This window comes from Aythya marila, assembly GCF_965140915.1.
Source record: "Aythya marila genome assembly, chromosome: Z".
Lineage (NCBI taxonomy): Eukaryota > Metazoa > Chordata > Aves > Anseriformes > Anatidae > Aythya > Aythya marila.
In genome coordinates, this window is record NC_139080.1 from 22695105 (window position 1) to 22803839 (window position 108735).

The 108735-nt window shown below is 36.8% G+C and overlaps 4 protein-coding genes across 8 annotated transcripts; 2 read left to right on the forward strand and 2 right to left on the reverse strand.

Annotated features, from left to right (window-relative positions):
* Positions 1–1821: 1821 nt before the first annotated feature.
* Positions 1822–21395, reverse strand: TRIM23 (tripartite motif containing 23). Its single transcript, XM_082782872.1, has 11 exons — positions 21224–21395; positions 20320–20482; positions 12289–12410; positions 11204–11482; positions 10399–10581; positions 9500–9715; positions 8306–8440; positions 7080–7209; positions 6857–6967; positions 5260–5384; positions 1822–4924 (listed from the first exon to the last, which is right to left on the reverse strand). The coding sequence occupies exons 1-11, from the start codon at positions 21326–21328 to the stop codon at positions 4745–4747; spliced, it is 1749 nt and encodes a 582-aa protein (XP_082638998.1). The 5' UTR covers positions 21329–21395; the 3' UTR covers positions 1822–4744.
* Positions 21396–21531: 136 nt separating this feature from the next.
* On the forward strand, positions 21532–46204 carry TRAPPC13 (trafficking protein particle complex subunit 13). 5 transcript variants are annotated; one of them, XM_082783751.1, is made up of 13 exons: positions 21532–21643; positions 28466–28534; positions 29461–29560; positions 30368–30452; positions 31399–31526; positions 31695–31767; positions 34381–34425; positions 37514–37531; positions 39723–39856; positions 42283–42481; positions 44386–44486; positions 45657–45807; positions 45898–46203. In XM_082783751.1, the coding sequence occupies exons 1-13, from the start codon at positions 21598–21600 to the stop codon at positions 46003–46005; spliced, it is 1257 nt and encodes a 418-aa protein (XP_082639877.1). In that variant the 5' UTR covers positions 21532–21597; the 3' UTR covers positions 46006–46203. The 5 variants fall into 5 exon arrangements, with proteins under 5 accessions (XP_082639877.1, XP_082639878.1, XP_082639879.1 ...); XM_082783752.1 differs by having other exon boundaries at positions 45660–45807; positions 45898–46202; XM_082783755.1 differs by lacking the exon at positions 21532–21643 and adding an exon at positions 24492–24622.
* A 471-nt stretch (positions 46205–46675) lies between these two features.
* SGTB (small glutamine rich tetratricopeptide repeat co-chaperone beta) lies at positions 46676–70212 on the reverse strand. The gene is made up of 11 exons (XM_082784318.1): positions 70025–70212; positions 68855–69007; positions 63243–63346; positions 62485–62554; positions 59152–59251; positions 56653–56757; positions 53653–53791; positions 53503–53565; positions 51473–51510; positions 51154–51237; positions 46676–50185 (listed from the first exon to the last, which is right to left on the reverse strand). The coding sequence occupies exons 2-11, from the start codon at positions 68952–68954 to the stop codon at positions 50074–50076; spliced, it is 915 nt and encodes a 304-aa protein (XP_082640444.1). The 5' UTR covers positions 68955–69007; positions 70025–70212; the 3' UTR covers positions 46676–50073.
* Positions 70213–70269: 57 nt separating this feature from the next.
* NLN (neurolysin) lies at positions 70270–108411 on the forward strand. Its single transcript, XM_082782486.1, has 13 exons — positions 70270–70385; positions 81687–81943; positions 84161–84309; positions 88842–88949; positions 90390–90492; positions 91419–91579; positions 93074–93209; positions 95493–95859; positions 97189–97390; positions 100385–100571; positions 101913–102041; positions 102570–102706; positions 105557–108411. The coding sequence occupies exons 1-13, from the start codon at positions 70360–70362 to the stop codon at positions 105689–105691; spliced, it is 2097 nt and encodes a 698-aa protein (XP_082638612.1). The 5' UTR covers positions 70270–70359; the 3' UTR covers positions 105692–108411.
* The last annotated feature ends 324 nt before the right edge of the window (positions 108412–108735 follow it).

Sequence of the window (108735 nt, forward strand, 5' to 3'; positions counted from 1 at the left end):
GGTGACCTGACTGGTGGATGAGGGAAAGGCTGTTATGGAGTCTGCCTAGACTTCAGCAAGGCCTTCGACACGTCTCCCACAGTCTTCTCCTGGAAAAGCTGGCAGCCCATGGCTTGGACAGGTACACTCTGCTGGGTTAAAAGCTGGCTGGATGGCCCAGAGAGTGGTGGTGAATAGCGTTAAATCCCACTGGTGACCAGTCACCAGTGGCGTTCCCCAGCGGTTGGTGTTGCAGCCCATCCTCTTTAATAACTTTACTGATTATTTGGATGAGGGAATTGAGTGCACACTCACTAAGTCTGCAGACAACACCAAGCTGGGGGGAAGTGTCAATCTGTAGGAGAGTAGGAAGGCCCTGCAGAAGCACCTGAACAGGATGGGTCAATGGGCAGAGGCTGTGGGATGAGGTTCAACATGGCTCAGGGCCGGGTCCTGCCCTTTGGCCACAACAACCTCATGCAGCGCTACCGGGCTGGGGGCAGAGTGACTGGAAAGCTGTGCAGAGGAAAAGGACCTGGGGGTGCTGGTCGATGCTCACCTGAACACAAGCCAGCAGTGTGCTCAGGTGCCCAAGAAGGCCAGCGGCATCCTGGCTTGTGTCAGGAATAGTGCAGCCAGCAGGAGCAGGGAGGTGATCGTCCCCCTGTACTCTGCTCTGGTGAGGCCGCACCTCCAGTGCTGTGTTCAGCTTTGGGCCCCTCACTACAAGAAGGACATCGAGGCCCTGGAGTGTGTCCAGAGCAGGGCTATGAAGCTGGTGAAGGGCCTGGAACACAAGTCCTAGGGCACTGGGGGTGTTCAGCCTGGAGAAGAGGCAGCTCAGGGGGGACCTTATTGCTCTCTGCAGCTCCCTGAGAGGAAGGTGTGGGGAGCTGGGGGTGGTCTCTTCTCACAGATAACTAGTGATAGGAGCAGAGGGAATGGCCTCAATGGTGCCAGGGGAGGTTCAGGTTGGAAATTTGGAGACATTTCTGCTCAGAAAGAGCAGTCAGGCACTGGGACGGGTTGCCCAGGGAGGTGGTGGAGTCACCGTCCCTTGGGGTGCTCAAGGAGAGGTTGGATGTGGTGCTTGGGCACACGGTTTAGTGGGTGACATTGGTGGTAGGGGGCTGGTTGGACCAGATGATCCTGGAGGGTTTTTCCAACCTTAACAATTCTATTATCAACAATTAGATTGTTGTGTATGTTTTATTATGACAATATATAATCTTCAGAGATGGTCCACATTTATTTGGACTGAATGAGCAAGTAATCAATTTATGCAACGGCAGCTTATAAAGTGCTGTGCAAAATGTGCCTTTTTTTTTTCTTTGAATGCTTCCTTTCTCATTGTTTTAGCCTTGTGAATCTCTTTTTGGCCTGATTTTTACTTAAAAGCCTACAACCACCACCAGTTCTGCTGAAAAGCTCATTTGAGATAATTGCTATGATTTTTTTCAAACTAAGCTCATGTCCAGTGTTTTGATGTAGTCCTTAGATACCTTTTAAAACTGTTGTGAACCTGTGGCTAAATAGGACCCTATATTATAGTGGATAGTTAAGTCTACTGTAAATACTGTAGTGTTAACTTTGAGTGTTTATGTTCACTTAACACCATAGCACCCCGGAGTTTCGAACTGTGGTAAGTTCATGAAAACAGATAAGTGATAAGCAAATTCAGTCCCTTGAAAGCTGTTACCCCGAGGAGGCTTACTTTATTGAGATAAAAGGCTATCTTCAGGCATCAAACAAGAACATTATAGTACGTTAGATGTAGCACACCTCTGGTCTTAGATAACTATCAAAAAGGGGCAAGTTTATTAAAAGAAAGCTAGATCTCCAAAAGTTTTAGATAATTTTATTGAAAAAAAACAAACTCATTTTTCTGGACAACTCTACAGCTCATGAATTGTTTCCATTAAAAGAGCCCTTTCTTTCCAAAAATCATTAGGTAACATCCATCAGTTCAGAAATTGGAACCATCTCAGAAGAAAGCCCTCAAGTACCACCCCTTCCACAATGAATTTGAAGGTAACATACAGAAAGACCACATCGTGTGATAAAACATGATTTTTGCAGTTAGCCTAGACACACTATTTTTGAGCCAAGATTGTTTAAAGAATGCCACAACACTGTCACTAGATGTTGCATTTACTCAATTTCACAATTAAGTCAAAATCTCATGAAAAGTTAATCAGCCTTTTCAAATAATCCTCATAGTTAGTAACACTTGAATAAGTTCTAGTTGAGGAACTACTTCTTTGCATAAATCAGTACACTAAAACTGAAGTTCAACAGAACTGGTGAAACAAGCTTAAATTTATAACTGAAGCAGTTTATATATAGTATTAACTTATAATACAAATAAACCTCTCGGTGTACCTGTTTACACTGAAGAGTTCACAGACAAACGCAATACCTTCACAGTTACTTTAAGTCATCTTAAATAAATTCCACTAAAAACACTGTATGGTAGTATTCCACATATGTCACAAGCAAGCAATCCTTTGTACTCAGAAATATGCACGAGTATTTTTCCTCTGCCCTCAAATACTGCCACAAAAAAAAAAAAAAAATCCAACAACTCACAAACTGGTCACCTCGAACATTTTTTAGTAGTAATTAGAAATGTAATCACAGAGTATGAGGGCACTGTATAACTGACACAGAAACCAGCTATAATAAAGTTACAGGTTCAGGTTTTTCTTGAGAACAGATGTCTTCCTGGAAAAAGTATCTACCACACCAGCAGACCTTATTAATGTTTTAAAAAGAACGCTATGAACAGACAGTCAGCACTAACTATATCTGGAACTGCTCTGCAGTACAGGCTGAGCAGATGCTCAAGTCAAGAGCAGCCAACTGTGTATTGTGCAAGAAGTTGCAGGCTGGGGAGGATGATTTTTTTTTGTTAGTTCGGTGGTGCAGAAAAAATGCCCTTCAGCCCAATGTAAACTATTTCTAGATTAATCAGGTAATCTGCAGAAAGAGTAACTACCCCTTCTCAGTACCTATGTAGGCACTGAAGCCTGTTTCACAAACATTACTATTTTAAAGCTTAGTGTTCTTTCAGCTACTATTCAAGTAATGAGACCTGCTTAATCTGAAGCTGCATTTAACATCATTTACATGAAACACAAGTAACAAGAGAAAACTATGAACAAGTGTCATTATGAGGAAGTAGTTCTTTAACTGCTTCCTCTTGAAGAAAAGTGCAAATGTACTAAATTACTGGTTTATACATTCTTGGCCTTACCTAAAGTATGTAGTGGGAAAGCATCATAAAGCTGACAATACAAAAAAGCCACAGCCACAGACCATGAGACAAATTTCCCTCACTGGGTGAGATTCACAGCCTTCACTGGTTAATATGTTTTTCAGTGTGTCAAAAAGATCTACCTACTTATCTGTGCAACAATGCTGCTTGGTTCCACTGCGTGGTTCTTCCTGTTTACCTCTACTGCAGTAAGACAAGATGGTCTGCATTGGCTATGCTCTTCCTTGCTCTTTTACTGATGTGAAGAGGGTCATGGCATGGCTTCTTCAATTGGCAGTGGCTGTGCACTTAGGAGAAGACCAGAAGTTTCTTGTATGCATACCAGTCAGATAAAACTTAACAAAACTGCGTGTGCAGCAGAAAAGGAGATATCAGTAAGTGACCACAACCTTTTCTAAATTTAGACACTGCTACACACATATTACATGGGTTTGTGAATGAGTGACCTTTGAAAACAGAGGCACCGGTGACAGTTGCATGTAGAAGATGCAGTAAGAATTAAGAATCTTAATACAGAAGGTTTACATCACATTTTGCCATCAGCTTTTGTAAGTAAGAGTTATAATTAGTGAACACTGTTTTTACATCATTTTATTTTAAGGCCACTACCTTAATCTGAAAGCTTGATTTCTACATACAAGTACATAGGTGGATTGATATTACACCACACTGCTTCTTTAAGGTGGTCTTTTTTTTTTTTTTAAGCTTCATTTGACTTCTTGAGGAGCAAACTTAATCTGCCTTTAGAGATTATGTCCTCAAGAATTCACAAAACATTTTCACCTTAATGTCACTATAGTCTGTCCATAAATAATTTAGCATATGTAGACTTAGAAAAAAAATAAAAAATAGAAAACACCCAGCTAAACAATGCCACAGCCAGTTAGCACTACATTGTTCCCCATTCTCAGTTTTCTTTGCTATTATGCTCCCATCCAGTAACAGAGAAGTTAATAAATAACAGGGGAAGCATTTTCCTTTTGCAGTGTATTTGCATGTAATTTCCAATGCCAGCTTTAGCTGAATGCATTTAAGATATTAAAAAGTAGCATAATTTATTTCTGACTAATGACCAGAGCTGGCTATTCTAACAACATAGGATGGATTTTGGAATAATTTCTTGGGAAAGCATTTCTAAACCACTCAAAGTTTTCCTGACATTAACTTCTGCAACCTTATTAGGATTATTAGATGAACTCTCATGCGTATTTTATCAGAAAAGAACTTTAAGCATTAACAACTTTATTTCAACAAAAAGAATTTTCAAGGCCCCTTTGTAACTAGCCCATTTCATCACTTGTACATGTATCAGATGTCAAAAACATTAACTGCACGAGTTTACTGAACCAATTATCCAATCTTGAATAAAGGCTTGTACTTTTCTGTAACCATCAACTTTAAATAAATTCCCCTCTTCAGAGGGCAGAACTGGTTACAACATCCTAAGTCATGCAAACACAACAGTGAACAAACATGACTCTTCTGAAATTAAGCCACATCCAGGACACCAGCAGCCACTAACTGCCTTGAAAGCCAGTCTAATCCTTCAAAAAGTCCTGTACCACTTCGGGCATCACACCCCTGGATATACCAGCTACGGCCACAGCAGAGCTTATGGAGACTCAGCAGTTCTGTAATTTCTTCTACTGAAAGGGCGCCTGCTACATCCTGCAACAGAATCAGATACACAGACTCAGTTATTCTGTACTCAAACATTTTTAACTGACAGCTTAGATTAAGGCTATGGATTACATAAAAGCTTTCCAAACCTCAAAATCAAATAAAACAGTGACAAGTTCACTACTTGCTATCACAAAAATAAAAACAGACTGCTAAATGTACTAGGCACTTTAGGAATATAAGGAAATACACGGAAAACATCTACATTTTATCCTTTCCGTATTACCATTCCCATTCCTGTAAGGGAGGATTGAGGAAGTTTGAATTTGATACACAAACTGAGGTAAAGGGTAGTAGAAAGAAAAAAAAAAAATCACAAGTACCTGTTTATTAGCAAAGATCAAGAGCAAGGCATCCCGCAACTCCTTTTCTGTTAATAATTTTGCAAGTTCACTGTGTGCTTCACTGACTCTGTCTCTGTGACTGCTATCAATAACAAACACAACCGCTATGAAAGAAAAAAAGAAACATTTTACACACATTCAAATACAAACTGTCAAGTTAGCTTTCAGCTAACATTTTTTTTTCCTAGCAGTCTTTTACATAAAGTTTCTCAGCAGCACGTAACTCCAGTTTCAGGAAGACTTTGAAATGCTTTACATACCTCTATACTTTTGACAAAAATCTAGAATTCACCTTGAAACAAGGAAGAAGTCTGCAGTTTTAGGCCTAGTTTTTCTTTTCTTTTTTTTTTTTTTTTTTAAAAAAAAAAAAAAAAAAAAAAGAGGCTGTGCAAGTTTTAACTGCTTTGGTCTAAAACCAGATTTACCTTGTGTGGACTGAGTATCCTCGTTCAAATCATTTTTGATCCATTTATGTTCAACAGACTCACACACAATGGTTTCAATTTCCTTTAGCTGGCTGCAAAATGTACAGTTACACCAAATCAGCACAGCTGTCCTGAGCTATGGACTAGATATTGCAAAGACTATGATGGACTCGACACAGAGACAGTAAGTTTTACTATGCACCACAGAAAGTAACCAAGGTGTCAGAAAGACCAGAGAGTTAGGTGGACAGAATTCAAACTCACTGTGTTTTAAATACACAGAGATAAATAAATAATACTACCAAAACCAAACAAAACTTACTGCAAGGATGCACCAGGTTAAATGATTAGATTTTGGTCTCCAGCTTACAATTCTTAAAGGCTGACATAACTCTATGCTACTGGTATTTATTGTGTAAGATTTAATACATCAACAAAAACCCAAGACCAAATTTTAAAAGTTTGTGAAGATGAGGGTGATTGAAAATGTTAGTTTGCAATGAAGGCTAAACAATGCACAAAACAGAGGATGTAAAACTAGTGTTTTCTCATTCCTAAGTATTTCAGGCAATTCGCAGTGAATTCATGAAGAGAAGCCCCTTTATAAGTTGGAAAACACTACAAAGCACTTATAGAAGGACAGCGTTAATTTGAAATCAGCATCATTTATAACAAATTTTTTTTTTTTTTTTTTTAGTAAAGTGCTTGATTCTGAAATCTAGTCCACACGTAGGATCTCAGACTGCAATGCAAAGAAGTTGCAGAACTTTGTAGAATTTAGAGGCTCCTAAGACTGAGTATTTTAATTTCAAGTGCTGTTTAAACTTTGTACCTGACAAGTACTACTTTTCACTACACAAACTTTGGAACCCTGCACCTTGACTGTTGTCAGAGAAAACCAGATTAACAGAAACTCTAATTTTGTTTGGCTTCATGAATTGTCTGATGGATTTGTGGAGAAGACACCCTTATCATACAGCAGACACAATGAACAACTAGATTAAAATATTATAACTCATGAATCTAGCAGCTGAAATTTGTATTAGATGAAAAATATTCTACGATTATAAATGATTTCTATTAATTGCTTTTTTGGCTCTGAAATACAAGTCAGAAGACAAAATATGGTTTAAAAGTTGCATTAGTCTCACCTTGTGTATTGAGATAATAATGCTTCCACAAGGGCCTCAACTTGTGCTTCCCTCCTACATCCCAAATAGTAAACTTCAGATTCTTGTATTCTACTGTTTCAACATTAAAACCTAAATAAAAACATTTGAATTTTATAATCTTGTCTATGAACATAGGCTAGTCAAATTCTACAGGTAAGTCAAACATTCAGAAAATCCTTACATTTAAGTTGTTGCGACTAACCTATTGTTGGAATTGGCTGCATGAATTCATCTTGCTTTAACTTAAACAAAATAGTTGTTTTGCCAGCTCCATCTAATCCTAGAGTAACAACCCGAATTTCCATTTTTGGTCCAATATGTACCCTGTTGTCCTGGAAGAAACAGCATACACAAACAAGTTTTGGAGATTAATGTTATAAGACCTGTATTTGTAAGATACTTATGTTCTCACTATTTGTGAAGCCATTAAATGGATGGACCGTAAAAGTGCAAGGCACTTCTGTCAATAATATGGATCACCACTACAGAAGTTACTGGATGTTAACTTGTAACTTCTACCTGTGTTATCATATCTCCTAAAAAGCCATCCACAGACATCTTACGCTTGTGTATCTGTACTTAACATTTCAGATTCTTTTATCATTTGTGGCTCAAACACCACAACAAGTTGCTTATAGCAATTAAAATTATCTGACCAGCAAACTGTTGGTTTTGTAGCTTTTCCACTATGTTTTGTCACATTATCAATGCTCCCAGCTACAGTCATTTCATTTGCTGAAGGCTCCACTGCTATACTTCTTCACCTCAATCCATTCCCAGACCTTTGCAACTTGAAAACAGCAACATTAATTGCTTTAAGCAGTAATCCGAAATGGCGATTTTAAAAACCAGACATATCACAAAATAAGTCTTGGTTGCAGGCAAGGAAAAGAATCCCTATTTGTAGTTCAGACAAAGCTACCATAAAAACTGAATGAACTGAAGCTTGTGTTATGAACTGAAATATATAGTAGATTTTTTTGGTTTTTAAATAAAGGTTTGCAATATTCAGGAAGCATAAGCATTGTGCAGGAGTTATGCTGCTGTTGTGAAAAAGCCAAAAGACATAAGGTGTAATTTCATAGTCTGAACTAAATATACAGCAAATCAGGGACATTTCCAAAGAAAGGTGCTTCTAGAATTCACAAATACTAACTGAATATTTAAAGGAAAGCAGCTGATGTTCAAAGAAAGCTACTGATGTAGCCAGTCATTAAACGTTAAATTATTATTTCTCACACTAATTATAGCACAGTGGTTTTGTTGCTCAAATACCAGACAGTACTCATCATCTGAAAAGATACTATGGCTTGATGCTGAACTGCCTGAATTTGCTGCAACAAATGCAGTATCATAGTGAAGATATGTTATTCCTGATTTCTTTAAAATACAATTTGGCCTTCATAAAGTGAATGGGATTAAATATACCTTTGTAAAAGTGACAGGAATGCTAGCATCCAGCTGTACATGATCTGCAAGTTCTGTAAATTGCTGCTGCTGTTTCTGTAATGTCTCGAGCAATCTTGTAATTTCCTGTTTAGCCAATACTACTCTACAGTCATCCTAAACAGAAAAAGAAAAAAACACAGAAAATGTATTTCTTTCAGTAACATGCTTAGTACAAACAAATCAAGACATAAGTAAATATGACAGTTGGAGATGAAGTATTTTAAATAGAAATACTCCAGTTAAAGAAATACCTACAAAAAACATTTAAAATTATGATACAAATATGTAGGCCGTGCCATTCTTGCTTAATACTAGGAGACACTAAATGGTTCTGTGGCTGTAAAAAAAAATAAAGTCTTTAAGCCCTCTTAGTCCTCTTAAGAATAAAGATTAGAAAAAAGAATATAATACATAAAAAATATTTATATCATTCCAGCAGCTGTAATACAGCTGCTGCTTTGCAGCCAACGTACTTAACAAGATCAAAATCCACAGTTAATAAGAAAATTTGCATAGTTAGAACATACATTTCACTAAACAACCAGACACTAGTTCTAAACAAATTTTAAGTCTGCATAAATATCACATTAATGAAGTTACTTCTCACACTCAGTTTACTATTCACTACATATGCAATTTATTTTGTTATCATTAAATAAAGAGAATAAAACACCAACCAGATATCCGTATGTTGCCACTTTCTTCACACATTAGTGTGATATTGAATTGCCCACACTGCAAATGCTAGAGAAAGTTATTTAGTCCAAACACAGTTTTTCCTACCAGCCTTGCATGACAACTATCTTCAAACACTCATATTAGTAATTACAACTGTAAAATCCTTCCCATATATATTTTTTTTTTTTACGTTTTCTTATTTCACTTTTCTCTCACCTCCTTCCCACAAACCTCAAAAACATATTACTCTAGACTAAAGAGTCATGTTACAAAATTTATAGCAACTGGACAATTTGATGCTGTTGTACTGACTATCCTTGTTTAACACCCCCTTATAAAGAACATTGGCAATCTCTTGTTATATAATTATTGTCTTAAGACAAACATTCTAAAGGAAAATAAACGCAGAGTACCACACAAACTTTGTTTGTAGCCTAAACTTAAACCATGGTGCTAGTTCTGTTACAGGATGTTACGGCTCACTTGCCAACTCACCTGTTGTAAAGTCTTTTCACAATGAAGGCAAGCTGTTGAAACCTGTGACAATAGGATGGTCATGTCTTCTTGCTGTTGCCTAAGCCAAATCAACTTCTCTCTTACATGAGCATCAACAACACTAAGAGCCATTTCCTCCTGACGACAAAGGGTTTCATGAAGATCAGAAAAATAGGCTCGGACACATGAGCGAGCGTTCTCTGCAGTCCCTGGCACCTACAGTGTTACAAAAGAACAAGACCAATAAAGACACCAGTTGATTGCAGAAGCATATTTTTTTTGTTTCATTCTGATTTCTAAATTATTTTCAGATCTGGTGAGCTACATCAAAGTTCAATACGCAGTTATACAGTCTGATCAGCAGTAAGACCAAGATCCTTCAAGAACTCACTCCTATAATTGAGCAGCTTATTATATATATATATATGTATATATATAAACATATATATACACACACACCCTACCAGAAAGTTCCTACTGACCAACCAGGTCTAAAAACCCCAGTAATATTGTAACACCTGAGGACAGACATGCAATCTGTCACTATACTTCAATACTATACTTGCAATTATACAGCTTTTCCTGCTGCTTCTCTATTTTCGTGCAAATTAAAAGCTACTGTGATGGACTACAACTTCCCTGCTGTCTCAATAGTGACAGAGAACTTGGTAGAGACAGTAGTCTCATCTCTTGGTAGAGAGAACTTAAGGTCTTGTCTTACTAAGCCTATGTATAATTTTCAGAGCAATTCCTTGAAACGAAAGCATTGTAATAAGTTATAATTCACTGCTCTGAAAAAAAAAAATTCTTCATTTGTTAGAAGCTTAAGAACAACCTTATAACCAATATCTGAGTTATTATAAACAGTAAAAATGAAAAAAACAAACAACATAGCATACATGTTCTGTATGGGCCATTCCAACTCCATCTTCAACTATTTGTTCTCCTCCTTCTATATGCTGAACTATTCCAACTAATTTTCTTGAATAATCTGAGATTTCTTCTGTGAAAGTTCGTATGCAGTGGGCCATGTCTAAAATGGATGCACGAATCTGGTTTGCTTCTGGTTCCAAGACAGAATGCTATTAATTAAAAAGCAATGTATCAAAGATCAAGCATAAATATCTTTCTTATTCATCTTCTATATCTTGCTAAATATTAAAATCTACATGTATTATATGAATTCAATAAATTAGATAAACGCATTCATCAGGAGTTACAGATCATGCTGACACTAAGATACATATCTAGCAATTACACATGTACACATATAAATTTGCCTGTTTACAGTAACTACTTCAAAAAAACAAACAAAAAAAACACACACACAAAAAAAAACCAACAAAAACCAAAAAACTGTGCTTGGACCACACCAGGTTGGGTGAACCTAGTTTTTACACGAGGAATAACAACTTTTGGGACAGCTGATTCAATACCATAACAAGCTCAGAAAAGCATCAAATAAAGGGACAGTCAACCGTAACATTTAAATAACTTAAAGTCATAAAAATGTTTTTTTCCTTGTCATTTTTACTATGGAAGTTATCTGAAATGAAGGAAAAGGGAAAGAACAGTATGGTGTTATTTCTATAAAGACATATCAAGAATCTATCCTTCTCTACTGATGATCTTGCATACTGTAATTGGATAAAAAATTATGCAAGCCATCCCATGGCATGACTTGAAACAAATTCTTAGTAGTACCTTATGACCTTGATGTTTCCCGTATTCTTTGCAGACACAACACATAAGAGGACTGGCCTGACAGCCCTCTTCCAAACAGACAAACTCAATAGCGTGCACTTGGTGTTGGGAGCACATGGTCTTCTCATGAGGCTTATCAGCAAGAGGTACACGCTTGTGTTTCGCTAGTGTCTTTGTAGAATGAGTAAGCTGGGAACAGTCTGCACACAGGTGAGTGGCACAAACAGTGCAATAAACAGATGCAACATGGGCTTCATCTTCATCACAACGAATGATACTCTTAAAAAAAGAAAAGAAAAGTTGTTAATATTTCATGCCAATTACTGGGAAAAAAAAAACAACAAACAACCGAATGGAAGACGTGTTATCAATATGCACTGCTTTGAAAACTTGATTTTAAGTTCCTAATAGATCTTTACAAAATAAAAATAGTTTTCTTTCCCATAAACTCCAATATACTATTCTAGGAGTGTTCAGTGATTCTATAATCCAAGCTTCAGTAGAAGTTATAAAAATTTGTAGGCTAAAATAAATCAGGCTCCAGACATTTCCTTCAACAGAGAGAAATTTACAGAGACAAAACACCAACAGAAAATTATGTACTTAGAACAATCACCTACTCCTAGAACACTAGCTGCATACCAGTTGTTAATAAGATGCTAAATCAGTCAATTTTGAAAATGAAATGCTATCACATGATGTAGTCACATCAAATGACTGTAGAAGGCAACTATTTGGAACAAGGAGTTGCTGTGAAGTCCTTAGGAAGAGTTTCTAGTAAGTTCTAGAAAACTCTTCTAAAATTATTGTTAATAAAATATCTGAGTAACCTTTTTAAAAAAGGATAGAAGTCTAAAAAAGGGAGAAATACACATGCTTCATGTAACTACTACTTCTTTGATTTAGTCAGTGCATATTAGAATTTAATTTTGAAGCAATTACTTAAAACCTCAATACTAGATACTAAAAGAAAACAACTTTAATAGTGAAATTACATTTGCCAATGAAGTTACTTATTTTTTTCCCCATCTAAAGACTATTTTAAGCAAACGTAACAGTTTTTTGCTTTTTTTCAAACTCAGTACCTCTCCAGAGAGACCAATAGCTTCTTCTGCTGTCCCACACTGCCCAGCAGATCCATTCTGCAAACGTTCCAAGAGTTCCAACAGAGCAAAATTCTTTTTCAAGCCCCAGACACCAGAATCTCCTATTTTTGAGGAAGACGGAGGCAGAATAGAAGCATTAGAATCTCCACAAACCACAGGCAAGATTCTGACAAATACTAGGACATATAATTATGGTGAGATACCACTATCACACTTCCTATCTAAGCTCACACTACCTTTCTATCCTTTTCTTTCCTTCCATCATTGAACTATTTATTGTTTATGCAGATTTTCCCAACTTAAGAAATGCCAAGATTATTAAATGCTTATAAAAACTCAGTAAGAACACTTGTAAAATAATCTGTGAAAGCTAACAACTAAGGACTATAAGGAACACAAACTATAATGCATATTAAAAAATTTAATACATTTTGCATAATTGTGTACCATTAACATTTCTGCTGTACTAACAGAAGCTATGAAGAACTCACACCGACCGACCTCATATTCCCTGAATCACAAGATGCAACACCTACTGCAGATATCATCCCAGTAAAAAGAAAAAAAAAAAAAGTAAGAATTAAAACAATGTTCAGAACTATTTGATAGAGAAAAAGATCTACTTTCCTGCAGGGAGTATGAGAGAAAGAAGTCTATGTCTACTGCTGCATCACTCTTATTTTGTAGAGGTTAATAGGAAGCAACACAAAGAACATCAAAAACATAATAGCATCCTGGAGACTGCTGCTAAATGCTACCTCAGTAGGCTACGTAGCATATGAACACCTTAGTGACTACTTCTCCAAGAAAGTATAACCCACTGACTTTTTTCAGCAACAGCATCATAAAGGTATTTTCTCTGTTGAAGCATCACCTGCGAGCACTACTAGATGTTTACTTTTTAGTCCTTACAAAATCACTGAATGGTTAAGGTTAGAAGGGTCCTCTGGAAGTTACCAAGCAAGGCTACCTACAGCAGGTTGCCCAGGACCACGTCTTTTGAGGATCTCAGAGGAAGGAGACTCCACAACCACTCTGGGTAGTCTGTTCCCTTGTTCCATCACCTGCACCATTACAAAACACTTCCTGACGTTCAGTGGGAACCTCCTGTGTTCCATTTTGAGCCCACTGCCTCTTGTCTTGATGTTGGGCACCACTGGTTGGTCCATTCTCTTCTGTCATTCTCGAACTGAGAGAGACAGAATTACCTTCTTAGGTGGAAAGCCTTCAGCACCTTCCCCAGAGCAGAGAGGTTATATATAATGGACACGTAATAGCACACATTCTAGTAGGATGCTATCAGGTATTCCTCAAACAGGATACATGCTATTTTCAAGGACTGAGTTGTCATTGATTAAGCTGCGATAGAGTTAATTTTCTTCCTAGTGCTGTGTTTTGGATTTAGGATGAGAATCATATTGGTAACACACCGACACTTCAATACAAGCACTGCTCAGTCATGACTAAGTCGAGGACTTTTCAGCTTCTCACACAGCGCTGCCAATGAGGAGCCTGGGGGTGCAAGAGCTGCAAGGGGACAGAACCGGGACAGCTGGGCCAGACACAGCACCGCTTGGGCATCAGTCAGCAACCAAGTGCATCATGTATCACCTATTTTGTATATTCCTTTACCATTAGTATTCCTCCACCTTTCTTTTCTGTTCTATTAAACTGTCTTTATTTCAATCCACATGTTTTTGCCCCCTTTACCCCTCTGTTTCTCCCCCCCAACACAGTGGGGAGGTGGAGTGAACAGATGGCTGCATGGTACATAGGTGCCTGCTGGGTCAAACCACAGCACAAGTATACAGAACCCCACGTTTTTGTGGTTACACAACATCTAGAGAGTTATATTTGATTAGCTGCAGTAGGCTGACTACCACAGCTGAATCACAACTATGTACTTCCACAAACCTGGATAATGTGAGAAGAGTTATTTTTAAAGAAGCTGTGTTGAACTCACTCAGGCTCTCCTCACAGAAGAGATAGTGTACCATTCCTGTATTCCCCTGTTTCTGGAGTACCAGAATTGGAGAACCATTTCTGTATTGGTTGTTTTTACTTTCAGGGGCAGATCAGTTTCTGAGGATATCTACAGCCTGAACTGTGCATTATTACTGCGGAGTTTGGGATCAGTTTAAGTCCTAATTAACACTAACAAGGCTGTTCATATATAGCCACTTATAGTCAATCCAGGTACAGGTTGTAATTATTTGTTAATGGTTCCTAATTTGGAAGGGACAAATCAAGAAGCCTGTGTTCTTCCCCCAGCCTCAACACTATAGTAATACTCAAAGAAGATGTCGCTTGCTGTTGGTATATGGACTTTATTATGATCTGTTCATAATAAAATTGGTAGAACATACATAAATATTGGCCTACAATTACCTTAAAGGAGGGTATAGTGAGGTGGGGATCAGTCTCCTCCCCCAAGCACCAACTGATATGACGAGAGGAAAAGACCTCAAGTTGTGCCAAGGGAGGTTTAGGTTGGATATTGAGAAAAATTACTTCACTGAAAGGGTTGGGCAGCATTGGAACAGGCTGCCCAGGGAAGTGGTTGAGTCACCATCCCTGGAGGTCTTTGACAAATGTGTAGGTCGAGAGCTCAGGGACATGGTTTAATGGTGGACTTGGCAGTGCTAGGTTAAAGGCTGGATTAGATGATCCCAGAGGTCTTTTCCAGATGAAATGATTCTGTGATTCTCAAGCTAATAAGGGAAAACAAATCCCCATTAAGCCTCCAAACATCCTGTTTTCCTAACAGGAATCACAGAATCCATGAATGCTTATGATTTCATAATAAGTTATTTTACTCAGCACTTGAAACCACCTATTTATGATTAAAGACAAGCTTAAAAAGTTACTGAATTATATCCAACATGACTGCTGAATACAAAGAGCACTTCTTTGGGCACTGAAAGAAAGGCAGTTTTCTCACATAACACTGATGTTATTCAGATGTTTACTGAAGAACACACAGACTGTTTACTGTAGGAAAAGAAATATGGGGATTTTGCTACCTTGGAGTACAATGATACAAAGTACAACACTTGCAATGTTACAGGCAGAGCATGGGTACTGATATGCATCCTTTTATATAACTAAGGAAACATCCAGAAGTGCCTTGTTGTATTTGCAAATAACCTGTACTAGCTTGATATTGACTTATCTATTTTATTATCTTTTGAACTGTGTTCAAAAGAAAAGATAGAAATACTTGTGACTGCTTTATTTAACTTAAATTTTGCTTCAAGTGTGATCTGGAAAATACAATTTTAGAAAGCAATGCCAAATCAAGGAAGCTGGGCTGCCTCTCATAATTCAGATGCAAAGATTAGCAGAATAGCAACTGTAACCAGGGGTTGGTTCAGAGATCAGATGATCTCTAAAAGCTCTTGACATTTTCAGTCCACATATTTGGTGTCTGACAGGAGTCTGCCTCTGACACGAACTCACAGAAATTATATCCCAAGTGTCTACTCAAAGAGAAAGTCCAGGCCAGTTGAACTGTCTGGTTCTCCTGAGTCTTTCATCTCTTCCGAATTATGCTGCCCTGTGGTGGCCTGGTAGCTGTACACCCTCTGCATCCTTCAGGAATTCAGATGTTGTCTCAGCAATCCTATACAGGCATTCAGCCTTTCTTGCTCAGCACTGAGATCTGGCAAACACTCCATAAATTCTGGTGTATAGTACTAGTGAGAGTTCTGTTCCAAACAGACATGGATTACCATGAGCTGCATGCAGTTATAGTAACCAGAAGAACAGCCTACCCATCCCAAACACTCCTGTTTCACTGCTCCTCAGCTTGGTACCCACAGATGGACAGTAACCAGTATTTTCATCATTGGGATCTCCAGCTCCCAAGCAGTTTGGATTTGCAGCACACAGAAATACAAGCCAAAAAGGACCTTCGTAGCATTACACACACACTTCAAATATATTCATTACATAAAGGGCAATGCTTTTAAGGGTCAGATGTGTCACAATATTGCTTGCAAGAAAGGGTTTCGCAAAGGCAACAACAGATCTGCAAGTTCTGTTCAAACCCAAACAGCTACATGATTCTGCGATCAGCAAAAGGACATACATTTTAGCAAATATTCTTTTTCTGGAAAAGGGACTATAAAAATCCTGCATATTCAGCTTACATTTTCAACACAGTTGATCAATATTTATTTTATATTAAAAAACAATGCTAAAACATGAGTTGTGTAAATACATCTGCTTAGTCTCTTAGACTTTAGCTCAAATTCTGCTTTGGTAGCAAGTGTAAAAGAGTCTAGTGATCTCATCCTCATGCCTACAAGGGATGTTTGTGCCCATTACAAAGCCATCTCACAATCTGACTGTCTCTTTTCTAAGGAAGAAGAAGACATGAATAGCAGGAAGTTTGTCAGCCTGGAACGAGATAGTGACAGAGCGGCATGGAGACACTACGATGGAGTCCAGCCAACAACACAAATGCCATTTTCAAATGCATGAAGCTTGTCTGGGGAAGGATTATAAATAATCCTAGTAATAAGAGAGTGACTTATGTCTAAATACCTGAACAAAGAAGAGAGAATGTTATATTATAGCCACAGTTTCTTGCACAATGTTTTGAAATTTTATCCTAGCACTCGAACACTAGCGAAAGAATATATAAACGTAAACAACACCAGTGGGCATTCCCTGGAGTATGCCAAAGTCTGCACACATCAGCTGAACAATTTTTAATGAGAGAAAGTAGTTCAGGTTCTGTAGCATGATGATCACAAGAGTTCACCTGAGCCACACTACTAAAGGTCTCCTCAGCAGAGCTGCTTGGCTATAATGAAAAGCCAGTCTCTGACATAAGCACACCCTTCCCAATAGTTCCCTGGTCTACATACTTTGCAAAACAAACAAACTGAAGAACCTCCCCCCCGCACCCCAAAAAAAAAAAAAAAAGCACAAAATCCCTCCAATCCCACATAGGATAGGGAAGAGAAAAAGCAGGTTGCTAGAAATGAATCACCTCTTCTCCTACATAAGAATATTTTGAGGGAAAGAAACTTTCTAAGAGGAGTCTTCTTCTAAAGAGACTGTTACATAGATTATACTGTGTAAATAAAGAATCTCCAGGATATATGGCTTCAGAAGTCTGAAAATTGAAAAATATTTCCTATTATATCTTTTTTCTGTTAAAGAATGTTAATTCAGCTGGCAGCTTGCACACCTTCAACAAGTATACGCTCATTTAACATTGTCCATTGGAAGATCGGTCACATTAAAAAAGTCTCAAGCAACAAATAAATCTATTTAGACTACTCTGCAAGTAACATGGTTTAGACAGGCTTCAGAATTACCAGTTCTTTACTAGGCATTTACCAGGCATTTTCTGTGATGGCAAGATTTTTTAAGAATTATCAGAATATTTTGCTAAACAAGTAAGCACATTGACAGTTCTTACTTGTGGACTATCTATCCTGACAAAATACTTCTCATCCTGCCTTCTCAAATGGTAACGTACTCATAGAAGAAAGAGGCCAGCAAATTTAAACCAAGCAACCACTTCAGAAGGAAGGAAAAACAAACACGAAAAGACAGCCGTCATATAGCTCCCTGCGTACTTCTTAAAGAGATCTTAAGAATCCTTCTGAAAAGCTAGACAAATGTAGAATTAAATGATTTAGTAATAAAATTTAATACTAGTAAGAGCAAGGGAAAACAAGCAATTCTATCTGCTTAATTATAGGTTAATTATAGCACAGGTTAAATGACTATAGGTTAAAAGCATCCATAAAATCCATAGCTACTAAGGACTTTTGTTCAATGCACGTAGCCTTATGCCTCGATTACAAGCTTTTCTTTTGACAGAACTTCTTCTTGACAGCAGTACTATAAAGTAGGTTTAGATACTACATGCCTGCCTGAGGCTAATTCACTAAAGGGTAGAACATTTAATTGCAGAAATGTGCGAAAACAGAGCTTGTTCTCTCACCAGCCATCATATGGACAGGAAGAAAGAACGAGAAGTTGCTTTTATCATGTACAGGTTTGACGTACCTCCCTCCGACCTCCACTCCTGAGCTCTCTATTGGAAAAAGAACCACTACCTCTGCAGGTGTAAGTAACAGCAGCAACTATGAGGTGATTAGGACAAGATAAAGGCACAGACTCCTCAAGAAGGGATCACAACAAGATGCCCTCTGGAAAGCACACTTTTACATGCTGTAAACAATATTTCTTGAGACAATTCTCACAGACCTGGTGAGCTGCAATGTGGATAACCCAGTTCTGCCCCAGATCATCAAGCAGAACATGTTTATTCACAGAAGTATTTTTACTCTCAAGCTGTTTTGCTAAAGTTTTTCTGAGCAACTGCTGGTCACAGCATGTCATTTGTCTTTTCAGAACTAGCCATTTCTTCCCTCTTCCTCTGTACAGAAAGATTACTAAACTTCTAAGGTTTCCATTTCATCAGAAGCCTCTAATTATTATATAAGACAAAGTTTTTATAAAAAAACAGTTGATGTTTTTTTCCAACTGTGTTAAACCTAAAACTCAAAAAAAATACTACAGGATGCTTTCAGTTGTCTGATAAAAATCAGAGTAAAAATTACTCAGTGACAAGTTCCCTATTACAGTAAAAAAAGTGTCTGCTTTTAGTTTACAAGATACAAGTAGAGGTCCTAAACAGAAGTTTCACAAAAGCAAGTTTGATTCCTGTGCACTAATTTATTCCTCATAAAAGCACACTTTCAGCTGTACAGTCATAGATAAGATATAAAGTAAGTTTAACTCTTTTAACCACATACCTTCCAGCTGTCTTCCCTCACAGTCCAAACTCCCCTTTCATATGATATATGACCCTGATAATTCTTTTCCTGACTTCTGTTTCCATGAAAGTATCCCAGAATGTGCCTTAATATTTTGTCTCACTCTAGCAAGTTCTCTCACTTCCAAGTAAATTCTTATTCAAGCTAATTTGATAATTATACATTCCTTTCATGGACTACTGTTCTAGAGATCCCCCACTCTGAGGATTCTCCTCCATCCAACACTTCTTTTCCACTGTGGTATTCAGAGCTACTGTAGCCAGTTCTATTAACATGTTCATCTTGGTACAAATTCTTATGATAACTTGTTTTCTTTGTAACCCTATGCTCACTAAGCAATTCCTATTCTAAAGGAATTACAAACATGTGTCATTGCCTAAAATAAACTCCCACTGTGGGATAAAAGCTGTTTCTTATGCTTTCAAATACTCTCTGCATACGCTTCTGCAATAATGAAATTCCTGTTTAAACTATGAGTTACTTCGAACTTGACAACTCCAGTATGAGTTACTTCACATTTAGAACTACTCTATATTTTAAGAAGAGGTTTGTTATTGCTGGTACTTTCCCGTATATCACTTCATCATGAATCTAGACAAAACTGCTTGTCAGAGAAAAATCTATTTAATTGCATAGCTTATTTAGTATTTATGATAATGGGAAACTAACGCCCACACAGGAACCTGAAAACGCTAGCTTAAAATAGACTGGCCACTTTGTAAATAGAAGTTCACAAAAATGCTTTAAGGTATGAAGCTTGCAAGCCCAAGTTCAAGAAGAAGATAATGTTAAAAGCTTAGGACTTCATTTTTCTGAGATACCTATCTAATCTAATGCTTAACAGTGCTACAAGCTTCTCTGAAGCAAAAAGAACATACCACGTTTATTAATTGGAAATATTAAAGTACATTAAAGGTCCTCCACTGAAAAAAAAAAAAAAAAAAAAAAAAAAGAAGTCAACACATTTAGCTCACCCATATTATTGGGTCCTACATACTATCTACATATGTCATCCAGCTATTCACGTACATCATCAATTTTCAGCAGAATCAAAGCAAGAGATTGTAGATTTTGACCAAGTATACTACTGTCTGCAGGCAGGCCTGTAACAGAAATTATTTTTTGTTCCGCTTTTGGTAGAACCTCACAGCACTCTAAATATCCTGGTCTGAATATTTTTAAGAACTTTAGACTTAGATTTCCTTACCCAATTCAGTAACTTGTCGATCAAAAGGACAACGAACCGCTCTGCCGTGAAGGGGAAGCCGGGTGAGGCAGTCATGGCAGACGGTATGGCCACACAGAAGCAGCCGGGGGACCTTGTCACCTTGCAGAGAAAACACATCTTCGCAGACTCCACACTCCAGAACCTACAATTTAAGAAGAGGCCACATTTGTTTGCGAGCTTGTAAGGAGGGGAAGACTCCACGTGATAAACCATTTGACATGTTTTGTAACAGTTTCTGCAATCGCAGCAGAAAGGTTGATTCATCAATTTTGACACAGAAAGGATGATTATATGAGTAACAAAAGAAGAAAAGAGACCAAACAGGATATTTTAATTCTCCAGCATCCTTCCAGAGCACCCCTAGTTCACTTCATTTAATGCACCGCCACAAGAAAAGCCCACTTGTCAATCAGCACACCTAAGAAAGTGGATGCTTCCTTGCAGAGAAAATAAATAAATAAGTAAAAGGACACGAGGGGCAAGACCCTGCCAAAGCAGATGAAGTTTGTGTTGAGAGCCGATCCGTGTGAGGAGGTCTCAGTCATACCAAACCAGCCGCTTATGAAGCTACAAACGCAGCATTGAGGGAGCAGGAACAAGCAGCAGGGAGGGGGGGGCAGAACACCTCAAACGGCTAACAAAAAGAGCAAAATCGATCACAGTGTGGAAAAAAAAATAAAAATAAAATAAATAAAAGACACCTCGTGAGAGAGCAGCGCCAGCTAACCCCCCCCCCCCCGCCGGGCTGCCCTCCCCAGGGATGCCAGACGCGACGCCCGCTCGCTCCGGGACAGCTCCCCGCTTATGGGGCCGCCTCCCCCGGCCTCGCAGCCCCCCTCACGGCGCCCCCCGGCCGGCCGCAGGAGGGCACAGCCCGCCTCACCTTCACGGCGGCGCCCGCCGAGCCCCGGCTGCCGCTGCCGGCGGTGCTGGAGGCGCGGCCGCCATCCTGCGCGGCCCCGGCCCTGTTTACAGCCAGCGCCGCCATCTTGTGGGGGCGGGCAGCGCGAAGGGGCCGGCCACCGCCCTCAGGGCACGGCCCCGCTGTGCGCACGCGCATCTCCCCCCACTGACTCTCACCAGACAACTACACCTCCCGTCATGCCCCGCGGGGCGAGACCCCTCCCCAGCCCCCTCCGTGAGCGGCAATGCCTTCTGGGAGTTGTAGTCCCTCCCCTCCCCTGCCGTGCCGGTGACGGGCGTTTCCGGTTGGAGCGGCGGAGGAGCAGGCGCTGCCCGCGGGGGGACGGCGGCGCCATGGACGTGGCGCAGCCCAAGCAGGAGCACCTGCTGGCCCTGAAAGGTACCGGGGAGCGGGCACCGACACGGGCCCTCGGGGGCCGCCCTCCGCCGCAGGGCCTGGCTCCGAGGGGCGGGAGGGAGGGTTTCAGACGGTGTTTTTCTTTCTTTGTGTGCTTTAAATGTCTCCTTTCCCTGGGTTAGTTATATATATATATATATATATATATATAACTTATATATATATATATTTATATATATATATATAAATATTTTTTTTTCCTTAAAATTTGAGGAGTTTGGCCTCGACGAGGGGATGCGGGGTTTGTGTCCTTGGTTCCAGACTCGTTAGGAAGGGAAATGGAGAAGTGGGTGGGCCCCCTTGTGCCTGGCAGAGTTATTAGCGATAAAAATGTCAAAATAACGCTGTAAAAAGGATCAGCAGGGAACCTGGGCATGCCAGCTGGCAGGAGGGTGCAGTACGTTACTAACTCAGATGCCAAAAAGCCTGAGTCTCATTGCCCCTTCTTTCAGTAAAACCTGCCGCCTATCTCTTGGACAATGCTTGGCTTGGAAATAAATGTTCCTCGTTGGGTAGTAGCAATCAATAGCCTAAATCTCCATTCCGTGCGTGTCCTACACGAGTGGGGCTGCATAACGCAGCGCTGGTGCAAAGCGCCTGTCAGCGTCCATTTTCTGCCCCAGCACCAGCTTCCAGCACTCCTGGGGACAGATCTTACAGTGTCGGCGTCTCACGGTGACATCTGTGAACTAACCATCATCTGGCGATCAACAGCCGCTTTCGCACGTGTACGTGCACGCAAAAAAATCAACAGCAAACCCCCTAGAACGTGAGACAATGTCAGGTGCCACTGCAAGTGCGTTTCGGTAGTGACTAATCCAAAGGAACATGTTCTGTGGTGTCTTCGTGAGGTGTCAGTTCAATACTTGGCTTTGTATTGAATGTGGTACAGTGCCCAGGACGTAGGTTTTGCAAATAGAAGGGAGAAAGGTATCTGAATTTCTTTGCATTTTGCCTATTTATATATAGAGACAGTGCAATGACTAAGCAATCCTAGATTTTATTGATTTGATGTTAGTGTGTGTTGCTGATGTTTGGTAGGGAACCTTAAATGATTGCAAAATCATTTTGCAATGGGGGAGAGGGAGAAGCTGGAGAGAAAGAGAAGGCATGTTTTAGTGCATACTATATCATGTTTCATAGTAGTGTGTGTGTTTTTTTTTTTTCTTTTTTTTTTTTTTTTCCTGTTTTTAATATAGTCATTGTATGAAAGAAAGAAATTACAGACACTTTCAGAGTATAAAGTCTTCAGGAACTTACTGTATCTGTAAGTTATTCCAGAAGACTAGCTGAATGTATCGCTTGGAAGCTTTGAGATCAGAATCGAACGTGCAGTTTTGATATGAGCTGGAAGAAGAGCAGACCACTTTAGCGTGTCCACAACACTTTCCTGTTAGTCTGAGACTTCAAAAACTGTTGCATCTGTCTGTGCTGTTTGAAGAAGGGTTTTTGTAATGCATAGTAAATTTGCTAGTTCATCTATATGCCCTGATTTAGCATGTTGAAATTATTGAAGGAAAATACTTGATTAAATAAATAATAGTTTTGATTGGTGAGTTTGGTAAAATAGGTAGTGGTGTATCTTGTTAAAGATGACAAGCTTTTAAATACGTTTTTGGTTATTTTTTTTTGGTTATTTTACTTCATACCTTGATATATGCTTGTTAGTATGTGGTATGCTTGTTAGTAAGTGGTAGTAACTGGTTAGTAGTGGTGGTTAGTATCAGAGAATAGAATCTCTGGGACAAGAGAATTATTGCTTTAATATGTAAAAGTGAACATCTGAGAGAACTTCTGAGGTATCCTCAACAAGGGAGAGCCTCTTTTTGATGAATATTAAAAGATGTAGCAAGAATAGTTACATGTGGATGACAAGTATGAGAAGGTAACAGTAAAAGGATTTCTCTTGTGAGGGATGCTGTTGAGTAAGCTGTGCTCATACGGGTAATTTTCAGTGTAATGAAGTTATGCTGGCAGTAATGAAATACAGTTGCTGTGAAATACAGTTGCTATAGACAGCCTGGGTAAAGTAGAAACATTCTGATATATATGTCTGTATCTGGATATCTAGATCTATCTTTTTTTTTTTTTTTTTTTAACAAAATATCCTAGCACTGTTGTTTGTCATATGGTAGTATCTTATTTTTTTTTTTTTATAATACTTCTGCTTTAGGTCCTGTTTTCCACTGATCTTTGCAGCACGGGGGAAGGAAATTCTTATAAATAAGATGTTTCAGTCTAGATTTATGAATCCTAATCAAGAGACTTTTCCTTTTATTAAGAGTAAGTGGTACAAGCATGGAAGTGGTCTTGCATTATCGACCACATCAGAAAGATCTAATAGAACTGCAGAAAATTGCACAAGCGGCAGTGAAGGACTTTCCTATTCGTCAGTTACCAAGATTTACACCCTGGTTTCCAAGTGATTTGTGCAGACTTCCCCTCAAACCAAAAAAGCAACCACCTGTTATTTCTTCTGAGGAAGCAGAAGAATTAAAACAACTTTCTTCACCTTCAGAATACATTGTAGGATCTCCTAGTTATGACTGCACAAAAAATCTTCCTGAGTTTCAGTCTAACACGAATCATGGGCAGACTTTAGTCCAAACACAAAATGTTCACAGACCAGTTAACTTGGAAAATCAAGGAGAACCACCATCTAACGGAGAACAAAAATTGAAAAGGTCTTGGAGTGTCTCTGTCCATAGCCCTAAGCTTAAAGAAAAGATTCTTCCTTTATCTCAAGAACTGCAGAACAGTTTGGAAAGACTAAAACTGCATGCATTCTATAGAGCAAAGTGGACAATCGGACAGTCTACTTGTAGTAATCAGAACTTGGAGGACGTCTGGATAAAATTGAACAGACTCATCAAACATAATGAATTGCCGTCTTGCAATGCTACTATCCAAAGATCTGTGGGAGAGATATGGATTTTCTGTGATATATTATACTGTGAATATGTAAGAAATATTCTTAGGGAGAAGCTGAGTCTTACTAATAAAATGAATTTATTTGTACATAAATTTGGAATTATATTTAGTTTATAAATGTACAATAGTTTCATAATAATATTGCTGTGTGAAGCACTAGAGTTTTTAAGCTTATAATATATAAACTTTAAAACAACTGATGAATTAACAAGCTATTATTAACTATTAAATATTTAATATTAATTTGCTACAATTTTTAAGCTGTAATAATATATTTGTTTTGCCAGGAAACTTATGAAAGGTTCTAATAAGATTAGTACATTTATTTGGTTTAGTACTCTGTTTTGTAGCTTTTGTCTACTTCAGTTGTCTAAAGGAAAAAATTAAGTTTCCACACTTAATTTTTCCAGAAAAGTAAATAATTCCCTTGGAATGTTACTTGTGCTTTTCTTGGCATGACAATCATATGTTAGAATAATAATTTATTGTAGGCATTTTTGTATTTTAAATCTAAGGATATCTCTCAGTTTGGGTCATTGACGTGTATTATTAAACTTTGACTGAATGCTAAACATCCTGTATTGACATTTGGTGTGTTTGTGTGAGATTTAATGTTATTGCTTAGCAAAACTGATACAAAGTTATGGCTGGAGTAACTAATGGTCATTATTAGATTTAAAGTTTATATAGCCAAGTTATTTCACTGAAATTATTTTTCTGATCTTAAAGACAGTACTGATGAAGTTACTTTGTGCTGTCAGAATTTTAAAAAATATAGTGGAGTAGAATGCGGAGTAATTAGGAATTTATTTCATGTTATATTTGTATCTAGGATGTGAGAAGAAAAGCAAGAGATGATAGGTAGTCCTCCAAGGGTAAAATACTTTTTAATAGTTTCCAGTATTGTTTTAGTAGTGCCATTAAATACAAGAATGTACATATCCTCATTTATGTGTTTTGACTTCATTCGTTGCTGATCTGTTTTTCCCTGCTGGCCAAGTACAGGACCCGAGGGAACGGCATGGAGCTGGGACAGGGGAGGGTCAGGCTGGGGTTTAGGGAAAGGGTCTGCACCCAGAGGTGGTTGGGCGCTGGGACAGGCTGCCCCTGGCAGTGGGCATGTCTTGTGGTTTAACCTGGCTGGCAGCTAAACACCACACAGCCATTTGCTCACCTTCCCCCTCCCTCTCTGGGATGGGGGAGAGAAATGGGAAAGTGAAGCCTGTGAGTTGAGATAAAGACAGTTTAAGACAGAAAAGTAATAATAACAATGGTAATAATAACAATAATGATGATAATAGTACTACTACTAATAATGTGTACAAAGCAAGTGATGCACAATGCAATTGCTCACCACCCACTGACCGATGCCCAGCCTAACCCCGAGCAGCTGGCCTTCCCACCCCTATCTATTGCTCAGCATGACCCCATACAGTACGGAATACCCCTTTGGGCAGTTGGGGTCAGCTGTCCTGGGTCTGTCCCCTCCTACCTCCTGCTGCACCCCCAGCCTGCCCGCTGGCAGGACAGAGTGAGAAGCTTGGTGTAAACAGCGCTCTGCAACAATTAAAACATCAGCATGTTATCAGCACTCTTCTCATCCTAAGCCAAGACGTAGCACCCTACCAGCTACTAGGAAGAAAATGAACGCTGCCCTAACTGAAACCAGGACATCGTGGCACCAAGCCTGACAGAGTTCAAGGAGTGTTTGGACAATGCTCTCAGACATCTGGTCTGGTTTTTGGGTGGTCCTGTGTGGAGCCAGGAGTTGGACTCCATGATTCTTGTGGGTCCCTTCCAACTCAGGATATTCTGTAATTCTGTGATCTTTCTAAACTGGAGCAGAGATCAGTGTCACTGTTCAGTAGTAGCTGTCAGCTTTCTGCTGCTTTGGCTTGGCTGGTGTAAACTAATGATAATGCTAATGATACGCACAGTGCTTGCTGGGCACACCTCAGCTGGAAACTGGTGTACTAAGAGTTGAGTGCCACATTTAGTTTCTCTATAGAATTACTGGTTTTGGGGTAGCGCCAATGTACAAGCAGTTGTACAATATAAAACTTTTTTTTTTTTTAACTACTCTAGAAATGCTTAGTTAATATGCACATATAATTCAGTATCTCCGTCATTGTCACTGTTGACAGAGGTTCTCCATTTGCTTGTTTTGTGGGTTTTTATTTACTTCATGGCCTTCAGACTTCACACTTTTCAACTTTTCACCATATCAATGAGAATGTATTATCGTTATTATTGTTATTTTTTATGTGAAAACTGAGATTTCTTCACGTCAATACTAACTTGCGTGGGTTTGCTGGGTGATAGTATAGTTACTGTGAGCCGATACAACCCACTACACCCTAATGTATATCAGAACAATAGAGTATTTCACACAGTTGCAAGTAACAAAAGCTGACTGGACATATAAGACCCATTTAAGGTGTATGATAAAGGTAAAAGCACAGTCCATATTTTGGTGCAAGGTTGTTGATTAACTTTTTGCATTCATGAGAAATCCCTTTTTTTTTTGTTTTACTTTACAGAAAATAATGTGGTTTTATGTTTCAGTAGCTTAGAAGAAAAATGAATTAGTGCTTTTTTCATATTCATATCACATGCAACATCTCAGGTTGCAAATGCAAATAAGTTTCATATGAATGCTTTCATGTGAAGCAATATGCAAGTTTGGGAGCATTGATTTATATGAATAGGGAGGAATTATTTTAAGAATTCTTTAAGAATACGTAATGGAATGTAAATCATGCAACTTTAAGTGTTATGAGTTAAAATAGAACCACAGAATGGTTTGTGTTGGAAGGAACCCTAAAGCCCACTAATTCCATGGACAGGGACACCTCCCACCAGACCAGGCTGCCCAAAGCCCCATCCAGCCTGGCCTTGAGCACCTCCAGGGATGGGGGACCCACAGCTTCTCTGGGCAGCCTGTGCCAGGGCCTCACCAACCTCACAGTAAAGAATTTCTTCCTTATATTCAATCTAAATCTCCCCTGTTTTAGTTTAAAGTTTTTTGCCCTTGCCCTATCACTCCACTCCCTGACAAAGAGTCCCTACCCAGCTTTCCTGTAGGCCACCTTTAGGAACTGGAAGGCTGCTCTAAGGTCTGCCCAGAGCCTTCTCTTCTCCAGGCTGAACAGCCCCAGCTCCCTTAGCCCATCTTCATAGGAGAAATAGCCTTTGAAAATACCACTTTCTGGAAGTAGAGGGTTGTTTTTTGTTGTTGTTGTTGTTGTTTGTTTGTTTTGTTTTTTGTTTTTTTTAATAGCAGGGAGTTAGAGACTTTTTAATAGCAAGATCTCAGTGATTTGATTTTGTCAGTATTGATAAAAAGTGTTTTGTAAGCAGGTTCCTCTTAAAGTTTGTCACCACAAGAAAAAAAAAAAAAACAGTTGTGTAAATAATTGTGGGTCTTGGACTTGTGTATCTTGTGGAGATTAGTATGTAAATGCTATTCTTTATGTCCTGGAGCATATGGCTGAAAGGGTCCAGATCAGTCATTTTGTGCAGTTATATAGCAACCAGGATAATAGGACAGACTTTTAGCCTACATAGTTCTGTAAACTTATGGACTGCTTCTGAAGTCCACAAAGCACTTTAACAGATAAGACCTTAAGCACATCAGATTGCCAAGGGAATAAGGCAGGCAGGTGTAATATCGCCAATGCTCTTGGATCTCAGGGTACAAGGGAATTTGTTGTATTAAAAATAACCAGATGATCTTAAAAGGTCTTACCATCATTTAAGCTGAGGCTTTTTTTGTTTTGTTTTGTTTATGTGGGAGGAAAGCAAGACAAAATTATACTTCAAACAAACAGACAAACGTTTTATTGACCTATGGTTTATTTTCTGATTTTGCAGTGATGAGGCTAACCAAACCTACCTTATTCACTAATATTCCGGTGACCTGTGAAGAGAGAGATTTGCCAGGTATGTCTTCTGTATTGACATAGTATTGTGTACACATTGCCAGGTTTAACCCCTGTAAGTGTCTGAGACTTAGATATCAAAGGAGTCTTATGATATCCCGGAGAAAGTAGCCTGAAACAGCAATATATTTTGTTTGGCGTTAGCTACAGGAAAATGCCCAGGTGCACTGTACAACACTTGACCTAGAGCTTTGGAAATTTGGTAATTTCATTGCACGTGTGAACTCAAAGTCTGAGATATTAAGATTCCCCTATAGATGCTATTGTGACTTAGGGAGCATGCTGTTATTTTAAAATGGAAAACAGCTATAACAGAAAAGTGTAATTGTAGAAAACATAAGTTTGGTGTTAGTATCTGCTTCATCTGGAGAAAGAAAATGCCCTGCTAATTGTAACCAGTGCATTAACGTTTTATGGCAAATGATTTTGCAAGAATCACAGCTTTCGAATGGCAAAATGCTTGGGGTATAGTCATGAATTAGAAGTTCCTGGGTTGTTCCTCAGCAGTAGTTGCAAGAAGTAGCTGGAAGCCACGTGTAAGAAAGAAGAAAAAGAAAGATCCAGGAAGAGAGGGCTGTGTGGAAATGCAAAGCAAACGGGAAAAAAAGTAAGCGGGACTGATTATTTCTGTCTTGTAATGTGCTCTGTTCAGGCAGAATTTCCCTTAAAGTTTAATTGTAACTTGAGAATGCCTTTGGGATTAGACCTTTCTGCATATGTACAGAATGATTTATTGGACACAAATGCCAGGAAGTAGGTTATAATTTATAAGCAGGTCATGCAGATTTTACCCCTAAATAAGTTGCTTGTAGAGTAAGTATGCCAAATACAAGGTACATCTAAATAAGTGTTTGTGTCATATCTTAAATGTAAGCAAAGCTTTAGACTTGGCAGATATTTGATACTAGTAACTTGATATTTCTACAGGTAATCTATTTAACCAGCTCATGAAAGATGATCCTTCTACTGTAAAAGGAGCAGAAGCTTTGATGCTAGGAGAAATGCTGACTTTGCCTCAAAATTTTGGGTAAGAATGAATGTGTTGTACTATTTAACACGCAAGTTGTAGCAATGTAATTATTAATTGTCTTTCTTTTTTTGAATATCATTGTTATGCAATAAAATGTTCAGTCATTTTAAAAATAGAAACTTGATTTATAACAGGACATAACATATAAATGTATATTGCCTAATGTTTGTTATCTGTAGCCTGACTGAATATAACAAGTATGTAAATTTGAAAGAAATTTACAGCTCTGGATGAATTTCTGACATAAAACACTACTATAAACAACAGCTTATACTGACGGATATTTGGGTGTGCTGATATGTTTGTTTTCTTTTGAAATTTTCTCTCAGAAGGTTGACATTTCAAAGAATGGGAGTGAAATTGCCAACATACTTAAAGGATTTGATCTGACAGCCTCCTAAGTTCTTATGTTTGAATTTTAGAAAGAGTTCTCTTGCCTGCTGGATACTGGAAATATATAAAAGAAAATAGAATGTTTTTAATTACTATGTCTGATGCAGCTTTGTAACTACAGGAAATAGGATTCCCATAATAGAGCTTGTTGCAATATAGTTTAAGCACAGCATTTGACTAGGAGTTCTCTAAGCAGGATTTACTGCAACTTCTATGTAAGTCTCTTCTAGGACTTTCACAGACTACCTCTTTGTAGCATTTTAAGAATCGGGTCTAGTAATTGGCATTGGCAAGGTTACTGAACAGCTTAGAATAGACAAATAAAAAAGAATTTAAAGGGGCTTTAGTGAAATATTATTTTGCTGTTGTTGTTGTTGCTAAACATATTCTTTTTTTTTTTTTTTATCACAGAAATATATTTCTGGGAGAAACATTTTCCAGTTACATTAGTGTACATAATGACAGTAACCAAGTTGTCAAGGACATACTGGTGAAGGTATGTAAAGATAAATCTATATACTAGGTTTATTGAAAAAAATACACAAAAGTTAAACAAATTTCCTGATGATACCTGATGCATTTAACATGTTTTATATACAGACTTTAAGAAATATCTGTCCATTTTTTTCTGACCCAGAAAATATCCCTGGAAACAAAAATTCATAAAAATAGAAGTGATGTAGAAATCTCTAAAGATTAAAATAAAAAGATAGGATTGTTTCAAAAAATGGAGAAGTTGTAAAGCTTCTCTGGAGAATTAGTGTAGCAAAACTTCTGCAGCCAAAACAAACTGAATTTGTATTTTTACTTGCACTTTCAATAAGGTCATCCAATCCTTGTCATAAAGTCTCTTTAAGGCATGTATTGACTTGAATTTTGTTTATATTTCAAATGATTTCTTTCCTACTGCATCATTTTTTTGCATTTGCTGCTGAACGAATAATCTGTTGAGAGCAGAAATTCTAGAATTTGTGGAACTCAAAAGTAAAGGGAAATTGATTGTATAAGCTGCGTTTTAAAGGAGATGGTTTTAAACTAAAAGAGGGTAGGTTTAGATTAGATATTAGGAATAAGTTGTTCACTCAGAGGGTGGTGAGGTGCTGGAACACATTGCCCAGGGAAGCTGTGGATGCCCCATCCACAAGGCCAGGCTGGATGGCCTTTGGGCAACCTGGTCTGGTGGGAGGTGTCCCTGTCCATGGCAGGGGGGTTGGAACTGGGTGATATTTATGGTTCCTTCCAATCCAAACCATTCTGTAATTCTATGATATGTTTTAGAAATTGTCTTTTACTTTGACAAGTAACGTGGCTTTGTTGTATTTTGTGTATAAAAGCATACAAAACCCTAAGTGAAACCTAATACTTCTCAGCATACGCTGTTTCTTCTTAGATTGCCCATAGCAGCTGTAGTTCTAACCAGTGCTTCGTTTTTCTATTCCTAGGCTGATCTTCAGACAAGTTCTCAGCGTCTGAACCTTTCAGCTTCTAGTGCTGCAGTGGCAGAACTTAAACCTGACTGTTGTATTGATGATGTGATTCATCATGAAGTAAAGGAAATAGGAACACACATGTAAGGTTTTAAATCTTCTGATTTGCATTTTTATCTGATTATTTGTTTATAGCACTACAGAGTTTTATAAAGTTTAAAATAAACTGCAGAAAATGCATGATATTTTATTTCTGCTTTGATATAGTTCAAAATTTAAAGTAACTCAATTTATTTTTAAAAATGTTTCAGCTTAGTTTGTGCAGTAAGTTACACTACGCAGACAGGGGAGAAGATGTACTTCAGAAAGTTCTTCAAATTTCAGGTATTGTACAAAGTATTCTAGTCTACTTGTAATAAATGGGTAGATATGGAAAATAATTTTAAAATATTTGATCCTTTAAAACAGTTACATACTAATATTTGACATTTGAACTAAAACTGGTGGAACTTTGCATGAATTGAGGATTTCTAATTACCATGCAGATAAACATTTCAGAAAGAATTTAAAAAGATGTTTTCATAGCAGCCAGCTTTATGGTTACTTTTAAACAAAACAAGTCAGTCTGACTTTTAATACATCTAACCTTTGAATTTAGATTATAAAATTTAGATTTTTCTTTTAGTGTATGTAACCTTTTAAAAATTGAATGTAATGGTTTGTTTTTCAAAGGAAACTAAGAGAAGAATTCTAATATATTGTATCTTATGCATATATATATATCAGTAGAAGTAATTGATGGAGTTGAAACCCTTTGTTCCACCACTAAGGTTTCAAGACTTGATTATAATAACTGATGAAAGCAGGAAAGTACTATCATCTGTGGACTGGTTCTGGCAGGAAAGTGTATTTTAGCTGTATATGTAATGGATGTTTATTTTTAGAGAACTATACTGGGACTTGGATAACTGTAGGATAATAACAGAGGACTAGGTGATGTGCTTTACTGAATACATTTTTGGATTCTCTCATAGAGGTCTCCTCTTCCCTACTTAAACTTCCTGGTAGAACCTAGTTCAATTTTAATTTAAAATCCTTTACACTCAATACAGATGCTTATTTGGAAACATTTTTAGGGGTCTACATGCATGTTTTTTAATTTCTATATAATTTATAACTTAATCAAACACAGTGAACTTTAATCTCAGAGTAGCTCAAGCAAGTTATCTGTCAAATTTGAAACTCTTCCTTTAAAGAAAGCAGTATAAGAGATTATCAGAAAGTGTGTGTGTGTATATATGTACATACGTATGTGTGTGATATGTATAAATATCACTATATATATCACTTTATCACTGCTCTATAAATACTCTCAGATTCATTATAAGAAAAATACGTAATACTTTGGTTGTTGTTTTTGCATTTGGCATGGCGATGCTAGCTACAAAATGTGAGAAGAAACAAACAAAAATATTAAAGGCAACTGAATAGTGACATTACAATGGCAAGTGATGGCTCCTTGGTAAGAGAGGTGCCACCAGCTACTTTATAACATAAAAAAAATGTTTACTGTTTGACAGATACTAACTTTTTTCCATTATATTTTCTAGGCTCTTTTAGGTTGAACCAGTGTTACAGTTTGTTTTCAAACAGCTTCTTTTTTACCAATTATGGGCTTTAATATTGATGAATAGCGCCTATTTTTTTCTAGAGCTATCACCGATTAATTAAGACCATTATGTTCCTGTGCATTCCTATGATTCTGTCTAGAGTTTTGTTGTTGTTGGGTTTTGTTTTGTTTTTATTGGGAACAGTAAAATAATTACTTGATTTTTACTAAAATGCCACTTGAAATTTACTGGAATGAACAGAAGGACTTTGTCAGAAAGAGGTAGAAAACATCAAAATTTAGAGAAATTAATAATAAGAAGAATACTTAAAACAAACAAAAAACAACCTCCAAACTTGACAAACATATAAATTAAAATTGTATTTTTTTTTCCTGGCTACAGAGAGAGGTGGTAATTGTTACTGGAAAGATTTGAACATTTTACCTTTTATGCAAAACTCTCTGTGAGGACTCTTTTTAACCTTGAATTCTTCAGGGCTAAAAACTTAGAAACTTTGTTCAGAACTTGGAACTTTAGGCATCTCTCGGGATATAGTACACTCACATGTAAATAAAATAAATTTTTCCATATGTGAAGCAGAATAAATGTCTTCAGCAAGATAATATAAACTTGTTTACTTTCAAGTATAATAGTTTATTTCTTTGAGTTCTATCAACGTATATCCATTTCATATATTAACTATTTTGAGTTAAGTGTAGTGGCTTTATGCACAAAGTCCAAGCACTTAAAACATGCATTTAATTATCCCTTTTGGTAGTCTTTTTTTTTTTTCCTGTAGACCCAATTTTACGTGATTAAAAAGTGTGTTTGTTTTTTTTTTCACTTCTTCATAATTTTAGCTATTGTACTTTCAAGAAGGAAGTCAAGGCTAGTAATGGTTCATTGCTTAAACTAATCATATGAATAGTTCTCTTTCATTTATTTTTTGAGAAGTCCTCAGCAACATTTGTTTGCTGCGAAATGGTGTGAAGGAGTTGTAAATATTACACTGCTCTTTTTCCCACTTGAAAGCAAGCAGAGAGCACTTCAGGATATGAGGTGGATGTAATGTTATTCTAAAGACATATTCTGCTCGCTGCATTGTATTTGTCTTATTTCTTAAGAGGACAGTGGAGCACTATTTTTTATCAATAGGAGAATGCTACTCAAAGTTACAAAGCAGCCAAGTATGTTAATAAGAAGCAGAATATAGTTAATTGTGAGATTTTACCAGAGGTGATTCTGTTGTGTCTTCCTTTATCCGTCTGTTCTGCTTAAGATCAAAGTAACAGAATCAACACACCAGAGATTCTGACACTTACAAAAAGTTTATGCTGGAGTTGTCTGAGAAACCAGCTGTTGATCTGTCCTTTTTCATTTCATTCAGGTTCTCAAACCACTAGATGTCAAAACCAAATTCTACAATGCGGAGGTAAGTGTGAGCTATTTGCATTTGGGTTTGGGTTTGGTATGCTTGTTTTTTTATTACTTCATGTTAGGTGGTTAGGTGAAATTCAAATAACTTCTTAGGTACCAGATTCCTTAGCAAGATGATCTGTTCTGAAGTGAAACTTTACGTGGTGGGTTTATGTCATTAGTTTAAAAACAGATATATTTATGATGAAGGGAGAATGAGATGGTATCTAGGCCAGGACCTTAATGCAATTGACTGATTTCTTTTTCATATTTTCTGCTTTCCCATAATCTTAAATACTTCCATTTATGTCTTGTATTTTTAGGTTGATAGACTACCTACTGTAGGGGATATTAATTGTTTGCAAAACAATCAATAGTTTACCAGACTGGGGAAATTTAAATTTATTTTTCTCCAATGTAAATATGAGTTCTCTGTAACGTAAATTATTTTTTTAGGTTTGTGACAGTACTGCAAAACTAAATGACAGTAAATATTTATTTGGACATACTTAGGTATAGCTGTCTTCAGCTATTTCCGGGAAGAATTTTAAATGAAAGTAACGCTGATAGTGGAAACTCTTACAAATTACATACATCGTTACTTTCAATTTTAGACATTCCCTGCATATATATGTATTGAATTGCCCAGGGAGGTGGTGGAGTCACCATCCCTGGGGATGCTTAAAGAAAGGTTGGACATGGTTGGACGTGGTTTAGTGGGTGATATTGGTGGTAGGAGGATGTTTGGACCAGATGGTTTTGGAGGTTTTTTCCAACCTTAATGATTCTATGATTCTGTAAATAGTTTTGTTGTAGAGTGTACAAAAGATATATTTCTTTCCCTTCCTAACAATATCAACAGAGAAAATGGAAGGGAGAAATAGCAGACAATTTCTGATCTACAAATGAGGATTCCATGTGCAAAGTTCTGTCATGTTCAGTGTCGCACAGGAAATTCCCAACCAAGATTTTCTCTGTTGAGAATGAATAGCACGTAGATCATGAGCCATTTAATATAGAGAGTTTTATTTAAAGGGAGGTGTAGATCATAAATAATTTAAATATTGAAGTACAGAGGAAAAGGAAGGAAATGTTTTCCTAAAAATACCTGGCTACATTAGGCTACAGTCTTCGGTTCTTAGGTTTACTAAGAGTGAGGTACCTGAGTAGAGTTAGAATATACAATGTACCACTAGTTGAGTGCTTCATAGATCTGGTGTTATCCATAAATGCGAATATCTGGAAACATCTATATAAAACCAAGTGATATAAAACCAAGGTAATTCCTTTGGGAACGAGATAAAACTCCATTTCCTCCATGGATTTTATTGCAGATGGAAAACAGATGGTGGGTGAAAGAGGGACAGGCATCTTAAAGTAAATGTTGCTGTCTCTGTGCACTTCACATGTAAATTTTGTTCTGTGCTGGAACACTTCCTAAAAAATAGAAATAAAAGCCACTTAAAGTAAATTTTGGGCAGACTTGATGTAACTCAAAATTATTTTATTGAAAAGATGTTTTACTGTCTGGCCTTGATAAGGGACTGAATAAAGTATCTTCTTTCTTCAATTAACAACCAATTTCTCACGATACAGATTCATGAGAAGCTGTGGTATTTGAGCTGGTGGTGGTGTGTTTTTTTCATTTGTTTTTTTAATTCATAAAGGTTTAAAAAGGCCAGGTTTTTGCCTTTTGTTTTTTTTTTTTTTTCTGTCTGGTTGTTTATGTTACTGCCATTACCATAGTATTCACGTGATTGATTAAAACTTTTTTTTTTTTTTTTAAAGAAAAACAAAAACACACAAACACAACATTGTGGGTGATATTGAGAGATTTTCATTTGCCTAACAAGCTGATTGTGATTTCACATCTGAAAGTATATAAAGTGCTGCTGTGTGTTGTGATGGCAGAAGGTGAATAAAATAATAATAATAATAATGAGGTAATTGTGTAAGTGTTGTATGTGCTATTACATTGCTGTCAGAAGCACCAACACCATCATCCTGAATTTTAAGAATTTAAGAATTTCCTTCCTACTTGGGAAATGGGAAGGGAAGCAATTGTACCTGTCAGTTACTGATTTACTAAAGATCTTTAAAGGTTTTAAGCTATTACTATTAACGTTACAAATGTGATGCTATCAATTCATAAAATTTGTCACAAAAATTATGGATCGCAATTTCTAGTAATTTTTTTCATCTTCCTAAGACAAAATATAACACTGAACTTTAATCTTCTTGCTTGTTGCTCATGTTGCAGTAACATCCAAATCATGGTGGTCACTGAAATCCGTGTATAGAATGCATGCCCTGTCACCCTAGCTTGCAGCAATCCTGTGATTGAATTACCTGCCACAGTCTGTAGAAGGTGCTTCACTGACTGGTGTGCCTTCGAAAAGGCTCTATAAAAGGTTCTGTTCGTGCAAACATGACAAGGGAGACAAACGCACAGCCACTTAAGAAAATAAATTTTGCAATTAATGTTGGTTTCTTTTTGAATGATGGCTATTCCCCCCAAAAAAAGTTTTTTTTTTTTTTTTTTTTCCCAATTAAATTACCCCAAACCCAAATCTTGTTTTAATCTGTAGTATTGTGGCTTTGTTAGAACCCATTATCACTCGATTTTTATTTTTGAGACCTTAAAAATACAAATACTTAACATTATCTGTAAAATGACAAGGACTGTTTTTCCATTTCATATACAACCGATTGCATGGATTTAAACTGAGGACAAACTTTAAACTTGCTCCAAAACTAACTGCTTTTTTTTTTTTTTTTTTTTTTTTTTTTTATCCATCAGTATATTCTACCATGCCTTATGTGTGATTTATGTGCCCTAGGCTCTATTTTGGGTTGGTTTTACATTTAGTAAAATCTGAAGCAAAGCTAGTAAACCATGTAACAATACTAGCTACGACTTTTTAGAAATGTAGTTGTCATCTTTGTTTGCATCCATTTTAATTTACATTTCTGTCTTACTAATGCTCTCTTGTTTAGATGGTGCAAAAAAATGCAGAAATGCATTTTGTTTGAAAGTTAGCCTCCTTTTTCTTTAACATTTAACCCTAATTTCTCTAATGTGTTCTTTTTTATTTTCCCATTAGAGTGACCTCAGTTCTGTGGTAATTTTTATTTATTTTTTTATAAATATATATGCTTTTTTAATTGTCTCTCTGTCTCTGTGCTTGTTGTTGACATTATTTTAAAAAACATAATGGAAAAGCAATGTTTGTTCTGCATATCACGAACTGATGTTTTGTCATCTGTCCTGCATATGTGCAGCTAATCATTTAAATGGTTAGCTCTTTCTTTAATACCCATTGTTGAAACTAAAAGTTGATTACTTTAAACACTTGTTTGTGTGGGCCATTCTATACAACATCTCACCAAAATTTGATGGCATAGAAGTTTCCTTTTTAACTGGACAAGGGGATCGATTCATTATGTGAAAGTGGGAGTTAATCCCTTTTAAAACCTGATTGGTACTGAACCCTGGAAGTGTAGGTTTAACTACAGCACTGCTTGTGTGAGCTGTGACAGAACTTTTCCCGTCCAGTTGGTGGAGACAGTGGGTTTGAGGAGAGAGCAGCAGCTGGATGTTCTTCCTTTCCCAGGCTGGAGCTGTGCTTTCCGACTTTTAACTGCATGTAACAGCTGATGAGTTAGTATGGTACTTCAGCAGTCTGATCTCACTTTAAGGTGTGCGTTGTGTTAAAGCAAGCTGCATTCTTGTGAAGTACTTAAGTGCTTTTTTTTGTTTTATTTAAAAAAAAACATGATATTTAAACAAGTTAGGAGTAACATGAAGCTAACTTGCTTTTTCATTATGCTGCTTGTTTTTTCTTTTCCCTTTCAAACTAGCTTTTTCTAAAACTTTGCCTATGGTTGCTGCATTAAAACAACTAAAACTTGGGTTAATGGAGATTTTGAGCAATGGATTTATGGGATATAAACAATGCCAATTTAAGTGACAGCTAGGTGGTGTTAGTAGTAATGACTGCTAGGAGCCATGTTTCAGTTGGGGGTTGTTCCAACTCCTTCTGCAAGTGCGAGGTCTGTCCATAACCTGTTAGGCTTGCACAATTTTCATTCCTTTATGTATATACACATGATTTGTGCATAACATGTTAGTAAAGCACAATGTATAGTTCCAGTACCATTCTGTATTTCTCCTTGTGATACAGTGCCTTTTGAGAGTAATAAAATTCGGACTTCTATTTTGTAATTTACAAGCAGGAATTTATTAGTACAATGAGGTCACTTTTTTACAATGATTAAAAAGAAACTATAAGCTTCCTTCCACCTTCTTCATAAAATACATCTTTTGAAATTATCATAATAAAACACCTTAACTGGTTCTAATTGTATTTATCAATAGCTTTTTTGGAAATACAGATTTGGTATTTCCACAAACTTTTTTTTTTTTTCTTTTTCTTTTTTAATTTTAAATAATTGGCACTTCTCCAGGGGCTTATATTTCTAGTAGACTGAGCCTTCAATAATTATTCTATCCTGAGGTTTTAAAGCTTCAAAGTGACTTTAATGGTCTGCAATTCCACAGAAGCAATGAAGGCAAAAACACCTCAAGTTTCATGATTTTTCAGTTTATTGAGTTAAAAAGTCCGTACCTCTCATTCCTGTGCTAGAATTGGTACTTGTATACCATCTTCAGGCACTGGTTTCATTTGCACAGATGTGTCCTATAGGGCATTCTGAAGGTAGAGCACCAATTAAACTGATGGATGCGTATAATGCTGGTGACCATAGGCATGACAAAGCTGATGAGAGAGGAGGCTGTTTTGCTTTTTAGCTGGTACATTAATGTTTTAAAATAATGAGAAAATCTCAGAGCATGTACCTGAACTATTATACTTCAGTTCAAGCAAAACACACATACTTTACATTTTTTTTACACAGCTTGAGGCACTAGTAATCTGGCATGGCATGGCATTAATGTGCACTGCGATTCCTTTTTTTTTCTTTTTTTTTCTTTTAATATTTTGTATTAGAACTTGAGTTTTTATTGAGTTGATGAAAGTTTTGGGAAGTGGCAATCTGAGCATTACAAATAAGCAATAGCTAGAACATAGAAAAATTATCCCACATCCATTGTTTGGCAAGATATCTGTTGACTAACACTTTTGCTCCTATTAATTGTAACTGGGATTAAGGTTTTTCTTGCATTAATTACTTTAATTTGATTTGCAGGCATGAACTAAACACACATGACTTATTTTTTTTAACAATAGGACTGTCTTCTCTTTTTAATAACATCAATCACATTTTCATGATTTTGCTGTTCTGTTTTTTCAGACAGATGAAGTGTTTCTGGAAGCTCAGATACAGAATATCACTACCTCTCCAATGTTTATGGAGAAGGTTTCTTTAGAGCCATCCATTATGTACAATGTTGCGGAACTGAACACAGTTGAAACAGCAGGGGAAAGGTATGTTGAGATTCAGAAATTAGTTGGTATTTGGCTTTGAAACTTCACATTATGGTTTCATGAGTTATAAGCATTACAATTAGTGAGTTGTCTGTAACTGTAGGATTGTACTTCTTTGCCTGATTTAAAAGGTCAAATTTCTGTTAGGAATTCAGCTGTAAAAGTTTTAATTTTTTTTAGAAACTATTCTTTAAACTTTGTAATTCTACCTAGTATCTACCTAGTATGTTTTTCAGTATCGCCTTTATAAAATTCAGCCCCTGTGTGGTTCTGACTTGATCTGTTTATGTATATGTTTAGCAGTGAAACTGTTGAGGATGCAAAAGCCTGTAATGTCTGGGTGGAGGTCAACTTTGGCTGTTTGTGCTTTGCAGTTGCTTGTTTTTGTTTTTGTTTTGAGGAGGTGTAGTGTGGGTGCTTTGTAGTGGGGGCTGAAGTGAAAATTCTGTCTTCTCCCTGACTGTCAAAGCACTCAGCTGCAGCATAGTGGAGTGCTGTTCATATGAAGTGTTCGTGTCCACTGTAGTGTTTCTTGCCCTGAATTCGAATCGTCAGCTTGTGAGACTGCGAGAGTCTGAGATTCACTGGAAAAGGAACCAAATAGCAGTTTATGTAGCAGAAGTGTTTAGAAAGACATAGAATTAATTGATTTTTTCATACTGAGTTGCAATGAATGTGGTGAATGAGGTACACTTCTGCATTTGTGGATTGAATTTCACATGGTGGTCACTGCCATTTGGTATCTAAGCAGCTAAGAAAACCTTATCAAGGCTGGCAGGAGTAGTAAAGAGATTAAAGAATGCTTAATCTTAATGTTTAGCCAGGGAGGCCAAACAAAATACTTGTGTAAGATACTGAGGGGACTGTGGGTCTTGATGGAAAAAACTTAAAGGTCTGTGCTTAAAAATGGAAGAGTCTATAGCAATTACATAAAATTGTAGTGTGTCAAGTTCTTGTCACAAGTAGTTTCAGATGAATTGAAATTCAACACCAAAATAAGTTCTGTACTTCCTGGCAGTCATAATTATCTATTTCTTTAAAGATTTAATGCTGAGAACACTGAAATATGAATAAGCTGCTTTTGGGATCTGTGGAAGGGATTGTTGTTCTTAAGAATATCATATTTACATGCCAGCTTTCCGCATGCTCTGAAGCTAAACACTGTGGTTCTCAGCATCTGGAGTACCTTCCTCCCTTTTCCTAATGTTTGAGAAGATGGTTAAACTGCTGTTTGGGCATGCCGTTGAAAGAACTCTGGAAAAAATGGGAAGCTGAAATGGAATTTAATTAATCTTTGCAGTTGCCCTTGCCTTCAGGTTATATGATACTATCCTAATCTGTTCATTAAGTAACATTTCAGCACGTTTCAAGCAGTAAACTTAGTTTTTTGTAAGTAGCTCCATTATACTACTGGCCTTTTTATGCAAATTTTTCAGCATCTTAATAGCACTCAATGAATGTATTCAGCTTTATAAAGCAGACTATATGACCCTTTGCTATAAAATCCATTCTGCAAGGAATATACAGTCCTCGGTATATACCTCTTAAGTGCTTATTTTCTGCATTATTTCAATCCATGAGTAAGTTCTAAATTCCTTGTCATTGTTAAAATGAAGAACTGTTTACTTCAAAATGCTAACATGCACAGGGAGCCTGAACTACAGCAACTGCTTCTTCTACTCTCATCTGTCTGGGTAAGCTCCAAATTAATGTGAAAATCAGAGTAGGCATCCAGATTCTTTTTTTTGTCTCTGTACTAGTGCTTGCCCCTCCCTAGGTCAGATACTCAGTTTCTGTATAACTGTTTTTGATTTTTTTGTTATTTTCTTGATCTGGTTAATGAGGGTTAAAAAATACATGAAATAATGAAGCTGTTTTTGCACTTTGTTTTACCTGTGTGTCTCAATCTGTCAGTATCTCAGGCAGAAATAGAAGTTTAGCTTAGTGTATGTGTTTGAGGTAGATGAAGCATTGCTACGGTTGATTATTTGACATAATTAAATCAATATTCTAACATACTATTCTAAATTACAATTACTGTGGTTTACATTTTTTTTCAGAGATGTATACTAGCCTTGACTAATGAGATTAAATTACTTTTTAAAAATTGCCAGCACTGTTGTTCAAATGCTAAGATGCCAGATGATAATAAACTATCATTTAACAAAGTGAATTTGCACCTCAGTTTCCTCTGGCTCAGCTGAGTTGACTTTCCTCTCATCTACAAATGGTCCTTTCAATGTACATAGATTGTAGAATTGTTTTCTGTTGTGAAGATACATAAAATAGAATGTAGACTAGAATGATGTAGAATAAAATGCCACACACACAGTAAAACTGGGGAGAATGGAGAAGAAACGTAGGGTTCTTTTTAAGTCCTCTTAAAAATAAGTGTTTAAATTATGGCATGTTGTTTTTTGTTTTAGTGAGTCCACTTTTGGCTCAAGGACTTATTTACAACCTATGGATACACGTCAATACTTATACTGCCTAAAACCAAAGCAGGAATTTGCAGAGAAAGCTGGAGTAATAAAAGGTGTAACAGTGATTGGAAAACTAGACATCGTATGGAAAACGAATCTAGGTGAACGAGGAAGGCTGCAAACAAGCCAACTCCAAAGAATGGTAAGTCTTTAACTTAAGCATTGGTTTAATTTAGCATCCATTTTTAAGGCAACCTGTTGAACAGTTCAATAATGTCTCAAAGGAAAAGTTCAAGCTGCTTACTTTGTGGACCTCATTCTGAATTCATGTCTGTGTACATTTGGGAAAGTTATTTGATATAAATACTGAGCACACATTTGATCTATGAAGTGTGGAAGAAGTACTACTTGGAGGAACTGTAGCTGAAGAAAAGTATTCCTTTTGTTCTTATGAATGGCAACTTTTTGTTGTTCTTAAGGATTTATTCTGTGATACATAACATGTCTTTTCCTTTTCTTCACAGCACTGAACAACGTAACTTAGTGTCTTGTAAACTTGAAGTGCCAGAATCAATAACAAGTGTAGTAAAATATTTCCATTAGAATAAAAATAACTTCTTGGATGCCATTCAGCAGCAAACTGAAAAGCAGTGATAAAAGAACTCCTTTATGTATGCCAACATTTGACGTAGAAGTCTGCTCCCTAATTCATTCAGACATCTGAGCTTCTTTGAGTAGTAATTTTTTACATATAGCATATATAATATATTCAACTTTCATATCTATAGTTTTGATTCGGTCTATTATATCTGGTTGATTTATAAAAAGTTTATGAATTCGAGGTTGCAATTCCTCCCTCATGTTGTTTTATCTTCTGAGTGCTATCAGATTATTTCATGTCTAGATTCCACAGCCTTACGACCACTATTTCCTTCACAGGCATGGAATTTTACTGTACTGTTACTTTCTTTCATTACTTTCATTACTTCTTTCATTACCTGGTCAGGAATGTACTTTTGAAACAAGTATCTTGAATCTTCTACTTAATGTAATTTGATTGGTTTTGTGGAGTGCTCTTGGAATTCACAAACTACATTTCTTTTTTTCAAGTTGCCAAACTTACATTGCTTTACTGATAGGAAATTCTTTGTCAGTTTTGATATCCCTCTGCTGTCTCTAATGTCTAATTTAATATGCTTTTTAAAATGCCATCTGTCTTTAGCATGTAAGGAGCCAAATATAACTGAAAACTGTTCACAAGCTGTCAAATCACTGTTTTTTGGGGCCTCTTTGGCCTTTTAATCAAGTTGTAAATGTAACTTTTACCACAGCATTATTTATCGCTGAATTTGAGCATGCGTCACAACTACAGCTTGTCAGGCAGGACAAAATTTTCCCTTGTTTTTGCCTTAGGATTTTTTTTTGCCTGTGGAGATTGTCAACTATCAAATTTTGTCAAGAGCCAAATACATTTCCTGTTATTTACTAACAAACCCTAGCTACTCTGAACTTGGGCTGATTCAAGTCAGTAACTTAATTTAGATTTTCGAAGTGTAATATCATGCACCATTCTTACTGGTAGCAGCTGATTATTTTGGCAGAGGCTTGGGGGACTGAAATGGCAAGGAGAATGAACAAGCTAATTTCTTAGGGACGATGCTTTTTCTAAAGGTCAAGAACAGTGAAAGACAAATGCAAGGAAACTATACTAATGTTGTCCATCGTTTCTTTGTTATCCATCTAATAGAAAGGTCTTAAAATGAACACTGATGTTTTCAGAAGCAGTATATGAGTATTTGGACACGGAGGATGTGAATTATATGATAAACTTAATACTTAAGTGTGTATCATTCCCTATAAATAATGCCATCATTCTTGATATGCAGATCATGGTTGTCGAATGAATTGTTAAATCTCTCAAGCTGATGGTCAGTAGTGGGTGGAGCACTGCTGTGATATGGCTATAAGTCAAAAGCATGAAGAGTTATCTCCTGTCTTCACATTCCTGCTATTCTAAGCCTGTTGCAGTAAATGAAAACTTGAGTAGTAACAACTCCAGCTTTGCTAGCCAGAATTTAAGAAATTCGCATTCTTGTACCTCCCCAGGCACCTGGTTATGGTGATGTAAGGCTTTCTCTGGAGACAATACCAGACACCGTAAATTTGGAAGAACCTTTTGATATTACATGTAAAATAACAAATTGCAGGTAATGATGTCACGTGATGCTTATGCTTTTTTCCTGAGTGGGTAAGTTGTAGCCATTACATTTTTGTTGTGGTTTAACCCGGCTGGCAGCTAAGCACCACGCAGCTGGTCACTCACCCTCCCCGCTCCCTCTCTGGGATGAGGGAGAGGAATGGGAAAATGAAGCCTGTGGGTTGAGATAGAGAGTTTATTAAGACAGGAAAATAATAATATAACAAGAGTACTACTGTGCACAAAGCAGGTGATGCACAATGCAATTGCTCACCACCAGCTGACCGATGCCCAGCGTATCCCTGAGCAGCTGTCCCCCCCATGCCGGCTAGCCACCCCTATATATTGTTTAGCATGACCCCATACAGTACGGAATACCCCTTTGGGCAGTTGGGGTCAGCTGTCCTGGGTCTGTCCTCTCCCAGCTCCTGCTGCACCCCCAGCCTGCCCACTGGCAGGACAGAGCATTAACAAATTATATGTTAATACCGTTTGAATTTGGAGACTGTCAAAAATCAGTAGCAGAATTCCGTGGAATTGGCTGCAATATCATGCAAGATTTCACAATTAAATTGCATACTTAAATCAAAAGTCCTCTTAGTTCTTAAGTAGTTGTTGGGGCTTTTTGTTTGTTTTTAAACAGTTTTTTTTTTTTTTTAGAATAAATGCCATTTGTATCCAGCCTGATTTTACTGCTAGTTCTGTACCACTCCTATGTCTGCTGAGCATAGTCAAAGTAGTCTTTTGTGTTTCTATCCATGTTTTGACTTTCTTTGTATTTACACTATGATCTACAGTAGGCTGTTATAAAAGCGTTGCAAGAGTGATATTTAAGTAAAGTAATTCTAAATAAAATTAGAAGCCAGGGACTAAAGCAGACACCTGGTCTGCAGTTATTTCTCATGGTAAATCTTGAAGGACATCCAAAATGTGACTAGTATTACGGCCTCCGGTATAACTGAATCCATGACAGAAAACTTGTATATCAGTCAAAGCTATATGCAAATAAATCAGTGCACATCACAGTATACCCTACTTGCCTTCTTATAATTACATAAATTATTAAGTCCTTGATTAACAACAACCTGAATAATAAAGTAATCTAGCTGTTACATGGCTGCAGTTCTTGAATGCTTAAAAATAGCCCACGGATTTATTCTTCTTTTTCCTTTTCCTCTAGCAGTGAAAGGACTATGGATCTGGTTTTAGAAATGTGCAATACGAATTCCATCCACTGGTGTGGAGTTTCAGGAAGACAACTTGGAAAGCTGCACCCAAGTTCATCGCTCCATCTTGCACTTACGTTATTGTCTTCAGTGCAGGGATTACAAGTAAGTCTTTACGGCATGACTTTATTATTAAATAGCTGTCTTATAAGCCTAGTCATTCTAATAACTCTTATAAATCTTTTCCCTTTCTAGAGTGTTTCTGGCTTGAGACTTACAGACACATTTTTGAAGAGAACATATGAGTATGATGATATTGCTCAAGTCTGTGTGGTTTCTTCAAAAGTCAAACAAGAAAGCTGAAGAAAAATCTTATTCCAGCTGGTTTGTTTTTTTTTTTTTTGGACCAACTTCTGATGTTTTTGCAGATGAATCATATTAAAAGGTGTAAAGACAAACAAACTCCCTATATATTCATCATCATAAGTATGCTTATATAACTTCTCTGAGCATTTTTTGAAATCATTTTAACAGATGCGTATTCATTTTATTTACTGAAAATAAAACCTTTTAAAAAAAGTGTGTCTGTAGCAATTTATTTTGCATTAACGTCATGTTGGGTGAGGGGAAAGATTCAGGGGCAGTTTCTTTCAAATAGCCATACTCCACTGTTGTTATTTTAAAAATATGTGAAGTTATTAAATTGTGGTTCTGACAAAACTATTTCAGGCTGAAAGAACTATCGTTTTATGGATAAGTAAATTATTTTAGACTTGTCTATATCCAAAATCTTTCAATTTTAAGATATTAGATAAATTTAAGACCAGCTAACTAAATTGAGGAGATGAGCTCATACAAAAAAAAATTGAAACCATACCTTACACATTTAATAAAATGCATACCAAACAGCATAAAAGGTATTAAAAAAACAAACACAGTATAATCTGTTATTCTAGTTGTACCAAAAAACTAAAACATTAAAGCCACAACTATCAACGCAAAAAATGTAAATAACTTTATTTATAATCTGTTTTCAAGTTAAGTTGACACAAACTGAAGGAGATGTGACCATGTGGTAGTAAGAGGTAGGAGAGATACAGAAATGGTAGCCAAGTTGCATTTTGCCAGTATGACTATCTGTAGCCTCAAATGATGTTATGATGATTTCTTCAGAAGTTGCAGATTTAATTCTGTCTCAGGACAAATGAGTCTACTTTATACTCGTTACAAAACCAAAACTGCAACTGAAACAATTTCTACGCTGAGTATTACATTAGATGTTTCTCTGATCAGACATACTTAGAATATATTTCCATGCAAGCAGGTTACAGGAGTTTACAATTTGAATGCAAAACACTTTCTTTTCTAACCATTATCACACTTAAATATTGATGGAACGGTAATGATACAAAACCAGTTAGGTGATAAATACATATTTGTTCAGTTAAATGATGAACTGTAACTGACCTTAAATTAAAGTAGTATTTACTGGGATTGGGGTTTACCACTTGATCAAGCAGAATGAAAAATTTTAGTGCAAAACAAAAGTGCAGTTATCACACAGGAAAAGATTCCTTCCTCACCCTGTGATTGAGTTGTATTGCATGACTTTGTGAAACAATTTAACCTATTAAAGGCAAAATAGATTTTAGCATAAATGATCCCCTCTGTTCCTGGCTTCAATGGAAAAGTACGCCATGACAGCTCCTGTTATTGGTTACGCTGTCTTTCTTTTTACTGGGGCTACAAAGCCCTTTTTGTTAATATACAAGAAACAAAGAATGTTTACAAGTTAAGTATTATGCTAATTGCAGCACATTCCAAAAGGGTCAGCTAATGCCATCATTGCAATGAATGTTCTGGTTACATATGATCTGTACTGACATAACACCTAAACATGGCAATATTTTAGTATGCAAAATTACATCGAAATCATCTTTAAGAGAAAATTTCAAACAACTAACCAATGCTTCAATTCCATTTTACCTTGGGGATTGTTACCCCATAAATACAGTAAGCTATAGGGCTGCACATGTGAACAACGACAAAGAAAAATGTATGTTTATGGAAGAGAATACAAGCTCTACAGCAGATTTTGTGTATCATCATACAATTATCATTGTAGTTCTTATGGAGTTCTCAAGAGGTTCTTGACACTTGTGCTGTTTTGAATTAGAAAGAAAACTGACTACATGAAGCTTGCTGTCAAAGCAAGCATAAACTGAGTATGAGATACCTTGAAGTGCTGTCCAGTCCATTCTGAATTTACTAGTTACCCCTCATCAAAGCTAGTAGGGCCCACTTTGGTTGAGAGTATTAAAGAAAAATAAGAGGAACGATGAAGATTTATGCAAAGAGATAGGGTGTTAGGAGCAACGCTTCTCTCTTCATACAACACACTACTTCAAGCAATATCTGTAGAGTAGCTTTAACCTACTTTGCACCTCCACTGACCCTTCTTGTAAATGGGAACCTGGCCTCTTAACTGTGACTGAATTGAAGTCACAAGTTAGATTCCAAATCTGAACTACCTCTGATAAAAGATCATGTTAAGAATAAATTTCTTTGTCATCAGATAAGTTTTTATTTGGAAGTGTGTTTAATGTGAAGCTTAAAGATCTCTACAGCCTCAAAAAAGCAGCTACAGCAACACATACAGAAATTAAAAAAAGAAAGCATCTCAATGCTATATGTAGGCAAGCCCTGCTGAAACTATGAATGTCTTGAAGTTGCTGTTTTAAGCTTTACATCTTTATTCAAAAGATGATACGAGTTTCCTGGGTTTTGTGTGTTCACCAGTTCTGTTCATGTTTCCTTAGACTCAGCTGCATTTTTTCCTCACTTCATAGCTGAAGGCTCATACAATAGATGCACAACTAGCATTTGAAGTCCTAGACTTAGTCCCAATCTTTTATTTGCCTCTACCTGAGGTGGTTTTTTTTATTATTATTTTTATTTTTAACCACAACAATGAATCAGATATAATGTATAAAGTCTAGGAGTTCCTGTGTATTTCTCCCTTTGGGAATCTCTGTTTTACTCATCCACATGCTGTCTCCAATGTGACTGGCCAGCAGAGGTCACTTTGTCTTAGGAATCAAAGCAGGCTCCTCAAATCAATTTTGATATGCAAAAAAATAAATAATTGTGAGTATTGAGAACTTCCCTGGACACAAAACAAACATACCTTGTAGCAGAAAGGAATGTGAACACCAGGCAGAATTAAAAAGAAAAGGTAATATAACAAATATACAGAAAAACAGTGGTCTCTTTCAGAATAAGATGTGCTAAGCAAAAAAAAAAAAAAAAAAAAAAAAAAAAAAAAAAAAAAAAAAGATGAGATAGAAATATCAAAGATGGGAAAAATCTTTAGCTTGACTGCACACCCATTGCTTAAAGGAGATGCATACAATGAAACTGAAAAAAGTCCTTAATTGTTCAGGCCAGTGATTTATCATACACGAACAAAAAGAGAATCCTGCTAAGGCAGCTATTTTGGGATAAGTTTTCAGTACTAGTTATTTATACAGTCATTGAATCAGTGTTAGCTTATTATAGTTATGACTGTTAAGCTTATATTAAATCCTGCATACATACAGAATGTAATGCAGTTTGACATCCCCATGAAAATAGTGCCACACTGCTGACCTCCAGGGCGACCACGATGATTTGAGAATATGGCACCTCTACATGGCAGTAGAGGTGCCTGAACCTTCTTAACGCGATTTCCTTTCCCTAGCCAAGTAGCATTTTGGTATTTGTGGTGTCTACTCAGGATTTCCATCCTTTCCTGCCACAGTTTGTGGTACTCCTTCATTCGCAATCATTTCCCTCCCTTCTGCCAAGCGGAGTTGAAGAGTATTACATGGTACCAACGATGGCCCCTCCACAGATACAAGCAGTCTTCAGACATGAGATTTAAGTACACTATATATTCCAACACTGATTTATGCTCATTATAGAAGGGCACATCAGATGTACATCAGAAGGGCTGATGCATCTATTTTTTCAATAGCATATTTGACAGGGAGTTACAGCTGTAACAATTTTCACCAGAGTAACATGCCTTTTGCACTAGGATTTTAGAATTAAGTTGTTACACAAAGTCAGCCCACTCCAAAACTCCTAGACACTCAACACCTCTGGAGATCAATCTAATGCACATACTGAAAATGACTTGTACATAGGGATTTTAACAGACCACTGAATGTATTTAGTGTATTAATTTTCAGAGGATTAAGTATACATAAATGATATGTTCCAAGTTATGTGCAATAGATCTGTTTAACAGATTTATTATTGTTTGCAAACACACACGAAGAATTTTCTGTCTTCTATTCAAGCAGAAGAGTTAACAATGGTGCTTTTGCCACTAACTATGGTATGCATTTTGAGGTTATATACCATTCCAATTCACATGCCTTCTTTAAGTCAGGAATGCTCCTCAGTACTGCCACTGAAGGATCGGCTCCGGACATGATTTCTCAGTTGCTCTATAAGCTCTGGATTCTGCTGCTGTATCTGCTGTGCAAACTGCTGCCCCCTGTGTTGAACAATTGTAAATAAAATCACCAAGTGAAAAAAAAAGACGAGCAGCTTTTGTAACAAACCAAGACACCCGAATGTAACTGAAAGCTTCACTATATGAAAGTTGAAACTAAAGACACCTTGATTAAGCCTACCCACCGAGTTAGTTGTAGTATTATGACTATCTACTTAAAGTCTCTCCAAACAGAATCTTAATTCTTTCAGACTACTGCATCTACTTGGTAATATGGAAAATATTACTCGCTAAACTAAAATTTGGCAACAAATCTATTCCAGTGATTTACTCCCTTCTCTTTGAGAGGATGCACTCCAGTAGTTAAAGGTAACTACTCTTCTAGTTGAAGTGCAAATTTATGCTAGTTTTTCTAGAAACATGGGATGTGGCTAGCAACTTGTATTTATGAGCCATAGGTCATTAATAGAAAGCATGCATACAGTTACACTGAAGTACACCTGAAGTGTGCTGATTCTTCCAGATGCATCATTGTTATCTTATTATACAAGATCTGGGTCCTGGCTCTTGTAAAACACATTCCTATTATATTCACCTCCCTGAAGCCCTGTTAGTCTAAATGGAGGAATGCCAGAGCACTGTCAGTCAAGAGAAAACTTTAGAACTTGTTGCAACCTGCACTGAGTAGACTCATAGAATACAATTTGAAACCATGTGTATAAGCAACTAAAGGTTTCAAGTAGAACTTTTACTACTTGGCATTTGAAAAATGCACAGTGCATGAGAGCTAAAAAGTGAAACCGAGCACATGGTCACTCCAATTGATGGAAATGTATAATGCAAACAAACAAGATGGAAAGTAAGCCTTTAAGATCTGTTTTAATAATAATCAGGCATACAATGAGTAAAGGCCACAGTTTAACTGGTCTGACGCTATCCCTCTTAAATAGATCATGTGCAATAATGTTTCCACAAATGTAACAGTAAACTGAGTGATTGGTAGTACTTACGCATGGATCAGGCTGGACAAATCCGACAGGCCACCAACACCTGCGGCAGGGCCACCGATGGCATTTGACATCATCCCCGACATCCTGGAACAGTTAGCACAGTGTTGGCATTGGGGTATGCAGGAACCTTTACAGTAAGCAATAAACTGTAGTTCTTTGTTGAATTGCTGGGAGAAACTAAGCTGTAAGAAGAAGAAACTGCAGTAGTTCTATTTACAGTAAGCAAAAATTTTCAGGAATTCAGTACCATCTACCTTTTCTCTTTTAATTCGAAGCCCTGAAGACATTTGTTTTAACGGTACTTCATTTTAATACTTACAGTTGTTGAACTTGGGGATTCTGCATTAAGCTTGCTGCCTAGAATAGATAATATATAGCTGAAATTATAACATTAACTTCTTAGGTATCAGTGAAGGAATTCTACAATTTATTACAAAATCAAGCTAAGTTTATGTCTACAGAGATGAATGGTCCCAAGCAAAAATAATCATTGCAGGGAAAAGTGTTTGTTTTTTTTTTTTAATATGTTAAACAACAAATTTTCATTGGACATGCAAAATATGACAACAAGACAAATATAAAACCCTGTACTCTAAAGCTAAAAAAGATTAACATAAGATTTCTAGGTACGAAGGTTTTCAGTAGGGCTTTTTAGACAATGGTCTGAGTTTTGTTGATTCCCAACTGGATAAATCAGTTTTCCAACTATTATTACTAGAGACAATAAGCTGTTGAGACTACAGAGACTAACCAGATTGTGGACTTACTTTGTACTATGGTTTTGCCATAACATGTATCTTCTTTGATAACTTGCCTATCTTCTTATTTCATAGTAAGCATAAGGTCATTCATATCTCTGATTCATAAGGTACCTCAAAAATTCTGTTGTGTTTACTGTAGTGTAAGAGTGTATAGGGACAGGCACTACAGAATAAGCCAGGTGATGGTTTAAAGTCAGTAGTGTAATTCCTACAGAAGTCAGTGGCTGTAAAAAACAACAGTTGTATCTGCTCATTCACTATCTTATTAAATGTAGTACAAAAACCAGACATGCATAATATCAGTTGGCTAATAAATCTCCATGCAGCTTCTTGAAAGTCATCTGTTTTCTCTAGTCTACATTTGGATAAAAAAATGCCAACTAAAGATCAACTCTGAGGGAAGTACAGGATTTTTTTCTCTCTCCCACCAGTAACAGCTTTGATGTGGCTCAAAAAGAGGCCAGAAATGGCTTTCTCAAGGTCAGTAACTTTTTTTTCCTTAAAAGAACAACAAAACAACAACCACCACCAGCAAAAAAACACCCCCACCTCCCATCACAACCACCACAGGAAAAGTTTGTTAATTAATTCCTGTCTGGATGCCCTGTGTTCTATTCACTTAATCTGGCATCTTCTGGAAATGATACAAACAATCATTTCATCATAGTTAGCTCCACATTAAAGAGTACATCTTCGACTCTAAACAGATGCAGACTGTCTGAGTAAGTCATGTGGCCAGCGAAGCTGTACAGAGTCCCAGTGTTATTTCATCACTAATGCCATTGGAGAGTTCACTTCTTCCTTTGCTTACCATCTCCATACCACAGTATCAGCTGCATTGATCTGTTTTCCATGTGGGAGCACTGGTTGAAATGTCCTACCCTAGAGAAGCTACCAGAAGGGTAGTAAAGTTTTAACTGGAATCCCAAAAGAAATAAATATGTTTTGCATTTTTTCCCTTCAAGTTGTGTTCTTTGAAGTTAATTCATACAAATTGGCCCGGACTACCACGCATGGAGAAAACTATTGAGGGACAAAATCACAATTTGCCAGCACACTAGAAGTAAATGAAAGCATTATGTGTTAATTACATTCACTATTTTTGCATTTCTTGAAGTATTAAACACTTAACAATGACAGGGAGAATTTGAAAAGGTAAGAACAAAAACGTGTTCTGGATAGTTCTCTCCAGGAAGTTAGTTAAGCATTTGGTAGACTGCATCTGAAACAACAGCTATTCATTTAAGAAGTGATTTCTATGTATTCACTGTTAATTATTATGTGGTGAATAGAAAAGATATTTCCACCATACTGTTGACAAGTGTTTTGCTGTTCATTCCATCTGTAAAAACAGCATAGCTATCTACACATATCATTGTTCGTAAGTAGGACAGAATCAGTTGGAAATGAGACAGGCATCAGAGGAGATTCATCCTCCACTTCTCGGTTTGACTGTAAAATCCCTTTGAAAATAAATTCAGTATAGCACAACTATTGCCCATTATAATAAACATTAAAATCCCTTGTGTTTAGAGTTGTTCTTAAGGATTCAGTCTTAAAAGCAACATAAAGCTTGAAATATACTCACCATACTAATGAAGGCAGGATTATTTATCAAGCTTGCCATGTCAAAACTCAGTCCAGTTCCAGTCTAAAAACAAGTAAAAATTGAAAGTAAGTTTACCTCCAAAGTCCCAGTTAAAACAATTGTTAATAAATAGATGCAGAGCTAACTTACAGGACTGGACATGTCTCTTAGTTTCTGTTCTGCTATTTTCAAATTTGACTTGTAAGAGTCATTTTCTGGATCAAGATCCAGTGCTTTTTGGTAACTGGTAATTGCTTCTTCAAACTTATTCACTGAGGTCAGAGCCAACCTAATGTGAAATAAAGAAATCCTGGGTAGAACATACATGACTATCAAAAGATAATGATAGATTTTTCTGCTCCAAGTAAAACAGCATCTCACAACTAACTCTTCTCTTAAGCACTAAGTTAAAAGAAGTTTTGCTGTAGTGCCGCTACTGCTTAGAGTAAGCCTTTATTGTAGTAGAACAGATGATCCCTCAGAAACTCATTCTGCATCTATATGTATGCAAGTTTCATTAAAGAACTCTTTGGCATTATCAAGTGATTTAGTCTCTGTTTTAGAGCACAAGTTAGATCCAACATGAGCTCAGAAATTCCTTTAAATGTTTCTTCCATTTCTTTTGATCCAATAGATTATTCAGAAGGTAAGTAGGATGGAGATACTCTTAACGTAAATTGTGCAGTTTCAAGAAACCAAACAGTAGAACCACAAGTTTCAGTCTAACAGCTTTTTGCACTGGATTAGTTGCAAGGTTCTCTTGGATCTTCTGCTTCACCGCTTGACAAATGGGTTACACAGGATAGTAGCAATATCTTTAAGAAACCCACGTGTCAGAGTAGCCTACTTAATCTTTTGAAAAAGATTCAGGAGAGCACAGCATGGATTATCTACTATTTCTGAAACAATGTTTGTTTTCAAATTTGATTAGTTCCTACATTTAAAGCATTATCTTACTTTGAGCTATGCCAGAAGTCCATCTGGTTGCAGTTTCAGTTCTGCCTTCTGCTATATATTCAATTTATTCTGATCTCAAAGCTAACCCATTTTTTTCTACATTTCGTGAAAGATCTGTGTAACCTACATTCAACTTCTATTTAGTACTCCAGTTTCCCTTTAGTATGTGCTGAGATAGATACACAGACTGTGTTGATAATAAGCCTGTACTAAAACCCACTAACAGAACTTAGTCCTTTATGTCAGACAAGAGAGATCAGTGTTAGGACACATTGGTCACAGTCATTACTCTCAGTGATAACGAACTCAGTAGCAGTACAAAAATCCAGGGTTTTCCAATAAAACTTCTGGAGGAACCCATGCAATATTAATGTCTTCTCCCTTAGCACAGTTGCAATGCAGCATTCTCCCTTTTGGCCCATTAATTTGTCGAAATAGTTTCTGACCAGAGGAGAAATGCAATCAGGTATTTCTGTGACGCAACTGTGTTTATTTATGGGGAAAGTATGCTAAATTCCGCTTCCTGGAACACACAACTCAGAAGAGCAGGCAAGTTTATCTGCTCGCAATTTCAGATCCACCTCCTACCCAGAAGAGTGCTCTCTCAGTCATGCTGGAAGCACATCTTTAACTGTCTACACTGCTCCCATCTCTGCATATTTCTGTGGCACTTCTGTTCCTTTCTGCAACATGTACAGAGCTTCCATCAAATCCTCAGAAAAGCTGATGTATGTGCCTTTCTAATGCAGTCAGAAATCCTAGCTTTCTCATAAGGAATTCTTTTTGAGATGGTTTCTGCACTTTTTTCCCAGTTATTACTAAACAAGCACTGTTTTCTGACTCAGCCTGTGACAAATACATTATTCTTTCAAGCTGCTGAGTTAAGCAACAACCGGTAAGTAAGAATATATTCTCTATTTAAGCAGTCAGACAAAAAAGGAGAAGCTTGGGAATGCCTGAGAATGATCCCACTTACACTGTTTATCAAAGGGTACACTGCTCTTACATACAAAATTCTAAAATAACCTCCAATTTCCAATTAAATCAACCTGTGGTTTCCCTCTACCTCACTGAAATCTGGGGATTTGGGGTTCTGCTATATACAGAAACAATATAAAGACAGTTATATAGGACAAAAATTCAAAAGTCCTTAAAATTTCAAAGTGAATTAGCTATGCACTAGATGATCTTAAAGGCTACATTTGTAGTATTAAAATAAACTCTGTCTGGGGAGGTTTTCAAATGACAGAATTCCATCATTTTTGATCTTAAATAAATGGCCCCTGGCACAGTCTTTTCCCAGGCCAGTTAGCCCAAACAATTTTAGGGCATGGTTCAGAAGTTAACACCGGCCAAGGCAATTTAGCAATAGGCAGTTTGGATGTGGTCACTCCATACTGCAAACAAGATTTTAATAATATAGACACAGGCTATTTTGTACCAGCTGACCCCAAAGAACAATCCCAAGCATTTTTTTTTGATTTACTAGTATAGATAAAACCACAAAAGCCAAAAGCATGCATTCAGCCTACACCTTCATAATACGCTTGATTATTAACTATGCAAAGCTACACATCTCAGAAGAGTGTCCCTTGACTAAAGCAGGCATCTCATTTGGGAGAACATTTTTGACATTTTTAGATATAGCACTTCATCAGACCCTCTGCCTAAAGGGACAATCTTCCTAACCACTCAGACAGGACTGAGAAAAAATGCTAACAGGACAGAGCTTAGTCTTGCCCAAATATCCGCCTCTTCACAGTCACTGTACAGAAAAATCAAACCTCAACTGCTAGCACTGAAGGCCCGGTACCTTTAAGGATGCTGTTTTCTAAAAGCATCATTAGCAGATTCTCTTTTCTAACAGCATAATTTTTATAACTCATAATTAGGTAGGAGATTAAAAAGAAAAACACATCATGACTTCCTAAACTAAATTTACAAAGTTGATAAACTGAAATTAAAAAAAAAAAAAGAAAATCTAACTGACATAGTCTGATATGACAATGTTGAGATCAATCACAGATACAAAACTTAAAGCCGACAGCATGATAGGGTCATCTTTAGAAAATTGCTACACTTTCAGGACAAGAATGTCAGTTAAGCAAAACAACATGGCTCCACTTATTTCAGAAAATGTATGGTGATTTACATGTGGGCCTTCAGCATTTACTCAGATTTCTATTGGCTTACCCCATTCTCCCATATGCTTTGCTGTACTTCGGGTCTATTGCTATGGCTCTCTCACAGTCCTTTATTGCTTCACTGTATTTGTTGAGTTTACTTTGAGCAGCAGCCCTAGGAGAAAACGTAGAGGGGAAAAGAGGGAGTTTAGTCAAAAAACAGTAAGAGCAAGAACAAAAAAGCTTAGGTATCTGCATGTCAGTTACTGACTTTAGACATGTTTTGTCTTACTGACATTCACTAGTTAGGCAATGCCTCAAGTTTCCTTAATCAAGCAGGTCAAGCAAATGTTCTGAATTAGGTCCATGCATAGGTGCATTGCTAGACTGGGCTTTGGAGAGCAAAGACTCACCTTTCAGGACACAAAGGAGAAATTATTCTAAAACTATTTTATATCTAGTATATGACTATGCACAGAACACATCACAAAATCTATTGCATGAAGTGAAACTCTGAATTAGTAGTTGACATTAAATCGTTATTTAAACAGAAATACTCTATACAATTGCACTTTTCCCATAAGGACTACACTTTTATTGCATTTTGAAGGAATACTGTGATTTTTCTCTGCTCTTTTTTTTTTTTTCTCCCCTTAAAGCAGTTAAGTCTCTGCTTCAGAAAGCACAGAATTGCCTTTCAGTATGACCCATCCCATTTGCTCTCTGAATCTGACTTCAGGATAATGATCATAAGGAAAATAACAGCTTCACACTAATTATGAACTGAAGTGATATTTCTTTTATGTACGTAACTGTATCTCAGCAAAACTCATGCTTGCAAATAAATTGGGATGACACTTCTTAATCTCTGAATTACTAAATTAAAATTGTATCTCCACACCAGAGAAATACTGAATGCTGTGGTTATTTATACAATAAGGTTAAAGACTTGTCCCAAACTAAAAAGGCAATTGTAATAACTAATATTCAAAATTTTCCCAGTTTGAAAAGTCTCAAAATACTCTAATTAGTTCTTCTTTGACTAAAAAGCTATAGAAGAAATAATAATATTTCCATTGCATGAAGCACTATTTTTTTTGTAATAGGAATGCTAGATGCTACAACCATCACTGTATTCAATCCCTTCTCCTGTGATAACCTCAGATTGGATGTTTTATCTGACTTTGATTAAAATCTTTTCTGAATGAACTACTTATAGCTTTTAAATATTTAGGCTATGTAACAGTGGTCTAGCTCCTGTAGATGCCAGTAAGGTTTGTAGGTAAGAACTGGGGACAATGCTTAGTTTCTCATGTGTTTGAACAGAAAGTGTTCTTTCCATGTTTAAAAAAATTGTGCGGTCAGTTACAACTTCAATGGCACCTAACCTCCCTCTTTATCCCCCTGCTGTGAGTAAAAAGCAATGCTGATAAAGGTGGTAATTCTTCATGGATTCCAAGCTAGCTCAAATAAGATAAGGCCTATCTTTATTCAGACACTGCATCCCTCTGGAAACTCCAAAGAACTGCCTGTCTTCTTTTAAGTAACTTTATACAGTACTGGGCTCATTGACGTCAAGATTCATTTTGGTGCTCACAAATGTAGTCTGTGATGATGTATAGCACAGAAAACAGTGAAGTATTTTCACTCTTTTGACAATTATAGATTTGGTGCCAAAGCTCATTCTACTGAGAAATCTTTCAGTTATTTGGGAGGCTTTTGAATCAGGTTTTATATTTGATACCTAAAATCACTTACGCAATCATTCTTAAAGATGTAAAACAATATTACTATGCTGTGCATTCCCTTTCTCTTTATGTCTGCCATGAAACACTGAGTCATATACTTGCATTTATCACAAACTAAACTCTGGAGTAATGGAAGCACAGCCCCCAAAAAGGAAAAATCTATAGAGTACACTGCCACAAGGCCAGGTTGACTGCACTCAAGTTAATAAGTCCTTCTGGACAGATGCACTGAAGAGTGAAGAGCAAAGGAGCTCTAGAGGCATGGCAGCTTCAGCAGGGCTTGTAGATTACACTGCTTTTGTTCTTATGTTGATCCTCAGGGCAGTATACTGAAAGTGCATGCTGCTGCTAGGATAACATGCCCTTCCAAAATTCATCTGGTCCAATGTCAATGCTACACTGAAGAAATAATTATAGAATGAAACTACGACAACACAGTCTTGTTATTTTTCCAACAGGTTGTGCATAAAAATGCTGAGTACTTATACAATCTTTCAAATCTCCTAAATGCTGTAACACATTAACACTATTTTTTCCAAGGGAAGGCAATACTATAGGAGACAGAGATAGCAGCTGAATCACTAGACCATTGAAATAAAAAAAAAAAAAAAAAAAAAGACTCCTACTACTCTCAATGGACTGAGAACCACAGCCTACATAGTGATTTAATATATTAATATGTTAATTTAATATGTTAACCTCTGCCTCACATGTAATTCACATTAAATAGCCCCACACTATTTTGATCTACTTCATATTTTATCTTTAAAATAATGTTTATTAAGTTTGAGAATAAAAAGTGTGTATTATTCTGCTTTTACCTGTTGCAGTAATAGACTGCATTGTTTGGATCCAGTTCTATAGCCCTAGTGTAACAATCCACTGCTGCAACAAAGTTTTCTTCTTTCATATGATTGTTACCTGAAATAAATTATTAGAACCTCATAAGCAGTTAAAAGATACATCATTATGTATGAAAAAAAGTAGAGAAACTACATTATTCTAAATAAGGCAGTTCTGATGGCACTTTGGCACTTTTGCGAGACACATTCTTTTAAGTACAACTGGCGTGGAATAAAGCAAATAGAAATATCTACTATGTCTGTAAAATTCATTATGCACATGGTAGTCCACCACATATGCCTTCCTCTTCTTTTTTTCCTATTTTTTTTCATATTTTTTTTTTCCTATTCAACACTTTCCAGATAGTTTCTGCTGTTAAGTAAAGATCCCTTTGTTGAGAAGTATAACTGTAATTGCAGTTCTATTCTAATACAAATTCATCAGTTTTAACTAACTTTCCAAGACTCATAGTCCAATAGGCAGTATGTTAATTCCCTTCTGGTCTCACATCTACCAAAAACCTCCCTATAACTACTCACTTAATATGGGAGATAAAAGCAAAATCCAAGCACACAGACCCCATTTGTGTGATGTTGTCACATAGTTCAAAAGATAATGAAAAGCATATATAGCACAGGCAATCCAAAGTGATTCAGAAGTGAAATTTCTTACCATCAAAGCTCTGATCTTCTATGCAATAATAAAGTTTCATATCTGATATTTTTAAGTCTACTACAGTGAAAAGGCAGAATAAAGTAACTTCTCTACACAAAGAAAATGTTGGAGTTAAGTTCTTTAAAAACTACAGATACCTTCCATATTTCTTCCACCCTGAGACAAGGCATTCCTGGTGGTTTCTTACTTTGTTTCTCTACTTCTTTGTTACTATAAAAAGTCCTAGTTCAGAGTGCCTGAGTCTAAGGTTGTTCCAGGTGCCACTGCTATAGATTCTTGGCTTGCTAGATCCTGCAGAACCTGTCTAGGTTTCTCAGTAACATCAAGAAGTTGTCAGGAAACAACAGACTTTCACTGATTTCATTGTATTTTGGTATAATATTTAAACCTTCTCTGAGACTAAGCAAGAGAAGGGGCAGGTCAACAGGTTACTACAGCTGTAACTTTCTACAGTTATAAATGCACAGGCAAATGCTAGAATGTTTCAGTCAGAAAGAAAGAAAGATTGTGGAGCAAGCAGTTTTAGGTGACAATAGTAACTGAAAACAATTACACTTGCATTTATTTGTGACTACAAAACAATTAATAAACAAAGTCAGATATATGTAACCAAGTATCATCAGTATATTACAAAATCACCTATTTTAACAGTGATACAGTAGACTATAATTACAGTCAGCAATCACTGCCAGTGAGAAGGCAAACTCAAACTGTAATTTCATGTATAGAATCACAGAATTTCTAGGTTGTAAGAGACCTCAAGATCATCGAGTCCAACCTCTGACCTAACACTAACAGTCCCCACTAAACCATATCCCTAAGCTCTACATCTAAACGTCTTTTAAAGACCTCCAGGGATGGTGACTCAACCACTTCCCTAGGCAGCCCATTCCAATAATGCCTAACAACCCTCTCAGTAAAGAAGTTCTTCATAATACACAATCTAAACTCCCCTGGCTCAACTTAAGCCCATTCCCCCTCGTCCTGTCACCAGGCACGTGGGAGAACAGGCCAACCCCCACCTCGCTACAGCCTCCATTAAGGTACCTGTAGAGAGCGATAAGGTCGCCCCTGAGCCTCCTTTTCTCCAGGCTGAACAAGCCCAGCTCCCTCAGCCGCTCCTCGTATACTTCCAAAATACACACGGATTATAACTGCATCTGCCTCATTTTTACAGGCCCACCATCTACGCATCTTTCCTTTAATTTAGAGATCTACACACGAAATCCTACTGGCAGTTCAGACTCACAAGGTAGCTGCACTCCACAAGATTGTAGCAGTTAATGTTTCCCTAAAACAAAACTGCTATTGATGATCATCAAAGCTGGAATTTCTGATACTGCTCTGAAACAAAAGTGACTCGAGATACAGGGCTATGTTGGAGCTCGTTTCAATGGGTACCAATATTGCTCTCTCTGCAGCTCTAAATTGGCTAAAGGAAAACAGAAGAACAGATAGACCTGTTTCTGCTCAGATTAAGCAATTCCATACAAAAGAAAATGCAACAGTATTAACTTTTTTTTTTGGCCAGCATTAAAATAAAAGGTTATACTTTTGAGTGCATATCCTTTTATAATGGAAGTACTACCATTATAATTTATTTACCAAGCAGCTCTGTTTAGGATTAAGCCACAAACCTGCATATAATCTGTACTCTCCATTGCTTACATTAAGCAAAATATCAAGTGGTATACAAGGGCAGAGAAGTAAATTCAAGTATTTGCTAGTCTGGAGGGTATATCACTCAGGTTTCATAATGACCAAGAAAGAAAATTAAGCGATCTGATTTCATTTCATCCTTCATTAGTCAATTTCTAGAGGGCAAGTTTGAGGGTGGAGGAGGTACAGGCTGGTGGCTGAAAAGGTGTGTAAAGTTATTCCATAAGTAAGGACATACAGACAGAAACCACAAAATGATAGAATTACAATATTGTAGAAGATAAGGCTCAAATGGATTTCAACAAATTGATGTAATTTATTTCACTAAGCTCAGACAGACAAGTACTCAAAACTGACAAACCTGATACCAGTGATAGATAAACTTGTGTGAAAACGAAAAGGACTAATATGAGAGAGCAACATTTAAAAATAGGATATGATGTTTTAAATTTATTATGGGAGTTAACCAAAAGCACTATGAGCAGTCCCAAATTGCTTATTAGTTCTTCTGACTGCCAACACTTTCAAGTGCCCTTTATCAAAGTTTAGACCCCTTCATTTTTTTCAGTAGAAATATGAATTGCTTTAGTATCACTACACTAAGACTAACACACAGGACACATTCATTTTGTTTTCTTAGTCCATTTCACAAAGCCCTGAGGACTAACAGATTAGAAGATGGAAGACATTAATTTAGAGCATGAATTGCTGTAATATCCACACCTAGAAAGGACTGGATATCGCTAAAGTCCTATAACCACAGCAAGCCCTGCAGGTATTTTCTTAGACTCTGAATGGCCCAAATTACTTACAAAATAACAGTCCCCTTACAAAATAACAATCACCAGTGGAAAAAGTGTGAAGTTTTTCTATGAGTTGTGTTGCCCAGTCCAGCTGCTTTACTATCACTATCCATTATAACCAAAAAAAATCTTATTCAGAGCACACGATGCTTATTTCTATGTTAATTTACAAACCTTCATCCTTCAGTTGGTCTGCCTTTTCAATATCCTCTGGTAAAGAATCTGAGAGAGGCAGCATGTCGTTCTGTATGTAAACAAAACAATACTTTTTCATTAAAATACAAGCCGTAATTATAGGCTGGACAACATTCCATCAACAAGCAACAAGATCTCCTATTTTGCAGAGTACAAAACCTAAAACATCACTAAAACTCTTAGAAGAGAAAGATAGCTTGCTTTCTACTACCAAAGAAACCTCATGGCTCATAACACATTTTAAGGAAGCCAAGAAGAAGATAGTTGATAAGTCTCTACAATCCCTGGTGGTTTCTGTGCCTCCTGTACTAGAAACTCAGAGATAGCACATATTACTAGCATGGATTTTAAAAAACTTAGCATTTTAAGGTTAGCACTTAGGGATATGTTTTTAAAACTGAACAACTAAATTATTTCCAGAAGGGAATGAGAAGCATCATAGAACAGTTGATGAGCTCAATCGATTAACTGAGGGATAATAACCTTTAAGTGAGAACTATACAATCCACTGTTCAGTAACATCCTACATTGAATTGTCCTTGTCTACTTCAAATTAATTCCTCCCACTGCCCCTAAAGATTCTTGTTCTGCCTGCTTTTATGGAAATTTCACTCTTTTCCCATTTTCCTTAAGTTTTCACATTTTTTGACCTACATAGTACTGCAAGGTTGTGTATACAATACGAAGTTTTATCACATAATGGCAGAGTAAGTCTAGAATTTAAATTAAATTCTTACCTTGTGGAAAGAATTTCTGAACATCTCTATCAAATGCTGTGGAGGGGCAAGATGAGTATCTTCTGGGTTAATCTTAAACACAGTCTCCAGACACTGAATTGCAACTTACAAGAGGAAAAAAAAAATCAGGTCACCAGTTTCTCAAAAGAAGTTTAATTTCTTTAATTTATTTATAAAGCTGTGATTCACTTCTTTATTCAGCTAGTAAGAGCAGCAATTTGAAAGACATTGTAAAATAAAGAGGCTACCCGATCTGCAGAGAACTGGCTATAAGCCATACAAAATCTTACGTAGTTCTAACGTTATTCTTAAAACAATTTATAATTTTAATTTCAATTCTCTCAATCATTTGATATATTTTTAAACGTACAAATATTTAACAAAAGCATAACTCAAAACACGTGTCACATGACCCATGCCAAAACACAGCCAAACTGCCTAAAGTTTGTGTGACACAACAGAAGAAAATGGCTTATCCTTAATTACAGAATAAATGTGGGATACTTGTTAGTTTTATCTTTTCTGAAGTAAAATATATTCATTTGAAGACATTGTCTATTAATAAAATGCTTCATTAATCACTACTCTTCATCCTGTAAGAAAATCTCTCTACATCATCCTTTCACACATTCTGTTGTGTAAGGATTAAATGGCTCTCCCAGTCCTGCAATAATCTACATATGCTCACATGAAGCAATTCTGAAAAAGAAGTAACCAAGTGCCAGAATGAAGTTTCAAATGTCGTCACGTTTCCAGACAAAAGAAGATGAATGGCAATTAGTAATATATAGCTTTGTCTATACATTATTCTATCTCAAATTGTATTGATACTTTCCCTATCATCTTGAGAATGCAGTAGAACGCTTCCATTAAGGTATACATGTATCATCTAGATGTTTTAGACTGAAAACTGAGGAGGAGCAAAGAATCCTCATAAAGTGTAGCTTTTAGCAGAAAAAAGTATTTTTTATGTCTTATTTTATAGATATCACATTTTTAACCTGAACTAGAGATAACTGAGGACAGCTGAATTCAAACTAAGTATCAGTAAAAACTGAATCTTAGAATCTATAATTAATTTCACTCCTATGTTAATGTAATAAATGTAATGCCAATAAGAATTCAAATTATAAGAGACCCCAACGCTGATCTCCAATTAAAATTAAAATCACTGAAAGCTAACAACAGTAAGGCCAGTTTGAGGAGCCTGTTTTCTACACCATAGCTGGGCAAAACAGAAAAAAATAAACTTGTAAAACGAGTAGTTAAACTTTGAACAAATATTTTTTTAAAACTCTCATAACATACAATAGAAATCATTCAGAAAAAAATTTAGTACCACAAAATTAAAGTTCATAATATGTAACAGTAATTGAATACATAGTGAAATACACATACAACTTGCTCCTGTAACCTATAAATGTTAAAAATACATCAGTTTGCCCCATTCTAAATTCCTCAATAGAAGTGGTGAAGGATTTGGGTTAAACTCCTTTACCTCCTGCTATGTAGAAAAACTTATAGTAAAGTGAGCGCTGATCATGCCAAATTCTGGATGATATATTAGCAGTACTCCTTGTTGGGTCTATCATAAAATCAGTGGAACTGCATGTCTAGTTTTTTGTTATATGACCTAATAGGAAGCTAATGCCCAAAATATACCTACCCTTTTTCCCTCAAACTTATTCTGAAGACATTCCCTTTCCTGAATCCTTCACCTGATTTGTAGTTTTATGTCAATTTGAAGTACAATCTTTACCTTTCTAAGGCATTGTCTATAACAGTAACTCTTTATCTGACATGAGATTTTTTGCAAAGTGCAGTAGTACAAATCATGCTTAAACAAAAGAATCCAGAATATATTTTCATTATCAGGAAGTATTTCCATTAAATAAATAACCAGTTTTACAGTGAAGTCTTTAGTTCTCTTTTAACTGAAAAATGGAAGTATAATCCTTATATCTCAAAAGTACAATTAAAATAAGAGGTCTTATGGGATGAATCCATAGGTTAGAATGTCAAACACATCTTAACACGTAAGACAACAATAGAAACCTGTGTAAAAATACATTGCCAAAGCTGAAACTTTTCCAAATCAGACAATATATTAAGTTGTGAAAAGATCAATAACTACCCTGTTTTAAGATACTATGGTAAAAACCTGGCCCAGTAAAGTCAAAGGGGTGAAGATATGTTTTTGTCAGAAATGTATCTCACTTAAGTGAGGCACTGTTAGCTGCCACAGGCTCAAAGTCATCAGAAAGTTGTGACTTACAGCACCATGTGAGCTATTCACCGATGAGGCCAAAGTTATCTGTTCTCCCTGTTACCTCCACCATCACATACACTTCCAGAGACGTAGGCAGTTGCTGCAGCTCATACAGATCACCTTGCAAACCAGTGCAGATCCCTACCTCCCCAATGAACAGCTCAAAGAACATCTGGGGCTCACAAAAAAAACCTACTATGTTACAACAGGAGCATGTGGACTGTGCTGGAGCCCAGCTCAGCATCCCCAGTGCCACACAGCTCCAGGATCTTTTGCTGTCCATGCTCAAGCTGCAAACAACATTGAGGCGTCACAGCAGACTTGCAAGCTGTTGATCACTGAATAATGAATATTAACTGGGCTGCTGAGGTATCCTGGTTTTGGCTGGAACTGAGTTAATTTTTTTCAGAGAAGCTCACACCTGCTGTGTTTTGGATTTTTGATGAAAATCAGTGTGTTAACACCGTTACGTTTTAGCTGTTGCAGAGCAGTGCTTGCACAGAGCCCAGGACGTTTCAGCCCCTCGTGTTGCCCTGCCAGTGAGGAGTTGGGAGGGGACACAGCCAGGACAGCTGGCCTTATGGGGCCAGAGGGATGTCTCATAACATATGGGGTCATGCTCAGCGATAACAGCTGGAATAAAGAAGGAGGAAGGGGAGAACATTTGGAGTGATGCTGTTTGTCTTCCCAATAAATCATTATGCATGACAAGCCCTGCTTTCCTGGACGTGGCTTAACACCTGCCTGCTGATGGGAAGTACTGAATGGATTTCATGTTTTGCTTTACTCATGTGTGTAGCTTTTGCTTTACCTAGTAAGCTGTCTGCATCTCAACCCCTGAGTTCTCACACTTTACCTTTCTGATTCTCTTCCCCATCCCACCTGGGGAGAGTGAGCTATGTGGTGCTCAGCTGCCTGCCAGGGCTAAGTCATGACATGAGGCCCCTTTAGTGCTCAGTGTCAGCTTGCTTCATCTTACACATACCTGTCCCCCAACTCTAGTGTTACAAGCATACCTCAACTTAAGGGGTACATGCCAGTTTCGAGAACTCTGCCTTTGAGGACTCACTGCAGTACAATCATCTCCAAAGTCAGGAGAAAAAAAAAAACAGCCTTGTGCACTTCGTAGAGAGTTTCTGCTTTAGTCCCACAGAAACAGGTGCTACAGACAGGAAAAACTTGTAGATACTGCAAGGAAAGGGAAGAAACTGCTATTTAAATACACTGTCTCAGGTATAACTTGGAGGAAGTCAAGTTGCCAGTTCATACAATAGGGTTGAGTGTTAGAACAGAGACCTGTATCACTTCTCTGGATCCTGGATTGCAAAAGAGTGTATTTCTCCAGTCTATCTTACAATTACTCTGATTTCTCAAATTAAGTCATTTTTATTCATTATGTAAGCATAAAATTCCTAGAGGAAAATTACCGTATCATTGACATCATTTTGTAATATAAACATGCAGAATGCAAGAGTTTGAATACATGCTAGACTTATATTTTGATAAGGTCTCAATTTTATTTGTAATGTTTTATCTTTTTGTTGTTTTGCGGGGAATGGGAACTACTTAAATTACTTCTTGGCATAGATACTTATACTGTGTTTTATCTTTTCACTAAGATACATAAGGTATCAATGAAAAACATTAGTCACATTCTTTCATCCCTTATGTCTTCACCTGGCATTAACCAATTCAATGCGTAAGACTCAGAGTACTGCTATTCCACAAGCAATAAAGATATTTTCCTCAACTAAAGTGACTCATTTATTCAGTATGCCTGCCCCGATCCTCTAACACATAGCATATGGTATCAAACTTCTGGCAGGGTACAGCTCTAAAATTAGGATTTCATATCTGTATTAAAATGGTAAGTTTCATATCAGCATTTAAGCACAAGTGAGGTTTTATAATATTTTTGTTCAGAAAACAGAATCTGAAAATTGTTGATTCCTTCAAATAAACATTGGCTAAGGCTGCTCTACAACAGGTAATCAGGTAAACCTTCACAGGCATAACCCAATGTTTATCAGCATTATTATAAAAATGAAAGGAAAATTTGTTGTCTCCCATCATATGAAATACTTTCATGAAATACTTTCATGAAATACTTTCATGAAATACTTTCATGAAATACTTTCATCATTGCTTTCTTTCACCAGCTGAACAGAAGTTTATTACCAGAGTACCATCATAACCTGATACTGGTTAAATTCATAGATGACTATCATTTTTCAAATGTGCAGACCCTATCTGTGGAATATCCTTTGAATAGCATGCTACAAATGTCCATTTCTTGTTTCCATTGGTAAATAATTAACTACACTGTAAAAGCAATAGGCAGAGGAAGGAAGAACATTCCAGGTTTCCCTTTTAAAGCTTATGCCTCTTAGACTCAACTCCGTAAATTTCAGGAAACTCAATGATTGACTCCCTGGATGTTGTTTATTGCCCTGGTAGTTCTAGCCTTCCTCTTTATACCTCCAGTTCATCCTCCCATTGAGTCACACAGCCAAAGACTACTTAGAGCAATGCACAGGTCTTTTAAATAGATGCTATGAAAAGCTTATTGCAGAATTAAGAATCTTTTTGTTCTTCTCTTGCTTAATTCCACATTGTGATAAGGCCTCCCAGGAATTAGAGAAAAGAAATGAGAACAACGTGAAGGAGGAAAACACATCAAACATTAGTGAATGTCTCAAACACACAAATGTCCATCTTCCCGTGGCCATGTCTTCTGTTACAAGAAGTTATATACTAAACTGAAAATATATACTACTGTGTGCTCTTTGGAATTACTGTTTATGTAGAAAAGCAATGCAAAGCATTTATTTTATTTTCCCCATTCTTAGGATCTTTTAGATTTCCCTCATAAACTACCCAGAATTCTTCTACGTATAAAACAGGAGTTCTTCCCCATATGCCAAAACCAATATATGGTTATTTACATCACACACACAAAATGCAGGAGGAAAATAAACATAAAAGTAAAGTGAAAATGAATCAGTTGGCAAAAAGTTGCAGGATACATATATAAATCATTCCCATGTCTTGCATTATGGCTTTGTCTAACTTGACGTGGTTCAAAGTATTAAATAACTGTCACTTAAAATTCCTGTAATTTCACAACTTTAGAGCACTTTTAAAATGAGAAATGTTTTAAAATTAGTTATCTCAGAAATACTAAGATCATCGTTTATTCTCATATAATATGTTGTGGCAGTTTCAGTGAAGTCACCTCAGTTACTTTCTATACACAATAGAAATACATTTGGCAATATACACCAAATAATGTAACATAAGCATGCATAGTACCTACCCACGTATTACTATCTTCATCACTTACCTTCCAGGCTTTCTTGTTCATCTGGAGTGAAAGTATCTATCTGACTCTGCTCTCTCAAGAAATGGATGACAGCATAAACCAAGCGCTTCACTGATGACATTTTGAAATTGTTGAATTTCTCCTGTGTCTTAAGAAGATTAGGATCTCCTATTTCTGGAAATAAAATATATTAAAAAAAAAAAAAAAAAGGAAGAAAAGCTTTATAATATGGCAGGACGTATGCTTTGGGCCCAGTCGTTAATTCCTGGAGCATTCCAGCCTCAGTCAGAAACGCACCCAAAACATGAAAAATCATCCTTCACGAGACAGCTGAATAAAGCAGTGCCTTGAGACGAGCCATTGAATTGTAAGCGTTATAGGGAATCCTACAATCCTCTAGTCTACGAGCAAAAGAGGACAGATTTCCTTGGGCTCCTTCCTGCCGGAGAGGTCACCGAGGATAAACCCAGCAACTTATTTTCCCGAAGGATGCAGTTTGGGTTTTATTCCCAAGACACACACACCTGGAAGTGGGGTCACACGCCTAACTCATATAATCCCTTAACCCTCCACGCCGACAGGGAGATGCAGTGACGTAAAGGTGCAGCGCACGCTTCCACACGCGCCCTTCTGTTTCCCGACCTCGCTGCACGCTCGGTGGTCCCTGACACGGGTGGCTCCGTCCCACTGTCGGAGTTATGTAACTTGGGGGAGAACCTCGTCTCCTCCAACTTTCCCGGTTATTATTTTTCCACAAACCCCTCCGGGGCCAGGCGGGCACCACCTCCCCCCTTCATCTGCTTGGGGGGGGGGGAAGGAGGCTACGGGGGGGGGGGGGCTCAAACGCAGGCTGGGCACAACAGGGCCGAGACCACGGGGGCTCACCCCACACCTCCCCACTCACACTCAGCCTCACGCTCAGGTTCACACTCACGCCCCTTCCCTGCCACGGCAGGGCCGGCTGCAGGCGGCTCCCACCGAGGAAATACCGACCCAACACCAGCCCCCCCGGGTCCCCCGGCTCTCCCCGCATCCCCCCGGACCCTTCGGGACCCCTCGGGACCCCCCGGACCGAGCCCCCGCCGCCGCCCCCCGCACCCCTCGGTCCCTCCGGGCGCCGCCTCGGAGAGGGGCTCGGGGGGGGAGGCGCGGCGCGGCTGCACGGCGGGGGGGGGGGGGCATGGCGCTTACCGAGCCGGGCTGGGCAGAGCTGTGCCGAACCGAGCCGGGCAGGGCAGAGCCGAGCCGGGCTGAGCCGAACCGAGCCGGGCAGAGCTGAACCGGGCTGAGCCGAGCCGGGCTGTGCCGCTGTCAGCGCCGCCGCTGGGCGGGGAGGAGAAAGGCGGCGGCGGAAGCGGATGCTCGGGGCGGCCGTGGCGGTGCCCGCGGCCGGCGGTGACAGCGGGAGCGCAGCCGGCCCTTCCTCCTCCTCCTCCTCCTCCTCCTTCTCTCTCCTCCTCCTCCTCCTCCTCCTCCTCCTTCTTCCTCCTCCTCCTCCTCCTCCTCCTCCTGCGGCCCCGCCCCCCATGCTGGCCCTGTGCGCGGCTCGCAGGTAGGCGCCCAGGGGCTGGGGGGGAGGCTCGTGGGGCACCGCCTCAAAATGGGGGGCGCCCAGCCCTGCCCTGTCCCCTCGGGGCAGGGATCTGGGGAGCAGCATGAGGCTCATCGGGGGCTGCGGGGGACGAGGGGCGAGGGGCGAGGGGGCTGCGGCAGGGGGGAGCCCCCCGGGCTGCGCTGCCTTTGTTCGGGGGGAGCCGGGGCGGGCAGGAGCCGCAGCCCCCCCCTCCCGGATCGCCCCTCTGCTGCCAGGTTCAGTGCACAAAGACTTTATTTCCCCAACGCACATTTGCATCTTTATATATATACATGTATATATATGTATATATGTATATATATTTGTTACAGGCGTTTTCGCTGTTCTCCATGTTTTGCGCTGGCTGCCCATATATCTCCTGCAGGTCTTTCAGACAAAAAGAAAGACGTGGAGTGCTTGAAGCACTGAAGTTATTCCTTTAGGGGAAGAATTAAAAGATCAATCTTTCCAATTTGCATGTGGAAACTAAAGACCCCTCCCTCCTAAATGCCAAGAAAGCGTTGGGTATTGATTTAGGCATTGATTTTGCTGCTTTTTTTTTTTTTTTTCACCACGTGTTGCAAGCACATCAGGGAACGATCACTGCAATTTGTTAATTGCATTATTTTTGTCAGTCATCATTTGAGTGTGACCAAGTCATTGTCCCCCTCCAATCCCCCAAAAATAAGAATGATCCTGGATGCCAAACAGAGACCTCTGACTTCCCAAAGCTAAGCAAATGGCTGCAGAAATGTTGAATAGCAAACACACTCACAATGTTAATGTGAGATATCTCACATTAATATATGTGAAATGTCAGTTTTTAGGAAGTTTCAAACGTATCTTAAGTTGAATAAAATGATTAAACATTTGACGCATGGATTAGTTAAGTTAGGGCGATAGCCTATTTGCTCTTTGAGGATATTAGCAGTAATGGAAGAAAAAATGAAGAGGGAAGTGTGACTTAAATAATTTCATTGTCCTAAAATAATTCTCCAGGAATCAAGAATTCTGAAGACTTTCTTTCAAAATCTTCAAAATAATATTTTGAGTAGCAAAATAGATGTATGTGGGCTCTGGGAGAATGAGAATTTCTATTTAAGACCTAATTTTAGATTTTTGTCTCTGGAAAGAGAATCTGAACACGTTTTTTTTTCTCTTGACAGGGAAGTGAACTGGCAAGAAACAGGGTTGGTGGGAAGAGGCAGGAGGAGGAGCAGGGAATGGGGATGGAGGTCATAAAACTGGGAAGACCTTTTGTAGGGGCTTTTCTATAGCATTTTCCTATAGCATACTTATTGCCTTAGTGTGTGTGTGCTTTCCTTAAACTGTCAGGTCCAACTCCAGCAATGGCAAGGACCAGGCAGGAAGCACAGGACGTCTTTCACTTTCCCTGTGCTCCCCAGACTGCACAACCTCATCTGTGTACCCCAGCAGCACTGATCTCCTGTGGACAAAAGCGACAGCCACCACCTTTGTAACCACAGCAGGCTCTAGAGAAACAATTTGGCTGCTCAGCAGAGTTTGCAGAGCAAAATGTTCCCTGGACCTACTGAGTCAAAGATGTCAGCCTCATAAGCATTTTGTGGTCTGAATTTGTCCTGTAGGGCACTGGTTGGAACAGACTAAAAAAAGCAATGAAATCAACATCTTTTGAGGAAATAACCGTTCTGACATTCTCTCTACGAAGAGAGAAGGACCTGAGGGAACGGCATGGGGTAGGGACAGGGGAAGGTCAGGGTGGGTGTGAGGAAAACGTTCTTCACCCAGAGGGTGGTTGGGCACCTCTCCTGAGGGCAGTGGTCACAGCACCGAGCCTGACAGAGTTCCAGAAGCATTTGGACAATGCTCTCAGACATCTGGTCTGATATTTGGGTGGTCCTGTGTGGTGCCGGGAGTTGGACTCAATGATCCTTGTGGGTCCTTTCCAATTTGGGTTATTGTATGATTCTGTGAAATGCCTGGCTTGGAAAAATTTATTTTCAGTGGTTTGGATTGACAGATCAAAAATCTGTCCTCTTTCCTACAGAAGTCAGGATCAGGATGCCTAGGAAAGCACAAAAGGCAAGGCAAACATGCAGCAGTAACTTTTCAGAACAGTCCTGTGCCTTGTTGTAGTCTAGGTTCTGGGGACTTCCCTACACAAAAAGCATTTGCCTTAGGATTTTGTACAAAAATTAGTCTACTAGTGTGTTTTTACATTGAACAAGCTTCCTAAGACTGATCTTTTTCTGAGTCGTGTCAGAAGTAATAGGGGGAAAATTAATCCCAGTTCATTCTCTCCATGCTTTTCATGATTGGATAAATTTCTTAAATACTTCCTCTGTTTGTTTTTGTCCAGGCTGAAGAATCCCCATCTAGTTAGTTTTTCTTTGGATGGAATTAATTTCTCACTGCAGCTGATCAGTATTGACTCATCATGACTTGGTAGAAGAGGAAAAGGTTTGGGGCAGGTGGGAGAACAGAAGATGAGAAAGTTTATAACTGTTGGGATGAGCAGAACTGCACATAGTGTCTTTGTGCTTCACATGTTACAGAGTGGTATAGTAAATCTTTGTGTTCTGTTCTCTCTTCCTCTTCTGGTCACTCCTGACATTTCATGTGTATTGTCATGAGTAAATGTTGTAACTTCGCTAATCTCTTCATTAGTCTTTGAAAGCCAAACAGACTACACTAGCTGTGTAGACTGATCTCTGTCTATTTTGAGTCTTTTAAAGAATTCCAATAGATTGAGTCATGGGTTCCTTCTGTAGAAAAGGATACATTTTAAATGTATTTAGCTTTTATGTTTACAAACCCTCCTTAAAATACTTTTTTTCTGTCTTGCAGTACCACTTGTTTTTCAGTTGAAATCAACAGACTGTTTTAAATGCTTTGTATGATTTTGTTCAAGTACTGAACTGTCCTTGTAACAGTGTGTGGTGTTTGCACTAAATAGCATGCGTTTGCTGTTTACATAGCAGGTATGACAGGCCTTTGTGAGATGCTTATGGCAGTACCAGAGAGAGCTGGAAATACTTTTTTCCATTGTGTTTTGTATGGTTCACTTGGTGGTAGAACCAAGCAAGAAGATAACCCAGATCACAGAATCATGACTCATATCCTGAGTTGGAAGGAACCCACAAGGATCATCAAATTAACTCTTCATGAGTGCTTCCTGCATCACATTCAGTGTAATTTAAGCAGTTCACTTGCAGTCTGCATGTACCTGTTGAAACGTCTCTCAACTCCTTTCTAAGATTCTCCAGCCGGAGTGTGGTATGTTGGAAGTTTGCAGTGACACCATATGGGTTCAGTTCACAGATTGGATTTGTAACCCAGTTTAGCAGTCCTAGTAAGACTTTAATGAATGCTGCAACTGGGGAGAGACAAGATGAGGCAGTCTGCAGAAACCCTGACCTTCTGCATGGTCAGCTTGGGACTACTACATAGAAATCACCTCTTATAAAAGTTAGTCAGAGCAGTTTCCAAATTGCTTTTATTTAAAGACTGTTGAGGGGACAGGGATAGAGGATGCAAGTACAGTAAGACTGCCTAGGGATTTGCGGCACACGTAACATGTTATGCACCTGTATGAATTCCTGCTTATGGTCTGCATTTTTTATTAGCCAAGAGTTCATTTATCAAGTACTTTACTGTTGTTAATTCTACCAGAGAAACCAGTAAACATTTGTTGCCAGATGATAAGATTATAAGAGTAGAACTGAGAGAAATGTATTTATTGATAAATGTTTTAAAATGATCATGTAACTTACAGCTTTTTTAACTTACATTGATCTTAAGAGCTAAAAGTGTATCTACTATAGAAATGTAATCAACACAGAGTTTACAGGGATCTGAGATGCAAAGAATCTTTTCTTTTCTGAAAGATTTAGTGACAAATTACGTATTTAATGTTAAAAAGTTCCAGATCTTCTTCTATTCCATCATACATAGCTTAAGAAAAAAAAAAAAGTTTATTGTAACAGTTATGGAACTCAAAATTCAGCAATACTAAGCAAACTGTCCTCTTGCCATACTGAGTTCTGTCTGTGCCAAACTCCGTTGTGACACAAAGCCAAGCACTTTTCTAAGGAAAGGGGCCCAAGAATTCAAGGCATGTATTCACTGCTCCAGACACTTGTAATAATGATTTCAAATGTATTTGTCCAGCAGGAAAAAGTGCTGACTTAAATTTTGGGGTTGTGGTCTCATTCTTTTGCCAACTTGAAATAATGTGCCCCCATCATCTTCCCCTCCAATTAGCTCCATCAGCTTTAAGTTGATATAACTCCTGTTCTGTCTTGGACTTTTTTTCTTCCTTTCCTGTTTTCTTCCTTTCCTGTTTTCTGCCATGGTTTACTCAGTGCTCTGCTGACTTTCCTTGATTTTTGTCCTTTCTTTACTCTGAAGTAAAAAAAAAATATCTTATTGTCTGAAGCGATGAGTCAAAACTGAAACAGTGTGGATATGTATTTAGAATTCAAGCAAGAATTTAGGCTAAATAGTACAACTCTATAAAATTTCTGTGTTAAAATCCATGCAGAGAACAGAGGCAAAGTACCATCCTCTACTATATTAGCTGTTGCTGAATACTGACTGTAGTTTGTTTCTGAAGTGTTCTTTTTTAATTATATAGGTCTTCACTTAAAGGAAATTGGAAAGCCTTATGTTCCACTGAGTAAGAGACTTAGCTGTTGTAATGGTTTACTTAAACCATGACTGTCTGTTACTGTTTATATATGTTTGGTAACACTCTCAGGGAAATGCCAGCATATGGCATATTATTCAAGTATTAAATAATTGCTCCTGCGGCAATCTGACAGTTTTTGTATTGCCTTGGAACTTTTTTTTTTTTTTCTAATTTAAACATGACCGCTAGGTGGGGATAAAACACCGAGTGAAGCCCTGAGAGTGCTGGTTGCTCTTTCTTGGTGAACACGGTCTTCACATCCACAATGTTGTCTTCCAGCACGCGGTGCTGGTTCTCTTGCAGCCTGTAAGATAAGGAAGAGTTTGACTAAGATCTGCTATTTCAAAAGAAAAAACGGTCCTGTTGCTGTTCTCATTTCTAAATTAAGAGCTTTTACAAAAGCTTGATACAGTAAATTACTAAGTGAAAAATAAGTTAATTTATTGTGATTACCAAATCTTCTCTTATTTGTATCCTTGAAAGTACCCCCCCAAAGCATACATAAGGTGCAACAAGAAAAACATGTTTGTATTTGTTTTCCCTTAGAATATTCAAAAACTAGAATATGACATTTTATTTAGTGGTTTTGTGTGTAAGAAACCTTCACATTTTGATAATTTTATGAAGATGAGAACCATCTTTTCTACTTATGGAAGTGCACAGAAAGAGTAATATTCCATTTTGTTTCAAGTTGATATGTACAAACCTTTAGGAGTATCTTTCAGTGCTAAATCATCTTAATGCCTGTCTTTTTTCTTTTTCTTTTTCTTTATTACTTAAAAAAAAATAAATTAATCTGTCTTGGTTTTCCCTTTATCCCTGAAACTGTTACACTAGACCTTCACCAGCAGAGGACATTGTTTTCCATTCTACACAAAGCTGATATACTCTAATATTTACATGGCTATATGGAACTGTTAGATCTACAAGCATGTACAATAAACCTGTCTGTACACATGTTTCCCAGAAATGCATTTTAAAATATATTTTATTAGTTTGTAAGATCTCATTCATCATTGTAACTAGTAGTGTTTAGGTAAAGATTGATTTGAAAACTATAATTTAAGAGTCTTGGATAGAATCATAGCTATCCGTACTTAGTCAGAGATAAATGAGACAGAAGACTTAAATCTTGAGTATATTTTAAAGTGATCATCAGTAGGAGAAGCACCTTGTGAACAAGGTTGCAGATTTTTGTATTTTCTAAAGCTGATGCTAACATTTGCTGGTTCTGCTTCACAGACTGTGGCTTTTTATTTTGTTTTAATAGTGCTTTATTACAAAGGGTAGTTCGGCATGCTCCAGACATGGAAAATTGTTTTTAAACAAAAACAGTCTGACATAAATGTTTATTATGTTTAAAGTATTTACTGTACAAGTTTAAAATCAACCAGTAAGTTTAGCTGCTTTGATTGTCTTTGCAGCAGTTACATTGGCCACTATATTACTGTAATAGAGTACTACAATACAGTAATAGAGTAACACAATCCTCTAATGCAATAGGGTATTTATATTATAAAGGTCCTCCTCCTTGGTAAAATCAAATCATAGTTATATTTTCCAGAGGCAGCGAGTAATCAAATTGTAGATTTGTTGGCAAAATAAATACCTGGCATTCTAGCAAAAATAGCAATGATTGTGGTCTGTAACTTAGGAGCTCTGTTTTCGTTTTTAAAATCCCATTTTAGAAGTCACTACTAAGCATCATCTACAAATAATAACTACTAAGTTATTATTCAACTTGTACAGCTTTTGGTAGAAATTGTCATTAATAACAGCAATCATCTCAAGACCTCAAGACTAAACCCATACATTTCACACGTATCCTCTAGCAGTAGTGCGGGCTTAAGTGGCTGTTGGCACTCCTTTGATCCTTAAGCCAGCACAATTGAAGTCACACATCAAATATGTGAAGGAAGTGATGAACTGAATCCCCCCACCCAATTAAATTTTTTGGTCCATTTGTGGAGGACACCAAGCTGTGTGGTGTGATGGACATGCTGGAGGGAAGGGATGCCATCCAGAGGGACCTGTGCAGGCCTGAGAGGTGGGCCTGTGCAAACCTCATGAGGTTTAACAGGGCCAAGTGCACCTCAGTCAGGGTAATCGTGGACATCAGTACTGGCTGGGCAATGAGGGATTAGAGGGCAGCCCTGTGGAGAGGGACCTGAGAATACTGGTAGCTGAGAAGCTTGACAGGAGCTGGCAGTGCGTGCTTGCAGCACACAAAGGCAGCCGTCTTAGGCTGCACCAAAAGCAGCTTGGCCAGCAGGGCAAGAGAGGTGATTCTTCCCCTCTGCTCTGCTCCTGTGAGAACCCACCTGGAGCCCTGAGTTCAGCTCTGGGCCCCCAAATGTGAGAAGGACATGGAGCTGTTGGAGTGGGCCTAGAGGAGGGCCTCAAAAATGATCAAGAGGCTGGAGCACCTTTCCTACAAGGACAGGCTGAGGGAGTTGGGGTTGTTGAGCCTGGAGAAGAGAAAGTTCTGGGGATGCCTTACAGCGGCCTTCCAGTGCCTGAAGGGGACCTACAGGAAAGCTGGAGAGAGAAAAAGAGGGTAGATTTAGATTGGGTGTTAGGAATAAGCTCTTGGCTCAGAAGGTGGTGAGGTACTGCACAGGCTGCCCAGAGAAGCTGTGGATGCCCCATCCCTAGAGGTGCTCAAGGCCAGGCTGGATGGGGCAACCTGGTCTGGTGGGAGGTGTCCCTGCCCACAGCAGGGGGTTAGAACTGGGTGATCTTTAAGGTCTCTTCCAATCCAAACCATTCTGTGATTAATTCTTCACCTGTTTGGTACCATGATTCTGTGATGATCCTACCAGTAGTTACTCTGCCATCAGAGATGCAGGGGTGCACAAAGGCAGAAATGAGCAGCAGGGGGAGGAATAGGAAGAAAGGGGAATGTCTTAAGCCCACCCTGCTGCTGAACACAGACCTTATCCCTAACCCAGGGATGTCAACAGTCCTACACAGCACTGCAGAACATTGAGTATAATGACTTAAACAGTTTGAACTGGCCACTACAAACTCCAGCAACGCTTTACCCAGAATACACATAACCTTATTTATGGACCTACATTTGTTTATTCTTCTGTCTAATTTAAACTGAATCGTTTTCTGATTGCTCAGTCCAAGGAATGGCTGGCTCCTCTGTAATGTTGCTGCCATTAACAGAAACACAAGCCTTTTATATAATAATTGCAGCATGTTGGTTCATTTACTTTTTGAAAAAATGCTCTTTGCTATTGCATCTGGTGCCTACCATAATTAATATAATTTATTCAATTTATTTTCCAAGCTATATCTGGGAAGTTAAAATTTTCCTCAGTGGTACAATTTACAGTAATATTTTCTCTCTAATAATATGACAAATATAGTTGCAAAGCATTTTTAAACATTCATTATTTTAGCTATCCTATCATTTCTTGTTTCTTTTTATAGTCTATTTAATTGTTAATTTTGCATCTGACATTTCTTGGCTTTTTTCGTGAACAAATATAAAACAAGTTATCACTTTTATTACATATATGAAGTTTACTATATATTTGAATTGGTTTACAATTTTATGTAGATCAAAGAATATGAAACACCAGTCCACTGAAAGACATAGCAAGGCTGAGTTTTCACCTCTGTGTATACTTTAGTTGCATGTTATTTTTCATTAATCTCATGGGAGTCTGATCAACTAGTAGGAAGGTAACAGCAGGTGTTCTTATATTTTATTTGAAGTTTCATGTTATGGTTGCATATTCTGATTGTTTTTACTTGAAATGTTATATTACCGTTTTTGAAAGCCTCCATTCACTTGGTCAATGGAAAGACTTCCAGGTTCTTCTGAGTTTGTTCTGGTTTTGTTAATCCATATGAATGACTGCTTCATTGTATCAGCAGGAGGAGACAAGGTGTCAGCATTGCAAAACAAGGCTGGTTTTGTTCCATGATTAGCTGTCTCTAACAGATACAGTCAATCACTTGATGGCTTTCATGGCTATTGTTTATGAAGCTATCAATTTTTTGTGTGTATTCCTTAATGCAGCTAGCCAATATACTGAGAAAATCAGGTGGTCTGATCTTTTTGGTGCTTAAAAGGAGCACTCTGCAGCAGTTAGGGACCCTCTATTAATTAAATTTGTCCAACTTTATTAATTATACTTTTTTGACAGCTGAAGTTAATGTAATCTGTTGTTGCTGTGATTATTTTCATGATTGTTTATGATAATATGTTGTTGGTCAGTGGCAGAGCTGCATTTTCATGTCTGTGTGAAGGTAATGAATTATAGAAAGCCGTAAGTTCTCTTTAAAGAATATCTGCACTTTAGCTTTGTTGTTTTGGAGTTATTGTTTTCCTTTGATTCTGTTCCACTTCTAGTTTGACCTTAATTTGGCACATTTCATATTCTTTCTGATATTTTATGGAGGGGGGGAGGGAGTTAGCATTGAAACTACTTTTGTGGATATTCATGATGCCTTCAGCACCCATGAGGTTGTGCCAGAGCTGCACTAGTGATGTGTGAAAGACTAGACATAGCATAGTCCAGTGGGAAGTGGACTTAATTAAGTACTATTCTTTAACAGATTTGTAGATTCAGGATAAAATTCAGTATTTTGGGGGAATGGGAGAGACTATTGCATTCTGAGAATGCTATTACATGCCCTTTTGCTTTCACAAAAGCAGTTTGATCTATCAGAAGCTTCTAAATGAGATTCCAAGTTGTAGTAGTCTGGTGGTGTAGCTGGTAATTCAGTCATGTCACATCTGAATTCATATTGGAGAGAGAAAGCAGAGATGGAAGGAATATTCTTTACCCAGGCTTCATTTTCAGAGTTAAATTGTCAATATGCTGGACACTGATATTTCTGTACGCTGGTAGAAGTGAAAAGTAAGTATCTTGTCTACATTGGTATGGGAGGATTTGAAGAAACTGTAGTAACAAGGGAAATAAATCTCAACATAAGGATAAGAATGTTGTCTTTCATTTACGTCTTGTATAAAAATAATTTTGGCTAGGCTATATCTAGAAAATTCCTGTTAAAGACCAACAAGACTTTTAATAAAAAGTCTTGCCTTCAAATACAAGCTCTGTGTGCAGCTCCTCTCTGATTGTTAGCACTTCACTCTTTTGCTTTGTTTTTCCTTCAGGCTAAAATTGCCTGTCCTTTTATGTATGCTCCCTGTATAGTATGCCAAAACCTATCTGAGCACTTATGCACATACCAGACTGGTTTTGCAATAAAATGAGTTCATGCACAATGACTGGTGTTAACAGGAAAAGGTATTTCATATAAAACAGTGTAAAATAAGCATCCCTTTTAGTAGCAAGCTCTCTCTGTGTGTTCTTATATTTCTTTAGTTATGGTTGAAAATCATTGTCATTATTACTTTATATAATGTGAATGAAATGCAGAGGCAGATAGTCTCTGCCTGCTACAGCTGACCTGAGGAGCTCAAAGGTCTAGAATCTCCTTGTTGCTTTTCTGAAGGTGTAGGTTTATCCTCATATAATACGAAACACCACAGCACTTTACTCCTTGAATGCAAGTTTTTAATTACTGTCAAGTTATAATATCTCTCGGCAAATAATTCATACATAACTGGGATATTACTGTGTTCTAAAGATTAATATGTTGTTGACCATGGGTTTTTGTTAGCCCAACTTCAGTCAGCTGCCTGACTAAATATCTCCTTCATACAACAAAGCTGAGTGTTGCTTTTTTGGGCCAGGGAGGTGGGAGTGTGGAAGCCAGTATTTCAAAGTCAGTATCTTCTTAATTTTGATTTGGATTCATTGCTCCAAGGTACATCTTTTTAGTATTGTCACAAAAATTAGAAAAAAAAAAAAAAAAGGCAGCCAGTAATTGCACTGCACAGTTATGATGAGTTATGTATGTGATTTTTTTTTTTTTTCTGCTAGCTAAAGTTGAAATATACTTGATTTATATTTTCAGCTCAATAGTATGTAAATTCTTGCATTAAAGTGGAGCTATCTATATAAAATCCATGACAATTAAGAGAATAAGTTTTCAACAGAGGAGCAACTAGAAGTTTCCCTCCCATGGTTGATTGTGGGGCAGACATCCAATATAAATATAAAATTGTTTGTTAAGTGAACACATGACTTTTTTTTTATCTAGTTGTATACATATTTGCAGCACTTGGTGTTCATAATCTACAAATCATTGTGTGGGTTTTATTCCGAATTTCAAAAATGCAAATACTGATTATAGAGTTTCAGTAACTGAAATTCTGTTTTTCACTGAAGATTGAGTCGTAACTGAACTTGTCTATTTTACATTTCTAAATTTTTATTATTTCTATACCAAAATTTTTATCTCTGTCTACAAACATATTAGATGGCACTTGTTCATCCTCTAGATGAATTAAGGTAGAAGACAAACCTTTGATTTATCTAAAATTAAACTTAAATGGTAAGGGTGACAGCTGTATATGGTCCCACTGGCAAGAAATACATGGCTCTAAAAAGGACTTTGTTCTTGCTTGAATGAAAACATTCTGTGATTATTAAAGGTCAACTGCTTTTCTGATGTTTACTATAAACTACATCTTCAACTAGAGTTTTCCTATGTAAAGATCTTTTTTCTCATTTCAGGTCCATTGGGCCACGGCTTGTGTTGAGAATGACATTAGGAGCAGAAATCACTAGCCAGCTCAAGGCTTCTTCATACATCGCATCAGGCCGAAACCTTTTGAGATGGGACCTCTCACCAGAGCAAATTAGATCAAGAACTGAAGAACTAATCAGGAAGACAAAGCATGTATATGACAGCGTTGGGATGCTTGATATTGAGGAAGTAACACATGAAAATACTGTACGGGCCTTGGCAGATATAGAAGTAGAATATGCAGGTTAGTGCATACTTTCTGCAATTCTCTCCATAGCGCGTTCCATCTGCACATGAAGAAACTATGAGGAAAGATAGTTCTGGCTTACAATTCAGATCTCTGCTGTCTTTGTGGAGAATGTGTAGAAGTCTCATCTTTTACGGGTCCTCCGGTCATAGTAATTTTTCAGGATCTCTCAACAATGTGTAACATGATCAGCTGTGAAGTTTAGCTACTTTAATCTAGAGACAAAAATAAGGATTAGAAAAACTATGTTGCTGACCTTTTTGAGGAGTCCAGAGAACTGCAGTGGTCATCTGTTTTATTTTTTGCATGTTAAGCTCTGCACAGTTGTATTTTATTTTCATACTGAGTACAACCACTAGGGGACAGCGTGCAATAGTTTAGAGTACAGTGTCCATGGGATAGGTATTACATTGAAGCTTGATAAGCAGTGCCTTTCTCAAAGGCTGTATAATCTGACTGAAAAAAGCAATTCAAATGGAGCCATGGGAAGATTGATACAGTCTTGGTGGAGAAAAGGTGATGGATCATGTGGTGGCTGCATGACACCCCCAAAGTAGTCTGTATAATAAAATGTCAGGTTCTCTTAAATCCTCTCAAAAAGTCTTCTGCAGCAACAGAACTGCTGAAAACAGGCACCCTGGCTTGGATCCTAGTCTTCACTTAGCAAAAAAGAGCAGTTTGCAGCACAAACGATTGCACTGTAATATTGGTCTGTGTCTTTCACATCATTTAGAATTACTTGTTTGGGCGTATCAAGTTCATTGACTGAAATCAGTGCTGGCAGAAAGACTGAGTTATCTTTATGCAAACAGCTTCCTGTCAGATTCAGTTTTAATTGTACCAATGTACTTGGTACAATTATTGTATGCCTTTTCACCACATTATAAATTTCTATGCTTCAAATTAAATTAGAAGGCAGATCTGTTCGATTCAGAAAACAGTGGCCTTTAGCCTCTTAAGTATAGCCATTGAGACTTGCATCTTCCAAAAAGTACTTTTTTTTTCTACACGCCATTGCAGAAGTGGGTCATATCTAACTTGTAGTGCCAATTGTTGAAGATGTATGCAAAATTACCAGGACTTACTTGTGAAATAGCCCATGGCATATGACAAGGATATATTACCACAGCAAGGATTCCATTAGGAACCTGGATTTTTAAGTCCTGTGTATCCCTCTCACAGGTGCATGAAAAACAGTCTTACTCCAGTAACTGAAACTCATGATCTGAAGAAGCACATATGACAGCAGGCCTTAGATTTTACTTGGAAGCTGCTAAAACTCAGTTCATCATTTTGAACCACCTTGGCAGAAGGACAGGAGGGGGAAAAAGAGTTTCCAGTGGTTAATAAGAAGAGCCATATGCCCATGCTTGCATTCCAAAGGTTTCTAAAGAGCTGAGAATATCTCAGGGCTTCATAAACAACTTCAGAGTAAATAAAATTAAAAAGCTTTACAGCAAATTGTCCTAGAATATTGTTACTCTAAAGCACGTTTTTTTCAAGGGGGTGGGGAATAATTAGTTTTTAATTAAATTAATTCAGCTAGTCATAACAATTTATTTTTGTTTAGTGCTTCTATTCATTCCAAAGATGCAATATTTGTTTAATAAGTAAGGTTTTACTTAATCTCAGAAAAATATTCTATACAATGTTGTATTAGCTTATGATCTCTAGAAGTTCAGAATACGTAACATCTCTTGTGGTTATCAGATTTTGTTCTTAAACATGTATAAGAATTGGGGATTTACACTATTCTCTCATACCAACGTAAAAATAACTTCAGGACACATGGGCATGTTTGGAAGAATCAGAGTACTTCACGTTAAATACTAACATGGAAGCATTTGTGCCAGCTATGAAACAATGTCAATCTTCACTTACAAATGGTACCTCTTCCAAAAATTAAGTATCATATTAGTATACCCTTTAATGGACTTTGTAGAAGTATGAAGGTAAGATAATTAGGCTTTGGTAATAGATGGTTTCTGTCAGATGTTTATTTGCCATAAAGGTACGCAGTTCTGTCCCTTCATCCATTCATTTTTACGTTATTTGTAATCACTTTATTTGGTTCAAGCCTGATCTGATTGTCAAGTTGCTTGGGGTACTTTTTTTTGGGTGTAACTTCTATAAATATTGTAAGAGAGTGGAAGTTCTCTATCTGTGATGTTCCTAGCCTTCTGTGTATGTGTTCATTGCCTTTTATTTAAACAGTGGAAAGGAGCATGTTGGATTTTCCCCAGCATGTTTCACCAGACAAAGAGGTACGCTTAGCAAGTACAGAAGCTGACAAAAAACTTTCCAATTTCGATGTGGAGATGAGCATGAGAGAAGACGTATTTCAGAAGATCGTTTATTTGCAGGTAAATCACAGTGATGTCTGCATAACTTGTAGAAATGTAGATAAAATAGATGAAAAACTATTTATCTAAAATAGTTGAAAACCTATTATATAAAGTGAAAAACATTTATCTTAAAAAGTTAATATGCACAATGCTTTTGAAGGTCCTCATCGCTCTCTTTGTTTCAACTGATCCCATACCATAAAAACTTGAGTCAACTTAGTGCTCTCACTCTTTGCCTCTCATCTTTAGGTGTGTGTTGCATTCTTTCTCCATCGCAGAAGTTTTGATTTGTCTAAACTTCCAATGAACTGGTTCAGGATGCCAAACCCACAGAAGGAAACTCATCAAGAAAAATAAAAGGAACTATTTTCTGTTGGCTAATCCCCATCTGCTGGTTTGCCCAAAACATCACCCAGTAGGGAGGAAGAGGCTATATAGCAATGTATTTAGATTAATTTATACTGCTTTTGAATTTGTATCCAAAACTATGCTGTTATTGAGAATTTTAAAATTGAGTTATAAGTTAGAAAAGTTATTGAGAACATGTAACAGGGAGTGACCTCTGAGGTTATCTCTTTTGATCTGCTAATTATTGGCTATCCCACAGTAGCTTCCTCCTTATATGTTGCTTAAACCTCAAAGTAAAACTAAGTCAAAAGATACTGTTGAACTAGTTTCTATCCCTTTGAGTTTCTGTTGTTTCCCTTCTAACTGATCATCTCCATGTATGTTGTATTCATTTGTACTGTTTATTATGTAGTATGGGGCTCCAAGGTATTACTTGCATCACGAAAAGCTAAGCTTAGCTTAGTAATACCGTGGAGCTCTATTTCTTGGAGTCATTGTTTGTGCTTTTTGCAGTGTAGACCATGAACAAAAATAATATTAGCAACACCTTATTAAAGTGCCTTTCAGTAGCATAGTTGTCTTTTGCTGTGTTTTCTAGGCATATTTTCAAGTGTTTTCCTCTGAGTGTTATTTAAGTGTATATGTAGGTATTTCATAGCCCCATTTTGAAGATCTTCTGATACCTGTTGACGGATAGTGCCTTAAGTTAAGACTTGGGGTCCCTACCCCCAATCAGTTGCTATTAATTACATAGATTGACATGTATGTATTATTTTTTGTGATTTTCTCACCCCACCCCCCCCAGTATAAGACACATGGATACATTTAGGGATAATACCCATGTATCCATCTAATTTAAATTTACAGGTATTTCTGACAGTAGCTACTGAAAATGATTGCTATTATTAACCAGCATTAGTTTCTATTAATCTTTTTTATCTTTTTCATTTGATGCTTTCCTTCTTCGTTTTCCTTTGCAGCAATATTTTACTTTTATAACAGTTACAATTATCACTTAAATCTCCAGTTAATGTTTTTGAGATTTTACTTGGTTTAACTGCAGCATGTGAGCATGTTTAGTGTTCAATTAATGTTCTAGAAATGCGATCTGCACTAAGATAAGGCCATATATCAACTTCATAACAACTGTAAAAGTAGTAACGTTTTTGTTGTAGAACAGATGTGAAATTACCAGCAGTGCTGGACTGACCAACTCTTACCATTTCCAAATAGCAATACAAAGTTCTTGTTAGTTTTTGCTAACTTTCTAACACCCTCTCTCTCCTGTTAGAAACTCTTCATTGAAAAGTCAGGTTCCTGGAGAGGAGAAAAAAGGGACTTCAACAAATAGAAATGTTTTGCTGAAATCGTGTTATCATTTTAAAGAAGCCAGTAAAAACGTTTTGGCTAAATCAGGCATTTCATCACCTCAGTAAGGATATAATAGTTCTGAATTGAATAGTTCTGAATTCTTTGTGTGAATTCAGTTTCATGATCAGAGGATCATGGAACAGGGGGTCCAGGTTAAAATGCAGTGAGGAGGATGAGGTCCCTCAGATTCCCATGTTATTTATATTACAGTCAATCCACTAACAGGTGACTAAATATGCCAAATCATAGTGATATCCTTATTTTTTTTGTTCCCTTCAACAAGGATCAAACTTTCATAAGTTCTTTTTTCAATCTTTATAATTCATCCTAAGTTCCACTTTATGTAAATAGTGTTGGTGGTGGAAGATGTGTGAGGTTTTTGTGTTTAACTTAAAAAAAAAAAAAAAAAAAAAAAAAAAAAGTGGAAATAATCTAACCTTTTTCTATTCCCCACAAGTAAGGGGAAAGATTTCTGCAAAATTTCTGCAATTTATGTTGTCAGGTATACCCTTTAGAAAACTAATTTTGGCATCCAAAACCTGGAATAAAGGTGAATTTGGTAGCGAAACTATCCTTTTAAATTTTCTTACTCCTAACATCTGCACATGTTGGCTAGCAGAGGCATGCTTAAGAATGTTGCCAATCTTCTCCACCCACACACCCTCAGGAAAAAGGCTGATGTAAACAGCTGCTGCAATTTTTGTTCACAATATTCTAAGTTGGTTCTGCTTCTTATTCTGCCTGAAAATTTCTTCGTAGAATAGGGTAGCATGCTTGTTCAAAACAAATACGAGATGGCGTATAACATCACTAGTGATGGCCATTTTAATACTCCTTGAAAACTCCAAAATTTCATGTGTAGCATATTCAAAATTAGCAGAAAAATAGCAAAATTAGAGGTTGTCCATCAAAGAAACATTGGACTTGGAGAGCATCCTGACCATACAGAAGTTCAGAGATGTCTGCAGAGGACACTTGGTTCTTTGGTGCTTGTGAGGGCTTATAGACCTGACAGGTCTTCCTGAATATGAACTATTCTTGGCTTAATCATGTCTGTGTTGGAAATAAACTTCACAAAGGCTATCATTAAAATATTTACGACTGGTGTCTTGTAAAGTGTATGGGAGAGAGAGATGTAGTCGCCAAGAGGAGGATGAAGAACACTGATTTAGTTTTGACTTCCTTTTCCCCAACATAATGTATTTCTCTTTCGTAGCTTTAAAAGGAGCCAGTGTTCACTGTCTGTTACGCCCTAAAATTAGTATTTGTGAATTCTTTCTTCCTGCCTTAAAACTCTGTTGGATTTCAGACCAGGAGATTTTCAGTGGTGTGGCAGTTCCATTTTTCACATATTTCTGATATTGAGGCTGAGAAATCCCTCACAAGGCCTGGATAACTCAGTGAAACTTCTCACAATCCTCTGTCTTTAATCATTACTATAATAAAAGGAGTGTCTTTTACGGAGATTAGACTGCTCCATTTTTTTTTCCTTATCTATTTAATTTCTGAGTCTTCAGAATGGTTAGCACAATATAAATGTTAATGTAGTGAACAGTATCTGCATTTTTCACTACTACCATGGTGAAATCTTGCTTTCTCTGTCACACTAGTCTTTGCTAAAAACAAAACAAAACAACAAATACCTGGAATTATGGGTTTTCTATTAGTAAAACAATATATGAAAATTCTAATTATTACAAATATAAAATATTTTTCTGCTCAGTATCACAGCATTAATACTTCTAGATGTAGTGGGTTTCTCTCTCTTATTTTTTCTCGTAAAGTAAGAGAGGTAATTTGCAGATCATTAGTTGACACTTGCACACAGTTGTGTAACTCTTTCATAAAATTTGCATGTTTCAACGTCCTTACTTTTCAGAGATGGTAGTCGAGAATTAATTGTAGGTAGGTAAGCTGACAAGAGGGTTGTTAAGACAAGTCAGAACTAATTCCAACATCTTCCTAGTTTAAAGATGATCTTAAATAGAATATGTTTTTTTTTTTAACAAGTAATATAAATTATACCTTGTTAAAATGTTCATTTTTAGATGGTGGAAGATAACATTATAATGTAAAATAAAATAATACAGTGAAATCACAATTTGCGACAAAAATCACAATTTTCTATTTACGTAGTTATTTCTTTGTCAGCTTCCAGGAAGACCCTCACATTATTGGTTCATGTTCTATTACAAGTGGGATGTTGTCTCTTTGCTTGCTTTGCTTCTTGTTGGTTGATTTAGAAAATGGTCATTCGAGAATCTTTATAATGGTATAACCTGACATATAGCTACTGTGTTATTTGTTGCCACCAATTGCTTTGTTCAGAAAGAGGAAGATCCAAAAGCTTGAATTCTGTGCTATTTGATAACCTTCAGTGAGCCCTAAATACATTGAATCTTTTGATTTTTTTTAAATCCCTCCAAGTCTTAAAGTTCAATATTACCATAAGGCACCGATTTCTTCTATTTAATGATATGTAAGAAAGCTACTTGTGCAAAAGAGTTTTAGTGCAGGGCACTAATAACTAAAAGGGTTTGCTATTACGACAGCATCTAAATTTGCTACTTTGGTAAAGTGTACAGAGAACATGCCTCTGGTTCTTGCTTCTGACTGAGATATTTAATAAAAGAAAATTGTTTTAAAACCTTTCTACGTCAATGTGAGAATACTGTAGGGAAACTTTTTGGAAAATCCTTTACACAAAAAAATCTAGGATGTTGTATTGTTTCTGTGGTGGTGTTCTAGAGAACTCTTTTTAGACCCTTCTAATGCTTAATATGTTTCTTTCACTGTGTTGTAAATTAAATTATCCTATATTGTCATTTCAGCAAACCTGTGATCTTGAAAATGTAAAGCCTGAAACAAAACGGTATCTAGAAAAATCGGTTCAAGTGGGAAAAAGAAATGGACTCCATCTTCCTAAAGAAGTGCAGAATGTAAATATAGTTCTTAGTTTGTAAAGTAACTGGGACAAATTGTTGAAGGGGTAAAATTATGATTTTTATCTATGTGCTAAGCATATATTTGAACTTTGTGTCGTTGGACCTGCATAATAACCACTCTAATCTTAACTGTTCTTAGTTCCATATCCATCCTTTAAACTTCCATCATTTTAAGTTTTCAAAATTAGTTTGTTAGACTCTGACTGTACTCAGTAGATAGAAGTTGAATGCATCACCACTTTTAAGCTTTTTTTTTTTTTTTTTTTTACTCCAGATGTCTGTCTGGAAGAGAAGATGCAGCTATTTTAATTTCAAATATCAACCATTGGTGTAAAATGAGTCCAAGAGTTTTGCATTTTGACTAAAAAAATTGAGGTAAATTAGAGGGAACACTAAAAATCTTGACCCCATTAAGGGAGGATTTACGCAAGCATATAAAAGCACTTGTCACTTCTGAAAATGATGGAGTAAAATTGTCAGTGTATGTGATGCTGATGTAATTTTCTTTAAATTCCAACCTGATTGTATGTAACAATCTAGATTTGTGACTCTTGAATAGACTTCCCTCTTTATTGAAAATAATCGTTATTAATTCACATTTTACAGTTAGTGGGATTATTATTTTGTGTATATTTGCATTACTTCAATGGCAACCAATACCTCTGAAGGTATTTTTAAATACCTTACAAGGAGACAGTAGTTGAGCTACATTTAAGTAAAATCTTGACTAATAATACCAAATTTTTTTTTGTTTTGTGTTCTTGATGCTGTTAATTACTATGTTCGTGTGAAGTTACCTGTAAGGGGTAGAGTCATGCTGTAAAATATATTAAAAAATGGTTCAGGTAGGTCAATATCAGCATTTAAAAAAAGGATTTGGAATGCTTTGTCATATCTGTATTCCATTCAAATAAGTGCTTTTCAACAAGTTACACCCATTTTTAGTACTTTGATTCTCAGTGATTTTAGAGGTTTTCTTTACACTTAAAATTTCAAATTAAATAAAATAATTGAATGTTAGCATGTTCTGTTCAATGAACTTGTTTACAGGCTCAGTCCTCTCAGAGTTGAAAAGAAATCTGAGAGGTTGTTAGAGCAATAGACCCAATCTAGGATTCATTGGCAACAGGATTGCTCAGGACCAAAAAAAGGTAAAACTGAGCCTGAGGGAGAGTGAACTATGATACTACCTGCAGTGTATTGGCCAATGCTAGTACTCACTGTAGACTAGTAGAGCAATCTAGAAGAAAAAAAAAAAAGAGAGAGAGAGAAAATCTAGAAGATTTTCTAGTTATCTAAACTAGTTTTCTACTAGTCTACAGTAATCTACAATATCTTTCTAGATAACTAGAAAAATTAAACTGTGTTCAAATGGAGGGTGGTAGTTGTCAATTGATTTTTTTTTCCACTAAGTTTAGTTTATACCCAATACAGGAAATAAAGACAATGAAGAAAAAATTGAGCGAGCTGTGTATAGACTTTAACAAGAACCTGAATGAGGAAAACACATACCTTGTATTTTCTAAGGAAGAACTTGGTGAGTACCATGCATGTTCCTTCCACCTCTTCAGCCTTCCAGTTTTACTTGAGTAATTTTTTTTTATTATTTTTTTTTTGGCCCACTGAATGATCAAATGAAATTCTGGTTGTGTTCCAGTCTTTTCTGTTTCTTTCTTAATTCTTCCCCAAAGTAAGCTTAAAATTACTCTTTGCAAATGTTTAAAATTTCTTCATAGACTTATGCTTTCTGAAGTGTTTTGCCTTGCATAAAGTTAGCATATCGGCCTTACTGTTTTTTCCATAACATTACTCATCACTGCTTCTTTTCTCAGTTCTCCACAATCAGGAAATCCACTGGGTATAATGTTCATTAAAATTATTTGAAAAAGTTTTCTGTCATGCAAGAAATTAAGCCACTTAAATGATTTAAACTGATCTAGAGGTCATAGAATCACAGAATGGTTTGTGTTGAAAGGGGCCTTTGAGATAACCCAGTCCCATCCTCCTGCCATGGGGCAGGGACACCTCCCACCAGCCCAGGTTGCCCAAAGCCCCATCCAGCCTGGCCTTGAGCACCTCCCTGTGCCAGGGCCTCATCACACTCTGGGTGAAGAAATATCTAATATTCAGTCACATTTTTCATGTGACAGAGGATTTAGGGATTCAGTTTCTGGAGGGCATAGCATAAGATGTATTTTAATAACACCATTTTTTTTATTTTTACATTTTAATCTATTTTTGTCTGGTAGCCTTACATTTATTTCTCTTTTCTTCACCAATAAAGTGTTTCAAAATGTATTTTGCTCAGCTTAGCAATCATTAGCAAATAATATTATTTGAAAATCGTTAGCAAAAAGAAGTGTTGTATTTCTGATGCAGGCAGAACAAATACAATAATATAACAGAAAAGGGAGTGGTCTAGTTAATTCTAGTAAACATTGTTTATTAAATTGTATTCTATAGAAGGCCTTCCTGATGACTTTATTAACAGTTTAGAGAAGACTGAGGAAGACAAATATAAAGTTACTTTAAAGTATCCCCACTATTTTCCTGTTATGAAGAAGTGCTGTATTTCAGAAACCAGGAGAAAAATGGAATCTGCCTTTAACACAAGATGCAAAGAGGTACGTCATAGGGACTTTTCTGCAGGGTAATGACAGAGTTGAAAAATGGAGCTGGACATTCAGATGTTAGATTTGAGCTCTGCATTTTGTCTAGTGCTATGAAATGAAAACTTACCAGTATGATCTCTAATATTTCCTTGCTCCAGTGTATTCTGATGTCTAAAGAGGAAGTTGTGTGCCTATGGATGTATCTCAAAATGTCAGTGGTGCTGTTAATAGAAGTAGGATTTTGGCAACCTGCCAAATTTCCCTACAGTGTTCTGTAACTACTTGCTGGCAGTTTCTTCCCAGAGAAGGCTGTCTGAGTGTTGCTTCTGTACTACAAACTATTCTTCAGAATAACTGTGTTTATTTGGGCACGTGTTTTAATTATGAAAAGCAAGTGATTAAATATAAAATTAATGCACAGCATCTAGAGAACATCTTTAACTAGATGTTAAAAATCCCTAATTTTTATAAAAGATACATTTAGTTATCTGAAAAATAGCTGCAAATGTACCTTATAGAAAAAAGAAATAATTTCACAAATAATTCATTTGATACTGATGATACCTGCTCGGCACCTAGATAGGTACAAAAATAATGAAAAGGCTAGAAAGGATAGAAGAAGTGTCATTTAGCAGGCAATTGTACCAACCATTAGAGAATAAAGACAGATTTGTGCTTTTGTACTTGAAATGCTGGGAAATGTGAAGAGCACAAGATAAGATAAAATGGCACCAAGAACTGAACGCTGTAAGTCAGCACAATTAAAGTGATATGCTGTTATAACTGTGGGACAATCTTCAAACCTAGTCAATTATACGTACCCTGAAAAAGGTGTTTTTTTTTTCTTTTTTTTTTTTTCTTTTTTTTTTTTTCTTTTTTTTTTTCCTTTTTTTTTTTTTTCTGAGAAATCTCACTTTTCTAGAAATGGGAATTAACACAATTACGTTTTAAGCCTCTCAGAGATCCTCCACCTTATCTAGGTCAGTGCCTGAGGCTTTTGTGTTTCAGATCCTTTTCTCTGACTGCTATTGTCAGAATGGCAGAAGAGGGAAATTTGCAAACAAGGTTTGAAGATAGCACAATGGCTTTGCAGTCTGTCTTAACCACTAACAAGCAATTAAGCATTTTGTCAGAGGTGTCCCTGTTATCTTTTACATTTAAATGGTCGATAAAGAAAATAAACTCTTTGCAACAATCAAAGGTTTGTTACTCTCAGAAGAAATGGTATCTTGTTTGATTAATTGAAACAGATTAATTATAGTAGGGAATGTAATGACTCAGATTGACTAGAAACTAGACATCTGACTGCTTGCAATTAAGTGCTGTGACTAAAAAAAAATTACAAAGATCTAGCTAAATTTATGATGTTCTAGATTTATGTCTCAAAGTGTCTCATTGTAAATGTGTACTGTTCCTTATGGTTACAAATATTTACAAATATACAGTCATTCAATAATATAGTTTTATTGGTTTCACTTCATAAACTTGCCTCCTTTCTTTTTTTAGGAGAACACAAAAATTCTTCAGCAATTGCTTCCACTAAGGGCAAAAGTAGCAGAACTGCTTGGTTATAATACACATGCCAACTTTGTCCTGGAGGTAAACACTGCAAAGAGCACAGATAACGTAACAACCTTCTTAGGTTTGTTATTATTTATAAACAATACTCTTATATTTAGAGTCGCAACATGGCTCCTCAGCCAAGATAATTTAAATACATAATTCGTCATAGTGTCTGTCATGTTTAGGTGGAAAAGGAACTGTCTGTTGCCTCTGTTCTGGCCATAGCTGTACAAATAGAATTGCCCCAAGACAGGGAAGCATAAAATAAAAATCTGAAAACATCTGCTTTATGACAGCCAGTATAGGCAAACTAGTAGTGTCTTTCCCTGCCCCCAAAAGCAGTTACTCTATTTTGGAACCAGAATAACATGTGCAGCCTAAGCATATTCTCTCAATTCAAGAGGCTGCATAACATTTGCAGCTTTTCATTACCTTAGGTTAGCTACGTTTTTTTTGTGCCTATGTAGGCTTAGTGTCTCTTTCTGTCGACTGATACAACTGCATTAAGTATAATAAAAGAATCAAGTATATGATGATACAGCTGTATAAAAATATATATATATATATCTGCAATGTCTTGATTTCTTTGAAGACAAAAGCCCTTTACTGGAATTCTATTTGAAAACTGAGATATTTTGAAAATGTTAATGGCACAGATATGTATAGTTATCCTGTTGACTTCAGTGGGCCCATTTTGTGCACAAAGTTAACCTCTACACTCCAGAATTATACAGTTTCACAGAACTATGTGTTCCTTTGTTAATGTGTCTTAATACCAGTTAGTCCTTTTAGTGAAGAGGATTGTATTTATATACATATATTGTATAAATCAGCAGCCCCAAAATAATTTAGTACAGCAATAAAATATTTGGTGGTTTTGTTTTGTTTTGTTTTGTTTGTTCGTTTTGTTTTGTTTTGTTTTGTTTTCCTGTGTTTATGCAGCAATAAAAAGGTTTAAATGAACCTCTTCCTTCACCTGTAATTCTGTCACATTTCTCACGTTATTGTGTGAGTTCAGCTCCATATTTATCACTACCAATTAACTGAATATTTGTCAATGAACCTGTGCTTAGTTTTGATTTATAATTGGTAAGATCACTTCTTTTTTTAAGTGCAGTGAAAATATTTTGAACTCTTGCTGATACGTTTTTGTAATTCTAAATTGACATATGTAGTGTTTTTTTTAAATTTGTTTTGAATCTGACACACTTCAAAATTTAGTAGTTATTGATGTAACTTTAACTTGTCACAAGATCATGTATATTTCTATTCAAAAATATTGTGTTTCCTGGTAATTCTGATAGAGGTAGAATGTCCATCAAATTAATTGTCATCTTTAATTTAGTTCTTTTGATATATCTTCAGATGCAAGCATAACAGTATAATTTGCTATGCTTTGTTCATATATATTCATGTTTTCAATCAATGTCCATTTTATGGCTAGGAAGAAAAACATTCTGTCTTATGATGCATTCTAAATTTAGCAAAATTTGATCTGCAAACTGTTAGCATTTATCAGTCATGTAAATGCATTTAGAGCTTTAGAGCTTTTCTAGAAATAGGAGAGGCAATACCTAAATTTTACTCTCTATTTACCAATTGTGACCATTAACCTGAATTCTTAAGGAAAAGTGTCCAGTAGTCCAGTAATGCTAAGAATAACATAAATATAGCATGTACTATATGAGAGCTTCAATAAGCTTAATTATTTTATATTAAATATATTGCTTTCATAGTGCTATGACCCCTTCTTGTACAAGAGAAATTATGTTGGATAAAACTGATATTTGGTAGAAGAGTAGCTAGCTATCAGTTAGGATACTAATGATCATGATAGCAGCTAGCTATCATTTAGGCAAGAACTCTTTGGTCTCTTGTTCTTTAATAGGACTTTAGCTAGAATTAGGTCAGAATCCTTTTTGAAAAGTCCTTGAAAAAACAGTGTTTGAATTTTGTTTTACGCTTCAGTAACTAATAGTATTTGTAGTCTTTAGCTGCTTCTGCGGAAACACATCAAGAGAACTGAGATTACATGAGGTAAAATACAAGGTTTCTGGCAAATATGTCAAGTGTTTCTTTCTATTTCTGGTGTCTTTGAATAAGTCTAAAATTTCCCCAAACCCTTCACAGTACTGCTAGGCCTATGCAGATTTGTGTATTATTTATAGCATGCCTGCATTAAAACTCATTAAGACAAGAAAGTAGCTTGCTTGCTGTTTGTTAATCAACAAATAGAAAACTCTATCATGACCTTTTAGGGAATGTGCTTAAAGTTATACTGTATAAACCTGAGTGTGTTTTGCAGGAATATACATGATGGTAAGGAATGCACAAGTTGATTCAAAGGCAATCTTTTTTTCAGATGATTTGAGTAAAAAGCTAAAGCCATTGGTTGAGAAGGAAAGAGAATTCATTCTAGATTTGAAGAAAAAGGAGTGTAAAGAAAGAAATTTTGATTATGATGGAAGAATCAATGCATGGGATCTTCATTATTATATGAACAAAACAGAAGAGCTGAAGTACTCTATAGATCAAGAGAAGCTGAAAGAATATTTCCCAGTTGAGGCTGTTACAGAAGGCTTACTGAATATTTACCAGAATCTGCTTGGACTTGTATTTGAGCGAGTAGAAAGTGCACATGTTTGGCACGACAGTGTTACTCTTTATACAGTAAAGGACAACTCAACAGGAGAAATGTTAGGGCAGTTCTATTTGGACCTCTACCCCAGGTAATTATCACCTAGTGTTTAATGTATGTGCTTAAAATGGAATTCAACTTAGTGGGTTGCTGATGTAGGTGAAATTAAATGCATTTGGAAGTAAATATTTGTCCCACTGGTAAGGCTATTACTGTGTTCATTAAGTTGTCCTCTGTACTGTTCTGGACTGTTTTCAGATTGTTTACTTTTATTTATTTATTTATTTTTATTTTTATTACAACTTTGTTCATCTTCTGTAGTATTACTGACTAGTCAGTTGTTCATCATTTTTCCTTCATGGACTTTTCTCCTTCCCAACTGTAATATCATGTTTGATCTTTCATTTATGCTGAACTATTACTTCACTGTGTTCAGATCAGTTATACTCCTATCTGCCAAGCATTTAAGTTTTTCCCAGCTTCTCTTTAAACTTTATATGCATATTTTGTAGCCAGTTCTGCCTTCATACTGCTAAAGAAAGTGTCAAATAGCTCAGGACCAAGAAGGTGTTGAGCACACCTTGAAATGTACTTCCAGCCTGATCACTGTAGCTCTTCTTTAGCTGTTCACAGCATCATTTCTGTTCATCAGAAATTAGGAAACTAGTATAATTGTACAAGATTTATTCTTAGGTATTATTTTTTGACTATCTCTGTTTTTTAATTATTTTTCAGCAATTTATAAATGTCATTTTTTAATATAAGTTGATTTAAGACTTCTCTGGGTAAAGGTTAGGTGAGTGAATACAGTAGTAAAAAATTAAAAAATAAAATTAAAAATTTATTTTTAAAAATAGGCATGTCTGAAGACATTTGTTAATAAGACTTTTCTGCCCCCATTAACCACTTGGGTTTATGGCAGAAGTTTCAATATCAGTCTTATTTAAACTTGGATCACACTGAAGATGCAGTAAACTATTCTTTTGTCTTCAGTAATGAAAGAGAAATTATTGCTTCGGAGTATGGAACATAGTCCTCTCCGTTAAAGTGTTTGTGAGTAGTTTAAAATAGAAGTGGTGTCTAAAGTGTGTATTCTTCCAGCATTTGAGTAAAAATCAGATTCTTGTAAGTGCTGCTGGGAATCTTAAGCTAGTGTGATTTAAATACTTATTTTATTTCATTATTTATTATTTAAATAATTATTTTTTCCCCCTTATGTTCTTAACAGGATCTTAAGCTTAGTTACTCTTTGAAGTCATAAGACAACTTTTATATGATCATCCCAATGAAAAGATACAATTTTTTCACGTAAAGCTTTAAAGAGACACCAGCTCATTGTCATTGTTCCTGAATAGGCCTTTCCGTTCTGGTGAGCAGACTTGTGATTTCCAGATATTTTCTGATATATTTTCTTGTACAGAGAAGGAAAGTATGGACACGCAGCATGCTTTGGTCTGCAACCTGGCTGTCTTCTCTCTGATGGAAGCAGAATGATGTCAGTAGCTGCTCTGGTAACCAACTTCACAAAACCAGCATCAGATCGCCCATCACTGCTGCGACATGATGAAGTAAAGACTTACTTCCATGAATTTGGTCATGTAATGCATCAGATATGCGCACAGGTCAGTGGTGTTTGTTCCAGTATAAGCCTTCCTTCTTTCTGCACTGTTTCTAAGCAAAGTAAAAGTTTATTTTGGTGTTTTCTATTTTAGTAAACTATATATGCATATTTTGTTATTTTTTGAAAGTGACTTTTTTAATTTCCATTTAAAACTACAGCAGTGAATATACCTTTTGAAAAACATTTTTAGAAGAATGTGTACTTTTGCATATGCAACATGAGGGTACCAGTGACAAGTAAATAGTAAATGCAAAAAGTAAAGCGAGTACTTGATGGTGACTTCTGTTATTACAGCTGTCAGATGAATTTTTGTTACTTCTACTAGCATGCTAGATATTAGAAAGAAACAAACAAACAAAAAGCTTGCTGTTCCCAAGAGTGTAAATGATTTGTGAATCCATGTAGTTATGCCCTTAACTCCAGCACTTTTGCATTTAGTGCTCTTGAAAGCTATCATTCTTCCTTTCAAAAGCATAAGCAAGTCTTGCCTGAGCTATTATATTTTCTGCTCCCCCATGTGACAGTCAGCATTCTCACTGTGACCAGAATTAAGTGAAGCTAGTCTGCAGATTCTGCATCCAGATGCAAATAAAGTTGTAAAATACCTGATTTCATTTTCACTTGCATCTGCCAGATTCAATTTTAAATGTTGAATTTTTCGTAGGCCTAATGAAAATGTTATGTTTCAGAGAGAGAGGCAAGTCTCTTGTGTTCATTCACCAATTCACGTCATTACCCACAAAATCCAAAATTTGTGTAGTGTTGCAGTAGTCTTCTTTATAAAGTAGTACCAAATCAAAAAATCAGAGAATACAGTACACATTAAATTTTAAATTTTGGCCTCAATTCCAGAGCCTAGGACTGTAAAATAAAGAAACATATATATAAAAATTGCTATATTAAATCTAGAATTAAACAAATGGTGCTCAAGCAAACTGAGGAACAAGAAGCTATACATATTTTTGCATCATATTGAAAGCAGGAATTTGAAGAAAACATGATCATCCTCACTCAAAGGCAGTTGTTTCCCAGCCCAGAAATTGAGAAATTAAACTGATTCTTTCTTTTTGACTACCCGGACGATGTTTATAAATGAGACATGTTCAGCACTAGTGCAAGGTTTTGGTAACTAACAAGGAGGTGCCTGGGTGTTGCAGAGCCCCTTCTTGGCAACCCATCTAACAACACAAATACATATGTATTACTCCACTTGCTATGGAATTCCACATAACCCAGGGAGGCTTTTTTTTTTGTGTGTGTCTGTTACTGCTGTGCTGCCTTCTGTGTGCGCAGCTACTGTACTTGCTTCTGTTGTATTTTATGTAAATCATTTAATGGACTAGTATAAGCACCTGCAGATGTCTTCTCAGTCCCACATATCAACATCCTGTCCTCTGGGATTTGCATGTACAAAGCAGTATCTTGTTTCGTATGGTTGCTTGTTTAAGCATGTTAAAACTTGACTTTTAAAGGGTAAAGGGGGATTTGTCTGAGTGGGAATCTGTGAGTGTCTCGTAAAGGTCAGCTTTTGGAGGACATTACCCTTTCTGATGTGTTGGGGTCCACTGGAAAGTGAGATATCAGGAGTCTTTTTATGGTATTAGGGAAAGAACTAATCAAGAACCCGAGTCAAATGTCTTCATATATTTGTTATTACCATGGTACAGTTACATATGGGGTAAATGAGGGTATCTGGTATCAAACAAACTCTTGCACTCCTGCTTTTAATCCATCCACTTCTATCACCATTTGTTTCTGATGGTTTCTAGCTTTTTTTCATAGCTGCTATTCAGCAGATATAGGAAGAAGGGCCATCCTGTTACAACAATGGATTTGAGTAACCAAGAAGTTTAAATGAAGGCAAATGGTTTTCTTCTTTTTTCCTGTTCTTCTGAAGACATGAGATGATACACATGTGACATAGCCATCAGTTCAATGTATGCCCTACATTATACACGCCTTTTTTTGGTAGCCCTGCAAGAAAATAAGTTCTAAAGCCACTCCTCTTGTGGGCATCTATTCCCCAGTACACCCCTTGAGAGTGTGGTTGGGAAACTGAGAGTTCCTTCTTTCTTTTAGCACTTGGAGTGTTTTATTAGAATGTTGCTGAAAAGGAGAAATTGGGCTGGCAAGAGGAGATAGTTATTACAAGTCAAATTGAGAGTGACACAAAGTAACTTCTGTTGGTATTTGAATATCTGTCTTTCAAAAGTGACCATCTTTTTTTTAGGAATATTTTGAGTTTAGAACATATTTTTATGAAGATGTTTAACTGCATAAAACCGTTCTTCAAAATTAATATCTGGTGTGTGCTTTCAACTTGAAATGATTGACAACAGTAAAGTGAAATAAAGTAAATTAAAAAGTTCTAATGTGCTTGGCTTTCAGAGTGAAGATTCTTCTCTCAGTAACTGAGTGCCAGATTTGGAGACCTTTCATGACTAAAGATGCTAGGGTTTATTTATTTCTTGCCATGAATTACTGACTCAAAAACTGTGCAATAAGTCAACTATATGCCTTATGAATGAAAACAGTTTTCAGAAAAAAGCTTAAAAGGAAAAGTTGGTCAAGTAAAATCTTTGAATGAGTATGTTAGACTATAATACAACAAAAAATTTTACAAGGGTATAACTGGAGTTTATTTTTTACTCTGAAGTAATATAACACAGTTCTATAACAATTTACAAATTGTCATTGTCATAATACAGCATGAAAACATTTGTACTTCTGTCAAAACCTAAGCAGTGAAATGACTAATACTAAGAAAATTGAAGTACAGAATCTGTAACAGAATGCAGTAAATACTGAATAATCTGTTTTGTTACTCTTTAGTAGTCTTGGATATGAATTTATGCCCTCTTTTCTTTAAATATCTTTTTTAATTATATTATTCCTTTTCCTGTGATTAACACTTCAAGTTCAGTCTCTGAAAGTTTATATTATTCTAGAAACTCTGGTTTCTAATTTTGTTTAATACAATGGCTTTTCCTTTCAGACTGATTTTGCAAGGTTTAGTGGAACTAATGTGGAAACAGACTTTGTAGAAGTACCTTCACAAATGTTTGAGAACTGGGTGTGGGAAAAGGAACCACTACAACAAATGTCAAGACATTATAAAGATGAGAGCCATGTTGCAGATGCTCTCCTTGAGAAACTTGCTGCCTCTAGACTGGCTAATACAGGTATCTGTCTCCTCTCTTTCACTCAGTGTATGTATAAAAATATATAATTAAAGAAAAAAAAACAACTGGTGGGAAATTTAAGACAACACCCTCTGTAAAACATAACAAACCACTTACTTTTTTTCTGTGTGTATGCTATCACTGTCAGTGCCAATAAGAATTAAGTGAGCACTTCAAAATGTTCATTGGATTAATAATTTCTGGTTTTATTTGCTTGGGTACAACCATTAATAAAAGCTATGATGACACTGTATGCAGGAACAGCAGCAGCTCTGGTTTTCCAGGCTATCCAAAGGACTAAAATACCTGTATGTTTTTGTCCATGTAACTTTTTCTTACCCAGCAAATTCTCTTATTCAATATAGAGTTTCCATTGTTTTTCCATTTTTTATTTTCTCAGGGTAGTCACTGTGCATTAGTACAGAAGTATAAGATTTTCTGCATGTATATTTTACATTTCACTTGCACATGATACTTGACTGACATGAAAGTTGCTTGCAAGTATATTCAACATGTGTAACATATCCCATACAAAAGCGCTGTAGCCTTTCATTACTCAAATAGCTTCTGAACTTCTGAATCCAGAACACGTCATTCAGAATCCATCCAGTCCACGGTCCCCACACTCCCAGTAGGCACGTTGCCTTCCCAAAACAAGGTTCTAATTCTCTTCTCTTTCTAAATCTCATACCACCTTACCTCTATCTCCAAATCAAGACCATAATCCAATGTCATTGCCATCATCTCATTGTCATTTTTACCACTCTGTCCCTGTAATCAGGGCTCCCCTGAAATCACAGCCATTTATGGTACAATATATGTCATCAAGGCACACTTCCCTATCCTGAACAGGAAGTGCCCATCTTTGTACAGGCACTGTAGCTGCATGAGACTTTTGTCTGGGAAGAGGTTCATATCTCGTAGCTTCTTCAAAATAGCAGAGCCTAAAGCAGCAGCAGTAGTTCTTGCTACTCTTTGAGGTGTCTTAGTTAATGTCATTAGATATACTTACCATCATCTGTGCAAGCCCTGAATGAAATGGTATACTGAAATTGAAGACAGATGAGAACACAATTTTAAATATTGAAATTTGCTTTTAAAGTACCTGCTTGAAATAGTTCTTGATCTGTAAGAAAAGTAACACTTGAAATATGGAGCTTATAATGTCAATTCCTTTACTAAAAATATCTATATTTTTTTTAACTGAAGCATTCAGATGGAAGTGTTTTATAGTTAAAATTCTAGTAATTTTGAATGTATGTTGAGATCTTTGAATGAAAGGTGCTAAATGGACTCCCAGCTACTTTGACTTTAGATAATCGAATATTCTTATTCAATTAGGTCTTTTAACCCTCCGTCAAATTGTTTTGAGCAAGGTCGACCAGGCACTCCACACAAAACCATCTCTTGACCCAGCAGATGAATATGCCAAATACTGTATGGAGATTCTGGGAATTCCTGCAACTCCAGGTATATCAGTATGAAACTTTCGTACAGCATGTCCTAATGCTTTATTTAAACATGCTTTCCTTTTTCCCAATAATGCTTGGCATACAAAACAAAACGAACAAACAAACAAAAACCACCAAACCACCAAGTTGTTGTTTGTAAAAGAAGTTGTTTGTTGATTGTACTTTATGAAGCTGAAATAATTACTTTGAAACTTGGTCTGATCTTAACGATCTCTTCTGAAAGAAGATGAAGGTAAATATAAAGCTATACTTTCTCAGGATATTTTTTAGAGTGGCATGATGTGAATATCATATTAGATATTCTGATACATTTGTGTTGGGTGTGCAACTAGATTAAAATAAAATTTACTTTTTAATCACCAGAATATGGCAGTATTCTGAGGTGTACTCAGACCCCCTATGTTAGAAGTTTCAAATTAGTTGATAAAAATTCCTTATTAATTTCTTCTTAAAGTTGATGCACTTTGTACATCAAAAAAGTGACTGCATTTGATTTAAATTAATTAATGTGAATCTACTTTTCCAGGCACAAACATGCCAGCTACTTTTGGACATCTGGCTGGTGGTTATGATGGCCAGTACTATGGATATCTGTGGAGTGAAGTGTTTTCCATGGACATCTTTTACAGCTGCTTTAAGCAAGAAGGCATAATGAATCCAAAGGTACGTGGTAAATACTTTCTACTAAAAGACTCTTGTTTACTGAAGAGTCTTGTTCTTGTCTAAAGCTACAATTTATTACAATTATGATCCATTGGGATAATGTCTCAAGTACTTCTACTGCACCCGTCAAGTTCAGATCAACAGAAAAAAGTGTTACATAAATAATTGCTTTTGAACATCATTGAAATTTCAGAGACAACTTGTATTTTAATACAGTTATTATACAGGGTCATATTTTTTTGTGACTTTTAAGACATTGCATTGCATTGATTGACACATACTTTTTTGATGTCAAAAAGAAAAAACATACTTGTTCATTGTAAGTACTGATGCATATTCTGCTATGAAAGCTGTATGATAATAGTGCTCTATTTCCATGAATGGTGCCTCAAGTGTGTGGTATTTTTATACAGCTATTATTTAGAAAATTGAAGTTATGTCACTCTTTCACAGCACAGCATAACTCACAGGTTTTTTCCATCTTAGTTTTTCTCCCAAGTGACTTTGGAATCATTGACGGGTTTTAGATTTACTGGGCTTTTTTTTACTGTTGTGTAATTCTTCAGCCTTTTCTGCCTCTGGCATGAAGGAAGGACAGCTAATAATGTGGTTAGTTGTCCTGCCAATTCTGGCAATCTTTTTTATTTTTCAGGCATAGTATTAGACTTGTGACTGAAGATGCTGCGTCTCTGTTATGGCAAAGACCTTCTGGTTTTCCTGCCTCCCTTACCTGTCTTCTGGATTCAGCAGCCAGCTCTAGTTCTTCCCTTCAGTAAATGTATATAAAATGAGAAGTGAAGGAGAGAGTAGAAAGTGCTCATCTTCCCTATTCCTCTCTGGAATTTGCTTCGATTCCTTCCTTTCCTAATCACAGCAACCAGAATTTCTAGAAATGTCTCTCCCTCTAGAGGGTGGAGAAAGAAAATAGAATTAGACTGTGAGCTGGACAAAGAGAGAGATCCCAAGAGGAGAGATGTGGTAGAGGCCAGAAAACTCTGGCAGTGATTAGGGAAGTAAGGACTGTGGAAAGAGAGGTTTTATGAAGACAGGAAGTAAACTGAAGAGTTTGGGAGGAGAGATGACTAAAGGTGGTCAAGGTTGATTTTGAAGTGCTACAGATTTATAATGTGCATGTGAGAGTAAGCACTCCTGCTTATTTGATTGGAAGGGTCTCATTCATTTAAAAAAAAACAAAACAAAAAAAAAAAAACCATGGCCACACATGTGTCTTGCTCCCTCTCTTACATGTGTGCACACATTTTGCTTGAGTGTTCACATAACTTCTAGAAGGATCTGTGGAGATTTCCCCTCCCTCTTCAGAACAATACTATCTTCTCAAATTGGTTCTTTTTTAACTTGTTATTTATACTTTCATTCCATGTAAGTGTAATACAGTTCCACAGGATGGGACAGACAATCTTTTATAAACAAATGCTAGACACCAGTAAGATTTCTGTAGTTATATTTCATTTTATCTAGATTTAGATTAGCTTTTAGAAAGGCAGGAAAGGAAAACAGTTACGGTATTATGACTTGCACTCACTCTTAGAAATTTGGCTTACCTCTTCCTGTTAGAATAAACCTCTCTTCCTGTTTTGAGCAACAGTTATAGAAACTAGTTTAAGTGACTTTATCAATAACAATTCTTCAACAAACTCTTAACTTTAACATAGTTAATTGTCACACTCCTCAGTTCTTGCACGTTATCTGAAATTACCTCTGGTCTCTCTAGAATTGAGAAATCTGCTTACAGGAGACACAACAGCAAAGAATCATGTTTACTCAAATAACACTTTTACACTAAAAGGAACAATATATTCTATTCCGCTCATGTCCAGGAAACAAACACAAATACCAAAATATTAGCAATGTTCAGTGACGTATTATCTTTTTACTTTTTTCCATGTGTATTCTCAGGCAATGCGATTAGTAGTGTAGTTAAGTTATGGAGGTCTGTCAGTTAAAAAGAGCTATGCTTTTTACTGTTTTTACAGTAGCAATCAGGAAGCAGTGTAGTCCTGTAATCTCATAGCTTTGACGTGTGGGGGAAGTATATCTGTGTGTATACAGTGACTGAAAGGAAGATTATTTTCTTCAATATTAAGAGTATCTAGGACTTTTACATGAAAAAAATATTGCTTTCTCATTGATTCTTATGTCTGAGGCCCAAAATGCTCCAGATGCTTTCTTCAAAAGATGACTTCTTGTTAAGAATGTCTTAATTTACTGCTTTCTCAGAAGCTTTTAGATCATTCCTTTTAAAGGAATCTTTTCCTTCTGAAGTAATAATGTTTCTTACTGAAAATGTAAACAGAGTTAAGTTCCCATTACTTTAATGTATTTCGATAGGGAAATTCTATGTGCTTATATATATACATATATAGATAGATATGTATTATATTGATGTGCACATAAAATGTTAATATATGCCATGTTATTCCTCAGTGTTATACTTATTTGTCTCTGAAGTATCATCTCTGTTCTTGAAACAGAGATTAAAGAAAGAGAAATCATCAGTTAAGAGAGAATGAATGTTAGTTTCTCTTTGCTTGCCTGTCAGTCATGTTATGCCCTTGAAGAATGTCTTCCAGAACTTGGGCAAGTTGTGTCATTTTAACTTCCAGAACAGTGTAAAATCACAAGAAATTGGATTTCTTAGGGTACAGGTTAAATATCTCCTGTCTTGAGTTCTTCCAGCAGATCTAAGTTATATTTGTGGTATATTCTCTTTTGGTATTAAGAAAAACTGGAAAGAGAAGACATGTTGAGACTTTTACATACACAACACATACAGGAAAATGGCAGTTTACAAGATAAGAAATGCTAACATTCTGCTTTACCTTTTATCAGGCTGGAATGAAATACAGAAACCTTATTTTGAAACCTGGCGGATCTTTGGATGGGATGGATATGCTTCAGAATTTCTTGGATCGTAAACCAAGCCAGAGAGCTTTCCTGTTGAGTAAGGGACTATGTGTTCAGTAAAATTATGGGGACTATGTGTTCAGTAAAATCATGGTTTCTTTGTAATGGCATATACGTATGGAATGAGCTGGAAATGTCAGTGTGTTTCACATCTTAACTATGTACCACTTTAGGCAAATCAGGTTGCTTTTTCATGATTTTTTAAAATGTATAAATAAAAATGTGATTTTTAAATTGCACAGGACTACAAAATTCAACACAATAGGGAAAAAATAATTCTGAGATGTGCTGAAGCTGAGAAATTTGGATGGTAATTTTTTTTCTGGAATTAATGCGAGATAATGCTAATCAGCATGGGGATTTGATGCCTTGTTTCTCTTTTAATAGATGCACTTAAACTGTCATGTGAATGAATTTCAAAACTGGGGATAAAAAGAACACTACCAGCAATAAAAAAAAAAAAAGGAAGAAAAAAAAAAGAAAAAAACATTTTCTATTCTGTATTATTCTCTTGTATTTATGGCTCACAAATGTTTTTGATGGAGTGGAACTGTGTTTGATTTCATCATGATTTGGGTTCAGTCTAGCTTTCTGACAAAATTCAAGACTGAGAACCTGTGCCAGACAGCTTTACAGCAGACATACTTGTGTAATACTTCTACATTTCATTCTGGTGCATGCTAAATTCTTGTATTATTTATAAATTTATACAGTATAACTTAAAAAAAAAAAAAAAAAAGCCAACTATCATCTGAGCTACATAGAGGATAACCACTTAGAATATGACCTTGTCAGTTCTCCCACTGCTTTTCATTTTTTGTTGATGATCACAAATCAGATCTTTGTTAGGTCGTTGTTTTCCCAGCTATATCATCACAGGCACTAAAAAGTTATATACTATAGCAATTATAATGGTTTTGGTTGGTTTGTGAAAATTTTCGAGATATGTATAAAGAAAGTTGTGTCCCCAGTGGAAATGGTAAAAGTCAACACCAGATTTTCTTACTGGGCCTTTCCAGTCTGGCATGCAGAAGTGCAACAGAACAACTTCACAGATTTGATGGTTTCAGCTATGGGAGTAGGACAGTAATCGAGGAATTATTTTTGAAGTTTTTCTGTGAGATCATGCCAATTCTTACACCACTAAAACAAAGCTGATAGTTCAACTGCACTTTTCTTGTCTTTAGATATAATACCTTACTTTGGTTTTGGTATTGCAACATTTTTTGTGATCAAACTTTAACATTGGTTACTAGCTAATAGATTTTAGACATTTGATTCATAGCTGTGAACATGGCTAATATTTTATTTATTTGTTCAAACACAAAGTAAGAAAATATGCCTGGTAAACTCAAAAGATTCCTTCCTCTTTTTTTTTTTTTTTTTTTAGCAAAAGAAAACTGAAAGCATTCACTTTAGGTCAAATCTATGTGTTTGAGAAAAACAACAGTTGTTAATGTTCACTTGAAACTTTTTTGTGTTTTCCTTTTGAAGCATTTAAGCTGAGAAAAGCAGAAGATCTTCATTGGTTTCTACTTAATTTTTGTTCCAAGATGGAATATTTGACAGGACTTACTTCTGAGCCACAGTAGTTATGGATGTGAGGAAACACAGAAGTTTTTAGCCAAAACATACTTATTTTGTAGTTTCAACAAAGCACATAATGAAGTCAGTTCTAACTCTCATAATCAGTTGCAGTTCTAGACTCCAGTTCTGCAGTGTCAAGGAAAAGTAATACATGAAAATCACATATATGAGAACCTTTTGAACAGTGTTCAGAACAGCCATAAAAGAAAGCTAAAGAAACTAGTGGGTGCAAGATCATAAAACCTGTAAATTTAGCCTATCTGAATTTTCTCTACAGTCTGAACGCATTTGGAAGTATTTTACTTTATTTTTAAACAAGTGTTTTTTTCCATTTTTTTCCATTCACCATTTAATGATTGTTCAAATGAATTAAATGTAAAAAGTTATTTAGAGATACTATCCAAACATGGTCTGCAAATCTAAGCAACAGAATTTTTATTAAGATGTAAGACACGGTATTTCTTTTGGAGCTGCCAAACTGACTTCCACATGAGGGAGACCTTTCTCTGCATAAACCAGCAGTCTCATTTCAAGGTAGATAATTGCAAATGCAGTAATTATAAGCAAAAATATGTGGTGATGACATTTAAAAGTTAAATACAGAACAGTACTGATGCTGATTTTGGTAATTTGTCTTGTTTATTTTTCCGTTCTTTAGTCTGTGTGTTTAACAAAGTAGATAGAAACTATGAAGAAAATATCTGCTCTTACATGTATGTGGAAAAACGTACATGATTGTACAGATACACAGTAGTGTCAGCCAGATATCTGTGTATGGAAAAGAAAAACTAAAATTACATTGTGCCCCACAAATATGTGTGCTATGATCTGTACCTGTCCCAAAGAATATGATTTTCTGTAATTTGGTGTTGTAGAAGCCATCTCCAAAGCCCTGCATCAGGTGGTAGTTAAGGTAGATTATCTTATGGCTAAAACTGCACTCAGGAAAGCAAACACGTAATGTTCTGAAATGTTTCTGGAACATCTTAATGGGGTAATGTATCAAGCTAGTCTGCTAATTTTTATATTGCCTTTTGAGAGCCTTGTAAGTCAAATTCAAGTTCACATTGTAAAGACTTGATCTTGGAATGGAAGAAATAACCTGGATAAAGACCTCTTTTCTAGTTATGCATCTCTCCATTGTACTCATGATTTTTTTTCTGTATATGAAACAGCATATTCTGACACTATTCCCAGCGTGTGACTTAAAATCCCCAAAGAAAACAGAAAATATGATCTCAATCTTCTGTTTTAGAAACATGAGTTAATCGCTTCAACACTGCACAGAAACAATTACATATCTTCAAGCACACAAGGATATAGGTATCTGGAAAACAAAAACCAACCAACCAACCAAAAAAAAACAACACCAGCTTGTGTCAGAATTATTAGTCTCATGCTTCCATTGAATTCAGTTTCAAAATTTGAAAAGTCTTTGTTAATTCCAACCCAACTTGAAGTGTTCATTGTAATAACAGAAGTAACTTGAAATGTTAGTCTAAAAAGCAGCTGCATTT

What these genes read in the sequence shown, in the direction of transcription:
- TRIM23 (XM_082782872.1), bottom strand. Translation starts at nt 21,328, where the DNA reads ATGGCGGCGCTGGCTGTAAACAGGGCCGGGGCCGCGCAGGATGGCGGC. An exon ending in CGGCGGGCGCCGCCGTGAAG is followed by an intron (nt 20,483 to 21,223) that starts GTGAGGCGGGCT and finishes CTTAAATTGTAG; the next exon opens with GTTCTGGAGTGTGGAGTCTG. An exon ending in GGAAACATCAAGGTCATAAG is followed by an intron (nt 10,582 to 11,203) that starts GTACTACTAAGA and finishes TTTAATTAATAG; the next exon opens with CATTCTGTCTTGGAACCAGA.
- TRAPPC13 (XM_082783751.1), top strand. Translation starts at nt 21,598, where the DNA reads ATGGACGTGGCGCAGCCCAAGCAGGAGCACCTGCTGGCCCTGAAAG. An exon ending in ACTTTGCCTCAAAATTTTGG is followed by an intron (nt 29,561 to 30,367) that starts GTAAGAATGAAT and finishes TTTTTATCACAG; the next exon opens with AAATATATTTCTGGGAGAAA. An exon ending in CAAGCCAACTCCAAAGAATG is followed by an intron (nt 42,482 to 44,385) that starts GTAAGTCTTTAA and finishes GTACCTCCCCAG; the next exon opens with GCACCTGGTTATGGTGATGT.
- SGTB (XM_082784318.1), bottom strand. Translation starts at nt 68,954, where the DNA reads ATGTCATCAGTGAAGCGCTTGGTTTATGCTGTCATCCATTTCTTGAGA. An exon ending in AGACCAACTGAAGGATGAAG is followed by an intron (nt 59,252 to 62,484) that starts GTTTGTAAATTA and finishes AATTTATTTCAG; the next exon opens with GTAACAATCATATGAAAGAA. An exon ending in AATCCCCAAGTTCAACAACT is followed by an intron (nt 51,238 to 51,472) that starts GTAAGTATTAAA and finishes TAACTGTTCCAG; the next exon opens with GATGTCGGGGATGATGTCAA.
- NLN (XM_082782486.1), top strand. Translation starts at nt 70,360, where the DNA reads ATGCTGGCCCTGTGCGCGGCTCGCAG. An exon ending in GCCCTGTGCGCGGCTCGCAG is followed by an intron (nt 70,386 to 81,686) that starts GTAGGCGCCCAG and finishes TTCTCATTTCAG; the next exon opens with GTCCATTGGGCCACGGCTTG. An exon ending in TAACGTAACAACCTTCTTAG is followed by an intron (nt 93,210 to 95,492) that starts GTTTGTTATTAT and finishes TCTTTTTTTCAG; the next exon opens with ATGATTTGAGTAAAAAGCTA.